General features: G+C 48.0%; 1 protein-coding gene across 1 annotated transcript; it reads left to right on the top strand.

Moving 5' to 3' along the window:
• Positions 1-37902: 37902 nt before the first annotated feature.
• PDIA5 (protein disulfide isomerase family A member 5) lies at positions 37903-129507 on the top strand. The gene is made up of 17 exons (XM_059064396.2): positions 37903-38062; positions 58064-58190; positions 61070-61157; positions 71030-71113; positions 71376-71421; positions 75333-75425; positions 78405-78465; positions 83364-83431; positions 90210-90301; positions 90395-90466; positions 97113-97249; positions 113311-113381; positions 113918-114078; positions 117820-117950; positions 122271-122341; positions 128617-128751; positions 129277-129507. Exons 1-17 carry the CDS (start codon positions 38015-38017, stop codon positions 129355-129357), a joined length of 1566 nt encoding a protein of 521 aa, XP_058920379.1. The 5' UTR covers positions 37903-38014; the 3' UTR covers positions 129358-129507.
• The last annotated feature ends 8658 nt before the right edge of the window (positions 129508-138165 follow it).

Here is a 138165-nt window from a genome sequence, read left to right as displayed (position 1 = left end):
CTGCAACTCCCTGAGACCTTGATTAGGGCAGACATGACAAAAATAATGAAAACCCTTAGGTAGGAATCTAAGGGATTGGAATACAGAATAGGGGGCTGAGATGGAGACAAGTAAAAAAAATAATAATAATAAGAGCAGGGATATGGATGCCCAGAAAAGTTGGGGCTGTGAGCCAAGTGAATAATTAAGGAAGACATGATGAAGAGAACTTTGCCCCTGTCAATACGGCTTAGTGCTGGCTCTGCCCGAAGTCTGAGAAATGAAGGGGATTGGGATGTGTCCTTAACACATCCTGGTGATGCTGCAGGCAGCTCAGACCTCAGATGTTAGGTGAGAAGCACCACCGATTCTCAGGAAGAGGCAGTATGCTCCTTCATTTCAATTAAATACTAATTTTTCCCACCTCTGTTATTTGCTCTGTTCTGCACTGAGGCTGGAGAAGACACAGTGGATGAGCGATGCTTAAGGGATGATCGTTATATTAGGAATGAGAGGTGCATGTAAGAAGTAAATATCAGGTACATGCCAGATTGGCTGCTTCAGGCAATAAACACCAGACAAGTTCTGGGGAAACAGAGAGCCCACTGGAGCTGGGTCCAGGAAGGTTTCTTGCAGGAGGTGGGAATTGCCCTGGACCACACAGAAAATGTAGGTGTGGAAAGGCACAGGGGAAGGAAGAGACACACAGTGGAGTTCTTTGTGAAAGTAAAAAAGTAGATAAGGGAGAAACAGTTATAATCTACCTAGGCTTTTTAAATCTTTCAACAAATTTCTTTAAGGAATGCTTTTTTAAAAGGTTAAGTCACCATGGTGTTAAAGGAGGGAATGATGTCTCTTTTATCAAGATTAACAAATGGTTTAGATACAGAATAAGAAAGGTAGGAGCAAATTTTGGCTTCTCTAGATGGTGCACATTTAAAACTCCCTCCTAAAGAATCTGTGCAAGGGGGCTTCCCTGGTGGCGCAGTGGTTGAGAGTCCGCCTGCCGATGCAGGGGACACGGGTTCGTGCCCCGGTCCGGGAAGATCCCACATGCCTCGGAGCGGCTGGGCCAGTGAGCCATGGCCGCTGAGCCTGCGCGTCTGGAGCCTGTGCTCCGCAACGGGAGAGGCCACAGCAGCGAGAGGCCAGCGTACTGCAAAAAAAAAAAAAAAAAAAAAAAAAAAAGAAAAAAATCTGTACAAGGAGTGGATAAACAAAATATGGTGTAGACATACAGCGGAATATTATTCAAGTTTAAAAAGGAAGGAAATTCCGACACATGCTACAATATGGATGAACCTGGAAGACATTATGTGAAGTGAAATAAATCAGACACAAAAGGACAAATACTCTATGATTCCACTTACATGAGGCGCCTGGAATAGTCAAATTCATAGAGATAGAGAGGAGAATGGTAGTTTTCAGGGACTAGGGTGATGAGGAAATGGGGAGTTAGTGTTTAATACGTATAGAATTTCAGTTTGGAATGATGGAATGTTCTGGAGTTGGGTGGTGGTGATGGCTGCACACAATGTGAATGTAATCAATGCCACTTAAAAAGACCGTGAAGATGGAAAATGTTATGTATATGTATTTCACCACAAAGGAAAAAAAGATCCATTTTATATATTAAAAATAATATTAAAAATAGTTAACATGCAAAATGTTCTATTATGTATACTTTACCACCACAACAACAAAAGGATCTACTTCAAGAACTGATCATCAGATTTAACATCTTTCGAAATGTTTTGGAGGGAAAAGTCCCCTGACAAGCCTCCACATTGCAGATGACCAAATGTATTCCGGTTACAGTAGAAATAAACTGACAGGCTTTGACAGTAGGAGGCATCAGAGCTGCGGTCCTCAATCCTGGGTGGATAATAGACTTGCCTGGGGGAGCTCTGAAAGCTATCTGTATCTGGACCCCAGTCCCCAGAGCATCATATTTAGCTGCCCTGGGGTGGGGTCTGGGGAACTGGTGTTTTTCCCAAGCTCCCAGGTGATTCTAATCGACAGCCAGGGTTAACTGCAGAGAACAGTAAGGTTGAAAATCTCAGCCTCCCTGGGCTTGAGTCTAGGTTCTGCCATCTGCCAGCTGTGTGATGATCAAGTGACATAATCTCCCTGTTTCTTAATATTCTTGTCTTCAAAACTGGGTAATAGTAGCCCCAACCTCAGAGGGTTGCAGAGTGGATTAAGAAAGACACTGCACATTTAGCACAGTGCCTGGGGCCTTTTAAGAGCTCACTAAATGTTAATTATCATTGTTATCAACTGAGTTTGTTTAAATTGGCAGAAAAGGAGCAGATGGGTTTAACGTGACATGTGCAGATATGCTTAAAAATAAACAAATCCAAACTCTGTGCCTAGCATCTCTGTCAAAAACCAGGAAAGGGCCTGTATCTTTGGAGGCATTTTTGACTTCCAGTGCATGAGTTTGAAGTACTGCTTTGCTCCAGAGGCCAAGAAAACACATACCAGGCATCAGCAAGGGGGTGGGGAGAGACTGAAAATAACTGAGCCCATGTCCTTGCATTTCTCTCAACACCGTACATCCTCCCCTCCTTGATTTGTGGCGAGTTCTAGTCCCTGAACCTCTGAAGGACTGTTCTGACTGACAGTGAAGAAGGAACAGAGACAGAAAAATCAAGGGCTGCAGAGGGAAGACAGGCCATAGAGGTTGGGGTTCTCCAGCCTGGAAAAGGACACGATGGAAAGCAGTAAACCCATCAATAACCAGGAGAAGGTGAACAAGGACTCATTCAACCCAAACACTTGCTGGAGGGGGAGATGAGTGAGGAACACTTAGAACAAATAAAAGAAATGGGTAATAAACTCACGAAACACATTATGCCAAGATGTAGTACATGAAGGAAATATAAATGAATCCACAGAAGGTCTGGACAAATTAATGTCAGAAATGTAAATGGATGCCCAGGGGAGCTGATATATACCCACCTTGAAGGTCGGCCTCAGAGAAGGCAGTGGGTGTGTCCCTTCCAACAACAGACTGGAAAGATCATGGTCTGACCAGCATGTGTATTCATTCCAATTTTCTTAATGCCACTAGGGAGGGATTTGGCAGAGGGTCAGGAATGCATATGAGCGTGCTGTGTTCAGGGACAGTACAAAAAAAAAAACAACTGGCTTGGCTGGAGTAAATGAGCTGTGTTAGAAAGTGAGAGAGCTTTGTCTGGATATGCAAGGCTGGGTTAGATTGTCAAGGGTACCCAGAACCAGTGCCGAGGGGCTGAAATTAGTCCAAAAATCACAGAATGGGGACTTCCCTGGTGGCACAGTGGTTAAGAATCCACCTGCCAATGCAGGGGACGTGGCTTCGAGCTCTGGCCCGGGAAGATCCCACATGCCGCGGAGCAACTAAGCCCGTGCGCCATAGCTACGGAGCCTGCGCTCTAGAGCCCGTGAGGCACAACTACTGAGCCCGCGTGCGTGCAGCCCGTGCTCCGCAGCAAGAGAAGCCACCGCAATGAGAAGCCCGTGCACCATGGTGAAGAGTAGCCCCCGCTTGCCTCAACTAGAGAAAGCCCGTGCGCAGCAACAAAGACCCAACGCAGCCAATAAATAAATAAATTTATTAAAAAATACAAAATCACAGAATGTTGTAGCTTTTCTAGTCCAAGCCCTTCTTTTAAAAGATGATAAACTCCCACTCAGGGAAGTAAGTTAACTCTTCCAATATTCTATAATGAATGGATTAACAGCAGAGCAGAGATGGGAATCCTGAGGTTTTCCACTAACTATGTGGGGGACTAGGTCTGGGAAGGACTTTGCAGAAAGACCATTCCTAAATCAATAACCTTGAGCAAGTGTCTTAACTCGTTGGAGCTGCTGTGGAACAACTCCTCTCCAGGCCACATTAGCCCGGGTGTAGAAGTAGAGACTTGGCAGAAGTCATGAGCTGTATTTCTCGAGCTCCACGTCCATTAGTTCTGTGGGAATTTAGCTTTCCCCAAATTCCTCCCAGTTAATCCTTACAAGCCCCAGCATGGGTCTCAGTCGAGTCCTAGACCCAAGTTCTGTCAGCTGCCCTTGCTTCATCCCTCCTCCTTGCTTCAGTTGTTTGGGGTAATGTCCCCCGCCTCTCCTCATGTCCCATTTGAGTGCCCTTCTGGTGTCCAACAATGTCTCCAAGTCAAGCGTTCTAGTGTTTATGTAGAAGGCATGGGCTCCCATGATGCAGAAACCACGGGCCTTGGTTTTCCTCTCACTGTTCTTTTCTAATGTTTCTTGAACATGGAACTGAAGCAACGTTTGGTGTTTGGTGTTTGCTTTGTACTGCAGCCGTCATGCCTTAGGACCAAGGTGAGGGACAGAGGATGGTCTGAGTGGCACACTTGCTGTTGCCCTGAGAGCTGGCCCTCACCCCTAAAACTGGTTCATTGCCCTTGGTTTTTCACAGCTGTATCCCTGGTGCCTAGCACAGTGTTGTAGACATTGCAGGTGCTTGATAAAGGTTTGTTGAATGAATAGTGGACAGATCTCTCTCTTCCAGTGGATTCTTTCTTCAGACTTAGAAGATTATTTTTTTCCCAGGAGGCTCAAACCAGTCCTTGCGTAATTGTCTGTCTCATTCTCCTGGAAGCTTCCGGATGGTTTTGTCTGAATGATAGGGTAAACATGGATTAGGCTCCAGCTAGGATCCTATAAATCTAGGATGCATGCAATGAGACAATGTAGATAAACGTGTCCAGCATAGAGCCTGTGATATCATAGATTACTCAACACCATTTTGTCTTTTCTTTTTTTTGCCTAACTAGGATCCCTGGCTCAGAAGGAGGGAAAACATCAAAGGCTTCACACAAAGAAACTGATTCAAAATGAAAGCAGTTTGGAGTCAGGAAGATTATGGTGTAACCACATCTGGCATAATGTGGGTTGTTCTACTCACTGAACATTAAAAGGGCTACGAGGATCTTATTTATTACAGTTTTACTTTAACCCTCATCTATTTCCAAAGAGGATTGAAGGCAGGTTAAAAAAAAGTTAGAAAACAAACACATACAAGAAAAAGAAAGAATAGAAAAATCAATATATCAACCAGCTGCTCGGGTACCTGTGATAAAAGAATGGACAGTGAAAAGTGAAGATGGGTGGAGGCTGCAACTGTCCATATGAACTGAGTGACAGGTCCCAGGGGCAGGAACCAGTGGCTGGGGAAGGCAGAGACGGTTGTCAGTGGATCCACGTGCACAGGTTTGTGTGTTTGGGGTGGAAACCAAAGAGGTACATCTGTGGGAGTTTCTGGGTGAGGGGGAAGTGATTGGTGTTTCTTTAATCATTCAAAGAAGTAGAAACCTGATTAAAAGAGATATATTGGTAGATTTGAGCCTGGAAATGAAAAATAGTAGTGCTTTGAAGGAGGCAGTTTGTACAGATGTGACAGAATGATATTTGAGATGTTAACGACTGTTCTTTTCTTCTCTTTTTCCTCCATCTCATTCTGGCCCAAGGCAAAGGAAGAGAAAGGCTCCTGTATTTTCTAGACCTTGGGAATGGCATGAGAGGGCACCTCTAGGTCCTATGAGTGGGGCAAGTTAGCTGAGAAAGAGAGCCAGACCAAGCCTCAGCACTGGAAGTGGTGTCTCTGTAGGCTGAGGGGACATGCATCAAAGGGATGTGGTCTGGACTGTTTCTAAAGCAAATCTGATGGGGATGTGACCACAGCTCAGGAGGCCCCAGCACCTGCACCGTGCAGTCTCCATTCAGAGGAAAACTAAACATTATCCTAGCCAACCCAACTCTGAGGCCTGTAGAAGATGCAATCACTGACTTCCACCTCACAACCCCACTGTTGGGGGAGCCTTTGCAGGATCCCATCTTCCTCCAGGAACTCAACACTATCCCCAAATGGAAAGGAAAAATCATGTTGAATTAACTAAGTATTAAATTTAAAAATGGCTAAGAAATACTGGGTTTTATTGAATTTACTTGAAAGTGACTAGAATGCATTTCTTGCATCGAGCAGAATAGGGGCCTGAGGTCAGAAATGAACTTGAGTTATAAGAAAATGTAGTTACATGTTTGCACACCCTAGTCTGTGGATGTGAAATTTGTACCTGCTATTCTGGTTTTTATTGGCACTGTTGCTATAGCAATACATCAATTAACCAGAGAGCGTCCTTCCAGGAGATGTAAGCTTCAGGAATAACCTCTACATGGAGATGAAAGCTATTTCTAATGACAAATAGTCCCTGGACATGGAATGACAATGACAACCGTAAAAGTAGAAAAGGTCTACAGAGCTCACACAGAGACTGGTTGATCTGTGTGCCAGAAGACCTTATATTTTCTTCTCTCTTCCATCACTTCTGAGTTGTATGAACTTGGGCAAGTCATTTAACCTCTTTGAGACCAAGAACTGTGGAGAGAGAGTGGTGAATGTACTTGGAAACCGTGATGAGCTGCACATATACAACACGTGATTCCCTTATTAGATGACTACTTCTGGTCATGCTGGGTTGTATTTGCCTCTCAGTCCCTAAGACAGTGTTCGACATGTGCTAAGTGTTCATTCTATGTGTGTTGAACTGAAGTGAATGGGTTGACAACAGCTGGAAAGGTGAAAATGCTCCCTAGAAAAATGACTGGAAGAAGAGGGACAAGGAGAGAAAGGAGAAAAAAAAGGTCAGGATCCAGAGCAGAACAAACAGAGCAGAGAAAAGGGGGAAAGCCAGGCAGAGGCACTCCAGAGCCAGACCTACTGGCTGTGTGACCTTGGGCAAGTTAACCCATCGTTCTGAACCTCATCTGCCAAATGGGGATAATAATAGCACCTACTGCATAGGGTCCACGTGAGGATTAAATGAGTTAGCATAAGTGATGTAGCTGGTGCATGGGAAGAGTTCCGTGTTAATTATTTCTATTATTCGATGTGTCATAGGGAAGAAGAAAAATGGGTACTCTCACTAATAATTAAAGAAATGCAAATGAAGACAAGGTACCATTATCACTTGTTGGCAAAGACTTTTTAAAAAAATTATTTGCAGTTCTTGAACTCTTCACATTCTATGAAGATATAAAAGAAGTTGGGAGATGGCGACTGGGGAGGAAAGATTAAGAGGATTTCTTGGGAGAGAACTGTGCTGAGAATCACACACACACACGCACACACACATGCACACACACGCACACGCACATGCACACTCACACACATCATCAAGGGTAGGAGGCCAGTGCCTATTCCTCAACTCAAGCCTGGTGAAGGGGCATACCACAGGACTGATCTCAGGGGGCCTCGGCCTGCAGCACCTTAAAGCAGGATTTTAGTTCCTGGCCAGAGATTGAAGTCAGGTGGTGGCAGTGCGGGCACTGAATCCTAGCCACCAGACCAGTGGCCAGTGACAAGGCCCTGGCCCATCAGCTGTGTAGAAATGAATTTCCACAGACAGGTGGAAAGTAATGAAGCAAGTAAAGTGTTTATTTGGAGGAAAAGTGTACGTGTGGATAGACACACGGGTGAGCTCAGAGAGAGAGTCTTGCCCTCGTGGTAGTTTGAATCACTATTATATGGGGCATTTCTTCTGGGTTTCTTTTGGCCAATCATCTCGCTTCGCCTGATTCTGAGTTCATATTTGGTTTATCTCAGGGTCCTCTCATGTGTTCACGCGCATCTCTTAGCCAAGATGGATTCTAGCAAAGAGGCCTATGGGTAGGTTCATATCACTCACTTTCTGACCTCCAAGGAGCCTTTCTGCACATGTGTAGTCAGGAAGGTCTCCTTGACTTCAAGAATGAGGACTATGTGGTCTTTTATCTCTTATATGGGCAGAGCTCAGCTCCTCCTCGTCTTCATCTTGGAGTGTCTGTCCACAGTGGACAAACTCCAGCTGTTCAGCCAGGGGCCCATCTGTCTCCTGCCTCAGGACCACTCAGAAAACTAAATATGGGACCCCTACAGTTGGAGGAGGGGAGCACGGGAGACTGGTACCTGCTCCCAGGAACCTAGAGGGTAAGAGAGGGGGGTTGGCTTCTTGGGAGGCTGAGAGCAGGAGAGTTGCAAAGAGACCCAGCAGGGAAGTCTCAAAGAGTACGTGGAAGTGCCCACAAGAGAGTCAGTTTTAAACACGAGCTGTGCTATGAGAGCACAAAGCCATCTTATGACAGTACCCGTTAAAGAAAAACTTTCTTTTCCTCCTTCCCACTCCTTCTCCCTCTGCTGCAACCACGAAGGGATGAGAAGCAGCAGGTAGTGAGAAGAGAAAATAGGTTGACGGCTCTCATTGCCAAAGGCAGGCAGTTTGCTTGCAACTGATCCCAGCTGGGGGAACGGGGGGTGGGGGGGGTGTAGGGGGGAGTCTTATCTTTGAATGAAGATGAAAGTGCTAAGACAATTAACATTCCATTACTGACTTTAAGGTTGTGTTTGCATATTAAAGTGATCAGAGGCTGTTTTATTATTTAAAAGTGAGTAGAGTTTGTACATTCAGACACGGGGAATAGATTTCCTCTACTAAGCAGGTTTAATGAGACATGCGGAGCAGGAAAAAAAATTGTTTTCTCATTACATCCAATGAGTCCTATTTACTGATTGTGCATTTTTTTCCGGCAGTGTTCAGGTGGTGCTGTGGATGGCTGCACTGGCCTGCCCACTATCCAGCTCCCCCTGGTAGCAAGCAGCACCCTGATTTCCCTGTAGGGAATGACTCTGCTCCCTTGCTACAGTTTTGGTAGACATGTTAATCAAGGTGCCCACTCCCTCCGGCTAAGAGAAGGGCATGTATCCAAGCTAAGCCAATTAGACCTTCTCTCCAGACTCTTGGACCTTGAGGACAGAACTGGCATGCTGGAGTTAATTCATCCCAGCAGCTGTGATTAGTTCCTCTACGCAGATCTCTGGAACTTCCCTTAACTCTTTGAGCTTCCCCATGTCTGTCAAATAAATTCCTTTCCACATAAATTAGCCACTGCCAGTTTCTGCTGCTTGCAGTGGAAAAATCCTAAGTGTCAAACTGGAGGAAAACTGCATGTGCCAGAAGAGAGCTGGCGATGTGACAAGTGTCATCCTATGAAGGATTCCCAAGTTTCTCTAATGAAAATGTCACAGAACACATCTCAGCTTTTGTGGAATGTGGAGAGTTTAAAAGGTGGCAGGTAGGTAGGTAGGTAGGTAGATAGCCAGGCATACAGGTAGATATGGATAAACTTTTTATTTTATGTATCATATAGTCATTCTGTCTCTGGCCCAGTGCTAACTGAAACAGCAAATGGATTTGAATGAGCTAGTGTGGTTGATGGAGTCATGTATTTTTTGACAGGCTGCTTTAGCGTTTCAAAATGAGACACAGAATTAGAAGGTTATACCACGTTAGTGAAACGTAACCACTGTCCTGAAGCTATAGACCAGTTCTGCGGCTTTTTCAAGGAACTCTTTTCTGAATATTGTCTCTCTTGAGCAGTTTTATAGTGTTTCTGAAACCAGTTTATTGTGTGAGGCTTAATGATCTCCCTCCCACTACATGTCAGTGAATCAAATGTCCTGGGGTTTAAGAGAATAAAATAGATTAAAATCAGGAAACATGTATTGAGCCCTGTAGCAGACACTGTTGGTGCCCTGCCCAATAGCCATCCCCCAACCCCCACTTCAGTTTAGATATCAGGCAGTCATATATTTTAGGGATAGGTCACCCCAACCCCAATCCAACAAGCAGCCTTAGTCATTCAAAATGATTCTATTTATTTTGTTAGTGATTGGCCTTGTAAAGGACATGTGACTGAATTTCTGTCCAGTGAGATATTAATATCCATTTGCTGAGGAGAATATTCCAAGAGAAGTTTCTTAGTCTTAAATAGAGGCACAAGAAAGAGATTTTGCCTTTTCTACCTCTAAATGGTGATATGTGAGGATGTGATGCCTGGAGAGAGTGCAGCTATCTTGTGACCATGAGGAAAGCTAGCTAGTATACTTAGATGGCAAAAAGGAAAGATAGAAGTTGGATCATTGATAATTTAAGCTAATTAACTGACCAACCCTAAAACTGCCTTACCTCTAGCCTTCTTGTTAAATCTCTTTATTGTTTCAATCATTTTGAGTTGTTTTCTGTTGTTTGAAAGCCTATTACCTTGGGGAGTTTGCAATCTCTTTTAAAAATGTCACAGACTGGATCTTTCAAATATATGGCAACAGTTGCTCTCAAAGATATTTTTCCTATCTGGTACTGTTAAAAAACTAAATTCAGGGCTTCCCTGGTGGCGCAGTGGTTGAGAATCCGCCTGCTGATGCAGGAGACATGGGTTCGTGCCCCTGTCTGGGAAGATCCCACATGCCGTGGAGCGGCTGGGCCCGTGAGCCATGGCCACTGACCCTGTTCGTCCGGAGCCTGTGCTCTGCAACGGGAGAGGCCACAACAGTGAGATGCCCAAGTACCACATTAAAAAAAAAACCCCAAAAAACAAAACAAAACAAAACAAACCCTAAATTCAACTAAGTAAATTTTTTCTAATTGGTTTTATTCAATGATTCATGAAGCAGGCAGCATCCCATCTAGCAAATAGAAAGCTCCGAAGAGCTACAGAAAAGGAAGAGTTTTTAACATCGGAGAGGGGGTGGGATGAGGAAGCCATAAATGAAAAAAGGATTATTTTGGGCAAGGTCACCTTCCTTGGGGGTACAAAAGGATCTATTAGGCAGAGTACCTCACTCACTGGTGCTGACTGGGAAATTTCAGACTGACGGGTTAAGATTACATTCCCGGGGAAAGTAGGGACTGCTGTTAGGTTAGGTATTAAGCTTTGTTGTGGTGACATGAACTTAGCACAAGTGATTCCATTTTGGAACCTGTTGTTTCTTTCTTCCTTTCTTTTTCTTTCTTTCTTTCTTGCTTGCTTGCTTTTTTTTTTTAACATTCCCCCTTTACGATCAAACTCTCAGCTTAACTGAGAGATGTGAACAAAATTTAAGCTATTAGCATCACTCCCAGCTACTAGTCACAGCTTTTGTTGATCCTTTGTGTGTTATCTATAGGTCATGACATCTCTGCTTAATCTCTGTCACATTCACAGGTCATGACTCTGGGTTTACAATCCTTAAGTCGGTCATTCTCTTGGCTTCTTTTCTAATGTTCTAGTCTTAGGGACATCATTTCCTGGGTGGTCAGTGGTTGCAAACATGCATTTAAAGCCTTTGAGAGAATACAAGGCGCCAGAGAGAGTCCTATGATTATTTATTATAAGCAGGATAATAACCAATGTTTAGAGTGTTCTTTGGAGACAAGATCCCCAACATCCAAATCAATCAAAATCAAATAAGTCAAAGAAAGCCCCCATTGAAGGAGTCACCTTTTAAAGCCAAGTGGCTTGGTCAGTGATCTTATGTAATTGAGCCTTAACTTCCCCAGAAGAGTTGATCCAGGTACAGCAGGTGGTGGTGGCCACAGCACAGATATCTCCTTGCTCAGCTCAAAGATAATCAAGGGTTATTCTATTATCAGGAACAGCTTGGCCACAGAGTCTAAGGATTTGGGGGTGGTGGGGAGGCAGCTATTGCTTTAACAGTGGATCCTGCAATATCTTTAAGAATTAGGAGATGTTTCTGATCATAGCCTCATGTGTACTCATTCCTAAACAGGGAAGTAAGGACCTGTCAAAGGAAGTGAATTCTGAATTATAGAAGCCTCCTAGTAGGTCCCTTCTAATTTGATGATGTAAATTCAGGGGAGTTGACCAATGATGTGTCTCTGTGTAAACAGGGGCATAATTAGATAACCTAAGAGGTGTTGCCTGGTTATGCACCAGCCATCGAGGCATTCATAGACCCAAGGAGAATGATAACCACCACAGACAAGGATAAATCCTGTCAGGGTACAAACCACTTTCACTAAGATGGCACTGTTAATAGATTCATTTGCAGAGACTGTTGCATTTGCCTATTCAAACCAAAGGTCAGTTAGGTTTTTCCTAACCTGAAATAAAAAGTTGTTCTAAATTCCATAGGTTACCCCCCTTATTATTATTATTATTGCTAAGGGGGGTAACCTATGGAATTTAGAACAACTTTTTATTTCAGGTTAGGAAAAACCTAACTGACCCATATCCCATTAAATATGGATGATGGCATTATCTTTCCAGGCCAATACCAGAGTAAAGGAAAGAAAGGGAAGAAAAAATGATTTTATGTTTAGTTTAGGTATGAAGTCTTGATCTACCATCTTGGGAGGAAGCAGTCTACCTCGACTATTTCTCTTCCTAGTTGATTTGATATGGATGTCTCTTAACATTTGTGCAGGACCAGATGACAGGGGGAGCCTTCTTCATCTGTGAGATGTACATCCAAGGTTCAAGTCCCTAAAGTCTAGCTGCCATATGAGTAGTGAGGATAATCTGGCTTAGTCACTTCCAAGAAAATTCAAGGGCAGTCTTTGTTTTTACTGATTACAAATCAGAAGGGTGGAAGAAAATTGGAATCATTAGTTTGGAGAGTCATAGCCTGATATGTGAGGAAACTGGATTTCAGAATCCAGTCCAATTTATAAATATATAACAAAACCTCAAAGACAATTAACAGAACTAGAATCTGATATAGACAAAGATGCAAACACAATTTTTCTCTCTACAATTATCCCTATTCCTTTTTTCCAAGGACAGTAATAATAAAACAGTTTGTATGCATTAAATTTGGCTTGATTATTTACACAAATACAGCAAGAATATTGATTGACCATACAGGTTATTTTTAAGATGGCTTTGCTGGAACCTTGTAAGCAAGGTACCAGGTTAGTTTTCCAAGAAGCTTTATTGGCGCCAAAAAGTCAACTTTTTTTTTTTTCTTAAAGCTGAATTGACCATATCTGAGTCTATGCATGTCTCTGTCAAATATCACAATCCAGTCAAAGCCTTGGTAATATAGCCAATGTTTCAAATTGTGTTCTGTTACAAGGAGAATAGATTTTTTATTGAACTTATGCAAATGACTGTGTAGCCATGAAAAAAATATGTAAGAGTTTCCAAATTTTGGCAAGATCAGGTAGGGGAAAATAGTAAATGTTTCATCATTGTTCACAGAGGTATATCTTATCAAATTGTTGCTAAGCTTTAAGAGAAAAAGGTTTTGTTAAATCGGGAAAAATAAAATGTAAAAGAATCAGCAATGTTTCAAACAAAAAAATCATTAAAAATTATGATATGGGCTTCCCTGGTGGCGCAGTGGTTGAGAATCTGCCTGCCGATTCAGGGGACACGGGTTCATGCCCCGGTCTGGGAAGATCCCACATGCTGCGGAGCAGCTGGGCCCATGGGTCACGACCGCTGGGCCTGCACGTCCGGAGCCTCTGCTCTGCAACGGGAGAGGCCACAACAGTGATAGGTCCACGTACCGCAAAAAAAAAAAAATTATGATAATTCTCCTCAGTTTATTCAGTCCATGTTATTAATTCTTGTTCTGCTTGAATCCATTTTTCCCATTAGTTCTGGAAATTTTTACCCAGCTCTGTTTTATGAACTTAAATTTATCATAACCTTGTACTTGTCAAAAGTCCTTTCCTTAAATTTCCATGAAGATGAAGTATTTTTGTAGGAATGCTTTTGTAAAGGCATCAGAGTAAAACAATAAATGTGTGTAATTGACAAAAGATTTTTTTTAAATGCCCACTGTTAAAGATCTGATGAGAGTTAATTATAATGGAATTGATGCGGAAATTTGTTGTTTCTGTGACACACAACACTTTAAAATGATAACTGGAATTATGTTGATAACATCATACCAGGTCATATCAGACTTTTGGAATTTTACACAATGTCTGGAACACTCATAGCATATACCTATACAAATACAACATAAAGAAGGCTTAGTATTATGTCTTATTTGGCAATGCTTCCCATGTAATTTTACATATCAAATAAGCTGAATTCAAATTATCAAGTAAGTTTAACATCTCCTTTCCTATAAGGAGAGAACAAATCTTTTGAGATGTTCTGGGGCCCTCTGGAAAATCCCAAAGTTAATTCAAGGTCAAAAAGATTTCACCTGGGGCTTCCCTGGTGACACAGTGGTTGAGAATCTGCCTGCCAATGCAGGGGACACGGGTTCGAGCCCTGGTCTGGGAAGATCCCACATGCCGCGGGGCAACTGGGCCCGTGAGCCACAACTACTGAGCCTGCGCGTCTGGAGCTTGTGCTCTGCAACAAGAGAGGCCGTGACAGTGAGAGGCCTGCGGACCGCGATGAAGAGTGACCCCTGCTTGCCACAACTAGAGAAAGCCCTCACACAGAAACAAAGACCCAACACAGAAAAAAAATAAATTAATTAATTAATAAAAAAAAAAAGATTTCACCTGGAATTTGATTGGGAAGTTTGTCAAAAATATCAAGTTTTAAAATACTTGCCCAGGACTTCCCTGGTGGCGCAGTGGTTAAGAATCCGCCTGCCAATGCAAGGGACATGGGTTTGAGCCCTGGTCTGGGAAGATCCCACATGCCACAGAGCAACTAAGCCCATGCACCACAACTACTAAGCCTGCACTTTAGAGCCCGCGAGCCACAACTACTGAAGCCCGTGCGCCTAGAGCCCGTGCTCCACAACAAGAAAAGCCACTGCAGTAAGCCCGCACCCTGCAATGAAGAGTAGCCTGCACGCTGCAACGAAGACCCAACGCAGCCAAAAATAAATAAATAAATTTATATTAAAAAAAAGGATAAATAGGGGAGGTTTGGGCACCGGTAAAAATGAACTTTGAATTGCTTCTAGAGCTGCATTTCTATTTTTGTAAAGATTTGTAGGGTAACGACAGTTGCTTTTAATTCCTCAAGGAATTAGGTTGTAACTTAAATGACATCATAGGGGATTCCATTCATAAATCCTTTTACAAGGGCTTTAAAATTTTTTTGTTTCCCTACAGGTACATAGTTTCATTTTACCTTAATGGAGGATATCTTAAAAAAATAATCTTATCAGACTCAATATCAGCTTCTAATATCTGGCTAATTTCTGACTGCAGAGCTACTTAAAAATCCTTTTAAGTATAATCCTGTCAGTTTTCAACCAGGATAAACAGTAAATATTTCTGGCAGTATTGAATAACCCCTTGGATTAAAGAGGCGTCCCCAAAGAGGGTGTAAAAGAGATTTTATTTTTCTCTTTATCGGGTACTACAGACAGTGTTTCAGGAGAGCTGACTCTGCTAGGAATTCTTATCCTTAGCCAGCTTCTACCAGTTCTTACAGGATCCCATCTACACATTCTGAGTGGGGTTTAAGTGGAGTGTGCAACTCTGATGTTTACCAGAATTTGGAAAGGTTTTTTATTAATTTTAATTTTAGTTTCCCCTTGGCTGTTTAAAGGGAATATCATAGTAATTTATCAGCAAAATCCCTCAGAGTCTTGTGAACTCTGGGAGAGGCCGATACAAGGGCCCTCCCTTAAATGAAGATATGAGGATGTCTGTAAAACCATTAACTTGGCTGTCTTTTGTTTATGGTCTTGCAGTCTCTTCAGAGAGGAAAGACAATCCGGACAGAGATTGCTAGAAGGAATACTCAAGTAAAGGATGATAGAGGGGAGCAGTAAGAGTTGCAACAATCTTATATTCTTTTATTTTAGGTACCTCTTGTATCTTTAATTTTTTATTAGCCTTCTGAAGCTATTTTGGAATTTTGAAGCCTTTTGGAGCCTTCTGTATACAAATTAAAACATGTATCCCATTCTGTTAGTTTGATTTGCAGGCCCTTGCTTTAAAATGTACTTCTTAAATGATCTTACCTACTTGGAACATTCCTCATAATAGTCACTGTAGTTCTAGGTTGTAATTCCCCTGAGGGCTGGCAGCAATTTGGTAGGACCCTTAGCCACAAATGAAGGTCAACCCACATTTCTGTCAGCCATATCTAGCTGCAAATGGGGTGCAACCCACATTTCTTTTTTAATTTTTATTTATTTATTTATTTATTTTTGCGGTATGCGGGCCTATCACTGTTGTGGCCTCTTCCGTTGCGGAGCACAGGCTCCGGACGCGCAGGCTCAGCGGCCATGGCCCACGGGCCCAGCCACTCCGCGGCATGTGGGATCCTCCCAGACGGGGGCACAAACCCGTATCTCCTGCATCGACAGGCAGACTCTCAACCACTGTGCCACCAGGGAAGCCCCATTTCTTTAAAAAAAAAAAAAATTTATTTATTTGGTTATACTGGGTCTTAGTTGCAGCATGTGGGCTCCTCAGTTGTGGCGTGCAAACTCTTAGCTGCAGCATGCATGTGGGATCTAGTTCCCTGACCAGGGATCTAACCCAGGCCCCCTGCATTGGGAGCGTGGAGCCTTATCCACTGTGCTACCAGAAAAGTCCCCACAGCCCACATTTCTGCCAGCCATATTTTGGGGCCCCCAACCTGATGGTTACCAAGCCAAGTTCTCAGGACACAAAATTCTAGGTTGTCTTTAGTAAGATTTTAGCCATTTTCTGTAGTTACTTATAGCTTCCAGGTCTGCAGCTCTTAGACATAAAATAAGCAAGTGTGCTGAAATTTGGCTCACTTAGCGCTTTGGATTTAAAGATTCCATTTCTCAAATTTATTTATTTATTTATTTATTTATTTATTTATTTATTTAAGCTAAGCCTTTGGGTCTCTTGAGCCAAACTAATACCTAAGAGGGGTGTGCTGATTATGTTGTGTTTTACAGTGTACTTCTTGCATGGACATTTTCTTGAGATTGGCAGGTGACTTAGTGTCAGTCTAACCTGTTGCATGACCACTTATCCTAACACAGGAGTCTTTGGGTAAGGTGGCCAGTGCTCTAACGGCTCTTAAATGCTTGACCTGTGCCCATGAATTTTTGCAGCTTCTTTGACTTCTGAGATTCCCATTAGCAATTAGCCTTTATCTACATAAAACGACAAACAAACATGTGCACCTTAATATATTGGCAGGAACCGAGAGATGTTACTACATCCTGGTCAAGAAAAGGACCTGTGGTACCACTACCAATTCCCCCCGTTGGAACCTTCGACTGGGGAAAGGACTGAACCAGCGGATTTCAACAAATGGGAACTGCAGACTAGGAGCGCTGCATAAATGGGGAGCTGTGCACTGTCATTAACAGTTCTTATGTGGATCTTGGGGCAGAATTAAGGGCTGGGGTTTCTATTCAAAAACCTGGGAACTGTGTTCCGAAATAAAGGGTAGGGTCTGAGCTCCAGGTAGAACTGTCTACCAGCTCAAGCTGACCTGCTCTACAAAGGATAACCAGTTAGTTAGATCAGGAGCTCAGTGCAAAGACAGTGGAGCTCAGAACCGAGAGGAACTTACCCCTGGCTCTCAGAAATGTCAAGAAAGACAGGGAACTCCAAAAGAGGTTTGAGGGTATCACACCTGTGCTTCTCAGTATCTCTGAACACCATCAGATGTTCACTTTGCTGCCACCAAATTTTTGTTAAGAAGCAAAATTCAACAGAGTAAATTTTAAAAATCTAATTGTCTTTGTTCAGTGATTCACGAATCAGGCAACAACCCATCTAGCAACAAAAAGGAGCTCCAAAGAGCTACAGAAAAGGAAAACCTTTTAAAGGCAGAGAGGGGGTGGGACAAGGAAGTCACAAAGAAAAAAAAAGAATTATTTCAGGCAATGTCACCTTTCTTTGGGGGACAAAAGGATGCATTGCCTCACTGGTGCTGACAGGGAAATTCCAGGCTGAGCAGTTAAGATTACATTCCTGGAAAAGGTTGAAACTGTGATTAGATTAGGTATTGTCCTGATCTGGTGACATGGGCTTAGCACAGGTGCCTCCATTTTGGACCTGTTTCATTTTTTTTTTTTTAAATAGTATTAACATCCTTCTGAACCTTATATGAAAGATTTCTTGAGAACCACAGAGCTCTCTAGGTAAGCAAAGCTATCTTATTACTAGATAATTATAAAATGCTCTCTGAGGTTATTGTCTGATGATATTTTTACCAGCTTCCTGCCCTCTCCGTCACTCCCTCCATGTTACTTCCCTGATCTAACCTATGGACCAGGGGAATATTCTGAATATGAAGTATTATTAGAAAACAAATGTCATGAGCAAGCTGCTCTAACAAGTAGACACTATAGAGGATTTCTTCAGCCTTGTGACAATATTAAAGACATGGCTTTCATATTGCTTGTGCCTAAGAGTTTTTTGAAAGTCAAACATTAAAAAGAACTTGAGGAGGGCTTCCCTGGTAGTGCAGTGGTTAAGAATCCTCCTGCCAATGCAGGGGACACGGTTCCATCCCTGGTCTGGGAAGATCCCACATGCTGTGGAGCAACTAAGCCCATGTGCCACAACTACTGAGCCTGCACTCTAGACTCCACGAGCCACAACTACTGAGGCTGCGTGCCACAACTACTGAAGCCCGTGCGCCTAGAGCCTGTGCTCCACAACAAGAGAAGCTGCCGCAATGAGAAGCCCATGCACCACAATGAATAGTAGCCCCCGCTCACAACTAGAGAAAGCCCGCGTGCAGCAATGAAGACCCAAAGCAACAAAAATAAAAATAAATAAATAAATAAAGGTACTTTAGCAAAAAAAGCATATTAAAAAAAGTACTTTAGCAGTATTAAAAAAAAAAAAAGAACTTGAGGAAATTGTGACCAATGGCATATTTGGAGAAAAGTGACATCCGGTGAAGAGGAGGATGATAATAGTGATGTTTTGAATAAATTTGTGTCAAACCACTTCTGCACAATTTCTTGGCAATGGTGAAAGATAATCTTCCTTCACATCCAAACACAAACCTCCTACACGTAAAGGCACAGTGGGTCCCAATCTAGTTCACGATGGTAGAGATGCAGAAATAACTGATATGGTTTCCACGGCTGCTGACGGGTTAAAAGACATGGATGGCCACAGTGAAGAGGAAAAAGCTGTTCTGGAGGCCAGAGCAATCACTGGGGAGAAGGCAGCTCGGACCTTTGATTCGCTAATTAATTTTGCAGAAAGAACTTGCAGTACATTGCCCCCAAGAGCAGGCAGGATACAACCTTCACCTAGCTTTATGAGAGAGAAACAAATAGCCAGAAAGCAAGCTGACTTTGGGGCTTTTCCAAGAGAGCAATTTACAGGGCGTTTCCTTGGGTCAGTGATCATTCACCCCTATGGGCCATCCTGTCTGCCACAGTGACCGCTGTGCAGGGTGATGGCCACAGTTTGGGTGGCTGACCAGAGACTGCACGGCATGGAGAGATGCCCAGGCTTTGAAGGCACCTAGCTCCTACCACCCTGCCTCCAGTCTCCTCCACCTTTACCTAGTTGTGTGACCTTGGGTAAATTCTGTATCTTTTTTCAACCTTAGTTTTTTCACTTAAAAAGTGCAGATAGGGCTTCCCCTGGTGGCACAGTGGTTAAGAATCTGCCTGCCAATGCAGGGGACACGGGTTAGAGCCCTGGTCCTGGAAGATCCCACATGCCGCAGAGCAACTAAGCCCGTGCACCACAACTACTGAAGCCCACGCGCCTAGAGCCCATGCTCCGTAACAAGAGAAGCCACCGCAATGAGAAGCCCGCACACCATAATAAAAAAGTAGCTCCCGCTCGCCCCAACTAAAGAAAGCCCACGCACAGCAATGGAGACCCAACGCAGCCAAAAATAAATAAAAGTAAAAATAAATAAATTTTTTTTTTTTTAAGTGCAGATAACAGGCTCACCCACCTTAAAGGTTATTGTAAAGATTAATGGAGATCATGTGAATGTTGCCAGATTGCAGAGATTTTGGTTTAATTGACCTGGGGTGTGGTCCAACTCTGAGATTGTAAAGTTCCCTAGGTGATTCTAATAGGAGAGTTAGCTTCCCCGCATAGACCCAGAGATAGGTGGGGAGGCTGAGGAGGTCAACAGAGGCAATGACCCTGAGTGATGTCCCCAGACCTACTTCCTTCTCTGCTTCCTGTGCCCTAGGGAGACCTCAACTCACGCCACTGCTCCTCCCATCCTGAGGGCGGATGTGCCTGGCTGCATTCAGCTCCCACAAGCCCTGACTTTGGAGGCCCAGGAATTCCGGTGAGGAGGAAACTCAGAAGAACACAATGTTAGGGACAATTGTAGAGTCTCCAATCTGCCAGCCTGTAGGGACTTAAATGGATGGGAATCTTGAATGTCTAACTTTAAGGGATTGGTAAGCATGTCATAGTACGTTCACAGAGTGGAGTATCACACAGCCATTAAAGAGTAGATTTGTGCTAAATGCAAAGATCTTCAAAATACTAAAGGAAAAAAGCCAGGTACAGAAGAGATGTACAGTATGTTCTGATTTGGAGATAAAAAGAACCTATTGCATGCATATTCACTTGCATGAGCACAGAAGGTGTCTAAGATAGATAAGAAATGAACAGGAGTGGTGGTCTTAGGAGGATGGGATTGGGGCATCGGGAGAGGGAGAATGAAGGGGAATTGAACTGTTCACCTTAGGCCCTCCTCTCCTGCTTAGATTGTGTGTTTCAAGCATGTATCACTTTTAATTTTATTTTTATTTATTTATTTTTTTAAAATTAATTAATTTTTTTTTGGCTGTGTTGGGTCTTCATTGCTGCGTGCGAGCTTTCTCTAGCTGCGGTGAGCAGGGGCAACTCTTCGTTGCAGTGTGCGGGCTTCCCATTGCTGGGGCTTCTCTTTGTTGTGGAGCACGGGCTGTAGGCACGCGGGCTTCAGTAGTTGTGCCACTCAGGCTCAGTAGTTGTGGCTCGCAGGCTGTAGAGCGCAGGCTCAGTAGTTGTGGCTCACGGGCTTAGTTGCTCCGCAGCATGTGGGATCTTCCCGGACCAGGGCTCAAACCCGTGTCCCCTGCATTGGCAGGCGGATTCTTATCCACTGCACCACCAGGGAAGTCCCTTAATTTTATTTTTTAAAAATATTACAAGGTTTTCAAATAGCAAGGTGGCAAGAAAGAGAAACAATAGTAAAGAATAATAATCTCATACATTCCTCATAGCAAAGTACACTTTTAAAAGTGCTACCACTAACCCTTTTGAGATGAGTTGGGTCAGTATTATTCCTATTTTATAGACAAGGAAACTAAAGCTCAAAGAAGTAAAGAAATAGCAAAAGCATCAGGGCCTGTCAAGAAGTGGACTGATGTCCAGGGCTCTGGACTTCCAGCCTCTGACCCCCCAGCATCCTTTTTACATTTCCATACTTCAGAAATAAATCCCAGAGGAGCAGGATTCTGATGTCCCAGAAACCACTTATTGCCATTGGCCATGGTTTTTCCTGCTCCCACCCTATACATAGTGAAGCCCAGAGGACAGATCTAAGTGTGCCTGAGGACCCATCTCCTGGAGGAGATGGGAAGTCAAGAAGAGCTGGGGAGCTCACCTTCCAGGAGGCCAATGGCAGAGAGGAGGCCTAAGAGGCAAGCAGGGCTCTCCCCTGGAGGTTTTACTGTTACAGCTCCTCTACTTCCAAGGGTGTGGGTTGAACAGAGGGGAGAGGCAGTCTGAAGGTGAACTGGCTGGAAGTGCATGTGGGGATAGGAGGAAATACAATCAATGAGAACTGAAAATGCAACACGAACCATGAAGCTTACTGGTAGCACTTCAGGGAGCCACGACCCGGCTTCCAGCCCAACCCCATCCAAGCACCACCTGAGTCTGGACCTGGATTCCCTTAGGCCAGGGGTAGAGCCCTTCAGAGCAGGGGAGAGAGACAGAGAGACAGAGAGAGAGAGAAAATAGGTCACAAATTCCATCAGAGTCCCATAAAACACCACACCTAAGAGAGAATCTTCTAAGGATCATCTGTGTACCTGGCTTCCACACTGTACCTTCTTCATCTCTCCCCACTATATCTGGAGTGCTTGGGGAGGTGGGAGAGATGCATCTTCCTAACCTCTGTGTCCTCTGCGGCACCTTGCCAGCAGGTTGTATAAAACTCCTCTATAGGGACTTCCCTGGTGGCGCAGTGGTTAAGAATCCGCCTGCCAATGCAGGGGACACGGGTTCAAGCCCTGGTTCAGGAAGATCTCTCATGCTGTGGAGCAACTAAGCCCGTGTGCCACAAATACTGAGCCTGTGCTCTAGAGCCTGTGAGCCACAACTACTGAGCCTGCATGCCACAACTACGGAAGCTCGCGTGCCCTAGAGCCCGTGCTCTGCAACAAGAGAAGCCACCGCAATGAGAAGCCCGTGCACCAAAATGAAGAGTAGCCCCTGCTCACCGCAACTAGAGAAAGCCCACGTGCAGTAACGAAGACCCAACGCAGCCAAAAAATAAATAAATAAAATATAAATAAATATAAAAAATAATAAAACTCCTCTAAAAATGTATATGAAATTAAAATGGAACGGACACCAACAAAGATGGTGATGGCCAATATTTACTCCATTTTATTAATCAATTTATTAATTTTATACATTGTATAAATTAGATGTATTATATATAATAATGTTGTTATATTGTAGCAATTTTATAAAATTCTATAAATTATAGGAATTCTATAAATTATGAAAGAAGCGAACCATTATTGACTCCATTTTACAGATGAAGACTCTGAGCCCAGCAGAGGTAAGGGAACTTGCCTGAAGCCACACCAAGAGTAAGGGGAGCCAGGCCCAGCTGGACAGGGTGACTCAGAGTCCTCCAGCTCTGCCACTGCCCATACCACTTTCCAAGAGCAGCACTATTCTCAGAGAACATGTTGAATCACAGTTAAGCAGTAGGAGATTTCCTACTGCAGGATGCGGTAGTTAGAGTGATGGTTTCAGAGGTGGCTTTGATGGGGAAGGATGCAGGACCATTATGTGAAGAATGAACCTAAGGGGTGTGTTCATCTGATGAAAAATCAATCAAGCCACACTTATGAGTTGTGCACTTTTTTGTATGTAGGTTATGCTTCGATAAAAATTAAATTGAAACAAATGAGCCAGCAAACAGTCTGGTTAATTCTGGTTAGGAAGATGACTGGTTAATTCTTCTCCCCTGTGGGGTGGGAGATGGCAGGTGTTGGCTTTTCTGGAACCTCTCCCTGCTTCTCAGCATCCTCCACACTGCCCCCGAGCTGTCATCCTGAAATAAAGGCCCAGTCAGGTCCTCCTCTGCCTACAGTTCCTCATTAGCTTCTTGTGTCCTCCAGAATAAACTCCAGATTCCTTGGCAAAACTGGCCATGTTCTGTGTCTAACCAACTTTCCAATCTAATCTTTCAGAGGAGACGAGGTATAAGACCCTGGGTTCTACCATCTCCTGGCTATGTGACTTGGGCAAGTCACTGAACCTTATCTGTAAAACATGAGTGATGGTAGTGTACAGAGATCATGGTGAAGGTAGCAGAGATTATGCACGTGGAATGCATAAAACAGTGTCGGGCTCCCAATGACTACTCGGTAAATGTTTGCTATCACTTCTCATTTTTCACTTGACTACCCAGACACAGTAGGTTATTTTCCCACTATTCTCTGATTCCTTATTCCTCTCTCACCACCCCTAAATTTTCTTTACTTATCCCAGTTCTCCTCTCCTAAGAATAGCTCAGCTGTCACTCCCCCAGTGGGGCTCCTTCTGGCCCCCTCCACCCTACTTCCAATGGGGGACTTCTCAATCTTCTCTCACACTCTCATGATGCTCTGTCTGTGCTTCCACTAGAGCACTAATTCTGCGGTACCTGCCATTAGTGCTTTCATAGGGGACCTTCTCCCTTGCTCTAGTGTAAACATCTTCTTGCTCATCTCCAGGAACCTCGCAGTGACTGGCACTCCGCGTGTTGGAGTGGACAATGTCTGAGATGTTTGTCCAGCAGGTGAGCCAACATCCCAGCCCTTTCTCTGAGGTATGCCCACTGTCCCCAGCCGTTATTTTGGGCAGTGTGACTCCTTGTCCCCACTGTCCCCTCCAGTAGCTGTTGATAGGACCAGGGTTGAGCAACGGACCCAAGCTGGGCTGATCAGAATGTTTGGTCTTAGGAATCAGAAATGGAGGGGACATTTACTGTTGGTCTGCTCCAGTACTGCCCCAAATCTGCTATGAGTTGAACTGTGGGTTCCCACCCCACCCCTACTAAAAAGTAATGTCGAAGACCCAATCCCCAGTACCTGTGAATGTGACCTTATTTGAAAATAGAGTCTATGCAGATGATTAAGATGAGGTCATCGGTGTGGGCCCTAATCTAAAACACTGGTGTCCTGGGACTTCGCTGGTGGTCCAGTGGTTAAAACTGCATGCTTCCAGTGCAGGAGGTGCGGGTTCAATCCCTGGTCGGGGAACTAAGATCCCACATGCCGCGTGGCCAATAAAATAACTAACTAAATAAAGGGAAATTAAAAAAAAAAACACTGGTGTCCTTATAAGAAGAGGAAATCAAGACACAGAGACAGATACATACAAAGGAACGATGTGAAGACCCAGGAGAACCTGCATCTACAAGCCAAGGAATGCCTAAGGCTACCAAAAGTGAGGAGGGAAGCGTGGAACAGATTTTCCATTGCAGCCCACAGAAGAAGCCACCCTGCCTACATCTTGACTTCAGACTTCTACGCTCCAGAGCCGAGACAATGAACTTCTGTTCTAAGTCACCCAGTCTGCAGGACTTCGTTAAGGCAGCCTTAGAAAACTAACATACACTCCTTTGGTTGAACTTCTCCTGCTGTCTCAAGCTTATGGTTCAAGAAGAGTGAATCTCCTCTCATCCTCCCTTGCTGTGGTTGTTGTCAACATGATCATCACATCATCATCATTACTGCTGACACAGAGCCTACTTCGTGGTAGGCACTATTCTAAGCACTCTAAGTTTAATCTTAGTAACAATCTCTGAGATGGGTCCTATTGTTATCCTTATTTTACAGACAAAGAAACTGAGGCACAGAGAGGTTAGGTGCCAAGAGTCACGCAGCTAATATGTAACAGAGCCAGGATTTAAGGCCAGGCAGTCTTATTCCAGAGTCTATGCTTTCTCTTCTACCCTTATCTAGTGCCCCTCCCACCTAACCCACGGATGGAGACATGCCCCAAGCTGGATCAGTTACAGCCCACTCTTAAGAATTTTTTTTAAATTAGAATTTGTGGAGAAGAGCCAACCTTCTCAGGGGGCAAGATTAATCAAATGTCGTTAGTATCCTTTAACATATGGAAGGAGCGGGTCTACCTTAAGCAAAGAACACTCACAGGGCTTCCCTGGTGGCGCAGTGGTTGAGAGTCCACCTGCCGATGCAGGGGACGCGGGTTCATGCCCCGGTCTGGGAAGATCCCACATGCTGCGGAGCGGCTGGGCCCGTGAGCCATGGCCGCTGAGCCTGCGCGTCCGGAGCCTGTGCTCCGCAACGGGAGAGGCCCCAACAGTGAGAGGCCCAGGCAGACATGGGAAATGGAGAGATAAATGACGTTCAGTGCCTGTAACCTTCTGTCCAGAAGACCTTGCCCCAGCCTGCCGTGTCCAAGGCTTGTTTATCAGAGCCCATAAATTACACTTTTGCCCAAGCTAGTTGTGTTGGGTGTCCATTATTTGCAAGCAGACGATTCCTGACTGGCACACCGGCAAACTGGAAACCGGGACTGAAAGACTCCATTTCCATTGGGGAGTGGTCTCTTGATTGGTGGCGATAAAAAGAAACCTTGGCTTCTGTGAGGCAGGCATCTTCTGCAAGGGGCTGAGTACCTGGACCTGGATTCCCTTAGGCCAGGGGTAGAGCCCTTCAGAGCAGGGGAGAGAGACAGAGAGACAGAGAGAGAGAGAAAATAGGTCTCAAATTCCATCAGAGTCCCATAAAACACCAGGGAGAGCTGGGGTCTGCAGGGGAGATGGAGAAGCAGATGCTGAGAAAGGCAGAGTGCGGATGGAGAGAGAGCACCATGGAGTCCTAAGAGTTTTTCAGGTCGGAGGCGTGGCTGCATCCCTGCCTGTGGGTTCTGTGAGATCTCCCCGTAGCCATGTCATCAGCTCCCGTTTTCAGTTTAAACCGACACATGTTGGTTTCAGTAGGTTGTATGCAAAGAATCATAAAGAATTCCCATGCAGCTGGTACTTAATACTGTTGAATGTAATAGAAGGTTTCTAAGTGAAATGATAGATAGGATAAGGACTGTTCCTTAGGAATATTGCTCTGGAGGCTGTATGTAGGAACAATCCCTTTTGGGGAACATGGATGGGAAGCAGAGATAATAATAGAGAGGTGCCTGCAGAGGCCAGTCTGAGAGGTGAGTAGAGCCTGAGTGACTGGAGAGAGATGTGGGGAATACCAAGGGAAGGGATGTGGTGGACTCAGCCTCTGAGGGGAATGGGCCAGTAAAGGAGAAGGACCTGTCAAAGAGGATGGGAGTTTAAGCCTGGTTACCAGAAGGAAGGATGGTACCATTAATAGAAGGAGGGCAGTCAGGAGAGAAGATGAGTGGCTCTCAAACATTGACATTGAACTGAGGTGCCAGTGACAGAAATAATAATTAGGTTCAGGAGAGGAGCAGGCTATAGAAGCAGAGACTGGGGGTGGGTCACTCTCAGCTGAGGGCTGGAGCCGCTGGAGATGCCAAGGCAGCTGAAGGAGAGCACAGAGGAAGAAAAGGCAGCAGGCTCCTTGCTCAGGAAGTGAGAGAATGAAAAACAGAGAAAGAGCAGTCAGGAGGTAGGGCAGAAACACAGCATGGGCAAAGTTGAGGAAACTGAGGAAGGAGATGGTTTCCAGAAAGGAGGACGAGATCACAGGAAACCTGTAAGGGAGCAGGGAGTGGATGATGAGGGGAGAAGGCGGACGGCAAGGCTTGCAGGAGAGGTGGGCTGGAAGTAATTTAGTGCCACTGCAGTCTGCAGCTGCGTTTGCCTTCTCAGGGAGTGGTGAGGCTGATTTTGCAGCTAGGAAGATGTTTGGACAGCCTGCTTGAGTGAGGAAGGTGAAAGCTCCGGGAAATAACCTGGGTAGGCTGGTGAGATCATGAGAAACCCAAATCTGAACTACCCTGCCTGATAAAGGGGGAGGGTGAGAGGCTGGGGCTGTGGATTGGGGTTGAGGGCGAAGATGTGAAGAAGTGGTTCCAGTCATGGCTCTTGGTTGTAAACAACAGACACTGGCTAATTTATGTAGAAATAGAAATTACTGGAAGGCTTTTCGGTGGCTCACAGAATCTGGAAGTATAATAGCTATTTATGCTCCATAACAAATTATGCCCCCCAAAAACAATGCACATTTATTATCTCCTAGTTTCTACGGATCAGGCATTTGGGAGCAGCTCAGGTGGGGCTTCTGTTAGCTGAAGTTTGACTAGGGCTGGGGAGCTGCTTTCAAGACAGCTCACTTGCTTGGATGTTGGCAGGAAAACTCAGTACTTCATTGGCTATTGGTAGGAAGCTTTTTTCCCTTATATATGGGCTTTTCCATGAGACTGCCTGAATGCCCTTATGGCATTGGAGCTGGCCTCCCCCAGAGTGAGGGATCCAAGCAAGAGTGTAAGGAGGAAGCTGTGATGCCTTTCATGACCTAGTCTTGCAAGTCACACATTGTCACTTCTACCATATTCTATTCATTAGAAGAGAGTCACTAAGTCTAGCCCATCCTTGGGGAAGGGGAATTAAGTCCCAGCTCTTGAAGAGCAGAGTATCCAAAAATTTGGATGTATTTTTAAATGAAAACCATTATAGGACAGTTGGAGGATTAGACTTGAAAAACAGGCTAGAAGCTGGATATCCAGGACCGCAGCCAAGGTCACACCAAGGAACAACTGGTTAGGGGTGGATACTGTGGGACCTGCTGCCCAAGCATGGGTCCTCCTCTTATAAATATTCCCTGCCTTTTTGTAGCACTTGCTCTAAAGACAAAGTCACTGGCTTAAGCAGCTGATTGGCTGATTTGGATCACAGAGCCCACACCCTGCCTGTAATATGGCCTTTGGGGTTCTGTAATATGATGCAGGACCTGACTCTCACCAAGACCTACATAGTTGCAGATCCCCCAAACACACATACCCCATAAGAGCAATGCCCATCACAGAAAGACTCCTGTCTGATTCTCTAATGGGGGTCCAATAATTCAATTCTGACACCAACTCTCAGAGTTAGCATAAACCCCATAGGTTAAGGGCTCAGTTCCATAAGACTGCCCCCATTTCAGATGCCAGCCAAAAATGGAGTCCCCAGGAGACACACACTTCTGCCGGGCTGACTAAAAATTTGGGGGTTCCCACAATCACCCTCAGGTTTGCTAATTCACTAGAATGCAGGAAAACACTGTACTTACATTTACTAGCTTATTATAAAGGATACCACTCTGGCACAGCCTAATGGGCAAGGTACTTATGGGGAGGGCACAGAGCTTCCATGTCCTCTCCAGGTACACCAACCTCCCAGCACATCAATGTGTTTGCCAATTCGGAAATCTTATTGTTCAAGAGTTTTTATATCTCAGTCTCCAGCTCGATACCCCTCCCTGGAGCTAATCAGGTGTTTGGTTTTTCTATGGACAGGTCCTATTTGGAAGCTTTCTAAGGGCTCCACCCTAAGTCACTCATTAGCATAAACTCAGGTGTAGTCCAAAGAAGCTCTTTGGGAATAACAAAATGCACTCCTGTCATCACTCAGGAAATTCCAAGAGTTTCAGGAGCTCTGTGCCAGAAACCCAAGACAGGTGATGCAACAGATTGGTGGCGGGGGTGGGATGGGGTGGGGGGTAGGCAGGGAGTCTGAGGAGTTCCCTGGGATGGAGCACTGCGGGCTTTTATTATTTATTCCATTTAGGAATAAATTTGCCATCTGTGGTGTTGCCTAGTAGTTGCGTGGTGATGTAACTCTCCTCTGTAATCAATAAATCCTTCTATAAAACTCTGCGATATCCTTGTGTTTGTGCTTGCCTTGGAGAATCAAAGGAAAGGGGGCTGCATCATGTTCGTGTCAGCAGAGGGTGGAGAGAAACCAAAGTGCCAGGGAGATTCAAATGCTTCAGTGGAAACCAGATGTTGGAGCTCTTATCCCTGACACTTCCCAGAATCCCATCCTGGATTGTTCCAGAGACTCTTCAGAGGTATTTGGCGGAGGAAGGTGTTGGGTTTCCCATCACATGTGGGACGAGGTTTTGAGTCATTTACGTGTGACAATCAACAGAAGGGTGAGCTCACAAGGTAGAGGAGGAGAGGACATCCTGGCTTTTGACACTTGGCTTTAAATACAAACTTGAAGTCATTAGTAATGTGAATACTATTGTTAAGGGAGAAAATGGTATCATCTAAGGTCAACTCTGGATTTAGTTTTAGCAAGCCAAATTTTTTTTAATGAGCTCGAGCCTAGGGCCCTGTAGTTGAAGCCACTTAGAGAGCTAAATCCTGAGAAAAAAAGGAGAAGGTGAAAAACATACAGAAACATCAGGGATATGGCCTTCTAGGAGACCTGACCAGAACAAAGAAGTGAAAAGCACAACTTCAGGCTGCCATTATCTCACCCAGGAGTCCAGGCCAAAGGGACATGGCTAGGTAGAGTGCTGCAGGCTTAGGGGGGACACAGTCATATGGGGAAGATGACTGTTCTAAGTGAAGGCCAAGGGGTTGGCTTGGGGGGCCTCAGGTTTAAGCATCCTGCTAGCTGGAGCCAGGACAGGCAGGTGGAAAGGGGGGTATGAGACAGGTAGAAGAGCTAAGGATCAATGCCGGAGAGGACAAGCAGGAAGTGCTCTTACTGAGTTGAGGACTGGGCTTTTTAATGTGATGTTTTCTTAATGAAATGTCAGAGGGAGGCCCTGCAATGAGTCTATGATGAGTGTTCAATCAATGCCCAATAATGAGTTATTAATTATTATTCAATAACCAAGCACACTCTTTCCAGGCCTGCCGTAGAAACAAGGGGCTGACAGAGACACCCTTAAGCTGTCTATTCTATACCCCTGTTTTTATTTATTTTTAATAAATTTATTTTATTTATTTATTTTTGGCTGTGTTGGGTCTTCGTTGCTGCACGCGGGCTTTCACTAGTTGCGGCGAGCAGGGGCTACTCTTGTTTGTGGTGCGCAGGCTTCTCATTGCGGTGGCTTCTCTTGTTGTGGTGCACGGGCTCTAGGCACGCGGGCTTCAGTAGCTGTGGCATGTGTACTCAGTAGTTGTGGTGCACGGGCTTAGTTGCTCTGCAGCATGTGGGATCTTCCCAGACCAGGGCTCGAACCCATGTCCCCTGCATTGGCAGGTGGATTCTTAACCACTGCGCCACCAGGGAAGCCCTATACCCCTGTTTTTAGGAGGACGTACTCTAACCCAGGTCTCTGAGGATTCTGTTTTGGTCTTAAAATGACTTGGCCTGTTCTGCTGTTTGTCCATATTAATATTGAGAAGGTTTCCCTTCTGCCCTGTCAAGCCCTCTTGTTAAAGTTTATTTTAAACATTTAAGGAGGTCCTACTATGTGCTGGGCACTGGCCTGACCACTGGGGGACACAAAGACAAACAAGGTAAACCAAATGTAGTCTTTGTTCTTAAGAGTTCATATCTAGGAACCTAAAAAAATGGTACAAATGAACTTATTTACAGAACAGAAATAGAGTCACATGTAGAAAACAAACTTATGGTTACCAGAGGGGGAAGGGGGGGGATAAACTGGGAGATTCGGATTAACATATACACACTACTATATATAAAATAGATAACTAATAAAGACCTACGGTATAGCACAGAGAACTCTACTCAGTACTGTATATGGGAAAAGAATCTAAAGAAAGAGTGAATATATGTATATGTATAACTGATTCACTTTGTTGTACAGCAGAAACTAACACAACATTGTAAATCAACTATACTCCAGTAAAAATTAATTAAAAAATAAAAAGAGTTCACATCTAGTGTGAGTGTGTTGAGATGCAGGGGTTAGGGTGGTTGAGGAACTAGACACTAGGGAAAATTATATTATGAACAGGGCTATCAAAGAAGAGAGACATATTTACCCAGTACAAATGCTAGCTAGATATTTTGCATATATAATCTCATTTAATCCTCAATATAGCCCAATGGGGAAAGTACTATTATTATCCCCATTTTACAGAATGGGGATCTGAAGTCATGTGACTTCTCTAAGTCCACACAGCTAGTAAGTGGCAGAGACAGGACTCAAACCCATGCCTTTCTAAGGTCACAACTCATATTCTTTTGTGTGTGTGTGTGTGGTAAAATATATACAACATAAAATTTACCATTTTAACCATCTTTTTTTTTAAACTGAAGTCTTTTTTTACTTTATTTTGAAATTTTCACATTTTTATAATTTAAAAATTTTTTAAATTGTGGTAAAATATACATAACAAAATTTACCATCTGAACTATTTTTAAATGTACATTCTAGAGTGTTAGGTACATTTTCAACCATTTGATTGATTGTTGTGCAACCAATCTCTACAACTCTTTTCATCTTTTAAAACTGAAACTCTGTATCCATTAAATAACAACTCCCCATCCCCACCTTGCAGCCTGACTCCTGGCAACTATCACTCTGCTTCCTGTTTCCATGAATTTGACTACTCTAGGTATCTCATATAAGAGGTCTCATACAGTATTTGTCATCTTGGAGACTGGTTTATTTCACTTATCATAATGTTCTCAAGATTCATCTATATTGTAGCACGTGTCAGAATTTCCTTATTGTTTAAGGTTGAATGTATGTATATACTGCATTTTATTTATCCATTCATCTGTTGATGGACACTTGGGTGGCTTCCACCTTTGGCTACTGTGCTGCTCTGAACATGAGAGTACAAATATCTCTTTGAGACCCTACTTCCAATTCTTTCAGGTATATACCCAGAAGTGGTATTGCTGGTTCATATGGTAGTTTTATTTTTAACTTTTTGATGAATCTTCATACTGTTTTCCACAGCGGCTGAACCATTTTGCATTCCCACCAAGAATGCGTAAGTGTTCAGGTTTTCCACATCCTCACCAACACTTGATTTTTTCTGGGTTTGTTTGTTTTTTTATAGTAGCCACCCTAATGGGTGTGAGGCGGTAGCTCATTGTGGTTTTGATTTGCATTTCCCTGATGATTAGTAATGCTGAACATCTTTTCATATGCTTGTTGGCCATTTGCATATCTTCTTTGGAGAAATGTGTATCAAAGTTCTTTGCCCATTTTTAAATCAGGTTGGTTTTTGTTGTTGTTGAGTTGTAGGAGTTCTTTTTATATTCTGGATATTTACCCCTGTCAAAAAAATCCAGAAAGCTTTACTTGATATGAATATTTTATTGAGGGAGAAATAAACTGATCAGGAACAGGGAGACTTTAGAAGCTTGCTTTCAGCAGTTATGGCTCAGTTTATAAAGCATGAATGAGGGATATGTTGTTTTCTGTTGTTGACTGGTTCCTAGAAACTCATGTTCCTTTTCATTGCATTAGCTTGTTTGTTTGTAACTAATTGGCTAGGAAGCCATAAGATCACACTGACATGAAGAAAGCTTAAGCTTTGTTTTTGGGAAAATCAGGACAGTCTTAAGTTTTGCTTATGTGACTATGAGTGTTGTGTCTCAGTATATTCAAACTGTGATCTCTGTTTTGGTTTTCTTCAGTGCCTCTTATTGGATATATGATTTGCAAATATTTTCTCCTATTGTGTGGGTTGCCTTTTCACTCTGTTAATTGTGTCCTTTGATGCATAGAAGTTTTTAATTTTGATGTAGTCCAGTTTATCTATTTTTACTTTTGTTGCCTGTGCTTTTGGTTTCATATCCAAGAAATCATTGCCAAATCCAATGTCATGAAGCTTTCCTCTATGTTTTCTTCTAAGAGTTTTATAGTTTGGGCTCTTACGTTTAGGTCTGTGACCAATTTGAGTTAATTTTTGTATATGGTGTGAGGTAAGGGTCCAACTTCAATCTTTTCTGTGTGGATATCTGGTTTTCCCAGCATCATTTGTTGAGAAGACTATCCTCCATCTTAAAACATTTTAAAGCCCACAGTTCAGTGGTACTAAGTACATTCATATGGTAGGGCAACTACCCCCACTATCCATCTCCAGAACTTTTTCATCATTCTACTGAAATTCTATAACTATTAAACACAAACTCCTCATTTCCCTCTCCCCTCAAGCCCTGGAAACCACTGTTTTACTTTCTGTCTCTATGAATTTGTCATGGTCCTTGATCTTAAGGACCACATTCCACACAGGAAAGTGTGGGAGCACAGAGAAGGGACACTTAGCCCTGGACTGCTGGGGGTGTTGGTGGGAAAATGATGAGTATAGGAAGAAGCTTTTGGAGGGGGGCGGTGCTCAAGCTGGGTGGGTATCAGCCAAGTGGGAGTATGGGTGTAGTGGCATGCCAGCAAACTTGATGAGCAGAGGCAAAGGCTTGTGAGCAGCACGGGGTGTTCTGGTGGGACTAGCTGCTCGCCCAGGTGTAGGAATTACTAATGATTTCCCAGCTGTCTCTTCTTTAGAATTCCCCTCTCCTTCCACCTTCCCTACTCGGAGCTGACTTCTCTTTCTCTCTATCTCATTCCTCCTCTTTTTTAAAATAACTGTGAACTTCTTATTCAAATATAAGTTTTGGACAGCATAACCCATGAATGTGTGTGATGAATTTTTACAGAGTTAACATACCCAGGTACCCTGTACTCAGGTGGAGGAGCAGAACGCCAGCACCACAAGAGACCCCTTCCTGTGAGTACCCACACTCTTCCCTCAAAGGTAACCACGATCCTGACTTCTAACAAAACAGAGACCTTTTGCCCTTTTTGTAGCTTATATAAGTGGAATTATACAGAATATATTCTTTTGTGTTTGGACGTAACATTCCTTCCATTTTGTTCTGGCCAATTCTCCTCCATGTTTGAATGTCAGAAAACAGTCATTGTGCTAGGCCTCATCTCAGCTCAGATGATGGAGAAGAACTGGCTACGCAAATATCAGGTGGCGTCACAATTCACAATAAACCGCAGGTCGAGAAGTTTCTCTGGCTGGGCCCCATGGGGCTGCTGCTGGAGAATGGATGGTTCCCATTGAGGGCTGTAATGGAGGAGGGACAGCACTTGCCCTGGGCTATTCTCTTAATATTTCAAAGAGAGTGAAGCTTAGAATTGTTATGGCCCCCAGAAGGGCCATAAATCTCATTTTAGCTAGTTTCAATTGCAGGATGAAATGGCTTGTTTTCTTGGCAATTTTTATTTTTCCCTCTCAGTCCCCTGCCCTCTGGTTCTCTGGCTCATAGACTCATGGCTTCCTTCCTTCCTTCCTCTCCTGGACTCTTTCCCTTTTGGCAGTTAATTTCTGCAGAGTTCAGCCCTCCTCTGGACCCAGGAGCTTTTAGCCAGTCTAGGACTCAGGAGATACATACAAGAGTTACAAGGGATCCTGAAGATTAGCTGATTCACTCTACCCTTCATTTTTTGAACTTTAAAAAAATCAAGATATGATTTACATACAGTAAAGTGTACAAATCTTAGCATACAGATCAACTAATTCAGCTCAATTAATAAATTAATTTTTATACATGTAGACTCATGTAACCATCATTTAATCAAGATCTAGAACATTTCTCGCACCCAGAGGTTTGCTCATATTTTTTCCCAGTTGATCTCTCCTCCTCCACGCCCCCACCACGGGAACCCCTATTTTCCTCCTATCACCATAGATTACGCTTACCTGTTCTTGAACTTCAGATAAATGGAATCATACAGTATGTGCTTTTTTGTGTCTGGCTACTTTTGTTCAACATCAGGGTTTTGAGATTCATCCATGTTCTTGTATATATCTGTAGTTTGTTCTTTTTTGTTGCAGAATAGGATATCATTTACTTATCTACTTTTTCAAGGACATTTGGATTGTTTTCAGTTTAGCCACTGTGTTAGTTTGCTAGGGCTGTCATTACAAAGTACCATAGAAGGAGTGTTTTATACAACAGAAATTTACTTTCTCACAATTCTGGAGGCTAGAAGTCCAAGATCAAGGTATCAGCAGGGTTGATTTCTTCTGAGGACCTCTCTCCTTGACTTGTAGCTGGCCATCTTCTCTTTGTGTCTTCACACAGTCTTTCCTTTTCTTTGTGTGTCCTAATGTCCTCTTTTTATAAGGACACCAGTCATATTGGATTAGGGCTCATCCCAATGGCTTCATTCAACTTAATTACTTCTTAAGGCCTTATCTCCAAATATAGTCACATTCTAAGGTGATGGGGGTTAGGACATCAATATATGATGTCCCAATATATATGTGGGGGAGTAGGCACAATTCAGCCCTACTATGAATAAAGCTGCTATGAACATTTTGGTATATATTTTATACATATACTGTTGTCCACAGTGGACGAACAAATTTACACTCCCATCATCAATGCATGGGAGTACAAGTGCTCTATATCCTCACCAGCCGCTTCATTTTACAAATGAGAAACAGAGACCAGGAATTCCCTGACGGTCCAATGGTTGGGACTCTGCGCTTTCACTGACGAGGGCTGGGGTTCCATTCCTGGCCTGGCGCACAGTCACCAAAAAAAAACAGAGAGGAGGAGCTTAAAGGCTCACTTTCCCATATGCAGATCATGAGCTTGAGGATGCGGAGCCTGTAGAGGAAGCCCTGTCTCCCGCCTGATTCAGGAATTTCTGAAACTCTCCAACACATCACTTCATTCAATCAATTATTTATCAAAAAGAACTCTGAGAACCACCTGAGGCTCAGGTCCTATGCTAGGGTCTGCAGTTAGGTGGCTAACAAGAGAGACATGAACCTACGTTCCACTTGTAGCAAGAGACCATGATCACCAACTAAATGAGTAGTGGCAGATTGTGGCAAGTGCTGGCAAGGAATCAGCAGAACCTGAGCTAGGGGATAAGGGGCTTGGGGGTGGAGATCCTTTAGATGGGTTGCTCCAAGGGCCTTTCTGAGGATGTACATGTAGGAGATCCCTGAAGGGATTAGAAGGTGGCAGTCAGACCAAGGACCAGGGAGAGTGTTAAGGCAGAGAGAATAGGAAAAGTACTAGCCCTGAAGTAGGAACAGCTCTGATGGTGGGGGATGGGCAGGAAATGATGGTTTGTGTAATTGGAGCCAAGTGGACAGAATAGGGGAGAGGCAGGAGATGAAGTCTAGAGGCCAGGCCCAGACCATGCATGGCTCACAGGTCATGGGGAAGTGTTTGGATTTCATTTTATGGGCAATGGGAAACCATTGGAGGGTTTCAAGGAAATGGCTAACAAAATCCGACTGACATTAACAACTGCATTGTAGGGGTTACAAGGAGGAAGGAGCAGGCAAATGGAAGGAGCAGTCTTGCCCTTGAGTGGGTGAGACACGTCTGTGACTTAGACTTGGGAGGTGGCAGAAGAGTTATATTTTGGAGGTAGAACTGACAGGATGTAGTGATGGGTTGGATGGGCCTGTTGAGAAGTGAGGATGAATCAAGGATGACTTCTAGGTTTTGAGCTTGGAACCTACAGTGAGCAAAGATCTTTCAGCTATAACCTATCACTCCTAGACTGTGCACTTCCTTGTCCATCTCACTACTATATATTTTGAGCCTCAGGATGTAGTAGGTATTTAATAAAAATTCTTGAATGAATAACTTATTCCACACATGAATGTTTTAGCACAAGGAATGGATTCAATAAAGGTGTTTTTTTTTTTTTTTTTTGCCGTACTTGGGCCTCTCACTGTTGTGGCCTCTCCCGTTGCGGAGCACAGGCTCCGGACGCGCAGGCTCAGTGGCCACGGCTCACGGGCCCAGCTTCTCTGCCGCATGTGGGATCTTCCTGGACCGGGGCACGAACCCGTGTCCCCTGCATCGGCAGGCGGACTCTCAACCACTGAGCCACCAGGGAAGCCCCAAGGGTTTTTTTTCTTTTAAATTTTTTTTTATTGAGATAAAATTCACATAACCTAAAAGTAACCATTTTAAAGTGTACAATTCAGTGGCACTTAGTACATTCACAATGTTGTGCAATCATTGTTTCTGTCTTTTTCCAAAATATTTTCATCCTTCCCAAGGAGATCTTATACCCACAGAGCAGTCACTCCCCAATTCCTCCTCCCCCCAGCCCCAGGCAATCACTAATCTGCTGTCGCCATGAACTTGCCTATTTCTGGATGGTTCATATAAATGTAATCATACAATATGCATACTTTTGTGTCTGGCTCCGTTCTTAGCATAATATTTTCGAGTTTCATCCACATTGTTGCATATATCAGTAGTTCATTCCTTTTTTTTTTTTTTTTTTTGCAGTACGCGGGCCTCTCACTGTCGTGACCTCTCCCGTTGCGGAGCACAGGCTCCGGACGCGCAGGCTCAGCAGCCATGGCTCACAGGCCCAGCCGCTCCGAGGCATGTGGGATCCTCCCAGACCGGGGCACGAACCCGTGTCCCCCGCATCGGCAGGCGGACTCGCAACCAATGCGCCACCAGGGAAGCCCGTTCATTCCTTTTAATGACTGAATAATATCCCACTGTATGAATATCTCACATTTTGTTTATCCATTTATCCCTCAATAGACACTTGGGTTGTTTCTACCTCTTGGCTATTGTGAATAATGCTGCTATGAACATTTGTGTACAAGTATTTGTTTGAATATCTGTTTTCAAGTCTTTTGGGTACATGCCCAGGAATGGAATTGTTGGGTTATAAGGTAATCTTTGTGCAACTTTTTGAGGAAATGTCAAACTGTTTACCAACAGCTCAATAAAGTTTTCTGAATGAAAAAAAGAAACAGTAGGAGGGAGGCAGGGACGACGGCTTTTCCTATCCTCCACAAGCAGCACTGGACTCTGCCATTTCCAGACTGTGTGATCTGGGTCATATTAAGTTCTCTGGACTGCCACCTCATCCTCAAAAAGTGGGGAAAATAAAACTTACCTGAGCTGAAGGAGATCTTGTTTCTAAAGTTCTAGGCACAGAGCAAGCTCCCCAAATTAACTGCTTTCCCTTACTCTTTGACCCTGACCATGTCGCACTCCACTCAGGCTTCTACCTGGCTTGGGGGCCAAGTTCACACCCGCGGACCCCTGCTCAGCCATGCTGCAAACTACAACTCCCAGCACGCACTTCTCCCCGGCAGGCTCTGCCAGCGCGGTGCGCATGCTTTGGCAGACGTGGCACCTGGAACTCGGAGGCGGGGAGCGGTTGGGAAGTGGCGGCGGTGGCTGCCCCCGGCGGAGCTGCGGTCGCGGGAGCCCGAGTGGGGATCAGAACCGGCCGTGGGCAGCTGCGGCGGGGATGGCGCGGGTCGTGCCGGCGTGGCTGCTTCTGCTGCTGGCGGTCTGGGTGAGGCTGTGGCGCTTGGGGTCCGAGCCGGGTGGGCACGTGCGCCCGGCGAGGGTCCGAGTTCCCTGCTCCCGGCCCTCCCGGGACGTGCGGGGAGATAGATGCCTCCGGGCGCCTGGGTGGAGGCATGCGTGCCGAGCAGGCGGGGACCCGGTGGCTGCGGGGGAGGCAGCGGGGTGGTCGCCGTGCCCTCCCAGCGGGGTGCTCCGGGGCTCAAAGGTCGAAAGGAGCCCGGGGTGGGGGACCCCGGGGGCGCTGGGCGATCCCTCGCGGGGGTGGGGGACTTGCGCCGCGGACACAACTTTGCAGGGGCGCAGGTCAGGGGGCGGCCGCGGGCTAGGGCCGGACGCCGGCGGCTTGCGGGGGTGCTGCACCCCGGACTCCGGGCCCTGCACCTGTGTGAGTACGGGGTAAGAAGGGGGTGCTTGCCACCAGCACTGCCTGAAACCTTGTTTTAGAGCCAGCCACCTAGTTCTTGGTTTCGGCTCTGAGCAGCCGCGAAGCTCCAGTCACCACGTGGATTTCCGCCCGCCGGCCAGGCTTGGCGGGGCCGGGTGGGGTCACCGCGGGGGAGTTCAGCTCCTTTACCCAGCTGAGCCTGGCTGGAACCTCAGCCACTTTCTGGCTTGTGATGTGGCCTGTCATTTAATGTACCTGACTTAATCTTCTCATCCATGAAATGGGGACGCTTTAAATACCACTCTAACAAGGTTGCGAGGAGGGTCGGATGAGAAATCAGAGGTCGTATCTCTAAACTGCAAAACCGTACCGGAGTGGAGAAGGGGTGGGCCAGGGTGATGGGAGTGCAGGCTCTCCGGAGGAGTTTGCTACCCTTGTGGGGTGGGGGAGGAATGCTGCAGGGCATCCCTGAGAGAGGTTGGAATGGGTGTGTTCACAGCACCCAGGGCCCCGGGTTTGGCCTTGGTGTTGCTGTGGGTGTGTGATAGGATAATATGGCCTCCTTCCACACCTCTAGTATAACTTCTGTCTGCCTTATTTTAGGACAATCTTGGCTCCTTTTTTTCCTGAAGTTCCTGAAGGGAACCTCCTGCTGCTGGCACTCTCTCCAACCCAGATTTTCCAGTTTTTTTCTTTTGGGTGTGGCAAGGATGCTGGACGAAAGATGAGGAGAAAAAAATGGAGTGTGACTTGAGTTGCTTTAAATACTTCCATCTCTCAATACCCTGCCCTTCTGGGTTCACCAGTGAGGAGTGGCCCTGTATTTTCTAGTTGAATGAAAATGGATGGGAAAGGAAGGTCCTTGCCCCTCTAGATCTGACCATTCTCTTGGAGAGAAACGAGGCTGGAGTGGGGCAGTGTCACTTCCCCAGATCTCAGTGTGTTTGATCTGTTTGTATTCTGTTCCTGCTGCCGGTTGGTCTGGGCGGGTTTCTAGGCCAGGCAGGACTGCTGGACTGTGCAGAGGGGGCCATCTCCAGTGGCCCCCCCATCAGGTCTTTGCACTTGGGCTGTTTTAGGAGGTCCTACTTTCTCTCTTCTTCCCCTTTCCTCTCCCTCCTGTGAAAATAAAAGGCTTGAGACTGAGACCAGAAAGAAGTTTCATTCAGCAAACATTTATTTATCAACCCCATTGTTTGGCTGGCACTGGGTTGGATTTTGGGCAGGGAGCAAAACACACATTGTTTCTGCCCTCTGGTGTTGCCCTTCGTTGGGCAGGGGAATCAGTTCTGTGAGCAGATAAAGACAGAACAGTGAGTGCTGATACTTGAAGTTCTGGGAGCACCCCTGAAGGGGAGCCATACATTAATTTAGAGGGAGGTCAGCCATGACTTTCCTGAGGGGTGGGTTGAGCCGTCAGGAGGGGGTGTGGGAGTCCTCTAGGCAATTGAGGTCTCCTAATGCCCTCCACCTGGAGGTGTGGAGAGTGGGTAGGTTTGCTAAGAGCCCTAGAACCTGGGAGGCCTCAACAAGGAATTGACATTTTTCTCCTTTCCCCAAGCCCAAGATTGACTTAGCAGGTGTGAGCCTGAGGTGTAGGGTCAGTGATGAGTGGCGGGTGGACACCAGGGTGGGCCTCTGTAAATATAAACTCTACGTCCATCTGATAAGGGTTCCACAGCTCCTGGGAGTGGATTGGGTTTCTTTGTCCACTCAGTATTTACTGGGGGCAGACATGCGCAGAGCACTGGGCTGTGACCCAAGAGATACAGAGAAGTGTAAAGGGGTCTACAGAGATTCATGGACAGGGTGTACACCCACCACGTTTTTTACAATAGCAAAAATATGGAAGTGGCTTAAATGCTTAACAATAGCAGAATGTTTAAATGATTTCTGGCCCTATCCATACCATGGAAAGTAATGTTTATAAAGAATATTGGTATTTACTAGAATGCTGGGTTTATTATCAAAATATGTTATGATGCTTATGAAGAATATCTAAGGACATGGAAAAGTATTTGAGTGTGATAATTAGGGGAAAAGCAGGATACAAAACTGAATCCCAGGGTGGCTGAAAATAGCTACAAAAGTGTTTGAGGGATTAGCAGTGCATCAAAATGTTTACAGCGATTGTTCTGGAAGGTGGAGTTGTGGGTGACTTTTGCTTACTTCTTTGCTTATGCTTTTTTGGTACTTCCCAAGTTTTCTATATGAATGTGCATTAGTTTTTGATCAGAAAAGTTAGTAAAGGAACTTTTAAAAAAGTTTCTTTGGGGACTCCTAGACTTCCACACTCTGGGGTGGAAAAAGCGGCAGTCAACACTTGGGACAGGTTCGTTCCAGCCCTTCCAGGCTGGGTGTCTCTGCCCTGCGCCTGCGGCTGGGGAGGCCAGGCTGTCCTGTCCCTACCCCTGCAGCCGACTGCCCCTTCCTGCTGTCCCACTCAGCTCCTTTCTGCAGCTGACCCTTCCCCAGGGTCATCCATGCTGGTGGTTGTATAGTCTCCATCCAGAACTCACTCAGAGTGGAGTAATGTCAGAGCTGGAGAGGACTCAGCCTCACCCAGCTCAAGGGTTCCATCGTCAGGCTGAGGCCTGGAGCTGGGCTGTGATGAAGTTTCCACTGGTTCACAGACAAATTGGAAAAATAACAGTGGTGAATAGCTGCTTTTTTTTTTTTTTTTTTTCACAATTCCAAGTATTTCTGGTTTAAAAACTTCATTTCTCTGACATGGTGTTCATATTGAGGGGGTGCATGTGGGGGGGTGGAGGAGTGGTTTATAATGTCCTTTTGAAAAAAAATGAAAGCAGTGATAGTATATTGTGATTTTTTAAAAAAGCCTTTAATTGATACAATTTATTTTAGACTATATCTGTAATACACACTATATATTTTTAAACATATTTAAAACATATACTTTAAATACATGTTTAAAAATATATCCTGCCAATCTGTGAGCTTCAGAAGTCTGAGAACTACTGACCTAACTCAGCTCCCTGATTTTAAAAGAGAAAAGTGAGGCTTTGAGAGGGAAGGGACTCACCCACTTGAGACCACCTAGTTTGTAAAGACAGAGTGGGGATGGGAGCCAGGCCCCTGAAGTATACACATCAGCGTTCTTCCGCCTCCATCTCTGTCGTGCCAGCTCCCACCTGCTTCCCTCCTCCCAAGCCACTGCTCAGGCTTCTGCCCCAGTGGGTGGTGTGAAGCTCAGAACTTGATGGCACAGTGGGTAGGGGTGCAGGAAGCAGCAGACGTTTGCCCTGGTCTCTCCTGCAGAGCTTTTAATGTACACGTATTTAGGTTCTACACCTCGATATATTTAATAGGCTTTTGTGGGCTGGCCTGAGAGCCTAATTGCCATTGTTAATGCTGCTTGGAACCTGGAGTGCACTTTTCCCACAGAAGTAAACACAGTACAGAGGAAGTTTTAAAACAGAACTGGCAAACGAGTTGGGGGAATGGCTGAGTGCCGTAGGAGTGGCAAACACAGTGCTGTGGATTCGGACCGGGGTCACGCTCTGGGGCACCAAGGGACCTTAGAAGGGCCGCAGCTCATGCCTCACAAGGAAGGCAGACTCTGAGCTCTGTGACAGCAGGGATCCTCCCTGTCCCAGCACCTCGCCCAGACCTGGCATGCAGTCACCCCCAGTCTGTGTTTGGTTGAAGGAATTAGTGTTGCAGGCAGGGAATCCAAGACCGAAACGTGGGCAATGAGGAGTGATAGGCCGGGCTGGATGGAAGGGAGGATTTGAGTGTGGGGTTGGGGAAACGAGACTGGAAAAGTGAATTGGAAAGAATCTTAAATGCCTGACAAAGCTTTTGGGACTTGATTCTTTAGGCAATGGAGAGACATGATGAAATCGGCCCTTTTAATAACAAGAGCAGTTACGCCGCAGTGGAGGGTTGGGTTGGAGCCACAGTGGAGGGTTGGGTTGGAGCGGGAGAGACTGGATTAATTTTCCCAAAACAACACTTTCTTTCTCTTTCTTCTCTGTTATCTACAAGATGTAGTCCAGTGTGATGTTATAGAAAGAACATGGGCTTTTAGCCAGCCAGACACTCAGGAGCTGTGTGACCTTGGGCCCTGCCTATTTCTTGTTGTCAGTGGTGGTAATGATATCCATCTTGCAAAGTTGAAAGGGTCAGAAATAATACAGGAAGCACCCAGCACACTGTGTGGCACGTGGACGTGCCCAATAAATAGGAGCCACAGCAGTCACCTCAGATCGTTGGAGAAGGGGCTCCTGGAAGCCAGTGAAGGGCCAGAGCAGGTGTGAGCGGAGGCTGCGAGACATGGCTGGGGGGCCTGTGCAGCCAGGACTCTCCCCGTAGAGTCCCTTGGAGCTGAGCTCCTGATGGCCTCTTGCCCCTCTGTACTGGGCTGCTGCAGAGCCTCTGGATGGGTGTGTGTGTGTGTGTGCGCGCGCGCGCACGCGTAGGCATGTGGACAGAGGAACTGAGGATTTAAGTGCTCTGTGTTTCCCCTTACTTCTGAAAGTGGATCCTCTCTTGAGAATGGAGATGCCAACCACACCGCCTCCCTGGAAGGTACGCCCCAGCTTTGTGGTTTTGTTCTATGGGGCTCTTGTGTCTCCCTTGGTGATTGTGGTAGGTTTTGGAGGCTAAGTGACAGTGGACCAGTGAGTGCATCTGGGGTGTAGGAGAGCCTAAGTTCTCCTACGTTGCCGTCCGTGGTTTACTTGCCCCCTGCTTCCTTTTCCCCCCCCGCACCTGGTGTCCTAGGTCTCAGTGGGAGAGGGAAGGAGCACTGTGCTCACTGGGCTGCTCTGTGCCTCCCGCCTGGCCCATCCTGCGGCCCTGAGCCAGGCCTCTGGCTACCCATTTGTCCTGGCAACGAGAATTAGAAGACACCTGGTACGTTTGTAGAGGGCTTTAGCGTTTGCAAAGCATTTCCACATATTTCACACCTGTGTAGTTTTGAGTCCCACATGAGCTGGGTGAGGTAAGCTGGTTGAGTACTGTTACCCCGAAAGAGGGATGAGTCGGTTGACAGAGCAGGAAGAGAGAGACCATTGATGGTCATGGCCTGGAAGGGGAGGACATAGACAGATGAGTGGGTTGCCTGAATGTCTGAGCAGCCTCCTTGGCAGGTGCTATTTTCTGACATCGCAGCACCAGCCATTTACCTGGGGAGTCCGTGAACCTCGCTCTTTAGCTCCCTGATGGCCTGAGTAGGGGCCGTAGCCAGGCCCTCACTGACCATCCTTCCTGCCCTTCTCATCACCCTCCTGCATGGCTTTAGATAGCTGTTCCCTCTGACCACCTACGTCCAGCAGGGCCTCTTTCCACACACCAGTTTATGACCACTTCTAAATAATTAGCTGTGCGGTCATGCAGTGGGGGGAAGTCGGGGTTAAACACGCAGAAGGAGTATGGGGTTAGAATAGCCTTTTGGCGTCTTTTTATCCCCCAAGGTCACACTGAGCCCCCAGGTGGATGTGTGCTCTGTTCCCAGATGGCCTGATGGTGAGCCTGTGCCCCGCTTCAGAGTTCCCCACTCCTCACAGCTGGCTGGGGCAGGGGTAGAGAATCCATCGCCCCAAAGAATCCCACCATTTCTCTAACCCCTTGGCTCGAGCAGATGTCTTTAATTCGTGAGCAGATCCTTTAATCCTTACCGTGGAAGGTATTAATGGAGATCTAGGTCGAGGGCCTTACATTGGGGCTTAAAACATTAGGGTGATCTAGCTTCTGAGCCAAGATGTGGGCTTGGCTGGAAAGCTCTGTTATAGGGCCAAGTAGGGCAGGCTCCCGAGGAACAAGCAGCTTTGCTGTCATCAAGGGGTCTGACCCGCTGGGTCCTGGGCAGATTGTTGTACATGCATGCTCCTCATTTCAAAGAAACATGGACCACCATCTGCATGTTACACATGTCATAGATGTTCATTTATTCCACAGATCTTTCTTTTTTGTTGGTGTTTTGTTTGTTTTTAATTAATTTATTAATTTATTTATTTTTGGCTGCGTTGGGTCCTCGCTGCATGCGGGCTTCCTCTAGTTGCGGCAAGCGGGGGCTACTCTTCCTTGTGGCGTGCGGGCTTCTCATTGCACTGGCTTCTCTTATCGCGGAGCACGGGCTCTAGGCACGCTGGCTTCAGTAGTTGTGGCACGTGGGCTCAGTAGTTGTGGCTCATGGGCTCAAGAGCGCAGGCTCAGTAGCTGTGGTGCACTGGCTTAGTTGCTCCGTGGCATGTGGGATCTTCCCGGACCAGGGATCGAACCCTTGTCCGCTGCATTGGCAGGCGGATTCTCAACCACTGCGCCACCAGGGAAGCCCTGTAAGTTTCTTATAACTACTTTTTTTTTTTTTGGCTGTGCTGCACGGCTTGTGGGATCTTAGTTCCCCGACTAGGGATTGAACCCAGGCCCCCGGTAGTGGAAGCGTGCAGTCTTAACCACTGGACCGTCAGGGAATTCCCTATAACCTCTTTAAAAAATATTTTTATTAACCTTTTTTTCTTATATCCTCTTTTGACCAAGCTTTGTCATTTTAGTGGGTCCCTTATTAATGAGTTAATAACCCTTTGAAATATGCTCAGTCTTTGTATGAGAATTGGGTTTTTAACATTTGAGAATTATACTTGACCCGGGTTTAAGAGCCACTGAGTGAGCAGGATGTGAGGGTGTGGTGCTCAGAAAGGAGGTCTGGGCTGGGGATGTTAATTTAGGGGTGGTGCTCAGGTGGGAGACCCCAGGGGAGGGTGTGGGGCAGGAAGAGAAGATGGACTGAGTGAGCCCTGAGGAACTCCCGCATTTGCAGGATGGTGGAGGTGGACTTACAAAGAAGATAAGAAGGGTGGCTGGAGAGGTAGAAGGGAGACCAATCGAGTTCTGCCTGGGTTCAAGAGGCTGAGCAAAATGAGAAATGGAGGTGCCCGTTGGGTTATCCATGTGGAGGTCATTGCTGAACCTCCACCAAGAGCCTCTTTGATGGTGGGGGGACAGCTCTGACAATGCTGAGGAGTAGGTAGAAGGCGGGGAGGGAGATGGAACATTCTGGCTGTGAGGGAGAGCGGAGTGGTATGGGGTCCAGGGAGGGGGATTTTAAAAGATGGAATAATGGCCTTCCAACCTGGCTGTGAATCCAATCGCCTTAGGGAGTTATGCGTAAAAATGGATTCCTGGGCTCTCCAGATCCATGAGATGATTTTCTTCAAGGGGAAGGCCCAGGAATCTGTATTTCCAAAAAGCTTATACATATTGCTGTTGTGCAACTACAAACCAGAGACATTTACAAGTTAACATTAATTTTACGTGGTGGACACTATTTTGCCAGCCGAGGCTGCAGCTTTGGGCCCAGTGGTGTGGCACAACTTCTGCCCATGTTACAAGCCACATACACTAGTGACACTGTGAGGCGTCACTTGGCTGGAGCATGTGCCATTTTTGCGTTTCTCTGCAGGCGTTTAGGGAAGTGTGCACAAGCAGGTAGCAGAGTAGATGGCTCAGGCAGTCATCGAAGCTCTTTCTCGTTGGTCGTGCTCAGTAGCTAGATTGGAAGGGAAGGCAGACTTGCTGGCCTTTCGGGTCTTGTTCTGGGTGGAGCTCTGGAGAGTGGAGAGACCTCGAGGGATACCAGTGGGAAGTGTGCACATTGATAGGCAAAGAGAAGAGCTTCTAATCTGTGCCCAGAAGACCTCTGAGTCCTGGCTCTGCCGTTTTAGGCTTCACCCAAGTTGAATTCCTTAAGTTCTTTGAACCTCAGTTTTCACATCTCTAAAGTGGGTATGGTACCACCTCCCACACAGATTGTTTGTAGCAATTTTTCAAACATTTTTATTGCAACTCCTGGAAGAACAATTTTGCATTTTACATTATAACCAAGTACATATATGTCTATATGAACATAACAGATGCAGATTTTTCACCAAAAACAGTCTTGCTGCTTATGGTACAGACTGATGTTTCCTTTTTTCTTTAATTTTTAAAAATTAGTTAATTAATTTTTGGCTGTGTTGGGTCTTCGTTGCTGCACGCGGGCTTTCTCTAGTTGCGGCAAGCAGGGGCTACTCTTCATTGCGGTGCGCGGGCTTCTCATTGCGGTGGCTTCTCTTGTTGCGGACCACAGGCTCTAGGCACGTGGGCTTCAGTAGTTGTGGCTCGTGGGCTCTAGAGCGCAGGCTCAGTATTTATGGCGCCCGGGCTTAGTTGCTCCGTGGCATGTGGGATCTTCCAAGACCAGGGCTCAAACCCATGTCCCTTGCATTCTTAGCCACTGTGCCACCAGGGAAGCATGGATGTTTCCTTTTTAATGTTATTTAAAAAAATGCTGGTGGTAACCCACAGAAGTGATTTTATGACTTGGCTCTTGGGTTAAGGCCAGAGGGGTAGAAAATGCCGGTTTAGACCCTCAGCTTTAGGGGATTGAATGAGATAATGTATGTCAAAGCACAGATGTACCTCATGAGTCATGAGCACTTGAATTGCTATTTTCTTTTCAATTAATGGAGCTTTGAGGCAGGGTTGGGTTTCCGGAGTGGGAATTCACCTGCTCTTCCTTCGTCCCTGCTACCTAATTCTCTGCTCCCTCCACCAGCTCTTCCTCGTTAGCAGGCCTGGCACACCAGGCTGGCAGCAACCCAGAGCCCTCTTGGCTCTAGAAGAGGTTTTCCACAACATTAAAAGCTTTAGGACTTAAGTCCTGGTTAAATGCACTGCAGTTGCAATTTCAGGATAAGAAAACCTGTTTTCATAAGCTCTCAGATCAGTTGTCCTGCCTCTGAACTGTCCCTTGTTGACAGCCACGTTTGTGCTGTGGAAACAGGTGGGAAAACTGTGTAGCCCATGTATGAGGTGTGGCTTTTAAAGGAAGCAAAATATAAGACGTGCAGCTGGCTGTGCATTTATAGGAGCAAGTGGTGAGACGTGTGTGGCTCTAGGAATCGGTCTTTCCACTTCATCTTGGGTCTGAGTCACAGGTCTCTTACCTACTTGCCGAGTGATGTTGAGCAATTTTCTAACTGTTCTTTGTCTTGGCTTCCCTATCTATACAATAGGTATAATGAAAGTACCTACTTAATTCACTTGCCAAGAGAATGAACTAGATAGTCATATGAGCAGCTTAGCTGGCTCCTGGTCACGCAACAAGTACTCTACCTGCAGCTCTTATCATTGTCATGGCCGCATTCCTAGGCCCTCGTTGTAGGGATTAAAGAATCCTCTCTTGGGTTCTGTGCCAGCCAAGCGCTTTCCTACTTCTCTCTCTTTCTTAAGCACATTTAGCTCCTCAGCTGTAGCTAGTCAGGGGTCCACATCCCAGGGCCAGGCTTCTGTCTTTCTGTCACACACACACACACACACACACACACACACACACACACACACACAAACACACATACCCCCCATCATCCAGGCGGTGCTCGTTTTTATTTCAGAGCCTGCTGGGTGGTGGACATTTATTTGAACATTGGGAAGTATCAGTGGTGAAATATCTTCAAACTAGGTTTGAGGTTAGGCCTTAGCTCCTTGTGAAGAGGGTATTTAGCTGCAGTGTTCGATGACAGATGCTTAAAATTTGCCCATTTAAGGGGCATAAGTTACCTATATTTAAAAATTAGCATTTCTCCCCACACACACACTCATCAAAGCCATTCTAGGTATGTGTTGCATGCAAAGTTCTTTGCAAATTCTGTATAATAGTTCTTATTAAAAAATGACACAATGTCAGGTGAGCAGAGGAGTGAGCAGTCGGTCAGCTGGAAGTGCAGAAGGGCAGATGAGCACTGCTCTTAGGTGGGAAAGTGCCAGTGACACTGGATAGATGGCCAAGGATTTCAGGAAGCCTGTGGAAGAGGTGAGGGCAGTATTTAGTTGTATTCTAGGCATCTCTTTTTTTTTCTGTCTTATTTTAGGTGTTTTCCCCCTAACTCTAAGTTTGAAGTAGCCTTAGAGAAGAGCTGCAAGGAGAATATAAAAGATTTCCATCTGCCCTTTGGCCAGATTCCACAAATATTAACATTTTATCACATTTGTTTTATCATATTCTCCCTCTGCATATATAAAGTTTACAGTCATGACTCTCCTTTGCCCCATAAACACTTCAGTGTTTCCATTCTCTTACATAACCAGAGTACAATGATCAAAGTCAGGAATGTAGCGCTTGGCTCGGGACTTAATCCAGAATCACATGTTGAATTTAATTGTCATATCTCTTTAGTCTCCTTTAATCTGGGCCCATTTCTCAGTCTTTGTCTTTCAGGACCTTGACATTTTTGAAGAATGTACCTCAATTTGGTTTTGGATGATGTTTCCCTTCAGTGCCTTGTATCAGGAGACATAAGTTGATTTGACCATTACTAGCGGTGTTATTGTTGGTCCTTTAGTTGAGGAGGTTTCTGCCAGGTTTCTCAACTGTAAAGTTATATTTTCATGTGGTGGGAAAATACTTTGAGATTGTTAATTATTTCCATGGCAGTAGTCAAATGATAGTAATTTTTTTTCTTTAATTATTTCTATTGGACATGCCTATTATGGTAAGTTAGGAAAATACGCACAAGGACGAAGCCTTACTTTGGTGCATTTTTTCTTCCAGTTATATATTCTGAGCATGATTTTGTGTGTCGTTGTAATCATACCGTGTACATTTTGAATTCTATTTAAAAAAACTTAACATTAAAAAAATATCTTTTCATTGCACAATCTTTGAAAACATCATTTAAACGCACGTTTTATTCTGTTGAGTGGTTTACTCTAAGTAACCATTCCCCCACTGTTGAATATTTAGGTCATTTACAATTTTTGACTCTTATGAGTAGGACCGAGCAAGTCATGTATGTGTCAGAATCTCTGCTAATTTCCTCGGGACACATTCCCAAAAGTGGAGTTACCAAGTTGAGGAGCATAAATACTTTTAAGATACTTGATTAATTGTGCCAAATAGCTTTCCAAAAGAATTATACTGGTATAGGCTTTTGCCAGCACTGTATGACAGTTGGGTGCCATATTTTAAGAGATTCACTAATGGTGTTTCTCAATTTTTAAAAAAAAAACTCATCCCAAAATCAAGATTTGTGTTGAGATTAATTTCCTGTATTTTGAATTATGAAAGCATAGGTATGTATTTCCAAAAGTAAATCAGGCTTTGCCAGCGTGCTCCCAGCCTTGGGGTCGGTCACTCTGGGAACCAGGAACATGGTGGTGTCTAGGAGAGATCATTCAGGATAGTGAGGGGCTTGGGGGCACATGAGGAATCGGGGAATTTCACCTACAGAATCCTAAGAGGGAATGTGTTTGCTGTCTTCAGAGTGTGATAGGCTGGCAGAATGGCTTGGGAGGGGGAGGAATTTGACTTTCTAATGACTGGAGCCATCCAAAATGAAATGGTAGGACACGGATTTCTATGTATTAACATGTTTAGTTTCCACAGCCTTCTGGGCTCCTCTGTACTGTGCAGCCTCGGGAGAGTTTGAGGCCTTGGCTCTGGAGGGCTACCTGGAGGCTGGAGATGGCATGTGAGGAATGTTGAGAGGACTCTTGTATCCGGGAAACCAACCAGCCCAGCTCAAGCCTGTGAACTACTAGGAATGTCCTGGCCTTCTGGTGGCCTGCAGTGGTCTCCTTACTAGTAAATGGCTGAGGTTGTGGGGACACTGGAGAGTTACTAGCTAATTTTCCTTTTATTTGTGGGTAGCTGTCACCAGGTGACCAAGGTACTGTTAGGAACAGGTATAATGCAACTCGGGTAATTAGGAGGAACACAGTAAATCAGATCCTTGATACTCTCGCTGTCTCCTTCCTTGTAACAGTTTATCTAAAGTATAATGCATGATTCAGTGATTTGAAATATCCCAACTGGAGCAGATGTTAGTATTTCTTTCTAGTTAAAGCTTTTGTTTCAGTAGGCACACAAGATCTATTTGCATGTGTGCCAGAAAACCCAGAATGATAGTGCCTTAAAGTGACTGTTTATTTCACTCACATAGAAGCTGGAAAGGGGTGTTCTAGGGCCAGTATATCCCTCTGTGGTATCAGGGTCCCAGGTACCTTCTATCTTGATAACTCCACATTTTTAGCAAGTCCTTCTACCTCATTGTCTCAAGGTGGCTGCTTGAGTTCCAGCCATCTTTCCAAATTCTAGCAAGCAAGAAGGGGGAAGAGGCTAAGAAGACTCATACCAGGTGTCTATGAGGGACAGTTCCTAAAAGTTGCCACATAACACTTCTGTTTACATGCCAGGGGCACTTGCTGCAAGGAAGACTGAGAGGTTTGACTTTTAATGTGGGTGGCCACATGCCCAGGGCAACTCAGCAGTTCCTTCATGAGGTGTAATTACCTCACCGTACTTCCCTGGTAGTGGTCATGAAACTAGGTTTGCAGAATAGCACAATTGGAAGGGACTTTGGAAATCACTTTCAACCCCTTCATTTTACAGAGAAAGGAGCAGAGAAGGAGACATGGCTTGTCCAAGGTCACATAGTCAGTAAATATCAAAGCCAGCACAAAACTTGGGTCTCTGACTCTTTCTACCAAACCTCTAGCTCTCAAATACTCAGCCAGCTGGAGTTCTCTGACCTTGGGTTCAAGTCGTCTGTTTTTAACCTTATTCCTGGCTCCCTTTACCACTAGCTTCCTAAGAGTCTAGACTTAGATTCTGACATTTCAAAACTATTTTGAGCAAAATGTGGGCTACACTAAATTAAACCAGTTTTTTCACAGCTCCCAACATAAGAAGGGTATCTTTTTTCAGGTGACAGAGCAAAAAAGGTCAAGTCCCACCTCCACCCTTTTTCCTTAATGTTAACCTTCTGTCTTCAACTCTTCTTCCTTTAGCAAGTTGCTTGTACATAATAGAATACCTCTGGCTTCATGATCTGCATTGAATAGTGAATCTATAACGACAGACAGCCTCCCGGGCTATAGAGAATGTGAGGGTGCTGGCATGCGCCCCAGAGATCTGGAGCTTTTTAAAGCTGAGGGTATAATGTGGCAAGGACTGTTCTCCCTGTTATTTTCCAGAATTGTATGACTCTTTATGTCTAGGCTGGTGGTGATGGTGGGTGAGGTTAAGTGAAGAGAGGAGCTTGTGAGTGTGGTGTGTTAGAGGGACAGCGAGGCAGACGGGAGCCCGGGCCCCTGTACACACCTCTGATTAATGGCAGATCTGGGCTGACTGCCCCAGGGTCCCGAGACGGGTGGTCGACAACAGGGTGCTGTAGGCTTGCGGGAAGCAGAGGGTTAGTGTAAATCCCTGCTGGGACTCTCCTTGCCAGGGGATTCTGGAAGGTTTGGGCTTTTCCTGGCTGCTTTGATGGGCCTGGCTGGGGAAGGAGGTGCTTCTGGGAAGGAGGTACTTCTGGGAAGGTGGTGCACTTGGGTCTCTGCGAGTCCAGGGAGCTTGTGGGGTGGAGGGAAGCAAACACCTCTGGCCAGGACCTGGGAGGCGCGAGCTCTAGTTCGAGCTTTGCAACTTGACCTACTGTGTGTGACCTTGGTAAGTAAGCTAACCTCTCTGAGCCTCAGTTTCCTCATCTGTAGGATGAGGCTAGTGCCCACTCATCAGGTTATTGTGAGGGGCAAATGGGCACAAAACCTGGAAGGACCGTCCTCCATGTGCTCTGTGGCCCGTTGGTTGCTGTGCAGATGGGTGATCGTTCGAGGTTTTGATGCTGGATGTGTGTTCGTGCACATTTCTTCCTGCCTGGATGTGCTGTTTTGCCTGATTGCCGGCAGGGCCCTGGAAAGGAAAAGGTGGTGCCTGTTCTTCTGTTGCCCTTGCTCTGTGATTTGTCTCACTAATGGTACTAATACAGATAATTACCATGATTGTGTACTGTGTGCCAAGCATTATGTTAGGTTCTCTATGTACTGTTTTCCCCTCCTTTAATCCTCAGCCAACCCCGCAAGGCAGATATCAGTATTATCTTCTCCACTTTATAGGCAGGGAAATGACACTCGTAACATCTGAGATCATTTAGCTATAAGTGATAGTGCCTGGCTTTGACCCCAGGTCTGTCTGACTCCAGAAGCAGTGCTCTTTCTGTGGCGTCTGAGGGGTGTGGGGAAACCACAAAGGGAGAAGAGGAGCGTGAGCCTCCAGGCTGGAGGACCGTTTGTCTGGTGGGCTCTGAACAGGGCAGACACCTGTTAGGAGAGCACTGCAGGGAGTCTGGAAGGTGAGGGGGAGAAGCCAGTGGCCTCGACCTCATTGCCTGCAGCCGTGGTGGAGGGTGGAGGTGAGGACTTCCGTGCCAGGCACCCTGAGTGGGCTCTGCAGAGTGCCTTGCACTCTGATGGGGGAAGGGACTCGGTGGAGGGGGCTGCTTCTCTGATGGAGGGACCCACTGTTCTGAGGCGGGTCTAGTACTATGACAGGGGTTGGAGGCTGGGGGGACCGCTACTTTGACGGGGGGTGGGGCACTGACTCTCTGATGCAAGCAGGACCTGGCTTTGGGGGCCTGTGTTCCCCAGCAGTAGAGGAAGGGAGCCGTCCTTCCTGGCAGTGTTCTGCCCTGCACTGAGGCAAAGGTTTTATGGATCTCAGCCCAGCCCATGGGGTAGCTCAGCCCTGATGTAAATACTGTTAAGGCTGGGACAGAAAGAAAACAATTATTGGGGGAAAGTCAGAAGGAGTTTGCATAGGGAACAAAGGGGATTTTTTTTTTCTCCTCTACCTCCAAAGGGAAAGACTTAGAATGTAAAGAGCCTGCAGAACCCAGGAACAGTTCCATGGCTGGCTCCGAAGGCGGCTGGCTTCCTTCTCAAACGTTGCCCTATCCCCCCTAAGGCTGGACAAAGCAGAGAGTTTGTGTATCATTAACATTGTTGTAGTTGCCTTAGTTATTGTTGTTATCAAGATTTGTGGGTTGTGCCTTATGAAGTCTGTAGGAAGGCTCTTGGCAAGGAGACCCAAGGCTTACTGGAGCTGTATCTTAGGGAAAGGAAGGAGCGTGCACGCTGGAAAGGTTAAAATCGACTGAAGTGGAGGAGAAAGGAGAATGTTAAGTGGCTGGAGGAGAGTCCCCTTGGGGTTAGGGGAGGGAGGAAAGGGCCTCGCTCCCTTTGCCCCTGTGGTTGCTTGCTAAGGTGAGGGTCTGTCTAAGGCCAGACACAAGGGCCTTTCCCCCCTCTTCTCTTAGAGATCTTACAAGGAGCATCTTAGCTCTTTGCACACCAAAGTCCCCTGGTTCCCCCTGGATCTACCTATCCTATTTTCCTCTTGTTCCCAAATTTTCAAATCCTCTCCCTGCAAATCCCGCCTCTCCAGTGCCCACAAACGTCCGTGCAGCTCCCCATCTTAGGTGGAGACAGCCCATCCTTCTCCCGACCCTGCAGCCACCTGTGCTCCCCCCTGCGTGGGGTGTGCTTCTCTCTGCAGCCTGGCTTCCAGCCGCCCTCCCATCACCAGAATGCTCGCAGAACATCCCTGGGGACTTGGCCCTGACCTTTGCCTGCAAGTCACACCTGATTTCCTGTGTGTCTCCTCCCTGGTCTGTGTTGACCGGGTACCAGGTCTGTGGTACCTCCTACCTTCTTCCCACCTTTCTCCTGGTCCTTCCTCCTCCTCCTCAGCTGAGGGGTTTCCTGACTTCTCCCTCTGGACCCCAACCCCTGAGACTTCATTGACCTCGAGGCTCACTCTCCAGCCTGGAGGACACCTGCACTGGGGAGTCTTGTCCATGTCTGCACCTAAGCTTATTATCACCTTCCTCAACATAAAACAGAAGCCTCTTCTGCTGCTGCTGCTGCTTCCCAGTTTTTCCAGTTTTGGTTCTTGTTCCATTTCTGAGCACAGAATCCTTGGGTCATTTTAGCCACTACTCTCTTCCTTCCTTGCTTACATATGAATAGTCATTGAGTTTTGTTGTTTTTCTCTTGAGGCTCTTGGATTGACCCATTTCTCTCCACTTGGGCAGCCACCCAGCAGGTCCCTTCACCTCCAGCCTTCTGATGACTGTCCAGTCTGAGATGGGGCCAGAAGGGGCTCTTGAGCCAGGCTTTCAAGACTCCACCCTCCACCCCAGCCTGGCCCCATCTGCCCTCTCCCACCACTCTCCAGCCCAGACCCTCCCTGACTGGCCTGGGTCTGTCTGGTTTCCGTGGTCCCTCTTGGTCTCTTGAGATCTGTCATGGACTCACCTTGTAACATGCTCCCAGTGGGGGTACCTCTGCAAAGCTCAAGAGTGTGGCAGCCAGTGTGTTTGTCATGTTTATTATGCTGGACAAACATCTTCTAAGGGCTTTCAAGGGGCCAGGTGCTCTTAGTCTAGGGGGTGGAATAGGGATGGGATGAGATGAGGAGGAGATGGACCCTCCATAAATGGTTCTTAACCAGGCCGGCGTAGACCATGAGTTTAAGCCCCAGCATCATTGTATTTCTGGCAGAGCTGAAGTTCTCTGCTGTGTGAGGGTAAACACTGGCTCAGAGGCTTTGGTGGCTGGCTGAAAAGTGGTTTGTTTACTCTGAGAGTGGCTGTTGGTTAGATGACCTGAGGGATTCGCTGGCCTTTCTAGGAAGGAAGCTGTGGTAAGCCTTGAAACTTGGTGCTCTTGTGGTTTTTGCTGTAGACACTTTGCTGTCACTTGGCCCAGCTGCACCCTGCTGTGCTACCCAGGCAGGTGGGCACTGGGCCTGCTCTCCCTTCCCCTTTCCTGCTCCCCAGTCCAGAAGTGCAGGTGCCGGCCAGTCTCAGGAGAGCTGGTCTTTGGGTCAGAGTCCTGAGGCACTGGGCAAGGGTAATTGTTTTTCTTGACTGGCCAGGTTATTTGAGGATTTAAAACAGCAGTGTCAACATGTTTTTCCAACAGATTCTTTTATTTTTTTCCTTTTACCATGTGCATTGTGCTATGGACCTTTTAGTCTGAAGTGCACTAACTCCCTGGGAGCAATGGAATAACGTGATAATAAGGTGGAATTAACTTTTTGGTGAGCTCTCAAGGTCGCCGCATGAGGGCAGGGGGTCCTCAGGCATCGTGCACTGCCCTGTTGGGGCAGAATAAGGGAGAAATCATTGCTGGACAACTCCTCCTGATGGTTTTACCCTGGGGAGAAGGGTAAAGTTGCATCCAATGGCAGATTATATTTAGAAACACTAAAATATGGCCACATTTCCATCTTCTACTCTGCTGAGATGGAAATTTGTATTATATATTACGGTAACTGATCCTATTAGAGTGCTTTATGATTTATAAAGCATTTTCGATAAGTTACCCCATTTCATCCTCACAGCTGTCCCATGAGGGAGGTATCATTTTCTCCACGTCAGATGCAAAGCACTAAGCGTCTCAAAGGTTGAGTGATGTTGCCCGGGCATCTTAGCTATTGAGTGGTAGAGCTCAGACTCAACGTGAGACTTCTGGCTACAAAGAGGCAGTGGCATGAGAGGGCCTGGGGTCAAATAGAGAGACTGGGGTTCAGATGCTGGACCTGCTTCTTATTAGCTGTGTGACTTTCGTCAGATTATTTAACTGATCTATAAGATCAAGCATATCGGATAATCTGTAGTTGCCTCCTCTTATTGACCACGTTCCTCTGTCCTCTGTCCCTGTTCCATTCTGGGCTGGTTGCTCTGTGGGGTCAGGACATTTGTTCTGGGACTTCACCATCAACATGGTACTTCTTGCCTCTCTCCTCTGTTGGATCCTTTGTTTCCTAGGTTCCATGTCTTTCTCATTTTTTATTTATTTCTTGTTTTGGTAGAGCATGAGTTCCAGTCGCTTCCTGAGAATGGGAAATTTGGTGGTAAATTTTTCACATCTGAGACCTTAAGTCTGTCTGAGTCAATCTCTACTCACAATTGACAGGCAGTTTGGCTGGTTATAGAATTCCAGTTGGAAATCATGTTGCTTGGGAGTTGTGGAGGCAGTGCTTCAGTGTCTTTTGGTGTGCTGATGAAATGTCCTATGCTAGTTCTGACCCCTGATCTTTTGTGTGTGGTGGTTGTTTTGTTTTGTTTTGTTTTCCCTTTGCAACTTTCAGAATCTCCTCTTTGTCAGCAGTGTTCTGAAAATTTTCAGTGATGTACTTGGTGAGAGTTTTTTTTGTTGGTGATGTTGGGCCTTCTCACCTGGAAACTCACATCCTTCAGTTCTGGGATATTTTCTTGAATTATTTCCTTGATAATTTCTTTTCCTCCTTTTTCTTTAGTTCCTTTAATTTGGCTCTTGCACTTAATGAATACCTATTATTTTTCTTATCTTGTTCTGCTTTTTATTTCTTGATCTTTTTGTTTTATTTCATAGGAGTTTTTTCAGTTCTACCTTCAGCCCTATTGAAATTTTTTATTTCTGTGAGGATTTTACTTTCTAAGAGGTTTTCATCATTCTCTTTGACTATTCCTTTTTCATAGCACTCTATTCTTGTCTTATGGATGCACCATTTTATTTCTCTGAGAATAATAATTTTAGTTGTTTTCTTCTGTTCTTTTTAAGTTTCATCTTTCCATTGTTTTGTTCTCATCTCTGTCTTTGTGTTGAGGGCTTCCCTCAGACGTCTGGTGAATCTTGGTTATCTGTGTGTAATGAAGATCAAGACATAGGCTGTGGGTTGCAGACTCTTGAGTGTGGGGGTGGGGGTGGAGGGCACTTGTTTACTGGGAGGGCCTCACAGTGGGTATTTGAATGGGAAGTCAGCTGTTTCATTGGAAGAGTCTCCAAATCACTATCTTTTGGTTGTTTTTCTTATGCTCCTCAGTTAACCTAGAGAAAAATTCTCTAACCTGCTCGGGGGGATCAGATTGGCAACATTCTGGAAAAGGGAATGGAGATGCTGGGGGAGTAGGGGCTTAGGGGAGATGGGTAATCTCAAGGTTCAGTTTGTCCATACTCCCTCCCCGCCTCTGCCTGGTGACTCCTGGCAGAGCTTTTCTTATTCAGTCTTTGTAGGTGGTAACGCTTTTGTTTTCTGCCGGCTAGGCAGGGGGCTGTGTGGGCTGGGTGAGGGGATCTGCCGTGTGACAGCTCTTTGTTCAAACATTTAACAACCTCCCCTTCCCTGCCCCTGCTTTCAGCCCACCTCTCATCATGCCTGCGGAGGTGCCTGGTACTTCTAGGGCCCAAGGTTTTTAGGGTTTTCTCTGGGAGAATTGGCTTGTTTCTTGTTGGCTGATCTCCTGAGATCACTGGCTAAGTGGGGAAAGTGGAAAACCCCTCACCCATCCATTCCCATCCTAAATGGGATGACATTAAGAGGTGATCGTACTTCTCTGTGGATTTGGGGCTTTGGTGCTGCTAGGTGGGATGGAGTTTTCACATTGCTCCAGTGTGTGGTGTTTGGGTGCAGTGTAGGATACAGACATTGACCTCCCAGAGAGGTCTTGATTGAAACGGTGGCAAGAATGTCCATGCAGCATGCTTACGTATCTGTGCAGTCCATACCGCTTCATAAAAAAGACAAAGCTTCATAAAAAAGACAAAGACGAAGGGTGAGCTGGCGACTGGGAGTGGTCCGGAAGAGTCCCTGTGGGAGGGGGGCGATTTGGAGAGGGGATGAGATGAAAGGCAGGTGGAGAGTTGAGAGAAGGAGGGGTGAGCCTTATCCCTCCCAAGGCAACTGTGCCTAGAGGTAGCCCATCTGGAGCACCCCTTCTTGCTCAGGCCCAGCTGGGACCTGAGACTCACCGTCCTTGGCTCCTTGATCCCCAGGTGGTCCTGCCGACGTGGCTGTCCTCTACAAAGTTCTCCTCACTCGTCGAGAGAATCTCTGACCCCAAGGACTTGAAAAAACTTCTCAGGACCCGGAATAACGTACTGGTGCTTTACTCCAAATCTGGTGAGTGCCCCTCCTGGCCTTGCGGCCATCGTCAGGGATGCGGCAGGATGGAAAGGAAGGAGCGGGGACAGAAGTGGGAGGCAGAGACCCCAGGACTAAAAACTGCTCAGGGAAGGTCTGTCAGAAGATGCAGGGGTGTTAGTTCTGCTGCTTTTGAATCCCTAAGAGGGCGTTTCAGTTCCCTTTTACCAGTGTTTCTTAGGAAAAGCTCTCTGGAGTACCTCAGGAGGGAGAGGACGTGTGTGTGAAGGAGGACAGAGGACAGTGACCACCCGGCATGGACGCTCTGGCTCTGGACAGCACGGCCAGCCCTGCCAGGGCGTGCTTTGCCAGAGCTGTTGATTAGTTCACTAGGCCAACCTGTCGCCAGCTGAATTGGTCCCAGGCTTGGGGGCACGCACCCAGGCTGGCAGCCCTGGCCCTGCCTGGCCCCAGTCCGTCCCGCTCTGGGGTCAGAACAAGAGACTGAGTTTGGAGTGGGCTCCACACTCAGGACAGGTTGGCTTCAGTGGGGGTAGGACTAGTGGTTTGCCTCTTCTGACCTTGAAGCTGGTGAGGGCATCACGGATGGAGAGAGGTTTGCTCAGTTCTTGGCTGCGACTTTGAACGTCTGACTGTTGATGCTGTTCCAGCAGAGTTAAGTGTTTTCGCTGCTCCTAAGGATGCCAAGTATTCTGTGCCCTGCAGAAGCAGTAGCCAGTGGCTGGGCTGGTTCCGGGCACAGCTCTCCCTGGCAGCTCATCCTCGACTCCCATTGGCACGGGGGACCGATGGATGTTTTGGACATGTGTCCCTCCTGAAGCCTGCATCCTCCAAGCACCTGGGCACGTGCTGCTCTTTGCCCTTCTGAGGGCCTGGCACACACTCCCTTGGGGTTGTTGTTGGGAGCCCAGCGTGTGACTAGCATTCCTTTCCTGTCGAGAAAAGGGGGAAACCGAGGCAGGGGAAAAGCAGAGTTGCTCCTGAGGCCTGGGGTCTAGGGCCCTGAACAAGCGTGGCTCAGCCCCCTTGGCTGCTCCTGGAGCTGGGGGGTTGTCACTGCCCTCCAGGGGACTCACTCAGTTCCTTCCCTGGGTAGGTCCTCTCACATAAGCTCATCTTCTTAGAAGGACTCTGACGGGAACTTGTGTGCCACGCTCTCATTTGCTGCTTTGCTGTGAGGTTGTGGGTAATGTCCAGTTGAGGGAGGAATTGGAGTTCAGGGAGAACAGCTGCCTGATCTGAGGTCTACCAGCCAGTGGGCGGTAGAGCTAGTCCCGCTGCTGCCTCCGCCTCGCTTCCTCTGCTGGAGTGCGTGGAGAAATGTTCTGAGTCTGCAGTGACAGGAGGCTCGCCACCAGGAAAGGATTCGGAAAGGAGAGAGTGGGAAGGCGAGGTGTCCAGACCAGGGCTTGCAGGGGCCGGAGGCAGGGCTGGGAGCACTCTTGTTTTCTCTTGGGCCCTCGCCCAGCCTCTGTCTCTGCCTCTTGGTAGTGGAGCTCTCAGTGCTGCCCGTATGCCCGGCTCCTCCCTGCTTTGGAACGCTGGTCGCGGGCCAGGTGATTTTGCCTCCCTGCCTCTTGCCCAGCCCTGCCCCTGAGACTGGGGATCTCCAGGGGCTTTGGGAGCAGTGCCGGTAACTGGCTTCTCTCCCCCCACCACCCCTTCCAACCAGTGCCTCCCCTTCCACAGCTGAAAGGCAGGGTTGGGAGGGGCTTCACATGGCTCTACATTCCCTCCCCTGCCTCCCAGAGCCCAGTTGGAAGGGTGGGGGGCGGCCTTTTCCACCTCGGCTGCGCCCCCTCCTCCCGTGGGCCTGTGGGGGTTCCTGGGAGGGCCTCCTGCAGGTGGCTCTTTGCACGGCTCTTGCAGGATGCTTTCTGTTCGCTGCATGAAAGGCTCAGCATGCTTTGTGTTCACAAACAGCTTCCGTTAGCCACACTGGAAAAGGAGATCTGAGGAGGCAGATAGTTCACATATTGTTTCTGCTTGTCTTTGGAATGTCTCGTGTGGTTTCTGCTGCGGGAAGGCAACAGGCAGCCTGCGCTCTCCATAGTGTCTGCGTGGAGGTCCTTTCCAGGGAGCTCACAGGGGTGACGGGGCAAGGTGACAGCCTGGCCACAGCCACCCAGCAGTGGACTGCTGCAGGCTGGCAGTGTGGAAATCCTGGCCACAGAGGCTCCGTTTCTAAGCGCCTGCCCTCCTAGTTTCCAGGGGCTTTGCCCAAAGCCTCTTCCTTTCTCATGTTCATCCACCTGGCCCCGAGACGTAGTCCACGGTCCTGCAGTTGTCCCCCAAGGTACTGCCAGTGCTGGGAAAGAGGGCCATGAAAGTGACTTGAGTACATTTAGTATCGGTCCATCAGAGACTAGTGTCACACGTAAACCTCATTAAATCACCACGTTGTACCGAGTCCCTAGGTGAATGTGTGACACACAAGTGAAGGAAGGGTCTGGTCCCTCCCTTGTCAGCTCCCAGGTTGGGCATCAGGGCAGACCAGTGTAGACTCAGCAGACTCAGTCCCTGCTTAGTTATAGAATTGTAATTGTTCGGTTATAGAATTTTCAAAATGTGTCCCAGAATGGTAATGGGTCAGAGATTCTACTGGAAGTTGAGGATCCGGCCGAGAGATTCTTGGAAGAGTGAGGTGTGAGGTGTGGTTTGAAGGTGGGTTAAGGTTAGGGTTAGGGTTCTGCGTCTGTGAGGATGGCAGGAGCAGAGCTTTCTGAGAAGAGCTGGACTGTTCTTACAGAACCGTTGCCACAGGGACGGCATTCTAACTGGTGCTCAGGACCTCACCTGTAGGACTGGTCTCCGTCCTTCCCTGCCCCTGAGGAAAGATGGCGGGGGAGGCCATGGTGCGCTTGGGTACAGATGTTTAATTTTTTGTTTTTTCACAGAGGCTGCAGCTGAAAGTCATCTCAGGTTATTGTCTACTGTGGCCCAGGCAGTGAAAGGACAAGGCACCATCTGCTGGGTGGACTGTGGGTATGTCCTGGGGACGTGGGGTATGGTGGCTGGAGGGCCGGGCGTGGGCTCTGGTGGGTGGGGTGAGAATTGTTTCTGATTGATACTCTGGGAGAGGGGATGTGATGGAGAGATGGCTGCAGAAGGACTCCCCCCCTGGCCCAGCAGTGCTGCGGGACCGCTGTGGGCTGGAAGAGGGGCAGGTGTGGCTCCCGCTCCTGTCTTTCCGGCCCCACCCCTCTCCTTCCCTCTTCCGTAGTGCTTTTACTTTTTACTCTGTTGTCATGTGTCACTTGATTTTGCCTTCTCAGTGGGTGGCAGAGGTGGCCTTGGTGCCCAAAGAGCCAAGATGATTTTCAGGGCCACTTGGGGGGCTTGCTTATTGGGTGGGGGGGGTCTGCAGCAAGAACTGTGGGCGTTGCCTATAGCCCAGGCCCTTAATAGAGGTCTCCAGTGCCCACGGTGCAAAAGCGGTCGAGTCAGCTGACGACCTGTCTTTTGCCTTGGCTCCCAAGGTGGCTCCATTAGATGTGTCAGTCCTGAACAGGTGGCTCAGTCCTTCCGGCTCTCTCCTCTGGCCTGCGTCCCTACCCCCACGTGTCCTGATGATGACGCTGTGAGCTCCTTCTCCTCCTGCCTCGCCTCCCCCTCCCGGAGACTTCCTTGTCGGTGTTATGGTGGCAGAATCAAGCGCCGGCCCACAGGAGGGAGAGCCGCTTCTGAGTGTGGCGAAGGGGGCTCTTGCTCGAATTCCTCTGATGCTTTTGAGTTTGGGAGTTTTGAGTCCACGGTGTGCTCAGCTTCCCTTTCCTTTCAGTCATTAGGAGTAATTGCCACATCTCCCTGTGTTCAGTGCTTTTGCTGCTGGGATTTCTATACACACACCTTTTGTCACATAATTAGCTCCCAGTTGGGCATAGATCGGCAAAAACAGAGCAAAGACACATAGACAGTGAAACATATGGAAAAGGTCAGGAAGAATAGGTTTGTTCTTTGCACGTTTGTCGAGCACTGGCTGCACGCAAGGCACTGTGCTGCACTTGGTGGCTGCCAGCATTTACATGTCCTTTTGACCAAGGACAGGAGGTGTTTCCAGAGCCGCTGAGTGCAGCCTCTCCTCACCTGGACTTGGGGTTTATCGGGAGTGTGGGCTTGGGAAGAGGAGAGGAGAGGAACATAGGCGGTATTTCAGTCTTGTTAGTACGGGGACGAGGTGGGCTCTCCTGGGAAAAGAGGCAGTTCTTTTCCTGCATGGCCCATAAAGGTCTCTGTAACCTTTCCTGTCTCTGTCCTCGCCCGAGTCACAAGCCCTGCTACTACCCTGTGGGTTCAGTGAGCTTTTATGGGCTCCACTCCAGTGCAATCTTCTTCCTCTTCATTCTGAGTTCTAAGTGGCTATTTTGCAAATGAACTTCTGGGACACAACTGTTTTATAAGTTGATAGCCTCAAGCTGGTCCTGCCCATCATTGGAGAGAATTGAAGGAGATTCATATTTTGACAAAGCACTGAATGAGACCAGAAGTCTTAGCCAGTCGGTGTTTGCTGTAGGGTGTGTGAGTGTGTGTGTGAGTGTGTGTGTGAGTGTGTGTGTGTGTGTGTGTGTGTGTATGTGTATGTGCACGCATGCACACACACACATGCCTGTCTGGCCTCACGCCTCCCAATTGATTCAAACACCAGCAAAATGGAGCAGACGGCTCACTAGACAGTTGGTGAGATTGTAGCTGTTGGTTACTTCTAGTTCATAGTCTGGAAGTGTTCTTATCTTCCAGGTGTGTCTCTTGTCTCCCATATTTTACCAGGCGTGATCCGTGTGACTGGCAAAGTACTAAAGCCTATTAGAGGGGACGGGGTGCTTTGGAATCTCCATACCCGAAGATGACATCAGTCCTGCCAAGCTGACAGAGCCTCGTCACAGGGAGTTCTCATCAGGCTTGTAGGTGGCAGAAGTGGGCAGAAGAGCTTCGTTTAGCTGCGCCATCCATCTGGGTCCATTCAGCAGACATTCCTGAGCACTTACTCTGTACTTTGAGGTACACACATGGCTAACAGTGTCCTCGAGGAGCGCAGTGTGCAAGGAGGAGAGGAAGCAGACACCTAGTCAGGTGATTACAGTCACATCATTCTGCCTGGAAAGGTTGAGAAAAACTTCACGGAGGAGGTCGAATTCAAATTTGGGGCAAAGACCTCAGGGTAGCAGGTCTTTAAAGTGCCCTGGCTTTCCCTGCAGGCAGCTCCCTGTGGTGTGGGCCCCTCGGGTCATCTGGCCGATGGGTATGGAGATGATAGTCCCGTTCTGCTCCCTGGACAGGCAGGGCTTTATGGGACCGGGGTTAGTGTGTGAAGACAGACCAAGAAGAATAGAATTCAGGACTCATTTGGAGACATGCTGTCTGGAATCAATAAAAGTGCAAATGGGAGAAATAATCCTGTGACTTTTGATGTTCTAAAACGAAAATCTAGGGGAGCACCTTAGAGCTTAAAAGAGGTAACTTTAAGACAAAAGGATTGACTGTTCGCATAATTGCTACTCAATTTATGCCTCTAAGAGGAAGTATAAACTGCAATATTAAATAGCTTTTATAAGGTTAGATGGGTAGGTGGATTATGGAGCTATAATGGATGATGTTGGAAGCAGGAATACCTGGGTTCAAGTTTCAAGTCAGAGGCAAGATACTGCTAAATCTTCCCAGAACAGCCAAAGGGATAGAACTCAGAGCTCTGGTCCATGCAGGCCACCCTGGCTGGTAGTTCACGGATCACTGTTACACAAAGAGCTCCCCAAGGACGTGAGCTGGTTCTGCCCTTCTGTTCAGCCACTCCTGCTCTGAGACTTCTGAATGTGCCCCGTTAATTAGGGGAACCCACCGTGTGCGCTCCGGGCCTTGTGATGACAGCCCTCAGCTGTTGTCCTAAACGCACTCAGTCTGTGTTTATGAGTCTGAATGAGACGCCCTGGGATGGGCGGAAGCACTCCGGTGGGTGCTGTCTGCGGGAGAGTGAGTGGGGGAACAGCAGCTGGGCAGCCAGAGCACAGCTGCCCCTGAGTAGGCCCTGCTGTGTGTGGTTCCCCACCTCTGCTTCCTGCCCTACCAGTGGAGGGTCGGAGGTGGGAACGGGGATGCCAGGGCTTGGGGTGGGGATGGCCCCTCTGCTTTCCCCCCATAAAAGGCAGGTGAGGGGCTTCCCTGGTGGCGCAGTGGTTGGGAGTCCGCCTGCCGATGCAGGGGGCATGGGTTCGTGCCCCTGTCCGGGAAGATCCCATGTGCCGTGGAGCGGCTGGGCCCGTGAGCCGTGGCCGCTGAGCCTGCATGTCTGGAGCCTGTGCTCCGCAACGGGAGACGCCACAACAGTGAGAGGCCCGCGTACAGCCAAAAAAAAAAAAGGCAGGTGAGGGAGGCAGAAGGCATCCTAGGGGGAGAGAAGACAGTGCTCCGGGGTGAGACATCTGTAGAGGTGTGTGCAGTAATGATGCAGGCCCCGGTTGAGGGGTCAGCTTCACTACTTACTAACCCCATGACCCTGGACAGGTCAGTTACCCTGAGTCTGTTTCCTCATCTGTGAAGTGGAACACTAATACATATTCTGCCTTCTTACCGGGTCCGTGTTGAAGATCTTTGCAGAAGAGAATTTAATGTGAGATCCCCTTCTACTCTTGTTGTTTTTCATCTGGGCCAGATTGTCAGGACATTCCAAGAAGCTGAAGGGAGGGAAATGGTGTGTTTGTCTTCAAGAGCTTTTCCAAGGTGAGGACCCCTTGGTCATTGTGAGGATTCTCCTGAAGAAACTTTTCAGTTTCTTGGGTGTGAAAGTCAGCCCCAGCGCACAGGGTGTTTTGCTTTGGCCCTTGAGAACTATGGGGTGCTGTGGAACTTGTAGGACTGCAGGTCAGGAGGCCTGGCTCTGAGTCCAGGCTCTGACAGCAAATAGCTGTGGGACCTTTGGCAAGTCACTGCCCCTCTCTGGGCTTCAGTTTGCTCTTGTGTGAAATATGGAGTTGAATCTTCCAAGTTGCTCTCATACCTGCATAGCCTGGTTCAGAGCGTTCCGGAAGCTGCCAGGCTCATACATGTGTACACATACATGCTCGTGTGTATGCATGTGTATACAGACCCTTGTGTTAATGTAAATGTGTGGGAGGGTGTGTCTTCCAGTCTTCACGTCTCTCCCCACCCTGGGTGTCTGCCTCGTACGTCTCTCCGGTCCCTCCCTCTCAGCATCTCTCCTCTCTTCACCTTTGTTCCCTCTCCCTTGATAGTTTCTGTTGCTCCTTCCCTTCTCGGGTCCCTGCCTCCCCCATTCTTTTGGTCTTTTTCCTCCTCTCTTTTCTGTGTGGATATTTCTTCTCTTTTTCTTGCTTTTCTGGCGCTTTCCTCCCTGCTCCTGCCTGCGTGCCGGCAGACACACACACCCCTCTCCGCTGGGCCCCGGGCCCTGTAACCTGTTGCTCTGAAGTGTCTGTAGGGTTTCTGGCTTCTGTCCAGGGATTTGTCAGCTCTCCCTTCCCCTCACTCCACCTCCGGGCTCAGATCTCAGCAGCCATGCTCGGGTTGGCTGATGGTAGTTGTCCAGCTCTTAAGTGGGTTGAGTGTGAGGGAGTTGGTATTCCCCACGTGCCCTGCAGCCTGGCATCAGGGCTTGGCCTTGGCATGGAGGGCTGCTTCCTGGGCAGCGGAGCTGGAGCCAGCAGGCAGGAGCCGTGCCCGGGGTGCTAATTCCTGGGGCTGGTTCTCACGGGGCTGAGGCTGCCTGATGGGGCACCTGCTGCCTTCTTTTCCTGAGGGTTTAAGGTCGTTACCTTACCTCCTGCTCTCATTCTCCCATCTGCTTTCTTTCCCCTGGAGCAGTGCTGGCTTCCCAGATCCAAGATGTGGGGCCTGCCAGGGCAGGCATAACATATTCTGAAACCCATGTTTTCTTCGAAAAATTATTCGAACTTAGCATTTGCTCCTTTACATGTAAGCGTGTCGAAATTACCATGGGATAAAGCAGGCTTCCAAAAGAGGCGCCATGTTTTGCGTCGTGGCTTCAGACACCTTGTGGCACACTGCTTTGCCCTCATGGGGTTGACGTGTCCCCCCTAGAACTGCTGGGCCGGGGAGGCAGGTGGAGGATGAGAAGGCACGCTCTTCTTTCTTGTATTCCCATCACTTTCATGAACTCTGCTATATAATTCATGCTTGATCATGTGTCTTATTGAGGTTGGCGCCAAGGAGGACAGCCAGACTCCTGTTGTGGGAGTCCCTTCGTCATCAGTGCTAGTGACCAGCGACCCAGGTCTGGGCAAGTTGAAGGCCCAGCTGTTCTAGGCTGTTCTCTGTCTCCTGCCTTTGTCCTCCAGCTACCTCCTTCCACATTGTCCTATGCATGGGACACATTGCAGGCATGCTGACGGTGTTGTTTTGCTCACTCACTCCTTATCTTGCATTTTCTTCATGTCTCTGAAGTGGGGGCACGTCCCACCTCTCCTCTGCTACCCACCCTCTGGGGTCACAGGTTCATCCACTCAGATCCCGTGTTAGACCCGAGCAGATGGAAGAAAGGGATTTACCCCTTCTTTGATGGGGAAAGGGACCCCAGGAAGGCTGAGTTGGCCAAGGCTCACAGTGTCCAAGACAGGCTGGGGGCCTCGCCTCTGGTCCTCGTGTAGTCTGCTTTTTACCCGCTGCCGGAGGAGGCCCAAGGTTTGTGTGGATGTAAGGAATGTCGCCTGGCCAAGCGAGGATCTGGTTGGTGGGCTAGGAGAGAGAAGATGGAGGTTCAGATCTTTTTGAGTCTCCACCATCTGTCCTGGCTTCTGGCTCCTGGTCCATCCGTCAGGATACAGGCAGCCTGCCTTGATGCTTTAGTAATACTTGACCCTGTAGGGGAATAGAAAGCTCCATCCGGCTCATATGGACAACTCCCACATTTTGCAGCTCGGGAAACCAAGGGCCCTGCCAGAGGTCACAGGCTGGCTAGCGGCAGAGCCAGATCTAGAAGCCATCAGTCACTCCAGTTGACAGTGACTCCAGGGAGGGTTTGATATTTAGGCTGCAACTTCTCAAAGTCGAGTACCTCCCCTTCCCGAGCGTCCAGCACCTTATTTCTTCTCTTTCTTCCTACTCTCACCCCCCACCTTTCATCCCTGGGTCTGACTCCCAGGAGTGTGAGTTGCCAGTCTCTTGAATGATCGTCACTGCACGTGCAGATCTAGTAAACACAGCACCACGTACCTGCAGCCACTCTGCACTGCTGGCCAGCAACCCACAACAAAGTCAAACGAAAACGCCCATGTGTATGTGTCTGTCTGGGCCAGGGGTGGGGAGGGAAGTGTGAAAAGGCCTCGGTGACCTTCTTTCACATTCTCTGTAGAGGAGAGCCCAGGGAGGCAGGGGAGGAGGGGATGTAGCAGGTCATGGGAGGAGGGGATGTAGCAGGTCATGGGTGAGTAAACGGGCAGAGTGTGTTGAGGCTCCAGCCTCCCCAGCAGAGAAGGCTGATTCCTGCAGGACAGTCAGGGGGGTGGCAGACGAGGGCCTCTGCATGGCCAGTCCACTCTCTGTGGTTGTCCCCTCCCTCTCCATCCCCGGCAGAGTAGCTCATTTTCCTGCTTACTGCCTTTGTCTTTTCCCCCCAGAGCTTCAGTCACTGGCTAGGGAAGGGCGGCAGCACAATGAATTGTGCATAATCTATCAATCCAGATCCTTTTAAGTCCCCAAGCTTGGGTAATTTCTCCCCTTCCTGAACTCTTATGACTTTTATTGTACTGTGCAAGTAGTTCTCTCTCTCTCTCTCTCTCTCTCTCTCTCTCCCTCCCCCCCCTTCTCTCTCTCCCTCTCTCTCTCTCTCTCTCTCTCTTTCTCTCTCTGTCTCTCTCTCTCTCTCTGAGAGAATCGTAGGAGGGAGGGGAGCCAATCTGAGAGCGCACTGTCAGGAATTTTCACCTGGCAGGATTCCTGGAGCTCGATAGGCAGAGCCCAGAGAGGCAGCAGTGAGCGCCTCATCCCACTGCAACAGCCGGCATCATTCACTCACTCACTCAGGCTATTAATAGAGAGCCTGCTATGTGCCGGCAGCTGTTGTAACCCTGGGGAACCAGCTATGAACAAAACAAAGCCCTCGGCTTGGTGGAGCAAACCTTTCTGATGCGGGTGACAGTGGACATGCTGGTCAGGTGTGGAGACAGCGGGGAAGGGCGTGTGACAGTGCTGGATGAGGGAGAGCTGAGGCTCTGGGGTCTGTGCCAGAGACACTCAGAGAGGACGGAAAGCTGGCTCCCCACCTACCCCTCTGATAATGTGTGCGTGCGTGCGTGCGTGTGTGTGTGTGTGTGTGTGTGTGTGTGTGTGTGTGTGTAGGGGGCAGGGAAGAGGAGAGAATCCTCGGGGAGTGTCCTATAACTTAAGGAGGGGAGAGGGTTGCACAGAGTCTGCCACAAGGAATCCTGTGGCAGAGACAGAGCTGTGGTCACTGGACAGCCGTGGAGGCCATAGGCTGTGGGCTGGGCAGGATGTGCTCTCGGGGAACCTCCGTGCCCCTCCAGCTTCACCCAGTCTCTTTGGAATGTTGCTCCTAAGCCTGGCCTGGGCTCACCGGGATAGTGAGACTTTTCCACGGAGTGGGTTCCCGCACAGCCGGCAGGGATTGGGGTTGCAATGATGGGCCCCATCGCTCCTCTTTCTGTTTTGTAAAGTCATAGGCAGAGGCTGCCAGCCAGGCTCAACGGAGGAGAGAGCCGGCATGGGACTGCCTTGCAGTCTGGGTGCCCCCGCTGGATGCCAGCATGGGGCGAGGGAGGCCATGGGCACCTGGACCTGGTTCCTGCTGCAGCCACTATTTGTTGTCACATTTGGGTGGACGGTGGGTGGTCACAGAAACAGTTGCACGCAGCAGAACAAAGCCGGACAGGGAAAGTGCCAAGGGAACAGTTATAAACATCCAAGTCAAGCTCTCCTGTCTCCCCTGGGGCAGGGAAACGGCACCTCAGGCACAGTTGTCACACACAGACCCTCTGGCTGTCAGTGTGGCTTCTCCACAGAGTGCCCTCAGGACAGGGCAGACCAAACTGTAATCGCCACCGTCAGTGGAGGTAAGCCCGGCAACCCCACAGGGCTCTAGGGTAAGAATTCAGCCACTGGCTGCGTGGGCTGCCCTTTTAGGGCCTCCTGATGCACGCTCTCTGCCCTTCTGGGTCCCCTCCGCAGCCCAGCTTATCCTTTCTCTCTGGACTCCCTACCTCAGAAGGCCCTTTCCAGCCTGAGGGAGAGGCCACAGCCTTTCCTTCCTAAGTTCTTCGTGGGTTTCTTTAGTCCCCTGTTTGCCGGGGGTGCCGATGGGGGGTGCTGGAAGCTGCAGCGGCTGCAGTGATGGCCACCAAAGGTAGGGCTACGCAGGGAGGGAAGGCTCTGGGCCTGGGCTGGGCGGGCCCTGGCAGTGCCTGACACTCTCCCTCTCCTACCCACACACCTGTCCCGCAAGACACGCTTCTTGAACTGCAAATTGCCCATTTACACTTAAAATGAGGTCCCATAATTTTGCTTGTCCATCGATGAGTGTGGCTTTTAGAATTGAGCCGAATGGTGTGATTAGTCCATCTGCTCTGGGGCTGGTGCTCAGCTGTGTGAAGCTGGTGGCTGTCGAAGGTGCTGAGGTAGGTAAACAGGTGGGAGCCGACAGGACTTCCCTCAGGTGGCTGTCGTCCCTGGCAGAGCAAGGTTCCTCATGCAGTGCAGTCACCGGGGACCAGTGGGGGCGGGTGTGGGGGGAGATGCCCTCGCCGAGCCCATTGAGATGTGGGGAAGGGCCCTGCAGTGAGGAGCAGGGCCCTGCGGGCTCGATAGCTGGCTGCCTCTGGCTGGCTGTTGGGCAGACCTGGCTGAATGTGGTGAGGTGGTGGGGAGGCTGTGAGAGCAGGTGAGGTCTCTGGGGGTGCCGGCCTAGGGCACAGGGGAAGCCGAACCTCGTGGAAGGGGCAGAGATGTCGGGGAGAGGAGGAAGAGCAGGGCAGGGCAGGGCCAGGTGTCAGAATCACCTGGGAGGCTCCTTAAAACACAGTCACTCGAGGACCCGCTGGGAGTTTGGACTGAGCAGGTGTGGGATGGGGCTGAGAATTTGCACTTCTGACAGGTTCCTGGGTGGTGGTGATGCTGCTGGTCTAGGGACCACATCTTGAGATCCACGGTCTAACGGAAAGGGAGCCAAGATTAGAGGAGGTCGTGCATGAGCACTCAGTAAACGGTGAATGGCGCCCGGCAGACTCTTCTTAGGAGAAGAGTTGCAGGAGTGTGATATTGCAGACGCTAGCACTTCACCAAACCTTTCCCCTTTCTCTTTTCGGCTTTTGTCAATACCTGGTCAGATTTCATAACTCCTTCAACATCACAGAACATTTCCCTCCTACTCTGGTTTGATGGTATATAGCAGGTGGCATATGCTACACATCAGAGGTTTAAAAACAAAAACTTGCTGGGGCTGCAGGTAGAGCTTCTGAAATCATGATCTGCGGGAGGGTCAGGGAATCAATATGCTTAAAAACCTCCCCAGGTGATTCTAATGAGCAGCCAGGACTGGGAACCACTATCCTGAGCTTATTTTCCTTCTTAGAATGGGCCATCTGCCTTCTAAGCTTTGGGGGCACTTCCTTTGTCTGATCCATCACGTTGCCCCTTACAAGTAGTGATGTGTCCTCCCCATCTGCTTGCCCCTGTCTTTCCAAATCAGTCCAGATCCTGTTGGTTTCTCTCCTTCCTCCTGTTCTCTGAGAACCCATGCGTAGTGAGGGCCTCACTTGCTACTGAAAATTCCAAGCTACCTGCCTTATTCTTGGGCCACCAGCAAATTTTACTCCGTTGGCACCTTCGTGAGGGCTTCAGGTAACATATGTCTTTTTCCTGACATTTGTGTCTTTCAGTGACGCAGAGAGTAGAAAATTGTGCAAGAAGATGAAAGTTGACCTAAGCGCAAAGGACAAAAAGGTCGAATTATTCCATTACCAGTAAGTACATGTGGGCATTTCCAATTTCCAAGTAAATGCTGAAAGCTTTCTTTGGTATTCTCAGCAAACCACGATTTTTAGTGAGATGAATTTTATTTCAGAATGGTTTTTTTTTTTCTGTGTTTACAATTAAATTATTTCTTAAAAAAAAAACTTGACCTATGTTCAATAACTGAATCTTATTAAGATGCTGCAGGAAACCAAAGGTAAGTATCTTTACAACCATTCCTAGAGTTAACACGTTTTTCTCCTCATTTGACAGGGATGGTGCGTTTCATACTGAATATAACCGAGCTGTGACATTTAAGGTAAATTTCCCTCCCTCATTCTCAGCAGAGGAGGAAGGGCACAGTGTACAAATGCCCTTCCGAATGACCTGAGGGATTCTCATCTCTAGAACATAGATCAGCAGAATACCTGGAAAAGTTTGTAACTGTTAAACGAGTGGGGATAACCGACCTTGTAGACAGTTTGTGACTCTTAACAGCAGTTGTCCAGTGATACGTATGATATCATGCCCTCCCCTGCAAAGGCCTGAGTCTCCCTTCGCTGTGGCTTCAGAGCCCTCCCTCACCTCTGCAGTGGTGTCCACAGGGGCCGCCCACAGGCTGGAGGGGGCCAGCTGTGCCCAGGTGAGCACAGCGTTGTAGAACCCAGGCAAGGCGGCGCCTTTGGGGCTGATGCAGCTCATTGCAGATGAGATGCCCATGTCAATGAGATCGTTCCCTGCTACAAATGCAATTCAGAAGGAGATGGAAACGCATCAGTGAAAATAAATATGGAGATCCTCTGACCTGCAGGTGCTGTCCTGTTAATCACAAAGCAGCTCCCCCAAGCCCTGAGTCCTTCCACTGCCCTTGGATTCTCCTCCTTCAACATGTGCATTCCCGTCCTCAAATCAGTCTTCTTTTACCTCTGGTCCCGGCAGCATCCCCCTTCCCTGGCTGGGGCCACCTGTTTCTTCTGTTCCAGCATATGCTGAACCCACCCTCTCTGACTCTCCTGCTTCTCAGACTGTGTTAGACCCTGGGCTCCTCTCTCATTGTCTCTCTCTTTCCATCTGTTTCCTTTCATTCTTTTCTGTCTGTCCATCTGTCTGTGCAGCTGTGCCCCTCTCCCCCCACCTCCCTGGTCATTTCTTGTTTATCCACTAACACTTGTTCTTTTTTAAGTTGCTGCAGCTTTTACCTTACACAGGCTCAGCCTGATTACTCATCATCTTAACACCCACTTAGCCACTTGGAGAAAATTCTCCCAACTAGAGTTACTTAACCCCTCTTATTCTGTGTTAAGATGTCAGCTGAAGTCCTTGGAGGGAACACGTGCTCCGCAGGAATCAGACTTCACTGGGTGGGGTGGGGGAAGTGCTGATGGAGGGAAGGGGCGTGGGGCTTTTCGTTTTGTGTTTGGAGGTTGTGTTCAGTTTATATTTAGCTGGCCCTCTGAGGAGTCTGTCCTGGGCTTGTGGAGCAGAGAACGGCAGCTGCTCAGAACTGCAGTAGCAGGAGAGGAGCCCGGGTGGCCTGAACTTGCCTGGGTGAGGGAGGCCAAGTCCTGGCCTCTGTCTACCTCCTTACAAAGACCAGGTGTGTGGGACCTGCTTGCTCCTGTCCTTCCTGTGATTTCAGCATCAAGAAGCTGGGGAAGTGGGCTGAGCATTGTATGGGGTCAGGGTCTTGGGCAGAGAGAGGGCATCCTTGGTCCCAGGGTCCCCAAAGCGCATGGGGCCATCAAGGACTGGAGTAGAGTCCCTGGGGTTCTCCAGGGTGGGGGGCGATGGCGGAGCTCCCCGTGACTGCCTGATGGCTCCTGCTTCTTACAGGGAGCAGCCACGAACAAAGCCCTCCTTGGTCATGGATCAGTTTTCCTTTCAGGGTTTCTCCTGAGCCTCTAACTCTGGAAAGATGAAGGAGCCCCCCAGCAGGGTGGGTGCACAGGCTCAGGCTCATGGTCTGGCTGTTGTTGCTGTCACCCTGTACGGTTCTACGGGGAGCAGGTCACAGGGACTAGGCCGGGGTCCCTAGAGTCCAGAGGCCAGATAAGTGAGAGTGTAAAGAGCGGGGAACTCAAAGAGGGGGCCTTCCTGTATAAGCGGCCTTTTGCTTGTCAGCCGACTGTCCAGCAAAATCCTTACTGTATCTGAGTTGTGAGGACCAGAGGTGCCTGGAAGGCGAAATTTGGGGGGCCCTCGGGTGACCTTCTCCGAAGGCCTGTGGCCGTGGGTGTGGTTTCCCAGCCATGCAGACCAAGGTGCAGGGTGTTGGGCAATTTCCCTGAGATTCAGAGCACCCAGAATAGGACAGCTGATGGCAGTGTCCCAGGTGCCCCTCCCTGCAGACCTTTCTACCCAAGGTCTTGTTGGTTAGACTGATTTGGAGACTAAGAACCTGTGGGTGGAATTATTCAACTTCAGTTAAAGAAGAATAATCACCTGAAAAGCAAAAGATTGGTAGTATGAATGTTTCAATTATTACATTAAAAGAAGTGATTTTTTTTTTTCCTTTTTCCATCCACATTCGTCTTTTTTCCTTGATGCTGAGGCAGGGGTGGGGGTGGTAGCCCTTTAACTTAGCTCATGCTGGGATGGGACAGGAGCCTCCCAGAGCAGTAGGTCCTACCTATTTTGGGTTCCTAATCCCACTGAGAATCTCCTGAAAGCCATGGACCTTCTCCCTAGAGGCAGTGCACACGCATACATTGAAGGAAGTGTTTTCCTGTGAGTCTGGGGCTTCACAGATTCCTAAAGTCCACTGTGTACCCCAAATTGAGAGCACCAGCACTGGATCTTCTGGAACAGCAGGAGGGTGGGCACCTATAAGCATCTTTCTCACATGGCTTGTGGCTGTGAGTGAGTATGGGTTTCGGGATGGCCCTACTGCTTCTACTTTGGCTGGTATTGTCACGGTGAAGCTCTCACTAGGGACGGAGAGAAGGCCGATCTGCCTTTGCCTGGTGGAAATGGCCCACTTCCCTTGCCAGCAGGCATTTCACAGCTCTGTTTGGACAGACAGAGAGCATTACCTGAATGAAATTCTGCAAAGTCCTGGCTGTCTCCCACTCTCCCATAGTGCTCTTCCAAATAGCAATTTCCAGAAATACCAAGCCTCCCAGGTCCTCTGTGTGTGACCGGTGGGTGGACTGCATGCACAGGCTCACTACGGGGGTGTTTCCTTTCTCACCGCAGACCTCCTTCCCTCCTCCACCCCAGTACACTCAGTTCCTCATCTGCTCCCTGAAGCTTGGTCAAAGTGGGCAGAAGTAACAGAATCTTGCATCAAACTGGGGGACACTGAGGGCTCATCTGTTGACATGGACGGCCAGCAACTCCCTTCCAGGGTTGGAGGGATGGAGCCTCGGCTGGTTTCTGTTCCCCGTTCCTGGCTCTCACAGGCTTTGAGCAGCATTTCCCACATGACTGTCTGAGAGGGAAGGGAATGCAGCTTCTGTCCTGGATCAGTGAACTGTGGCAAGTGGGGAGGGGAACAGAGGGGTGTGCCCCCCATTCCTGCTCCATGTGTGTCCTGCCTGAGGGGAGCAGAGATTTGAATTTGCTCACTTGTCCACATGACAGAGGCTAAGTAAGCCCTTTATCCTGAAGGTCTTGGTCCGTCTCGAAGCGGGTCTTTAAGGAGAGAAATCCAGCAACCAGGGGGCCACAGCGATGAGCACCCCGCCCTGGGGGCTTCCCACCTGAGCCTCACAGGATGATCAGGATTTAACACACTCCCAAACCAGTTTAGATCATGAAATACCAAGCCGGTTACGAGCAGCTGTGATTACTTGCTTATGCGATTGACAGTTTTAGTGGCTGCCTGATGTGTAAGTATCTTACTTTGCACGGGATTGAAGACCTTTATTCACATTGATCAGGGAGGCTTTCTGGAGGAGGTGAGATTTATTAGAAGCACGTGCCTTTGTTTTGAATAAGCCAACTAATTGTCTCAAATTTCCTCTTGTCCATGAAGAAGCATCGTAGGTGTCAGTGGACCAGAGTTAGGTGTCATGTGGCTGAAAATTCCTGGTGGGGTGCATTTTTAGGGCCCTTAGTAAGCTGTCAGTGGGTGATGGTATGGCACACCCCCAGTCGTTTGCCCATAGGGCACAATGCCTCCCGTTCCAGGCACTTGGGTCTCCAGGTAGGGAATAGGGCAGGTTCCTGATTCCCCCACCTCCCTCTTTTCCTGGCTAAAACGAGTTTTCCCTTCTCTCTTTTCGTCAGTCCGTAGTAGCATTTCTGAAGGATCCAAAAGGCCCCCCACTGTGGGAAGAAGATGCTGGAGCCAAAGATGTTGTCCACATTGACAGTGAAAAGGTAATTTTTCCGTATCAGTTCTGATGAGCTCTGGAAGCTTCCCCCCTAACCAGGGTCTCCCAGGAGAGATGTCCAAGGAACTGAGGAGTGGGGGTATTTTGGGACCTCCAAGGGAGCTGGGCCAGGGCCCTAACATTTGGTTCCCCTTCCCAGCTCTATGATGGAACTAACAGGAGATTACAGGCTGACTGCCTGAGCCCTTCCCCTGTTCTTCGCTGCCTTATATAATGTATTTTAACGTGTTTAGATTTTCCTTATAGGAATATTGTTTAAATGTTTTCTCCTCATTAGGTTATTCAGTTGTTGGGACTGCCTTTGTGTTTTCTGGGTTTTATTTTAGAGTGGGTTTTGTTTTTTTGTTTGTTTTTGTTTTTTGAAGAATAATCTGTGAGGTTTGGGTTGGATTGCCAGAGACTTGGGTCTCACGTCTTCACAATTCTGGGTCACTGTGTTAACTCTGAACAAGTTATTTACTTCAGTTTCTGGATTTGGCTGGTGTGGGGGGCTGGGGTCAGAAGGGTGGTTCTGATGTACAGTCTCCATACAACCCTGACCCTCCTCCTTTCAAAGCCGGCCCCGCCTGACCTGCATGTGCCTCTTTATCCGTGTGTACCTGTGTTTGTATCATGCACACATGTGCGCCTTACTCGCTTGGCTGTGTCTTTACATTAGGATGGGCAAGAACTTCTTTGTCATATTTGAAATGGCCTGTGAGACAAGCACTGCTTTTTTGTAGATGGAAGGAGAATGTTCGTTTTTCTCTTGATAGCAAAATGTGCCTTTTATCTTCTTCTGCCTCCCCTTTTCATTTAAAATTATTGACTCTTGATGCTTCTTAGCTCAGAAGAAAGTGATGCCATTTACACTTTCTGCAGGAGAGATCATGTGTGATCATCGTGGGCTAACCAAGTGGGCCTTTCAATTGAGGGGTGATTCGATTTAGGGGATGGGCATCAACGTTTCTGGGATAGAAAGTGCCAGTGTCCTCAGCTTGAAGATGAAGCCTTTTTAATAGGCATGTTGGGGGAAAGGAGGAGGGGCAGGTGTCAGGAGGTGGTGGCACCTGTGCCTATAGCCAAGAAAAGACAAACAGCCTAAACTGATGGTTTCTCCCGGGTAGCTTTTGTGATAATACGTGTTTTCAGCCTCTCTGGAAAGTGATTGCCTGTCGCCTCCCTCACCCAAAATGTTCATGTCCTGAAACTCCTGAAATTACTCTTCTGTAACCAGAAATATTAAGCAGAAATATTTTTTCCACACCTGTAGGCAATCCTCTTGTTATACTGTATGCTGCTGCTTTTCTGCCAATAGAATCCCCACGTAAAATAACAAGTTCCAAATTCAAGTTTGAATTGCCGATTTCTATTTGTAAGCTTAGAGTTCCACACTTAATTTGAAGGTAATTAAGCATCTCTGAATGTAATGTGATATTGTTACTGTTCGGGGTGTGAAACCAAATTGCTACAGGCTCAGAAAAACCTTTTCTTCTCAGTTCTTTTACCGGTTTTAGCTCCAGGGATTCCAGAAGATCATTTTCAAAGCATCCTCCATCCCTAGTCAGGGTCAAAGATCTTCGTTACTAATTCTGTCTTAAAATGAGTGCCTTAACCTGCTAGTTATGTAAATAAGAGTAAACATTTTCAGAACTTGTTATGCAGTGTTTTAAATTCCCACAAAATATTTGTAATCTCTTTTATCTAACTGAAAAATTATAAGTACTATATGTTCATTGTTGAAAATTTAGAAAATTCAGCTTAAGCATAAAAGAAAAAAAGAAAATCATCCCATCCCTCCCCATTGAGAGATACCCACTGCCAGTATTTTCTGTAGCCTTCCAGGCTTTCTGCTTAATGCACACATAAATATTGTTACTCACAAAAGTGTCATCACATTTTATATGCTGTTTTGTAACTTGCTTTTCACCCTTACTTAATGTAACATGCACATCTTGTTGTGACATTAAATATTCCTCTTCATCATTTTAAATGATGCAGTCGTATTCCATTGTGCGGGATGTACCATCATCTATTTACCTAATGCCTCGTTGCTGCCAGAAAGCTGCATTTTGAAATTTCCTCTTATTTTCCTTTTTATTCAAGAGAGAAAAACCTCTAATTTTCTTCCATGGAAACTGGTTAGAGGAGCTTATTTTAATCAAAATATGCTCTGTCATGGTGCTCCTCCGCAGTCCTTGACAGATATGCTTTTTCCCAAACGTCATTGACTCTGATTGGAAGAAAAGTCTCCTACCCTGCTTTACACTGTGTATCTCCATTAGCACTGCCGTAACCATTTGTCTTTTTACATTTATTATATTCATTTAACAAATGGTTATATATTGTCTGATAACGAGCCAGGCGCTGTTCTAAGGGTTTTACAAACACAAATGATCCATTTAGCTTGTAGCCTCCTGGGGATGGGGGCGCATCTCATCCTTACGCTCCTGTGTGCACCATGGTCTCCTCGGGCCCTGGATGGTGGCTGTAGGGCTGGGCTGGGGAAGATTCACAGCGGTGGGTTAACCCTGTGTTACGTGATGAGCAGATCCACACCTGGCCAAGTTGGGCCTCCATGAATACAACCACCACCACAACAGAGCCACTTTATAGATTGCATAAGAAGAGACAGCCTCATGGGACCCAGTTAACTCCTTGCCGTCTTCATTGTTCAGTGGGAGCTGAAAGGAACTCTGGTAACCTGGTACCGACTACTTCATCCCACCAGGTGGCCTTTGGAAAGCCATTTGTCCCCTCGGGCGCTCAGTTTCCCCATGTGTAACATGTGAGGTGGCTAGAATAGATGGTCTCTGAGGGTCTTTCAGCCCCTGACGTGCCAGGACTCTGCACTGCACCCCCAGCCCCCAAGTCAGACCATGGGATTTCCAAACCCCCGCTGCACTCCTCCCGCCACCGTGGTTCCCCGGGAATGTCGTCTCCATTCCTGTGTTGTCTGTAACCTGCAGTGTTCTCTGTGCCTCAGGACTTCCGACGGCTCCTGAAGAAGGAAGAGAAGCCGATCTTGATGATGTTTTATGCTTCCTGTGAGTGACTTTCTCCTTTGGGTTCAAGTCAGACATTCAAACTCTGGGTGGGGCCGCTGGGGGTGCGAGGGGGACTGGGAACTAGCCCCGGGCCTCCATGTAGAACGCCCAGTCATGGTGCTCACAGAGTCTCCGCCTGCCCCTCTTTTCCTTTGTCTTCGCCTTCTCGTCTGGCTCCGCCTCTCCTGCGGTCCACATCAGTTTTTCCCTCACTAGCTTCCGCGGCAACACGGGTCTCTCTGCTCCAGGTCCCTCCGCCTTCCCCGCCCTCTGCCTCCCGCGGGCCTGTAGCCCTTTGCTGGCAGCCGTGTGCCCTGTGGAGCCGTACCTCGGCCCTGGCTCACTCTCCTTGGCTGCTGCTGCTGACCGCCCAGAGCCTGTCTGGCCTTGGGGCGGCTGCATGTCCAGCTCTGGCTCCTGCAGAGCCACCTGGGAGGGCCGAGGGATCAGGACCAGGGAGAAAGGGGCCCATTATTGGGGTTCAGTCTCTATATGAGGCAGGAGGTCATGGGAACAGCAATCGGATCGTTGAGATGACCACCAGAACACCTGGGTTCTAATTCCAGCTGTGCCACCAGCAGGCTGGGTGACCTTGGTCAAGTCTTCCACCACTCTGTGCTTCAGTTCCCATTTCTGTAAGGGAAGGAAGGGGTTGGATCAGTGCAGTGGCTTTCAAGCTTTTTGACTGTATTTGTAGTATTAAACATAGTTTACATTGCAGCCCAGTGCTACAGGTAGATAAAGTGTATATAAGTAAGCTGAAAAGTTTCACTAAACCATACTTACCCTTACTACTTGCCATCCACGCCACCAGATAGATGTAGAGCATGTTGATATTTTCTTTTTCATTGTTTTATTTAAACATTAATTGTTTTTCCTACTACTTTGTAACCCTCTAATAAACGGTCAGCAAATCGTGGCCTGTGGGCTGGGTGCCTTTGTGTAAATTGATTTTTGTTGGAACACAGCCACCTCTGTTCATTTGCATGTTGTCCGTGGCTGCTTTCAAGCTACAACTGTGGAGTAGAGTAGTTGACAGTATGTCCTCAAAGCCACAGATATTCCCCCATCTGGGCCACCTCTGAAGTCTAACTGGTCCCCCCTCAACAGACTGAAAAACCTCGGATTAGCGCCTGTGTGTGGCCTTAGAGCTGTATCTCTGTGAGCTACATGTGCCTTCAGGAAGCCAAAGGACTAAAGGCCGGAGCGAGGGGAGTTGTGTGTGATGGGAGGTGGGTGTGCCCAGGCATGTCTTTGGCTCGAGTGGGTACCACAGGCTGTGGCACAGGGTTCTGTTACCTCTTAAAAGCCTGCCTCCAATCCCCCTTCCTGAGAAGTTCTCCCAGCACAGGTTCCTCCCATCTCAACCCTGCTGACCATGCCTCCCCAGGCTGGATGCCCTTCTGTGGGTTCTGCCTGACTTGGGCCTGTGGCTTGTTCACTATGACAACAGCCTCTCCCCAGCCCACGTTGATTGCTGGGTGACCCCCACCCAGCCTCCCCCCACCCCTCCCTGCCCCAGGAGTGTGCCTGCCCATGGAAAGTGGCCCTGGAGTCCCACTTCCTATTAGAGCCGGCTCTGCCCAGGTGGTCTGCTCTTTAACCCCGGGCCAGTCTCTCTGTTAATATTCATTTGTTGGTTTCACCCCTTTTTATTTCTCCTTGGAGGGATCTTACTACCTGCCCAGCTGTGAATTGCTTCAGGAATTATCCTACCTGCGTAGTCCCTTGAGGAAGGGCCTCCCTTCGTTTATCTTAGAACCCTTCAGGTCTCAACACATTGGTTAAATGAGACTAAAACAGTGATGTCAGTATACAGTACGTGTCACAAGGCAGGGTCATGGTATAACAGTGCAGGTTTCAGCGTAATGACAGTAGGTCATCACAGAGAAAGGTTCATTAGCAGTGTGCACCGAAGTGTGTGTGCCATTTCCCCTGCCTCACCCCGACTCCCCAGGCTGTCTGGAAGGGCGACCATCCTCCTCACCACAGCAGGCAGAGAGCTGCAAGCAGGCTTATTATCTTTGTAGAATAGAAAGCTGGGACAGAAGAAGCTAGGTTCCTTGTAGGTGTCGCAGAACAATGAGTAGTGGAGAGGGAGGGAGAAAACTCGGAGCTGTTAAGTTTGCACTTGTGTGGGATCAGATTGGCTGGCCTCCTGGGTCCCAGGTATCCCCAGATTGTGTTGTTGCTGTTGTTTTTAATGAAACAAGCTTGTGCTTTTATTATACTAGTCCAACCAAGCAGTCATGGCCTCATAATTCAGCTTATTCCTGGGAAAAACACCAATTCCCTAACTGGGAAGTCCTTTAGGATTTTTTGATCCTAAAGGATCAAAGATTGGGATGAAGGAACCTAAAGGCAATGGAAGCCTTTAGTTGTGACAAATCTGGGTCCCGAGGACCTACTGATTATTCGGTGAATGTTTGTTGACTGAATGAATGAGAGAATAAAAGGGCTGGTGCTCTAACTTTTGGGGTTTGAGAGTGATAATTAGTCTTCTCTCTTCCCCTTCCTCCCGAGTGAATCAGTTGAAAGATAAACTCAAATAGGGATCACAGTACGAGCTCTATTTTTGGTAAAGCTCAAGTGGCAACTGGCTTGGCCCAGAGCTTCTTGTTACTCTTCCATCTCTTCTTGCCCTCAATAACTTCTTCACCCGGTACTCCACCCATGGGGACAGCTGGCTGACTGACACTTGTTTAGGAGTCACGGGGGATAATGTTGTTGCAGGCTGTAGACCGGCAGAGCTGTGGGAGAGAGGCCACACCTGTGAGGACAGGCAGTAAACTCCTGAATGTGACCCAGTGGGTGTCCAACTTCCCCCATCTCATCAAATCACTGACTAAAGGGGGGTGGTGAAGGGCTTCATGTGTGCCCCCTTCATCCTCTCTCCTGGGGAGTGGAGTGTCACCCCACTATGGACGGGGAGGCAGGCTCTCGGGCCTTGTGCTGGTAGAGGCCCCCCTCAGCCTGCAGGGCAGGTGTTGTCTCCACCTTACAGATGGGGAGGCTGAGGCTCAGACCGCTTACATTGCTAGCCCGGGGTCACACAGGCAGCAGTGGTCAAGGGGTGATGCACACCTGGGTCTCATTCTCCCCAGAGCTGAGCTCCCTCCTCTGCCTCTGCCGTGCGGCCTCCCATCCCTACCACGTGGCATCCACCTGGTGGAGCTTGGGCACCCCGGGGAGTTGGCATTGCTGTCTCTGTTTCCATTCTCCTCTCCGAATCCCCGCAGAGGGAACAAGGCCCCCTGACAAGTGTCATATTCCTCCCTTCCAGTGCTTGTGGGGACCATGCTGTGGTGGCAGCTGCTGGGGAGAGTTGCCTCTTGTCTTCTGAGGGCAGAAGTTATGGGATTGTGCTGCAGGCTGACCTCACAGCAGCTTCTGTGTCTCCTTGAGTCTGAGCCTGAACTAACGGCATGTACTTAAACCCAGGTGTAATGCGCTGGTGTGTGTGTGTGTGTGTGTGTGTCCATCTGTTTGCCAGGCCTGAACTAACGGCATGTACTTAAGCCCAGGTGTAATGCGCTGGGGTGTGTGTGTGTGTGTGTGTGTGTGTGTGTGTGTGTGTCCATGTCCATCTGTTTGCCAGGCAGGAACGTCAAGGAGGGGGCTGTGGGCATTTTGAAAGTTTTATGTCAGCATATCCTGCTGCATTGCATCTTGTCTAGTAGACTTGGTGCTGGGGAGGTTCAGGTGGTCTCTGGGGAGTTTTGACCTGCTCATGGTTCTCCAGTGTCTATATCTGGCCCAGTGGCTGAGAGCAGCTCTCTACCTGCGTTACTCTGCCCACGGCCTGCCAAAGCCTTAGCTAAACGTGGATTAGAGCTTGTTAGTCTGCCTCTGCATGGCCCTGTCCCCACTGTGCCCTGTCGAGATGACATCTAGACTGACGTGGGTTCCAGGCAGCTTTGGTGTCTGTGGCCTTCAGAAGCATCTCAGAGCCTGTTTTGCAGCAGAGCGGCTGTCAGAAAGAGTAACAGCCTTGTGTGTCAGAATTCCTCCTGTCTGAGGAAACTGGGGCTCATGTCCTGCACGGTCAGTGCCTATGTGTGGCTTGTTCTGGTTGAAGGGAAGGGGTGGGTTTAAATCAGAGTCTCTCTGAAGTAGTAGTGGGTGTTGGGGCCTGGCTGTCTTGGCCCTGAGCCCCCCAGATTTGGAGGTTTCACCACCCAGGAGAGGAGTGTGACCGTGGTGGACCAGAGAGGGTTGAGTCAAAGACATCACAGTTCCCCAGTGTCAGTGCTGGAAGGGGCCTGAGGCCATCTGGCCCAACACCCCTCATTTGCCAGAAGGGGCAGCAGCCCAAAGAGGTGACCTGTCGGGGCCACCCAGCAGGTCGAGGGAAGATGAGAACTTGCGTGTCTGATCCTGGCCAGCGCTCGGCTGCCTCTAGCCATGGTGTGATTCATTGTTAATGACGGAAAAGAGGCAGAAAATCCCCAAAGCTATTGTATGTATGGTTGCACATTTTTCAACCTAATAGCATTTGATTCAGGTTCATCTGCAGCCCCTGGCTGGGCAGCGAGGGGAGGTTTTTAGTTGTGCACAAAGGGGGTGCTTTCCTGGCACCTGCTCTGGCTCCCTGAATTCCCGTTGAACTCAGCTCTAAATTGTTTAGTGCTTTGCCCTCCCCCAGCTGCGTCACATTTGCTTGTCAGTCCCGCATTTATTGAGTGACTGCTGGGCTGGGTCCTGTTCATGCCATCGAGTTTGTCAGCTCTTGGGGGTCTGGGGCCTCTGCCTCTGTCCCCATGTGCTCCCAGAGGCTGGGGCAGTCCTGGCTTCTGGAGGTGGGATAAATGCTTGTTGGTGGAGGTTGGCCTGAGGGGAGAGAGGGCGGAGCATGGGGCCAGTTGTAACCATTTGGTTTTTCTCCTGCCCGTGACTAGGGTGCAGCGTGTGCAAGAGGATAATGCCGCATTTCCAGAAGGCTGCGACCCAGCTGCGGGGCCAGTTCGTAAGTGAGGCACCATGGGCCAGGTGGGGCTGCCTGCCAGCTCCCTACTTCTCCCTCTCTCCCTGGAGATTGTGGAGGACGGGTGCAGGGTGAGCGGAGAGGGCAGGTTTTCAAATCACGGGAAGGACTTATTCTATTACTGCTGCCCCTGCTGCCCCAGGCGTGTGGTTCAGAGACCTGTCCTCAGTGGATGCTGAGAACTCGCCAGAATTGCTGGGACCAGGAATTTGGTGCCTGTCAAAGACCAGTAATGAAACAGCCAGGAAACCAGCGAAGCACGTTCAGTGTCGCTGAGAGGCCAGGGGCCAACAGCAGACCGTCAGGGGTCTAGAATGATGGGGGCTGGGCTCCAAAGCAGGCCAAGGCTCTCCTGGTGCCGGGGAGCCCAGTGGCAAAGAAAGGGGGCCACGGTGACACCAAGGGTGGGCCCAAAGCACAAGAGGGTCCATGAGGCAGCCTCCTGCCCAGGCTTGCAGGGCTCTGTGGTTCCTGTGGGGCAGGAAGAATGTTGGAACCACAGTGGGGGGGAGGCGGTGGGGGGCTGGAAACCTGAGCCCCAGGGGTTCTCGGAAGGAGAGTGTGCCGGGGAGCAGGCAGGAGACAGGGTTGTCTCAGGGATGCCCACCTTTAGGAGACAGGAGGGGAAGGGGAGCCACTGAGGAAATGGGCCTTCAGAGAAGTAGTAGCAACCAGGATGGTCAGTGAGGGAGGAGGGGAGGCCGGGGCAGTCGGACCTCACCCATGGCTGAGCATCAGTCACTGACGGGTCTGGTCGTCTCTGTGTGTCCTTCGCCTTGCCAGGCTTGTGTCTTCTGTGCCATAGGTCTGTCCATTTTTGCACTTACCCCGAGCCACAGAGGTTTGGGGGCTTTTGTTTCGTTAGTTTTGGGTATTCTTTTTTTTTTTTCTTTTTGGTGGCAACAGAAAAATAACTGCTAGCTCCTCTGAGAGCATGGCAGAATCCATAGTCCTTTCATGAAAGGTCATCAGGTGCCATCTCAGTGGGGCGGGCCAGAGTCCCACCAAGGTAGTCCTGGGATCTTAAAACTGCATCATGATCTTTATGGATCAAATTAAGTTGCTGATTAGTTCAGAGTCAATTTTAAAAAGTTTAAATGGCAGCCCCTGAGCATGGTGACAGCCCTGCTAGCTGGCCCCAGGATTGGGTTGCAAAGAACCAGGTGCTTTCTCTTTTGACCTCATTTCTGGGGAGACACCAACCGTCCTGCTTGTTTCTCACTAATAAACTTTTAGCAACTTGCCTGGAGACGTTTGGCCCTGGGCCATGCATATATCACTCTGGGGAAGTTTCACTTCACATTTTGGGGCCTCAATAGAGACCATATTTTAAGATTATTTCGCCTGGAGAAGAGACTTAATTAGCCACAGAGTTCTTTCTGCTGTACCTGCATACACTTAGACAACCGTTCAGCTCACCCTCCAAACTCTGTGGTGCAATGGAGGGTAAAGAACTCCAGCCCCAATCAGATGACAAATTAGCTGGCCAGCTCCGTCAAAGCAGGTGAGGTCTTGGTGCCAGTCTCGTGCACTTTCTGGAAGATTCTCAGCCAATGCTGCCTCTACCTGCTAAACTCAGCATGCCTCCAGCCCCCTCCTGTGCTCCCCCAGAGCCTGTCCCTGCCTTGCATGTTCGTGTCTGCTCATCTTTGCTTTTGTTCTGGATCGCTTTGTCCACGAGTTGATACTAATTATAATAAGGTCTTCTCACTGAGATGTGAGTTCTTGAGCGTTTCTTCAGCACAGAGCACAGGCCAAGCTCAGAGTAGGTGCCCAACACATGCTGATGAATGAATGAATGAGCATGTGGCTTACTGGGTACATTTTATTTTAAGCTCTATATTTACATTAAAAGCGATATCCTCCTTTTTGAAAGGAATTCAGAGCATCAGTTCCTAAGGACGGAGGCAAAGTGGGAAGGACGTTTGTGGGACAAGGGCCCTGAGTTCACAATAGGCTCACTTGCAAGGTTAGCCCTGAAGATTACTTGTTAAGGGTACCTGCTTCCAAAAATGGAAAAAAAACAAAACAAAACCCAGTGTCTGCTTCTCCTGCTTGGGCCCAGGTCAAGAAATAGAAAAAGGTGAACCTCCCAGTTCCCTAGACAACGTTATAGAAAAGTCAGTGGGATTGCTCAGGTACCCAATGAGGCTGGCCAATCAAGCCCAGCTTTGGCCAGGTGTTAGTTACCTCTGTGTTATGTGAACTCGTCCATTACTTTGCTTCTGTATTTTCTCACTTGGGGTTTGTTCTGTTCTGCTTTCCCCTTAGTTTTTTAGGAAAGCACCTTTTGAAAAGTTCCCACCCTTTCCCAGCTCCATAAAGGAGGAAGGGTCCAAGCCACCGGGGACATCACCTCCTTCAGGAGGCCTCTAGAGGCCAGGGCTCATGGTGCAGCCACAGCTTCCCAGGAACAGGGCAGCCAGAGGTGTGGATTCCTTTTTGTCCTTGCACACGGGGCAGAGATGGGCTGCTGGTCCCCTGAAATCAAAAGCTTGCTCCCCACTGCACTGCTGAAATCCAGCTGGGTTAGCACCTCCTGTTTCCTCTTCATCTCTGTCATCTTTGGTCCCTTTTTGGCTGACCGTGTCTGTCGCAGGGGTTAGAAACCTTCCTCCTCTACAGATTTCTTGGGAGGTGTCCAACCTAATGATGTCATTAAGTTGGAAGCGAGGCTGGGTCAGGGATGCACAGCCTTTGCCATTTTCCAGACTCAGATCTGCCTCTTTTTTTTTTTTTTTTTTTTTTTGCTGTCACTGACATCTGGTCAGTCATTGGCATCTGTCCCATCTACTTCTACTAATTGACATCCTCATCAGCAGCCGCTCCCCATCTCAGAGCAGAGCCCATCCTTGTCTGTCTCCTCTTCCCAGCCTTGCCAGTTATTGACGTTCACACTGAATCTTTTGTTAACCTTGGCCATGATGGGCCATCTGGGTGTAAACAGTGAAATGTGTCGGTCTTGGTGACAGATTTGTGCAGATCAGACTGTGGTGCTGGCTGTTACTAACCGACCGGGAGATGTTGGGCAAGTTGCCTTGGAGCCTTCACTTCCCCCATCCTTAAAATGGGGATGATGACACCAATCCTGCCCACCTCACTGGGCTGTTGGAAGAGAGAATGGGCTGGTGCGTGGAGAACAGCTCTACAGCCTGCAGACACTTCACAGATACAGATGACTGACACCTCCACCCGGTTCCCACTGCTCTGTGGTTGCTGTTCCTTCCACTCACCGAACGGGGTGCTCCCAAGGGTCTGCTTTTCACCCTCTTCCCTTTCTTATTAACACATTGGAACAAGGCCCTGGCACTGTACTCTCCTTGTCTCCTATGGACTGTCCCTCAGTGATTTTTATCTATATCTATAGCTCAACAAAATGTAGCTCCATGGAGCCTGAGTCTCTAAGCTCCAGTACCACATGTCAGACTGCTTGCTTCCCATCTTGGTCTGGATTCTTCTCCCTGGGTCCCAGATGCAGGAGGATGTCTAAAATAAAATTCAGTGCCTTTCCATCTGGCAGGTGGTCAGCTTTCCTTCACGACTCCTCCCCAGCACCGCAGGCTCCTCTGCCAGTGTGCCTTCTTGCCAGACCATCGTCATCCATCTCTCCCCCTCACATCCTCCATCCTCTCTCTGCCCACCAGCCCCGGGCAGACCCTGCTTAGCCCATACAGGGTGGTTGCCAAAGACTGCTGACCTGTCTCCTTGACCTGTGGCTTTCCCCGTACAACCCCCGATAGCTCTCCGGCACCTCCTGAATGAAGTCCTGGTTTCTTAGACATGAAAGCCTGGTCCACAGCGACCTCAGTGAACTCGCCCAGCCTTCTCTCCCTACTCCCTTCTGTGTGTCCTGCAGTTAAGCCAACATGGTCTCAGTTCTTGAACCACATCTTGTTTTGTCTTGTCTCCGTTTTCTCTTCCTGGAATGTCTGTGGAAATCTTACCCTCCTTGACCACTAGCTCACACACTCCTGCTTTGTGGAGTTTCCCTGATGGTTCCTGTCACAACACGGGCTGGACATGAGGAAGATCATGTTGTGTCAGCCGACTGGCCCCAAGCACACATGGCCCAGTGTCGGGCACGGTGGCCCTAACTTCTTAGGTTGAGGCCAGTTTTGCCTCATTTGGATTCACAGGCTCCAAAAAGTGTTTGTAAGTAGTTGTTCAAAAAACAAGTTATCTCATTAGCTAATAAACGACCCCAGAGTAGTCAGAAGTGCTACAGAAACTCAGAGAATTAAGAGTTCATCACAAGCAAAGGTGGTTTAGAAGGGCCACCTAGGGGAGTGGGATTTGATTTGCCTTAAAAGATGGATGAGTCGGGCTTCCCTGGTGGCGCAGTGGTTGAGAATCCACCTGCCGATGCAGGGGACACGGGTTCGTGCCCCGGTCCGGGAAGATCCCACATGCCGCGGAGCGGCTGGGCCCGTGAGCCATGGCCGCTGAGCCTGCGCGTCCGGAGCCTGTGCTCCGCAACGGGAGAGGCCACAACAGTGAGAGGCCCGCGTACCGCAAAAAAAAAAAAAAAAAAAAAAAAAGATGGATGAGTCTTCGGTGGTAGCCGAGAGAGGGGGAGTGGGCAACATGAGCAAAGGGGGTAGAATACTCGAAGTCAGGGCCAGGAGAATACAGCATGGGTTCTGGGAGTGTGAGCAGATCTGCAGAGCTTCTTAGTGGTATTAGTGAAGACAGCTAACAGATTTTGAGTGTTGCAGATACTTTACTTGTACCATCTCATTTAGTCTTCACAGCAACCAGAGGAGGAGCCTGCAGATGAGGAGACTGAGGCACAGAGGCAACTGTGACTTGCTCAAGGAAAACATCTACTGAGAGAGGAGTTAGGATTTAGACCCAGCACCCTGAGCCCAGGCTCCTAGCCACTGTGGTATATTCCCATCTGCAAGGGGCCCCAGACGACAAACAGTCCAACTTCCTCCCTGTGCAGAAATCTCAGACTGTCTCATTCCTGGGAGAATTAAAAACCTAGACCCTAGCAGGTGCACAATTAAGGGTTTTGTAGGAAAGAAGAATTAAAAAACGAGACAGGGACCATATGGTCTTTGAGTGTGGAGTTAGACTTTAGCCTGCATTCAGTGGAATTGAAAGGTTTTGCACTGGGAAGTGATGTAATGAAAGAGGAGGATGTGGAAGATTAATCTTGTGGTGAATGTGCACTGACACTGGGGAGATCAATTAGACATTAAAAAAGAACTCTAAAGTAGACAATTATTACTGGAACAGGCTGCTGAATCAGTCTGGGGAAATGAGCAGACGGGCTTTTAGAGTGTTCCAGGGCTTCTAGTAAGTTCTGTCTCAGGCTTATTTTCCCTGTATTCCTTGTAGCATCCCACAAGGGGGTGGGAGAAAAAAAAACAGATTTAGCAAGCATTTATTATGTGTCTGCTGTATGCCAGGCACTGTGCTAGGTACTTAAAATGGTTCATAAGATATGTTTAGACACCTCTAGGGATGGAGCTGCCAGAGGCACAGGTAGCTCCCATCACCCAGGATTTGGTAGGAGATAAAGAACTTGAGAACCAGTTCTGTGCTAAAACCTCTGACTTGGGTCATCCCATTCAGTTCTCTTAAGAACCCTGTGATAGTCTCCTCACCCACGTCTTCCAAACAGGGAACCTCAGGGAGGGTGAGTGACTTGTCCAAGGTCACGCGACTGCCAAGTGGAAACAGTCCTCTGAATCAAGTTCGTTGTCCACTGAGACTGCTCTTTCCCGTTTTCTCTCCCTATGCCTCCTTACGTATTTATTACTCAGCAAAATTCCGCTTCCTGGTTTCTTCTTTCTGCTTCTGTAACTGCTGCTGGCTTTTTTTGAACTTCCTCTCCCTGCCCCTCTATGCCACCCGGCGTTGTGGAGCAGCCTTCTTGAATCTGGCCGCACTGTGTTCTCTCGTGAGAACAGATTCAAAGTCCTTTTTCCGGGCACCTGATCCTGCCATATAGAAAAAAGTTCCTGCTTCAGGAAAGAAGTTCTAGGGGACTCATTCTGGGTTGTTCTTAGTACAAAGGCTTGTCATCAGTAACACAGCTACTACAGTTTTCCTTTCCCATTCAAGAGTGTTGGATATGTGGACCCCTGCAACCAGAACATGTTCAGACTTCAGAGATGATGGTCAAATGATGCTGTAGGTGATGGTCACCCACAGGAGGCCTAACAGGGTTTGGAGGGAGGAGAGTTAGGCAGTCGGATGGTCATGAGAACCATGCATCCTCCTTGGCCACATTAACTGTGAGATCAGAGAATGTTGCACATGAAGCTGGGTGGACAGACTGAGGTGTTCAGGAAGGTGTCCAAGGGTGCCGTAGAGTGGCTCAGTGGTGATTCCATAACTTGGGAGAAGAGTATAACCTTAGTTGACATGGGCAGAGAAAAGGGATAATATGTACTTGGGTGGCAGTGAACCCACTCTAGGACCTGGTTGACCTTGGTAACAAGGCCAGGTTTCTTCTTCAACCCTCAGAACTTTGTTTTGCTCTCGGATGGTTTTTCCCACAGGGCAGGCAGGAGGGAATGCCTGTATGGGGGGCAGCCCTTGGGCCCAGATGACTGCTTCTTCCAGAGCACTCGGGCATCGTTCCTAGCTGGCTTGGCTAGCCTTGCTCCCCGGCTGCCCTGGGCTGTGCGTCAGACCGTGAGGCTTCGTCTCCATCACCTGTTTCTGGTGGGACAGCTGGGCAGGCATGGACAAGGTGAGGGCGGCTATGGGTGGAGAGTGGATAGGTCTGTTCTCCCTTTGCTCCCAGGTGCTGGCCGGGATGAACGTCTACTCCTCGGAATTTGAAAACATCAAGGAGGAGTACAGCGTGCGCGGCTACCCCACCATCTGCTATTTCGAGTAAGTCCCCTGCTTCTCTGCTGACGCTCGCTCCCCTCCATGATGGCGTTTGCCTCCCTGGCTGAGCCCACGGTGTCTCCTCGTGTTTCACAGGAAAGGACGGTTTCTGTTCCAGTACGACAGCTATGGGTCCACAGCTGAGGACATTGTGGAGTGGCTGAAGAAGTAAGTTGGCGTTTGCCTTGGTGGTGGTGGGGGAGGGTACCCGGAGGGGGAGGGGCATCTGCTGGGCCCCAGGGTGTCCCTGGTCACAGGTGTCTCCGGCTGGTGGTTGGGAAGAGAATGAGGAAAGAAGGGACCATTTTGTGTTACCCACGCAACTGTCTGTGGGCTGCATCTAGGTGAGGGTGGGGATCTGTGCGTGCAGAATGTGCGAGTTGGGAGGATTTCGTGCGACTGGTCGTGATGACTGCATTTCAGATAGGTTTCTTCCCCTTAGTCTACCTGATGGCTAGAAGTATTTCTCACCCAGGACGGCAGGTTTTAGAGAGGTTCCGCTGCAAGTCTCTCTGAAAATAGAGTTGTCAGGCAGTCGAACACGCATTTCAAACATAACACTTTGTATTATGTGCCATGAAGCTAAGAAGTGTCCTCATGCCTTAGATTTGCAGACTGCTTTGCCGTTCACCATGCAGCCCCGCGGAGCTGCTTCATAGCAACCTGTGGTCCTGTTTATAACGTGATTAGATCCTTATAACCCAAACCGCCCGTGCACCCCATGCCGGGTGTGTGACTTTTGCATGATGCTTGGACCCTGACTGGTGTGTTGGATGGGGAGTCTGTCTCCCCAACACCTTCTCCGTGGCCAGAGCTCTCCTGAAGCCCACCCCGGAACACTCACCTGCTCTGGGCTCTGCCCGTCACCAGCCTGGCACTTGCCAGTCACTGCCAGTGTGTGGTTATTTGTGCACAGTGCTTAGAATAAGAACAGCATTTTGGAGCATTTTGGGAGCTCCACTTTGTGGCTGACCCTGTTCTAATTACTTTATGTCTCATGGAATCCTCAAGACAGCCCCATAAGGAAGATATTATTACCCACCCTTATTTCATGAATGAGGTAACTAAGCAGAGTGATGAAGTAGCTCGTCCAAGCTCCTGCAGCTGACAAACAGAAGGGCTAGGGTTGGCCCCCGGCAGCAGCTCCCCCGACTTCTGGCTGGAGCCTCTGCCCTTTCCCCAGCTGCCAGCACGGTGGATATTTATTGACATCGTTACCGCAGGGGCACAGGGTTAAAGAATTAGCTATCCAAAGCAATGAGGTTGAAAATGTGTATTTTCAGAATGGGAAAGGAAGATAAATTTTGTACCAAAAAAAAAAAACCCCAAACCCACAACAAACTGTTTGATTCTAAAGGTTGAAACTCTCAATCTTCTGTTCCGTGGGTTCCCAGGGGCCCAGGAGATAAAACACCGTGGCAGAACCATGTTTGCATGGTGTCCTTTATTTCTTGGAAGCATTTTCACATCTCTGTCTCCATCTATTACCTCATTTCCAGCCCCTGACCGGGAAGGCAGCTCCCCATTATCCTGTACTCATTGTCTTAACCTGGGCCTTCGCACCCCTGTTTTCATTTTTCACTTGATAATAAGCATGTCCTCCCCTCCAGCCAGGCATGTCTCGCTCTGCTTTGGGAGAAGGTTTCAACAAATGGCAGTCTCATTTGTCACCAGAGCATAAAATCTGCTTCCCTCCCGCTTCTCTAACCTTTTCTGGCTTCAAGATACACTCGTATCTTCTTGGAAGGATAAGGTTTATTATTTTTTTTAGAAAGTGTTCAGAATTGCATGCTAGCCCTGGACCAGGGGAGCACGTCAGTGGCTTTTCTGAGACGGGGTATTATCTCCCCGCTGGACTCCGCCACTCCGTTCCCCACCCCACCCAGGCCCACTGCAGCTCCTCCACCAGACTCTGTCCTAGGCCCCACTCCTACCCCCAGGGCTGCCTCCTGATTCCTGTCCTGGGCTGGCCCTCCCCACTTCCCACCTCCACCTTCCTCCCTCTCCTCACCCCCATGGGCAGGAGACCTTGTTAGCAGCTTTTGGTTCACCCTGGGTCTCCAGTCTCCAGGCGGCTGAGGTTGGTGGGGTAACTCCGGGGAAGGGAAGACAGCATCCGGGTCCCCCTGGGCAACACCTCCGAAGCCACCCAACCACCTGTGGTCCCTGTGCTGGAGGTGCACACATGGGGGCAGCTCCTCCAAAGGCATGACCATAGCCCACTCCCCCAGCACATCCGGGGGCAGGGAGGCGACTTCCTCAAGGACCCCCAGTGAGCTACCTCATCTCATGCCTCAGCAAGATCTAGCAATGTCACTGTGCTGCCAGCTAGCTTATTTTTTTAAAAAGTCTTTTCTGATTTTAAGGCTATCAGTGAGCTATATCATTATTGGAAAACTTAAATATTTAGTTAAACAAGGGGAAAAGTGGCCCCCTTACTCCACTACCCAAAGATAATGTGTGGTGATATTTGGCAAATTTCCTCTAGATTCCCCCCAACATATACCCAGCTCTGTGTGTGTGTGTGTGTGTGTGTGTGTGTGTGTGTGTGTGTGTGTGTGTGTGTGTGTGTGTGTGTGTGTGTTTTCCTGGTGCCAGGTGTTTTAAATCTTCACCAGGTTTCCACCAAATCCTGGTGGGTGGGTAGCAGTGATGCTACCTCTCCTGCTGCCCTGCACTTCTTCCTTGGGCCTGTCCATTGGCTGCTCATGGCTTATGGTCACCAAATGTAGAAGGATGAGGGTGGATCCAGCCTTGCTAATTCCCTAGATCAGGGGTCCCCAACCCCCAGGCCGTGGATTGGTAGGAACCGGGCCGCACAGCAAGAGGCGAGTGGTGGGCCAGCGAGCGAAGCTTCATCTGCGGCTCCCCATCGCTTGCGTTACTGCCTGAACCATCCCCACCCCCACCCCCAATTTTTCCCATTGTGGAAAAATTGTCTTCCACAAAACCGCTCCCTGGTGCCAAAAAGGTTGGGGCCACTGCTCTAGATGACTTTCAGAAGCCCAGGAGAGAAGAGCCAAATCCTGCCCTCTGACATGTGACTGGCGAGTGGGCCAGGTAGGGCATCCCTGGTGTCGGAGTGCCCCAGGGCTCTGGAGTAGATGCGATGATCCTGGCAGTGTGCCCTTTTGTGCTTCTGGCACCTGCGTTTCTCATTCCACTCTCTGCAGATTTCCTGTTACTCAGTTGGGCTTGGCAGGTAGAGGGTGCAGAAGTAGCAATCCATTTTGACCTAGCTACCCATTTCTGCCTGTGTATTTTTATACTAACCAGAAGAGGACTGAAAACAAACACAAAGCGTTCTTGACTTGTCATGTTTTGAGTTACATCTTCTTGTGTGTGTGTGTGTGTGTGTGTGTGTGTGTGTGTGTGTGGTACTTGGGCCTCTCGCTGTTGTGGCCTCTCCCGTTGCAGAGCACAGGCTCCGGACGCGCAGGCTCAGTGGCCATGGTTCCCAGCCGCTCCGCGGCATGTGGGATCTTCCCACACCAGGGCACGAACCCATGTCCCCTGCATCGGCAGGCGGACTCTCAACCACCGCGCCACCAGGGAAGCCCGAGTTGCATCTTCTTATCAATGGCATGTGTACTTGCCTCAGGCAAGGATGTGCTTTGTGTGAACTTCCCAGTCCTGGAGAACCTGGGAAGTCAGAGTTGCAGGATTGGAAGAGAATGTGAAAGTCAGTGAATCTGCTCCCAGCAATTGATTCCCTTTCAGTGTTGTGTTACCTCTAGGACAGATGTAGTTACTCCATCCTGCTTAAACACCTCAGAGGACAGGGCCTCGACTCATTTTGAGGGTGTCCACTCATGTTTGAATGACTCTTATTGAGGTTATGAATGATATCTAGGCATTTGGGTAGTACTTCATACATTCACGTCCATTATCTGTCTAGATGTACCTGCAAGGCAGATGAAGAAGGGCCTACAAATATACTGCCTTGTAGATGTTTTAAGTCAGGCTGGTTGCCTAAGCCCCTAGAGCTGGAAGGTGGAGGAAACAGGACTCAAAGCCAGGTCTTCTGACTCCCAGTCCGGCTCTTTCTCTCTTATCTGTTGTAGATAGAACATTCTTAGTTCTGTTGAGCTAAAGTTTCTTTCTCTGGAGCTTCCACTTGGTGTTGGTTCTCCTTTATGGAGCCATAGAAAATAAATCTTAGTTTTTCTTCCAAGTGCAGTCTGAAATGTTTGAAGACAACTGTTGTGTTCCCCATGTCTCCTCTTCTCCTGGTTAGATACCTCCAGTTCCTTCAACTATTCTTCTCTCATTCCCTTGTTGATTCAAAAAGAGTTTATTGGGTATCTGCTTTGTGTTAGGCATAGCAGGTAGAGAGATAATCTAGAGGGAGCTGATTCAAAAAGAGTTTATTGGGTATCTGCTTTGTGTTAGGCATAGGAGGTAGAGAGATAATCTAGAGCGAGCCCCATTCTTTAAGGAGAGAGACAGTAAAAAGCATAGTTCAGTCATAGTGCCCTCTTACTGCTGTGCCCAGCTCTGCAGGCATCTCCAGAAAGCAAACTTCCTGCTGTCCACTGAGTGGGAGAGGGGCACCCACCTGGCTGCTGGGGAGACCGACAGGATCTGAGGGCCTCCCATTCAGCCCCAGGCCACAGTCCTGCTTTAAGGGGGTCCTCCTGGTCCTTCGGAGCCTTTTCATATTAGGGTGGTTCTTGGGCCCCTGCCCCCTCTGAGCACCCAGCACCTCAAGTTTCCACCCTCTAAGAAAGGCAGAAGTTTTTTGCTAAGTCGGTTTTCTAGCTTCTAAATTTGCACTGACCTCTTTTTCTCTCTTTGCTGCTGTCTTCCTTGTTCTTTTTGCTCCTGTGGGTTCATACTTTTTTTTAAAAAACTCTTGTACTGTTATTTTAGTGGTTTTGGCGTATGTCCTTCATGTTTAACTAGAAATTTCTCAGGCACTTTCATATGCTTGTACTGCTGCTGAGGCATGCCTTCTCCATTCTGTGTGTATAGTCTTGCTAGATTTTTTTAAATTATTTTAATTTTAGAATAGATTCCTTTCACATAATTAAAATAATTTTTTAAAGATACTTAAAAATTATACATTGAAGTTTTCCTTTTATCTGGTTCCTCCATCCTATTCTCCCTTCTACCCCTTAGAGGTAACAACTTTAATTAGTCCTTATGCAGATAACACGCAAACATGAATAAGTATTTTTTATCTCTTTCTATTTTATGCAGAAGTTAGCACATTATGTATGGCCTGTTGTGTATATCCCAGCAGTCTACCCACATCGGAGTGTAGGGGAGCTTCTTTGTCCTCCTTTACCACGCTCAGCCCTCCATCGTGCAGAAGGACTTCAGTTTACCTACCAAGGGACACTGGGTTCTTCTAGTCTTTGCTATGACAAATCATCTACAATGAATACCTTGGAATGTACGTAATTTTGCATGTGTCCAGGTGTATTGGAAAGATAGTTTCCCTGAAGTGGAGTTGGTGATGTTTTCAGGGATTGGTGTTTTGAGCCCAGGTTTTGGAACCTAGGTTTCTTGGTGTTGGTGTGGGACTGTTGTGTGGCTGGTGACTCATTCTAAAGCTTGATTTTGCCATCAGCGCTACTTGACATTGGATGTGCACGGGCTCAGAGTGGTTTGCCGGCTCCCTGCCACTTCCCATTGCTTCAGACCAGGGTGGCTGAAGCCATCAGTGGGGCCTCGTCCAAAAAGCACCAGAGAGGGCTTCTGAAGGTGCCGTCAGACCCAGGCTCTGCCTTGGGGTGGGGCTGGCAGGGTCCACTGTGTCAACTGCATGGGAGGGTTGCAGATTCCATTGCATGGGCAACATTGGTCTCATGAATTCTCAGCCCTAGCTGCTGGAACTTTACACTTTTTTTCTACTGTAAGCTCTCAAAGGCAGGAAACAATGGTTGTCTCTTCACATTTGACATCCTAAAGCGTTTTTCCAAAGTAGCGATTAAGGTGCTCTGGCAAAGGTGTTCATAAAGCATCAGGGAGTTTGTGTCACTAGCAGCCTTATCCTCAACTTTGGAGCAAGAGAGGGCAGCTGTGAGCCTCCCCTGTCACAACAGCTGGTGACATAGATGTCAGCACATGGCTGTCCCAGGTGGAGGCAGGCTCCAGGGAGGTTAAGCACCAGCCTGAGGTTTTGCAGCTCGTGGCAGAGCGTGGATTTGGACTGACCTCTGAGCCTGGCCCTTTCTGCTCTAGCATTCTGCCTCTGGAGAACCAGATAACTTTGTTCCAGTCTCTAGGAAGGGTTCGTGATGTAGCCTGGACGCCGTCATAGTTAGGGTGCCTTGTTCCCCTGGGCCCCACTCTTCCTCATTACGACCCTCCTCCCACCCTGGTCGGTGAACGCCCCGGCCCCCAGCCCTTCCCGGGTATTTGGTCTTTCTCAGACACCTGGCCTCTGCCTTTCCTCCTCACCACCACCCCTCCCCTCTAACTCCCGCTCCCCACCCTGTGGGCACCACGCAGCACAACGGTTAACTTTGCCAAAGGTCACTCTTTGCTGTTGCTGTTTTTTCTTGCCAGTTGGCTGAAAGTTTGAAAGAGCTTGAGATACTAACGAACGCCCCTGATTCTAGGGAGGAGGTGAGGTTTCTTGATCTGCCCAGAGAGCTGCAGCTGAAGCCACTGTTTGCCACAGGCTATCAGCTGAGCACCTCTGGGCTCTGAGGGGACAGTGGAGGTGGGCAGGGCCGAGGAGTCCTGCTCCACTCCTCCGGGGGGTCGCGGTGCGCCCCTGAAGCAGGCCGTGCGAGCCGCTGGGGGTAAGGGCTGCGCGGGCCCTGGCGCGTGCTCTGAGCTCTGCCTGTTTTTGGTCTTCCAGTCCACAGCCGCCACAGCCCCAGGTCCCCGAGACTCCCTGGGCAGATGAGGGCGGCTCCGTTTATCACCTGACCGATGAAGACTTTGACCAGTTTGTGAAGGAACACTCCTCTGTGCTCGTCCTGTTCCACGCCCCATGTGAGTGGAACCTTGCTCCTCTCTGCCACAGCCTCCCTCCCTCGGGCACTGCAGGGCGGGCGCTGCTCTGAGCCTTTAGATATTACCTAGGACGGCAGTCATCCCTCAGCTTACAGGTGGGGAAACTGAGGCCCCAAGAGGGCCCGAATCTTGCCCAGTAGTCGCAAGGGCACAGTGAGGCCAGGGCTGGAGCCTCAGACCCCGCAGCATCTAGAACAGCTTCTTTCTGCTTCAGCTGGCGTCCGTCACAGCCTGAAGCAGCCTTTGTGGATCAAGGAAGGAAAACATGTGAATGCTGTAAAATGTGTTTGCAGTATTGGCTGAAAAGCCCTGTAGCTCAGGAGTTTTCTAGGCCAGTGTCCTCCCCATTCCCGTGGAGAATGGAAAATTGATTGTCATTTGTTTCTGAGAGGGAGAAGGCTGCTTCCGGAAAGGTGAGCAAGAGGATGACAGCCCCTGGGCACAGAGTTCCAGGGAGCAGCTCCTGGGAAAGGTGGGCCCATCCTAATGGGTGAAGAGGGTGGGTCCCCAGCACCCTGGGACAGAGTGCATGTGTGGGGGGTGCTCCTCTCTCATAGCTTCTTGCCAGCTCTTGGGCCCAGTGATGGCGGGCAAGAGGGAGGAAAAGCAAAAAGAACTACTTCATGGATCAGTGTCATAACTGCCCAGTCCACAGAGGCATCTTTAGTGAGAGAATACTTTATTAATCATCTTTGTCACAGAGATCCTTACGCTATTCGTTGTGTATTGCTTTACAGTGGCCAAGTGGCCGCCCGCAGGGTCATGTCCTTTTATCTTACCCACAGTGCTGCAAAGCGAATATGATTAGCCCCACTTTACAGACAAGGAGACTATTGCACGGAGAAATGGCACTGCTCTGTGAGTCCTGTACTGCTGAGCCCTGGCCTTCTCGTCTTCTGCTTCCCCTGTAGTATCACATGGGTTTGGTTAATCAGAAACTGTTCATATACAGACCACTACTGGGGATTTCCCCAAGTCCTCCTTTCTTATAAGTGCCAAATTCTTAAGAGAATCCAAAGGAAAATTATTTTTGGCCTTTCTTCTTCTGAATTTCTAGAAAAATGACCCCCCCCCCCCCGCAAACAAAAAAAAAAACCCCAAAACACAAAGTTTCAAAGGGCCTCCTAATTAGGGGCAATGACAGAGAGGGCCTTAGGAGCACATCACGCCCAGCCCTGCAAGGGCTCAGTGAGGGCATCCCTGTGGTTGAAGGTACCTGATGAATGCCTGCCAGGCAGCACTGCAGTGCTCTCCCTGCTGAGCTGTGCTCTCCCGGCCAGTCTCAGGGTTGCTGATGGAAGCAAGTCTTGCAGGGAATCATGCTGCATCCAGAGCTGAACTCACCCTGCCTGCATCCCCGTCCCAGCAGTAGAAGCAGATACCAGGTCACTGTTTTCAGTTCCCCAATGGGAACTTCCCCCCTGTGTGTCAGTGCTTCCAGTCTCTGTTGAGAGAGCCGTCTGGCTCCTGGAAGAGCGCAGAGTGGTTTGAGCAGTGCTTTGTGGTTTATGCATCACAGCATGAAGAGTACGTATCCCCTTTGATGAATCCTAACAACATGCACCTGATAGATAGGGGTTGTTTAATGATTGTTTATTAAGCCCTTTCTTTATAGAACCCTGATTGCAGACCCGCAAAAATTTTGGTCTGTGTTCTTTCTTGTACTCTTAGGTTGTAAACAATCCATTGTAGTACCTGATGCTTGCAGGGTCTGGGCCCCAGAGCCTGGCTATAGAGTTCTTCCCTGCCCCCTCCCCTTATAATGCACCTTCCTCGCTCTCTGAACCAGAATGATCATCACTCCCCCAGTCCAAGTCACCTATGGGTATAGAATAAGGGCTTAATGTAGAAACCAGATGGCAGCTTTTGTTGTCACCATTAGTCATCGTTAATGAATACACTACCCTTGTTGAGTGGGTTCCGATTCAAATTTAAGAAATGGAAATATCTGAGCCTTCTATTGGTGGGTGTCTGCCTGTTAGGGACCCTGCATTCTCTGATGAGGTGTCTGTCAGCCCCCCGGCTTTGCCTCTGTGTGTGTGTGTGAGGGTGGGTGGTGTGTGGTGTGTGTGTATTTATTTCTGTTGGATTGGCAGAGTCAGAGAGATGAGGGCAAAAGCCCAAGGTGAAGCTCCCTGAAGAACTGCCTGTTTAAATTCCCATCCGATGGGAGTGGCTTTGCATTAAATAATCTCTCTACACAGTCCTCCTCCTTTATCTAGGAGTGTGGGCTTTAGAAGGGATGGACTGTACATGGTTTAGAGAGGAATCTGAGCCCAGGAGGGGTGAACTGACAGCAGGGCCCTCTTAGCTGCCTAGCTGGGCATCTTGTGCCAGAGTGTTCCCGAGAGCCCACACTGATCAGAAAACCACTTTTGTGGTGTTTGAGGGACCTAGAGAAAAGGACAAATGTCAGGAGGCCAGAGACTGGCAGTGCTGGCTCATGTTTCCCAAGCTAATAAAATGTGAATTCCGGAAATTACAGTGTTACAGGTGCCGATCCCAGACCAAATAGGCAGTGGTTAAGAAACAGACCATTTTGGAGACCTAGGAAAACAAGTTGGGGTCTATCAACAAAGAAGACCATAGATTCTACTAAGGATTGCCACATGTGCTTGGTTTGTTTCTTGGGATAGGATTGCTAAGTTGATGAATTAGTGTGTCTTTCTTTGATCAAAAATGAGTTGTTGTTTTCCTAAGTGCAGTAGGGAGAACCGGGCAGGATGAGGCCACCATGAGGGGACCATCCCCTTGGTGCTCTGTGACTGTGAGTCTGGTTCTGTCTGGAGGGTGGTACTTGTTTTTTTTATAAGCAGTTCTGTTGAAACTATAAAAAGCAAGGCAAACTTTCAAATCTGCAAGGGTTAGAGTTGGAAAAAGGAAGCTAGTTAAAATATCGAACAATTGTATTAAGATTTTAAAAGATCCCCACAGACTGAAATAGTGGAGCTCAAACTAAAAGGCTGAATTTATCTTGATAACTTTTTGATAATTAAAAAGGAGTGCATGTATGTTTTATAAAGGGATAATATTGGAAATTATAGAGAAGAGGATTAACATTATTCCTGATACAGACTCCCAGAAAGAGCCATGGTCTCCCTTTGCAGTGTTATTTCTGTATAGAGGAAGTGCTCAGTGTTCGTTTCTTTCCGGGTCCCACTTGCCTGGAACCTTCTTTGGGTGCCTTCGGAGGAGCCACACTCCTCGGTTCTTGGCAGGAAAGGCACCTGGGCCACTGGTTGTTGCGTATTAGTAAACATCTCGGTTGGCCCCCTGCTTCTTTACCTTCTTTTCCAGCTTTCCTGCCACTTCAATTCCCATCTCAGCCTTTCCTCCCCTCCCCTCCCAGCTGGAGTCCCTTAGAAACCCCACACAGATTCTTCTGCAGCCTGTACTCCTGGTGCCTGAGTTGTCATTGGACAGATAAGCTCAGCCCCCCAGCACTGTGCGGGGCCCTCCACGTACGTGAGCTCCAGTCCCGGCCCTGCTCACACCAAGGGATCAGGGGGAGCCGAGATTCGCAGGCAGGTGTGCCCTCCAGAGCCCACTGTCCAACACCCTGGGCCTTCTGGGAAGGACAGTGTGATGTGAGCAGTGGCCTCCTAGAGGGGCGTGAGCACCATGCGGTGCGAGGACAGAGCCCGGGCCCTTCTGCTGTCCATCTGGCCCTCGGCGCGGGGCCCTGAGTGGATGGGGGAGGCCGCGGCCCCAGGCCTGGCCCCCTGATCCCACAGAGCACCAAGTGGTGTCCGAAGAGGGTGAGGCAGCAGGACACCAGCGGCCACCGCCCCGTGGTGACTTTTGTTTCTTTCCGCAGCGTTCTGAACGAGAGGAGTCACTGTACATCGTTAACTTGTCTTCTCTTGTCACTGTCCGTTTTGCTGCAGTAATGTCTACCTGCTCCTCCCTCTCCGTGTACCTGCAGCCCTGTGTTAGGCCCAGAAGGACATGATGCTGTAATGACCCCACCCCCGAGTGAGTGTCACTCGCGTGGGGAGGAAGAAGGGACAAAGTGGGGCTCCCAGGAAGGGGGACCCTGAGGAGCAGCCTGTCTCTCCCATGCGGGTGCTGATGGGGCAGACAGGGGCCTAAGAAGAAGCTGCTGCTGGGGCACCAGGGCACCCCTGCTGCCCCGTCCCCAGGGCTACAGCGTCCCGTCCACAGCTCTGCCCCTTTCCTTGGCAACGGGCCCCCTGGGATGAGATGTTTCCTTTGCCATAACTCCCAGCAGCAGGTGTGTGCTGGAGGCCACAGGGCCTGGCCTGCCTTCCAGGGCTGGGCTGCCTCTCTGGATTCGGCAGCAGGTCCCTGTCAGACTCCAGAATTTCTGCTTCTTACTTCATTTATGTCTTATTTCCAAGTAATTTGTGATCTCTGTAGAAAATGTAGACAGTACAGAGAAATATAAATGATTAAGGAAAAAACTACCTATAATACCATAGGTAGGAACCACTTTCCATTTTTTGTCATCATTCTTTCTAGTGGCATTTTCTTTTATTATTCCCTCGTTTTTAACTTTTATTTTTTTTAATTACCATAAAGTTAAATTGATTTGTTTTCCTAACACGTGTAGATTTGTGTAACCATCTTGCTGTCAAACTCCTTTGTGCTACCACTTTTATTTTTTAATTACACAAATAATTTAAGAACAGTATTAACAACACTCCTGTTATTGGCAGTGCAAGGTTCAAGGGATGCATAAGAATATGGTGTAAAGAGTGAAAGTCCCCTCCGCACCCGGTCTCCCTTCCCAGGTTTGACCAGTGCTGACAGTTGGTTATCCTTCTCCTCCTGTGCTTCGACCTAAACAACAGGGATCATTTCTTATCCATTTTTCTGTGATTTGCATTTTTTTTCACTTACCAGTAAGTAGGTCTTAAAGATAATTTTGTGTAAATGTAGATATTAGCATATACATCTGTGTCAATCTTTTAAACTAACAAATAGTATTTTATAGTTTACATATGCCATAGATTTTAAACCATCCCTGTCATAGACATCTATTTCCAGTCTTTGTTCAAACAATGCAGTGAACATTTGTAAACATATGTATTTGGGAGCGTGTCTAAATGTTTAGGCATGTTAGACTCCCAGAAGGGAAGGTGTTGGACCCTGGGGTAAGTGTGCTTGAGCCTTGATAGATACCTGCCAACTTCCTTCCAGAAAGGGCTCACCACACCTGGCAGTGATGGTGGAACCTGCATCCCCGCCAGTCGTGGATGCTATCAGCTGTCTACATTCCTGCTAAAAAGGGCAAAGGGGCAACTTGTCCACAGCTCCTTCCAGGGGAGGTGAGCATCTCTTCATGTGGTAATCAGCCTTACATGTTTCTTCTGTGAACCACCTGTTCATTCCCTTTGCCGGTTTTTCTACTGGGTTGTCTTTTTCTTCTTGACCTAGAGTTTCATACTTATGGATATTAATCTTTATCTATTTTCTGTGTTCCAGATGTTCTCTGTTAGTCTGTTGCTTACTTTAACTTTCTTTATGCTGCCTTTCAGTGTACAAAAACATTACATTTTCGGGACTTCCCTGGTGGTCCAGTGGTTGAGACTTCACCTTCCAATGCAGGGGTGTGCGGGTTCGAGCCCTGGTCGGGGAGCTAAGATCCCATGTGCCTCGTGGCCAAAAAACCAAAAACATAAAACTGAAGCAATATTGTAACAAATTCAATAAAGACTTTAAAAATGGTCCACATCAAAAAAAAAAAAAAAAACCTTAAAAAAAAAAGCACTACATTTTTATAGTCAAATAAAAGCTAGAATGTTTACTGAGCACTTGCTGTGGATCAGGCATCGTTTGGAGCACTTTCCATATATTAACTCGTCTAATCTTCACAGCAAATCCTGTGAAGTGGATATCGTGATTGTCCCCATTTTACAGGTTAGGAAAGGGAGGCACCAAGAGGTTGAGAAGGTTGTGAAAGGTCACATAGCCAAAAAAGTAGAGCCAGGATTAAAACCCAAGTTCTAGAGGCCACAGCCTCATCACCAAGCCCTCTGCAAGCCTGCCTTTTCCCATCCTGGCATCCGGGATATAAAAATAGTGCCCTGCATTTTGTGATAATATTTTTGTTTTTCTCATTTTGTTTAATTCATCTGGATTTTTCATTTGTTTGTTGTGCCACGTGGGAGGAAGGGAATTCATTTCATTCGTTAAGTTCTTTTTTCCTTGCTTTTTCCTTTACATTTTTCTTAACATTATCTTGTAAGTAGTTTCTTATGTTATTAAAAATGCTTATTTGTACATACTTTTGGTGGTCACATAATATTCCATTATATAATGGCACCATAAATTACCTAACCAGCCCCATAATGTTGAAGGTTTGAGTTGTTTACTGTATTTCCTCACTATAAATCAGGCTGCAGAGAGCATTTCATGCATAAATATTTGTCCACACGTCAGATTATTTCCTTAGGATAGAAGCCTGGAAGAAAAAATTTTAAAGCTTGTTATCTACATTTTACACTAACGTAAAGGAAGGAAAAAAATCCCAACTTTGTGTTTGTGCAGGAAGAGGGCTGCGTGGTAGATGACACACATCAGTGTGTGTCTGCCCCAGAGTGTCTGAGTGTCTACAAGTCAGCTTTGGTGTATATACAGCGGGAAGCCTTGAAAGAGCCCAGAGGTTTCTGGGGGGGCCCATCACAATGTTACAGCATCATTGCTTCTGCTAGCATCTATAGGAGCCCCACCTCCCTGGCATGCCCAAGCCAAGGTCCAGGCAAGGAAGCAGGAATGTGGGTAGGAAAATCCAGGCTCCTCTTGAGAACCAGGTACTAGGGAGCTTTCCAAAGTCATCTGGTCTCCTGGAAAATTCTGGTTCCAAGAGCCAGGAGAGTCTCTCCATAGCTGGCCTGCAATAAAATCATAGGTGTAGCTGAAGTTAACGGAATCCAGAGGAATCTGAAGGTTTGGGATTGACAGGAGGCCAACATTCCCACAGCCAGAAAAGAGTGTGGTCAAGGAACTGACTGGTAGCCTCTTTGCCAGGTCATGAAAGTCAGTGTAAGTGCACTTACACAGCTGATAAAAACCCAACAAGGAAGATCGGCAGTAAAACTTAATGGCCCATTAAATCACAATCAGGACAGTAAAACGCAGTGGGCTGGAGTCCTGCTCCTGCTTGGCTCTCCTCTGGCTCTCCTGCAGCCCACACTGCCAGGACAGCCTGAAGGCCAGGCCCAGAGGCTGGGGTCAAGGCAGTCACTGCTCATGTCCCACACTTCCCCAGGACAGGCGGGTGCCAGCGAGGGAGACGTTTGCTCCGCCAGACCTCTCTCCTCCTTGGGGCCTGGCTGGTCTCCTCGTCATGAACTCTGTTTACAGAGGTTTATTGCTTAGCCTTAGTGTCTTGTCTAGGGAGCAGAGGGAATTGATGTTAGTAGTGAAAACCATAACGCTATCAGGAGAACTCTTGGGAATGTATGGTAACTTCAGAACAACATCCAGAGATGTTGGAGATTTCCAAAGATGTTTTCCAGACCTAGTAAGGAGCCGGGGAAGTGTATAAATGGTGGTGTGGGGAGGAGGGTATGCACATAGTAACTGGCTTGGCTGCTAGTTTTACTAAGTAGAGGTGTTTAGTTAAACTAGCAACTATTTGATGTGACTTTTGCCCCAAAAGGATTTAGTTCAGTTAAACTTTGTGTGCACAGATATAACCTGAACAACACAGCCATGAGGTTCATTCATTCACAAAGTGTGTGGGATGCCATCCTCAGTGGTGAGTGAGACGGACATCCAAGCCTGTAGAGAGCTTACATTCACTTGGGGGATTGGAAGTTTCAAGTAAGCAGATTTACTCCAGCTGTTTTGAGTACAGTCAAGGAAATAAGCAGGCTATTGGAAGTGAGTGTGATGGGTTGAGGCTTCTTGGGGTTAGGTGGTCAGGTGGTCAGGGAATTTCTCTGAAGAAGAGAAATTTGAACTAAAGCCTGCATGATGTGAAGTGATCAGCCACGCAGAGACCTGAGGGAAGATCATGTTCCAGGCAAACAGCCCGATAAGAGCCATGGGGGTAGAAATGAGCTTGGTGAGATAGGAAAGCAGAAAGAGGCCACAGGCTGCAGAGTAGAGGACAGGAGGGAGATGGCCTGATTTGGGGTTGGAGGGTAGGAAAGTCCGATGGTGTGGGACTTGTGGCTGTGAGAAGGAGTTTGGATTTCGATCCACTTGTGATGGGAGCCATTGGAGAGTTTTGACCAAGGGAATGTGATATGATTTATGACTTGAAAAGATGCCCTGGCTGCCCCTAAATACCAAGAGACAGTAACATAATATTCACAGGGCACTACAAAATGAAATGCCATAGGAGGATATGAATACGATGTCTTTTGTGAGTAGAAGAGAAATAGGTGGTTCGGTGGGGCTGGAGTGAACTGGAGACTCAAAGTAGGGGCCAGAGCCTAGATGGACACTCTGCATGGAGAGGTCTCATCCATCAGGGCAGGGGCTGTGAGGAAGTGAGCTGGGTGCTGGGGGACAGAACTTCAAGGAAAAGGTCAGCTCATGTGGTCACAGCTCCAGCCAGAAGATCCACCTTCTAATCCCATCTTGTTTAACAATCTCCAAGAGCCGTCATTTCTGATTATCCCTGCCGTGTCTCGTGGTGCTGCTGAGATAGTGTGTGGAAGGCCAGTGCAGAGAGCGAGTGCTTTTATTACTTGGCAGAGTCCTGGGAGATGGGGCCAGAGGTTCAGGAGAGAGCTGTGAGTACAAGCCAAAGAATCTGGCGCCTCCTGGCATGTCCTCCCGCCGCCCCTCCTGTGTCCAGTGCAGACATCGTGGGTCCATCATAGCTCTTCTTCGCAGTGAGCCAATTCTCTGTCTTAAGAGTCCATCTCTGGTCCGCCACTGATAGAAGCTGGCAGGCGATGTGGAGTCTATTTGCTTCCCCAACGGGCAGTGACATCAAAGGGCTGAGCCTGGCAAAGGTATGAAGGTGAACTCTCTCATCTTCAGGGGTCCTGCCTCATTGACTGGGACATTTTGGAAAGAAACAGTGGTTTTTCTATGAGTGGGTTTGTCTTTTTTTTTTGTCTTCTTTCCCCCCACTCCCACCCAGTCCCACCACCCACCTTGACCATGGGGCCTGCTAGCACTGGCCTGACAGCACCAATCATAACGTGGTAGAGGAGAGGGTGGTCAGGGGAGCATCCCCTTCCTGCCCCTCCCGCCTGCCATGGAGACCACTTGGAGCCTGAAGCCCGGGTCTCCTGAGGCCTGCCCGGGCGTCCTCCCTCGTGCTCTGCTGGGCTGAGTGGCTCTCACTCAGGCCGCTCACTTCCTTCTCTCCAGGGGAGACCGAACTCTTGCGTGACAGACCCTCCATCAGCAGGAGAGCCTCTGAGCTTCCTTTCCTCCGTGTCTCTTCATGCAGGGGGAGGTCACCTCGGGGCAGGGAGCGGTCAGCCTGGAGGCAGGCCTGGGGGTTCCTTTGAGAGTTGTAGAGCCTCCTGACTGTAAGCCCCAAAGAGTGATTTCTTTTTATTTTAGTGAGAATCAAAAAAAAAAAAAAAAAGTCTAAGTCTTAATATATGTCATGTTAAGTCAGTAGAATCCTCCTTAGGATATCCAATTTACTCCAGACGTGCGGATCTTCGTGGAAGGATACCTGAGCCTGGACACCTGTGGGGTCAGCTCGTTGTTCTTCTACAGCGCCCCCGCCGGGAAAGTGACTGCCTCGCAGTCAGCCCTTCGTTGCCTTGGCCTCTTAACCAGGGGTCTATGAACCGGTCAGGGCATTCGGAGCCCTCTGAAGTTATTCATAAGTATAGAAGATATATGCATCAGTACGGGAGAAGTGGGGGAGAAGCTTAAATTCTCAACAATGTCAGTGACCCAGAAAAGCCCAGAGTCTGCCCTGAGCTGAGGAGGATGCTCTCCCTTTTGCTGTTGTGGACGGCTGCTGCCTGCAGGGAGAGAGGCCCGCTGGGAGTCCCGAGCTGGACCATGGTCTCTGTGCTTTCCATCTGGGGCACAGCTCAGTGAACTAGAAATAGCACTGCGTGCTCTACATGCTTCAGGTACATCCTGTTAAATGGGCTTTTGTGGTCACTCTAGAGACTCTGCATAGAATCTGTGTATAAGATTGGTTATGTGGGGAAATCACATTTTCAGTTCCAAACAATTTACCAAAACAAAACAAAAAATGCTTTTGTAACTCAGTCGTTTAGAAAGTGCAAATGGGTTGTGATAACACTAAGTGTTCATTTCTGGAAAATAATGTTCTTACATTTTAATATCATGATGACTTAGATACCTGTATGGTTCATGGGGGTCCCAAGTGGGCTCTAGTCAGACCGTGAGCCCACAGGTGTCCCTCCCCCTTGCTTGGGCCCATTTGAGAAGGACCAACATGTTGGTACGGCTGAGAATTATAGCCACTCCCTGGGCTGGATTCCATCAGTGAGTTTCCTCCACTGAGTCATCTCATGGCTCCCCCAGAGCACCCTGTCCAGAGGAGGTCTTGACAACACTGGCCTGGGTTTTCTGTTATCAGCGTGTGTGTTGTGTGTGTTGAGGGGGTACAGTTAGGGTAGCCACTGTGGTGCCCCCTGTCCCTGGGAGGAACAAGTTGAGAATGGACTAAGGAAGTTGGAACAGGCAGGAATGGAACGGACCTGTTTGTGTCTCAGTGCCATGTGGAGCTGAGCTCTGCAAGAATGACCTTGGAGGAGAGAGGAACTTTTGTCTCAGCCAAGTGCTCAGATGGAGGCAGGAAAGCTGTTTACATGGCTCAATGGCTCCTGGAGGGTGTGGGAGGTCTTCTCTGATAATACTGGTGTGTGTCTGTCTTCATTCCTTTGTTTCTTTCTCTTTTTGGTCCAGATTCTTTTTTTTTTTAAATTAAAGTATAGTTGATTTACAATATTATATTAGTTTCAGGTATATAACATAGTGATTCAATATTTTTATAGATTGTACTCCATTTAAAGCTATTACAAAACAATGGCTATATTTCCCTGTGCTGTATCCTTTTTGCTTATTTATTATATGCATAGTGCTTATTTATTATATACATAGCATTTTGTATCTCTTCATCCCATACCTCTGTCTTGCTCCTTCCCCCTTCGCTCTCCCCACTGGTAACCACCAGTTTGTGCTCTATATCTGTGAGTCTGTTACTGTTTTGTTATATACATTTGATTGTTTTATTCTTTTAGATTCCACATGTAAGTGATAACATAGAGTATTTGTCTGTCTCTGTCTGACTTATTTCGCTAAGCTTAATACCCTCTAGGTCCATCCACGTTGTTACAAATGGCAGAATTTTATTATTTTTTATGGCGGGGTAATGTACCATTGTATATATGTATCTATCTTTTTTATCCATTCATCTGTTCATGGACACTTAGGTTGCTTCTGTATCTTGGCAATTGTAAATAATGCTTCTATGAACATTGGGGTGCATGTATCCTTTCAAATTAGTGTTTTTGTTTCTTTCAAATATATACCCAGGATTGGAATTTCTGGGTCATATGGTAATTCTATTTTTAGTTTTTTGAGGAACCTCCATACTGTTTTCCATAGTGGCTGCACGGATTTACATTCCCACCAACAGTGTATCAGGTTTTCCTTTTCTCCACATCCTTGTCAACATTTGTTATTTGTAGACTTTGATGAGAGCTATTCTGAAGGGTGTGAGGTGATAACTCACTGTGGTTTTGATTTGCATTTCTCTGATGATTAGCAATGTCTTTGGGAAAATGTCTGTTTAGGTCTTTTGCCTGTTTTTTAATCAGGTTGTTTTTTTGTTAGGGTTTTTTGGGGTTTTTTTTTTTATATTGAGTTGTATGAACTGTTTATGTATTTTGGATATTCAAGTCATAACATTTGCAAATATTTTCTCCTATTCAGTAGGATGTCTTCATTTTGTCAGTGGTTTCCTTTACTGTACAAAAGCTTTTAAGTTTACTTAGGTCCCATTTGATTATTTTTGCTTTTGTTTCTTTTGCCTTAGGAGACAGATCCAAACAAATTTTGCTACAATTTGTCAGTGTTCTGCTTCTGTTCGCTTCTAGGAGTTTTACAATTTCAGGTTTTACATTTAGATCTTGAATCTGTTTTGAGTTTATTTTCATATATGTGTGAGAAAATGTAATTTTTTTTTTTTTTTTTAATTTTTTTTTTTACGCGGGCCTTTCACTGTTGTGGCCTGTCCCGTTGCGGAGCACAGGCTCCGGACACGCAGGCTCAGAGGCCATGGCTCACGGGCCTAGCTGCTCCGTGGCATGTGGGATCTTCCCGGACCAAGGCATGAACCCTTGTCCCCTGCATTTGCAGGCAGACTCCCAACCACTGCACCACTGCTTGAAGAGACTATCTTTTCTTCTTTGTATATTTTGCCTCCTTTGTCATAGATTAATTGACCATAAGTGTGTGGGTTTATTTCTGGCTCTCTGTTCTGTTCCATTGATCCATTTTGTCTGTTTTTGTGCTAGTACCATACTGTTTTGATTACTGTAGGTTTGTAGTATAGTCTGAAGTCAGAGAGAGTGATACCTCCAGCTGCTTTGTTCTTTATTCTCAAGATTACTTTGGCAATTCAGGGTCTTTTGTGGTTCCATTTAAATTTTATGATTATTTATTCTAGCTCTGTGAAAAATGTCATGGGTATTTTGATGGGGATTGTATTAAATCTGTATAGATTGCTTTGGATAGTATGGACTTTAAAAAAATTTTTTTATTTATTTATCTTTGGCTGCGTTGGGTCTTTGCTGTTGCGCGCAGGCTTTCTCTAGTTGCGGCGAGTGGGGGCTGCTCTTCATTGCGGTGAGGAGGGCTTCTCATTGCGGTGGCTTCTCTTGTTGTGAAGCACGGGCTCTAGGTGCACAGGCTTCAGTAGTTGTGGCATGCAGGCTCAGTAGTTGTAGCTTGCAGGCTCTAGAGTGTAGGCTCAGTGGTTGTAGCGCATGGGCTTAGTTGCTCCATGGCATGTGGGATCTTCCCAGACCAGGGCTCAAACCCCTGTCCCCTGCACTGGCAGGCAGATTCTTAACCTCTGCGCCACCAGGGAAGTTCCAGTATGGACACTTTAACAATATTAATTCTTCCAATCCATGAGCACAGGTTATCTTTCATTTCTCTGTATCATCTTCAGTTTCCTTTATCATTGTTTTATAGTTTTCAGAATATAGGTCTTTCACCTCCTTTGTTAAGTTTATTCCTAGGTATTTTTTCCTTTTTGATGCAGTTTTTAAACAGGATTGTTTTCTTGCTTTCTTTTTCTAAGAGTTCATTATTAGTGTAAAGAAAACAACAGGGCTTCTCTGGTGGCTCAGTGGTTGAGAGTCTGCCTGCCAATGCAGGGGACGCGGGTTTGTGCCCTGGTCCGGGAAGATCCCACATGCCGCGGAGCTGCTAGGCCCGTGAGCCATGGCCACTGAGCCTGCGTGTCTGGAGCCTGTGCTCCGCAATGGGAGAGGCCACAACAGTGAGAAGCCCGCGTACCACAAAAAAAAAAAAAAAGAAAGAAAAGAAAACAACAGATTTCTGTATATTAAGCTTCTATCCTGCAACTTTACTGAATTCATTTATTAGTTCTAATAGCTTTTTGGTGGAGGTGTTTGTGTTTTCTATATATAGTATCATGTCATCTGAAAATAGTAACAATTTTATTTCCTTTCCAATTTGGATGCGATGCCTTTTATTTCTTTCTCTTGTCTGATTGCTGTGGCTAGGACTTTCAATACTATGTTGAATGAAAAGGGCAAGAGTGGGCATCCTTGTCTTGTTCCTAATTTTAGAAGAAAGGCTTTCAGGGCCTCCCTGGTGGTGCAGTGGTTAAGAATCCACCTGCCAAGGTAGGGGACACGGGTTCAAGCCCTGGCCCAGGAAGATCCCACATACCACGGAGTAGCTAAGCCCGTGCCCCACAACTACTGAGCCTGAGCTCCACGAGCCACAACTACTGAACCTGCGTGCCACAACTACTGAAGCCTGTGCACCTAGAGCCTGTGCTCCACAACAAGAGAAGCCATGACAATGAGAAGCCCATGCACTGCAACAAAGAGTAGCCCCCACTCCCTGCAACTAGAGAAAGCCCACGCACAGCAACGAAGACCCAACACAGCCAAAAATAAATAAATAAATAAGAAGAAAGGCTTTCAGCATTTCACCATTGAGTATAATGTTAGCTGTGAGTTTGTCATGAATGGCCTTTATTATGTTGAGCTGTGTTCCCTCTATACCAATTTTGATGAGACTTTTTGTCATGAATGTATGTTGAATTTTGTCAAATGCTTTTTCTACATGTATTGAGATGATCATGTGATTTTTATCCTTCCTTCTGTTAATGTGTCATATGATGTTGATTGATTTGCGGATACTGAGCCATCCTTGCATCCCTGGAATAAATTCCACTTGATCATGGTGTATGATTCTATTACAAATTCAACTTCACTACTAGTGATCAGTCTGTTCAGATTGCTTATTTCTTCCTGATTCAGTCTTGGAAGGTTGTATGTTTCTAGAAATTTGTCCATTTCTTCTAGGTTGTCCAATTTGTTGGTAGATGACTGTAGTATTCTCTTATGACTTTTTGTGTCTCTGATATCAGTTGTTATTTCTCCTCTTTCATTTATTTGGGTCCTCTTTTTTCCTTGATGAGCCTGGCTAAAGGTTTATCAATTCTGTTTATCTTTGCAAAAAAACAGCTCTTGGGTTCACTGATCTTTTGTATTGTTTTCTTGGTCTCTGTTTTATTTATTTCCTCTCTGATCTTTATTATTTCCTTCATTCTGCTGATTTTGGGGTTTGCTTGTTCTTCTTTTTCTAACTCCTTTAGATGGTAGATTAGGTTGTTTATTTGAGATTTTTTCTTATTTCTTGAAGAAGACCTGTATCACTATAAACCTACCTCTTAGCTGCATCCCATAGATTTTGGAAAGTTGTATTTCCATTGTCATTTGTCTCGAGGTATTTTCTGATATCCTCTTTTATTTATTCATTGACCTGTTGGTTTTTTAGTAGCATGTTGCTTGGTCTCCACGTGTCTTCCTTTCTTGTCTTTCTTTTTCCCAATAATCAGTAGTAGAATTGTGATGCTCTAAGCTCCCAAGCAGTAGCACACCCCATGAGAAGGCCAGGTCACATGTCCACAATCCATTTAGCCTTGTCTGTGCCCCTCTACCCCCCAGTCCCAGCCAGGTTTCCCTTTAGAGTCATCTCCAGCCTGAGCCAGTCTGGTCCTACTTGCCTCACAGCCCCTTCAGCGTAGATGCCAGAGAGTACTCTTTCTACTAAAATGAAAGCAATTTACAAATGTCTTGTCATCACCGACACAAAGTGCTTGCTTCCTTTTTAATGTATCAAATGTCATTATTCATAACATATTACTGCATTCAAGTGTTGTAAGGAGAGGAGGGCAAAGCAGTCTTTATCCCAAGAAAATACCATTTATTTGAGAATGACAAGTCAGATCACTGTGCCTGTCATATCATACCTCTTCCCTTATTGGGACAATTGGAACTTGATGTTTTCCCATACTCTTGCTTATGCGAATTCTCATTCCCAGTTCAAGGCCCCGAATCCCTTCTGCCCTGGAGAAGATGATAGTGGTGACAGTAGCATGGTGCTGGGAAGCACACGCTGCCAGTGGCTGTGGCCTCCAACCAGATTGCTTGGGTTTTCAGCCCAGCTCTGTGACCTGTGGCTGTGTATGTAGCCTTGGGCAGTCATCCACCCTCTCAGTGCCTCAGTTTTCTCATCTGTAAAATGGAGATAATGTAGTTCACACCTTGTAGGGCTGTCGTGAGGGTATAAAGCACTTAGAGCCATGCCTGGCACACAGGACCTATATGCATATCACCAGTATTGTTGATGTAATTATTTCATTTTTGCCTCTTGTGCCCCTCCCACACCCCTACCCCCAGTGGATCAGGCAAAAGATTTCTTTTCTCTGAGCTGGTGCTGTTCTTCTTTTCTCCTGGGTATCCCTGGCATCTGGGACTAGGACCCAGCTCTCTTACGGAGGCAGGGGACATCCCTGGAGGCTCTGTGCCATGGACATGGTTTCTCTTGATTTTTTCCTGCAGGGTGTGGACACTGTAAGAAAATGAAACCAGAGTTTGAGAATGCAGCAGAAGTCCTCCACGGAGAAGCAGATGTAAGCTTCCTTTCCTTAACTCCTCCACCACTCTCTCCTAAAGAGTCAGTGATAGGAATCATTACAGTGACTTTCCCCTGCAAGCTCTGTAGCAGCTCTCCTGGTCCCTGGAGGCCTGTGGGACTTCTGTGTCCCCGTGTAGATGTGTTTTAGTCAGACAGGTGGGGCCCCTACCAGGGATGGAGGGGTGCAGAGAGATTAGGGTCACATTCCCGTACCCTTCCAGGTGACCTCTGCCAGGTCATGGCTCTGGGGTGAAGCCCCAAGTTTCTCCCTCTTTTCTGTGGGAGCCTGCCGATTGGGAACAGCCACAGTCTACACAGCCTAGTTGGTGGGGGAGATTAAAAGGCTTCATCTCAGCCCACAAATGAGAATGATGGACATGCCCATGTCCAGTTGTTCCCGGGATGTATGAAGTTCCTGCCCTGTGAGGTTTCAGCAGGCCCTTGGTGGGTTGGCACCTGGCGTCCGGGCTCTTCTTCTGCGAGCACCGCATCTGAGGCTATCATGCATGGTTGGCCTCTCCCCCGTCCCAGAGCTCTGGTGTCCTTGCAGCTGTTGATGCCACCGTCAACAAGGCCCTGGCAGAAAGATTCCACATCTCTGAGTTTCCTACACTCAAGTATTTTAAGGATGGAGAGAAATATGCAGTGCCCGCGCTCAGAACAAAGAAGAGCTTTATTGAGTGGATGCAAAAGTAAGTCTGCTGGTCTTGATAGCACATCTTGGTCCCTGGCTATCGGCCACTGGAGAGGGCCTTGAGGAGATGAAGTAAACCTTAGGAGCTGCTGACCTTGGCTCAGGGCCTGAGAGCCAAGACAGCTATGACTTCCCAAGACTGACTCCACCTCTGGTGTGCTGATCACGTGTACTCATCCAGCAGGTCACGGGTAGCCTTTTCTGGGTGTGGTTTCATCAGCTCCAGTAAACCGTGTATTTCTATTTTTAGGACTCCTTCCCCAGTGTCCTGGCCCCAGGTTTCATCATCTACATTTTATTCCATTCCCTTTGAGTGAACGAAGGAAACACACAGCTCTTCACATCCAGAGCTGGACTCACAGGGGCCCCAGTTCAGTAGTGTCCACAATGCAGCCTGTGGTGGTTTGGGGTTGAAAATAAAGGTTTGAAGAGCTCCCTCAGCCTGGTTATTAGTTTGCTAGGGCTGCCACAACAGGGAACACAGAGCCGGTGGCTTAACAGCAGAAGTTTATTTTTTTCACAATTCTGGAGACCAGAAGTCCAAGATAAGATGTCAGGAGGGTTGCCTTCTCTGAGGCCTCTCCATGTCCATCTTCTCCCTGTGTTTTCACATGGTCTTCCCTCAGTGTCTGTGTTAATCTCCTCTTCTTAAAAGGACACCAGTGAGGTTGGGTTAGGGTCTACCCTAATGACCTAATTTTAACTTAATTACCTCTCTAAAGACCCTATCTCCAAATACAGTCACATTCTAGGGTAGTTGGCATTAGGACTTCAACATATGAATTTGGGGCGGGGGACACAGTTCAGCCCACGACAGCCTGCAAGTCCAGAGAACACGAGGAGCCTTGCAATTGCTCATCCAAGGACCATAGAACCTGCAGTTCTTAGCATTTCCCCTCCTGTGAGGGGACTAACTGGGCCACCACACAGGTGCTTTCTCCAGTCCACACCCCTCCCCCGAGACACACACACACACACACACACACACACACACACACAGGCGCATGCGCGCGCATCCACACATAACTTGAATATTTGAGAATACTGCCTTATTTCAGCACTGGGGGGAACATGAAGTAAAAGAAGACATACTCCAGCCTTTGCAGAGGCCCCTGGTACGTGGCATAATGATGTCCACGTGAGAACCAAGATTCTAGGGTCACAAAGTGACGCGAGAACTGTGCAAAATAGCAGCATCCAGAAGGAGTTACTTTGTTAGGACATCGGTCCTCAAACCTGGGTGGACGTAAGCGTTACAGGTGTTGAGGCGCTTCTTAAAGTACAGATGCTAGGGCTGCTGTCCTTGAAGCTTTGATTCAGGAGATGTGAATGAAACCCTCAGCCATGGGGTTTTGAGAAACGCCAGCTTATGGAATGGGATGAACCACTAGGTTCAGGAGAGGCCCTGGCAAGAGGTGAGTGGGCTGGCCGGGTCCAGGTCTCAGCTTCCTGCTGATCACTGGGGGTAGATTCTAAGAGTAGCCAGGCCTTGTCTTAGGGACCAGAACGGAGCAGTGGTTCATCTCCAAGAGGGATGAGGTGCTCTCTCCTCCAGGCCTTTGGTGCGGGAGGCAGGTTGCTCTTCACACCCGCCTCTCTGGCCTCGCTCTGGTGCCAGTGCTGGTTTACTGGGAAGGACTGAGCAGGGTGGGGCCTCAGGTGAGGTCCCTGGTGCTTGCACTGTGGTTAGAGAGCTGGGGAACCAGAGCATTAATCGTTGCTAATCCCCACTCCAGAAGCCTGGACACAAATAGCGAGCGTGGAGGGTCTCTGTCCTTCCTGTTCATAGTCACCACTGCTGAGCGCCTGAAAAGCACTAGGGTAAGAGCATGGACTTTGTGGAGTCTAAGAGCCCTGCACTCAGATCGTGACCCTAAGCCATTTACTTGACGCTGCTAAGCCCCAGTTTCCCATCTGTGAAGTGGAGACAATACTTTTCCCATAGACTTGTCCAGAGAATTAATTGGATTATTGTGCTTTAGCACGGTGCATGATGTGTGGAAATACTCAAAGAGAGGAAGCTGTGTTTATTATTGATTCCAGCTCTCATGCAGCACTGTAACTGACAGCACCACCCCCTAAATGCTAGAACCTTCCCAGCCTTTGCAGCGTGCTTTGATAGCTGTTGCCCCATTTCATACTCAGATCCTACTGAGGCCAGAGTTTTTATTCCTATTTCCTTGGTGAAGAAACTTAGGTTCAGAGAGGTGAAGGGCCTTGCCTAGGGACAAATAGTGGTTCTTTGGGGAGTTTGGAAGGAATCCTCCAGGCAGAGCATAAACAGCAGATGCTCTGAGATGAAGGGTTGAGGTCACCAGCAGGAGGGCAAGCAGACAGTGTCGGGGGAGGCAGATGGCACTTCCAAGCTTGTGCACAAGTGACTGCACTTGGGTAACTGAGATGTACCCACCAGCAGGCCAGCCCGGGGAGGCAGGATGCAGGGACAGGGCAGAGCAGAAGGTTGGTGTCAGCCGAAGAGTCCAGGGTGTTTGACAGGGCACCTGGAGGGCAAAGAAGTGGGGAAGACAGGAAGGTAGGAGGGGCCGGTCTTGGTCACGAGAGCAGGGGTGTCATTAACCAAAACGAAGAAGTTGGGGAAGAAAGCTGTTTTGTGAAGTGTGGAGGAGAGGGAAGAGTTCTAAGTTGTTGGGATGGGGGTGACAGTAGGACCTCCAGGTGGAAATACCTGAAAAACACCTGGAAACTGGGGGCTTGGGTGAGAGGCCAGGGCTCGAGTCATCCTCAGCCTAGGGGATTATGGAAGCCACGCAGATGGATGAAATCTTATGAGAATTGCAGGGAGATAGAACCAGAAGAAGAGAGAAGGCTGTCGGGAAGGTAGGGAAGGGGTCTCTGGTAGGAGGGCTTCTGAAAGGTGAGAGTGGCTGTGGGGTGCCTGGTGCTGCGCTCATGCTGCCCTCGCTGGGTACAAGGCCTGAGGCCTGGTGGTCAGAAGCCAGGTGGTGCCGGCGTGAAGGAGGGAGTGCAGGGGTTGCGTGTGGCAGCACGGGGTCTGGAGCAGCAAAGGCTTTAAAAGACCCTGGAGATCTATACTTTTGTGAGGCAGAGTGGAGGGAACCAGTGAACAGAAAGAGACTGAAAAATTATAAACCCTTATCGAATGCCTGTCATTTATGAGAGCATATAGGTTCTTAGCAACTGTTAGTTGCTTGACCGACTAGGTGCTTTATATACACTGTCTCTGCTCTTCATAAGGAGCCCAGGAAGTAGGTCTCAACTGTACTCATTTAGCAGAAAAGAAAATGGAAGCTCAGAGGGGTTTGATAACTTACCTAAAGTCACACAGGTGATCGGTAATCTGGATTTGAACCCAGACCCACCTCACTCCGTGGCGCATGCTCTGTCCACCAGAACAAAGGCTCAGGAGCAGAAGATAATGGAGGGTGCTTCAGGGTCCCAGAAGAGGCAGGAGGGAGGGGAAGGGAGCCCAGGTGCAGGGGCTTCTCCCCATGGCAAGGAGACGACTGGAGAGGTCCTAAAAGCGACCCAGGTCTTCCGCACCTTCACAAAATGGCTTAATAGGCTCCTTAGAGGGAATCTTTGCGGATGGTTCACACTTCTTCATGTTTAAACTGAGGTTTTAAATTCAGTTTTAGAAAGGATGCAAAGTGATTTTTTTTCTCACGTGCTCCCCTAAGTGGTTGGGGGCGGTGGAAGCGCTTGCCTGTACACGAGCTTCTCCTAATGACTGTCTCCCCTACACCCCCGGTTCTTGCAGTCCTGAGTCCCCTCCACCCCCGGAGCCCGCCTGGGAAGAGCAGCAGACCAGTGTGGTGCATCTGGCTGGGGACAACTTCCGGGAGACCCTGAAGAGGAAGAAGCACGCCTTGGTCATGTTCTACGCCCCTTGTAAGTAGCTGGGGCACTCGCTGAGGGGCGAGGGAGAGGGGTGGTTCTGACTGATCTGAGAAGATCCCCCCGGGGACCAGGGCAGCCACAGGCCAACTCTGGGCTTTCTGCTGTGAGCAGGTTTCATTCCAGGCTGAGGTCCTTCAAAATCCAGGTCCAGCTCTGTCAGGTTCTGTCTTTACATCAGTCCTAAAGCCCTCTACTTCTTTCTGTGCCAGGGGCCTGCCTTGTAATTATTAAGTCTCCTCAACTCCCTGGAAACTCCCACCCAGCCGCTTCCTCCCCCCCCCCCCCCCTCCGTCTGCTCCCTCCATCCCTGCAGGCACTGACTTCACCTTTGAACCCTGGAACTTAGCAGCTGGGAATTCAGCCAGCCTGGTTAGGCCTCTGCGTCCCTCATCTTGCTGAGCATTCCCAGCCCAGCCTCCTTTCTCTGACCATCCCAAGTGGCTCTGAAGCCATGGATTTGAAACTGTGGTAAAAGTACAGTCATAGTCACTCAGAGCTCCTCACCGTGATCCCCACTTTAATCAAAGCCTAAGTTGAGGGAATGACACGTCTGCTAATGTTGGTGTCTGTGATCTCAAATTTTGTGTATTCCCATTTTAAAGTTGTTCATTGATACATAAAGGAAAGGCTCTTGAATTTCTCACTCTTCTGTTGCCCTCTCTCTCCCCCAGGTTACAACTTAGCGTAATGGAACGGGGATAATAAAGCTGGGCTCCACAGAGAAGCAGGCAGCTCAGTCGAGTCCTAACCTCCTGCCCCTACCTCTCCAGTGTCAATAATCTGTAAAGTCTCCCCTCAGTTCTCACTATCTGGGCAGGTCGCCTCCTGGCCCAGCCTCAGACCCCGCCCTCAGGCAGCTGACACTTCCCTCTGTTTTTGCCTTTTCTTCCGCAAGTGGGCCTTGTGGTCTGTCGGTTCCTTATAGAGCTTCTTGCTATCCTCCTCTGTCCTTAGAGTAAGCCTGGAAGACTGAGTGGATTTTAAGAAGTTGTCTTCCTTCTGGGCAGGGTTGGGAGTGCAGGACTGAGACTCAGGGGATGCCTGACTTAACCAAGGCATGGCAGCAAGTCAGTGACAGAGCCCTTCCTGCAGCCTGGGCTGGTGCTCTCTTTTAGTCACAGTCCCGATTCAGAGTGTGATTACTTTCCCGGCAGCCGGCGGGAACCTGGCCAGAGAAGTAGGAGTCCTTGACCAGCCACTGGGTGGATTTGAGGAAGTCCAGACTAAATACTTTCCCTAGAAATGCTCCCCACTTCCCCTCAGACCTCAGGGGATGTCTACCCTGCTGGGGTGCTAACGACCTGCCTCAAGTAACCGCTGTGTGCTGGATGTTGTCAGGGACCCAGGATACAAGGGAAGGAGGCCTGGTCCCTGCCGGCTTCAAGGGCCTCACAGACTGCCCTGACAAAAATAACTAAACACAGTCCACACGGGGCCCCGTCACTGAGCGACTCAGCTGTTGGCGGAGGGCTTGGTGCCTGGAGTCTCCTGTCTCCCCTGCTGCACTTTCCTGTCCTGAGCTCTGCTCCAGGCTCCTGACATGTGTGTGTTCATCAGTGGACAGAGGCAGGGAAAGAGGGAACTAGCTAAAGACAAAAAAAATCTTTAAAATGTTTTCAATGAGAAAAATAATATATCCTGGGCTTCCCTGGTGGCGCAGTGGTTGAGAGTCCGCCTGCCGATGCAGGGGACACGGGTTTGTGCCCCAGTCCGGGAACATCCCACATGCCGCGGAGCGGCTGGGCCCGTGAGCCATGGCCGCTGAGCCTGCGCGTCCGGAGCCTGTGCTCCGCAACGGGAGAGGCCACAACAGTGAGAGACCCGCGTATCACAAAAATAATAATAATAATAATACTATATCCTTATTTATAATTTATGTAGTATATAACATACTTATATATAAAGAACCTAAATACTACAGAAGGGTCGCACACCAGATAAAGGTAGGTATAAAGTAAAAAAGCAAACACCAACTGCCATTTCTCCTCTCCCCCCACTTCCTACCTGCCCAGTTTCTACACAGCTCTTCCTCCTGCTGTTTCATTGTTCTCTTCTGTTCCAAGCCCCCCACATTGCTCTGAATCATAGTCTGATCATGGTGACTGCCCTTCTTAGGCCAGCTTGGCTGAGTCTCTAGAATTGGAATTTTCTGTCCTGTCCTTGGTCTTTGTTCCTCTTTCCCCACTCTGGGAGGCTGCTTTCGTTTCCAGTTACACAGAGGTGGTACCTTTTAAAGAGCCCAAATTAAAAAATCATGCCTCTTCTGGCCCAACTGACACGTCTGGGAAACATCTTCATGCCCTTTCTAAAACAGCCTCCCTTCTAGTTATTCATCTGCCATGCTCTTTCTTTTGGATAATGAGAAAATGAGATGTACCAGAAGGCCATTAATCTGAGACCTAGATGCTTTAAATTGACGGCAGCAGGAATTTGCACTAGGCTGACAGTGACCTTTATACTTTCAGTAAGCAGAGAGGTTAGAAAGGAGAAATGAGTAGTGACACCAGATTTGGGGGAAGGGAGTAGCTTATTTCCGGCCAGCCTGATGTCTTAATGGGCGTCCATGTGCCGCTCACAGGGGACCTCTAGGTGCCACAGGGCACGCTTTGACACGCTCTCAACCAGCACGTTGTGCTCTTTACACGTTTTGAAAGCTGTATACCATCATTCCTTTGTAGTATGATGTTTTCATGAATTTGAGCCATTCTTCCCTCTGTTGGGTCAAATTAGTACAGTGTTCTTGTAATTGCCATTAGCACCTGCCATGAGTTCGGCTCTGCTAGGTCTACCTTATCTCAGTTCTGGTGTAACACGTAACCAGCCTAGCTCTCTTCTCTACTCCTGTGATGGATGCTGGGAAAACCCCCTTAAGCCGCCTCCCATCACCATCCACGATGCTCTGGGGCCAGCTGGCCACTCTGCCAGCCAGGCCACCTGGGTGGTCCCGCCCATCTCAGAAAATGGCTCAAGTGCTAAATTCACATGTAGCTCAGCCTTAATTTGGATTCACAAAGCCCTTTGAAATGCCAGTCACTATTATCTTATTTTAAAAAGGGAAAGAGCAGATGAGCCAGGCTGTCTCAGTTCCCCAACCCAGGTGGTGGGAGGGCTGTTTGTCAGGAAGCTGGCTGGAGCCAGGTCTGCCCATGGGGCATCTGGCCTTCCCACCTGTGTTTTGATCAGAATTAATTACTACAGTCAGAGAACTCCTTCCCTCAAAGCAATTCTGTTCTCTTGGCAGTTGCGTTCAGTGTCTGGAGAGTGGTTGGGAGGGTGGGCTTGGGTTTTAATTGGTGAACCCTGAGGGAAGGGCCAGGAAAGTGGGTCTGGGACAGAGTGGCCTGCAGCTTCCTGGGCTTTCTGCTCAGTGGATGCTGCCCCAGGTTTGCTGAAACAGGAGGAGAAAGTGGTCCCACACAGGTCCCAGCCCTGGGCCTGAGACCTGTCACTGGAGCTGGAGGGGCTCAGGACACCACATACATCTCTGTCCCATCCAGGGCCTCCAAAGCTATGGGTCCTTGTCCCTGGGTTGGGAACCCAGGCCCTGAGAAGCGACAGGGACTCCCCGCAGCTTATCCTCCTCTTAGCCTGACCTTAAGTCTCCCTTTCCTGGATCTGGGGTTCGGGTGGATTGTGGAGCAGGGAGGAAGGACAGCATGAGGACCAGGGGCCTGGTTTGGCTGCTCAGTCTGGGGTGAGGGCTGCTGGGAATGTGGGAATCAGCGGCAAAGCATGAGCTGCCATGGTCAGGCAGAGGGGCTGCTGCCAGCCCCCTACTTCCCCAGCCCCACTTTCTCAGTCATGAAGTGGAGAGATTTGCCACTGTCATTGGGGTGAGAGAAGGGACCTTGTGACAGGCTCAGAGAATCCCGAGCATGCGTCCTCCTTTCTAAGCCCAAAGCTCCCGCTGCACCCTGGATCAGGCTCTTCTGGACCCTGAGGGCAGCAGCCGTGTGTGAAAGGAGCTTGCAGAGAAAAACCAGTGTCTGTCTCCCCGACCCCCAGCTTCGTGGCTGGGTGTGTGATGGGAGAGTGTGGGGTGGGAGGTCCTGGGCAGGAGTGGACCTGACGCTGGCACAGGCCTCCTGCAGAGCCCTCTTGCCAACGGCAGACACGCAGTGGAGGGTCTGAGTGGTGGGGTTGATACGTGAACCCTGACAGTGGGGTGTGCAGCGGGTGGGAATCAGATGAACCCCAAAGTCTGTTGGGTGGAGAGAAACTCCTGGAAAGGCTTCTCTGGAGGTTCCAGGCAGGGCCCCTGGCTCTGCAGCCTCCCTCACGTGTGTAACTCTCTCCTCCCCTCTCACGCAGGGTGCCCGCACTGTAAGAAGGTCATTCCACACTTTACTGCCACTGCTGATGCCTTCAAAGATGACCGAAAGGTAAGGACCCCCTTCCTCTTCACCTCTCATCCCGCCTCCAGCCTCCCCCTGCCACCAGTGCTCACACATTCCTCCCTTCTGTTCAGGTGCCCTCCCTCCCCAGACAGGTTCTGCTGAGACCTGGGGATTCCTGACAACCAGGACATCCTTTTCACAAGGCAGAATAGAGCAGGCTGCATTTATGCTGCAAAATCAACTAAAAGGAATACACTGAACTGTTACAGCCCTTCCTTGGAGGAGAGGGTGGTAAAGCGGTCATTTTGTTTATTCTTCTTTAGTGTTCAAATCTTTTTACGGTAGGATTTGTAGTCATGCATTACTTGTATAATTAAAAGTACAAATTAAAAAAATCCAACAAAAGTCAACTGGAGGCGGCCAAGGTGGAGGAGAGCACGGCGGTGTGTGCAGAGCCTCATCCTGCCTAAGTGAAAGGCTCCTGCAGCTGCTGACTGATGAAGCATAAAATTAACAAGCTAGAGCTGCAGATTGGATTAGAGAGCTGGGAGGGGGGCCCGGGCACATTCCCCCAGGCCGCTCCAGCAGCCAGGGCAGACTCCAAGGCTGAGGGGGTGTATGGCAGGGAGAAGACCCCGGAACTCAGACTGGTGCATCTGGGCTGCTGCTAAACTACGTGAGCTGGAAGACTCTCCAGGCCTCGAGTTCCCTTCTTCTAAAGTCAGGGTGCTGGTCTAGATGGTCTCAAAGGGTCTTCCCAGCCTGGGGCTCCATCATAGGAACCTGTCCCCTGAAAGGCCCCCAAAATGCGCTCACGCACACCCAAGGCCAAAGTCCGATGCATCTCTGCCTGCTGCCTTATTTTCCCGGGTGGAATTGTCAGGTGCAGCCAGGGCAGGTGGGACACAGATGCTGAGATCCCCTTGCATCAGCCCTACGGTGGTGGAGATGGGATGGTGAGAGCTGTACAGGGACAGCGAGTCAGGGGAAGAAGCCAGGATAGGCCACAGGCACGTATGTGAAGACTTAGATTCCAAGCCCCTTCCCTGAACTCGGGGAGTCCCGTTGTCACCCACAAGTCCTGCCTGTGCCCTTGAGGCACCCTTCACCATCAGGAGGGAATACAAGGACCAGAAAAATTTTTCTCCTCTCCCTGCCACTTGGCCTGCATTGAGGGGGCCATGGCAAGAAGGGACTTCCTGTCTTCTGTCTCCCTCACCACTCCACCCGATTCTGCCACCCGGGGCCTGAGCAGAGTGGCTGCTCCCAGTCTGGGAGCTCCGGCCCAGCCCGGGCTGCTCGTCCCTGCGGGGCTGGGTGTTGGTTGGTGTGGGGAGGCCTTTACTCCCCGGGGCCAGGACTAGACTGGCAGTCTCTCCATATCAACTCCCATCATTCTTTACCCAGAACACTTGGTGCTCTGGACACACAGGAGAGTGACATGTGTGGGGGCTCCCTGCCCCACCAGATGCTCAGGTCTCCGTGCTTCAGCTTCTGTGAAGGGATCACATCAGTCCCAACGAGGCCAGGCTGGCCGTGCCCACAGTAGGCAGCTGAGGGCCATTCCTCCCCTTCCCTGTCCCCTCTGCATCAGCAGAGGGGTCCCGTTTCCATGGTGACCCCCTCCTCCTCTGAGATACTGATATGCCTTTGCTTAATTGTCTTAACTTGGGCCAGTAATGTTGCTGACCTTTCCTGGAGTCATTCCCCCTGTTAGTCCCTCCGTCCTCCTTCCAACTTCCTTTATTCCAAGCCAGGCGTCACTCTCACTCATTTCCAGGAACACACTTAACTTCTCTGTCCCAGGCAGCAGGCAGGCCTGGAGTTCCTAGAGGCAGCTCTCAGTAATAGCACGGAAGCGTTCTGTCTCTCTTCTGGGGCACTGGTGCCATGATGGCTGGGTGCTATCCTAGAACTATCAGCTCAGAGCCTCTGGGCTCTGGGGGATGGTTCCAGGAATGTGTGATTTTTTAAGAGCTGGCTCTTCTGCTGGCCACAGGCTGGTGTTTGGGGACCACTGGTCTGTCCAGCCCTCTCCTTCTCCTCAAGCAGATCAAGACCCAGAGAGGAGCTGCGTCTCTTGCCCAGGGACGTGCAGTGGGTCACTGACAGCCAGAACTGGGTCTCCTGACTCCTGATTCTTCCTGACACCCCATGCTGCCACCTCTGAGCCAGAACTGCATTTTTTTTTTTCCACCCAGAAGCTGGTCCCTGTTCCTTTCCCCAATCAATATGCAGTTGGTTGTTCACTTCCATTTTCATAGCCAAAGTCAATATTAGCTCCTGCAGAGATTTATTTTACTGAATCAATAAAGCTGCATGAGGCAGCTCATATTTTAACTGGGGAGCCTCCCCCTCCCAGGAAGTTACTGGGAACTTTAGCAGTTGACATGCTGGGAGGGGAGAAAGGGCTGCACGCTGTTAGTGTTGGAACAGAAGCATTCTGGACGTGGCCGTGGAGGACAAGGGTCTCAGGTGGAAGGCTGGCGGGTGCAGGTGGGGTCAGGGGATCACCGGGCTGGCAAAGTGGGGCCTGTCTCTCCCTGTACCTCAAGGTGTCCCAGCCTGGGGGTAGGGGCTGAGGGAACAGCAGTGCAGCACAGCTCCCGGCCAGGTGCAAGGTCGTCCCAGGAGTGGGCTCTGGGGCAGCAGGAGCCCCTCTGTGATTGGCTGACGAAGCTCTGGCCATGTTGCGTGTGCTGTGTATGGTCCCCCGAGTTCCATCAGAAGGGAAAGCTCCCTAGGGCAGGGACCTCGTTTGTCCGTGAATCCCCCACAGTCTCGACGCCTGAAACGTCTGTAAACGTTGACTGGATGAAGGAACCAGATGATGTGTTTGATGTTTCCTGCAAGCGCCTCTTGTGCTAGTACTTTTTTTTTTGGTACTTGGGTCTCTCACTGTTGTGGCCCCTCCCGTTGCGGAGCACAGGCTCCGGACACGCAGGCTCAGCAGCCATGGCTCACGGGCCCAGACGCTCCGCGGCATGTGGGATCCTCCCGGACCGGGGCACAAACCCGTGTCCCCTGAATCGGCAGGCGGACTCTCAACCGCTGCGCCACCAGGGAAGCCCTGTGCTAGTACTTTTAAAGCCTTATGTTGTGTTGTCCTCACAGTCGTTTAGTCAGCTAGGTATTATTACTCATTTTACAGATGAGGAGATTGACTCTCAGAGAAGTTAAGTGATTAGCCCAAAGTTACCCAGCTGGAAAGGGGCAGCATCAGAACTGAAAGAATAGGCATCATCAGAGGTCTCCCAGATGTGGACTCAGGGCCGGGGACTCTCGTGCAGGGGATTTTGGGGGAGGTGGTCTTAGGAAGCAGTTGAGGAGATGGAGGAAGGGAAGCCAGAGCAGGTGCGTTAATGAGCAAATTACCACATGGGTAACTAGGCTCAGTCCCTGGAGACCTCAGCAGGGACAGAGCCATCCCCCTCAGAGGCGAGAAAGCCAGGGGACATGTCCACAAGCACCGTCCATTGTGGGCCTTACTTCTAGCTCCCTTCAGCCAAGAGTTGTAGGTGCCAGTGGCAAGTCAAGTGCTGGGCGGAGGGGACTTTGCAGGGCACGACAGCCACCTACCGTGGAACAAATCTAGAAGTCAGTGTACGTTTGGTGCTGTAGGTGAGTCATTGCAGATCTTAAGTGGGTATAAGAGGGGCAGGCGCTTAGGTGAAATTGGGATAGATGCGAAGAGGTTTATTTGCTGCCTTCTTTCCAAGGAGTCTCAGTCACTTCCTGTAAAGGGGCCTGTGCTTGTCCCCCCTCTTCCTACAGAGACTGAGAGCAAAGGAGCCTTTGCAGCCAGAAGTAGCACTTTGTATATGTGGCTGGCAGCTATTTGAGGGGATTCAGAATAAGGACCCATTTTTATTTTAGTCGATTTGTAAAACTATACACGACACTTCCCACAGCTCCAGGGCATGTATACAAATTAAATTCATAATTTAAACTGGATGCAGGGAGAGCAGCGGCCCAGAGCAATGCTCATCAAACATTTTCACAGCCTAGCAGGGGAGTGACGGCCCCTAGCCGAGGGCCAGACACAGAGGCTGCCTCATGCACATGGTCGCCCCTGGACTGGCCACTCAGCACCTGCCCCGAGAAACGGAACCCTGAGGACATCCAGAGGAGGCTCTGCCTCACATTTCTGAATAATTCAGGAGGGGCTTTGGAGGGCAAGCTGGGATTCTCAGAAGCCTGCAGGGGCTAGCCTGCTGGTGTGGGTGGACGCAGGCAAACAGCAAGTTGACCCTGCCTGAAGGAGACAGCTGCCCTTCTTTTCCAACCACACGTTGCCTCTGGGAAGGCAGGGTAGGTGCCCTCAGATTTGGCTTTTAAAGAGAAGATGGAGAGCCAAACTTTACATAAAATCTTCTGGCTCTTTTTCTAGGTTGGCAGCTAATTCAGATTTATGTTTTTAAAATATTCTGCGTGGGCCAAATAGAACAGGACTGAGAGCCAGATAGGGACTGTGTGCAGTTTGCAGACTCTGCTCTAAGAAGTCTCATCATGTAGAACGTAATGTAGCCGAAGCGGTAGAAGCGGGGCGTGAGGGCGGGTGAGGGAGGATGAGTGACTGGTAACCAGAGTGCAGGCCACGACTCACTCTTCACTGCCTGTCAGCACTGCTGCCTGCTGAACGGTAGCCCCGCTCACCTGGGCACAGGTAAGAGACCCGCAAGCGTTGACTGTTGGCGGCCTGCAGGGCTCTCCTACCTGGAAAGGGGGCCACCATCCAAATGGAAATAACCAGCAGCCAGAGAACTCTGTGAGTCACGGCTATTCAGTAGTTTTAAACCTCCAGCGTGGCAGTAGTTCTGCCAGGGCTCCTGCATGGGTTCCAGCCCTCAGAGGCACCGCGCCCAGTCCTCTCTCAGGCTGGTCCCAGCATGGGCTGGTCCTAGCTGGGTGCTCTTTCCTTGGGCCTTCACGCAGCTGGCTGCCTCCTCATCACCCAGGTCTCAGATCAAATGTTATCTCCTGGGAAAGGCCTCCTTGGCCATCGTGGTGAAAGCAACCCCTCTGGCCATGGTCTTATCCAAGCACCCTCTTTTGATTTCTTCAGAGCGTCCCTTGGACTTTGCAGTGATCTCGCTTGTTATGTGTCTGTTAACTGCCTTCCTGCAGTAAGAATGTCAGTCGCTTGATGACAGACTTTGTCAAGGTCACCACTGTCCTCGTAGCATCTAGAACAAGCTTGGCCCATAGCAGGACTTCCATCAATGCCTCCTCTCATCAGAAACTGCCGGCCCCTCTTCTGTAATGCTTGTGGATTGCTGTTGACATCAATTGACCCTCTCCCCTCCTTCCTTGCTCTGTGACCCTCAACAGGAGAAAAGTTTCCCATGTCTGCTTTTTACCCTCTTATTGGGAAAGAACAATAAATAAGGAAAAACTACTCTGCATGTGGAATTTGTTCAATGGGCAAGAATAGGCCGACAGCCAGTTAACTTCCTTCTGACCAAAAACTGTCTGCTTTAATCATGCTGAACTCTGTCCCGGTTTCTGGAATGTGCTCCCCTGGCTGGAACCTGCTTCTCCTCCGCCATCAGGCCTTGGCCCAGGTGGCAAACTTTGCAGAGCGCCTCTGTGCCACTCCCTGGGCCATCTTGGCACCCTGGGCTACCTCCACACACCTCCTGTCATGCCTTGGATTCACCTCTTTATCCAACTCCCTGACCAGATGCTGAGCTCCTACTGGGGACAGAGCTTGTGTCTGGGGCTGGTAGGGGTCATTATAACAGCAGCTAACGTGTACTGACAATTAACCATGTGCTAGGTACTGTTACCTCCATTTTACAGACGAGACATTGAGGCACCAAGAGGCTAGGTAATTTTCCTTAAGTCTTAATATGCAGCCAAGCCAAGAGTTGCACATGGGAAACTTGACTTCAAAGCTCTTATTCTTCACCTTGGTACTACCCTGCCTCCCCCAAAAGATGTTCAGGAAATATCAGTTGATGAACAAATGAGTCCCACAGTGCCTCACAGAAAGCATCACAAAACTTGTGGTGTTTACAGATGCTTTCAAGTCATAATTTCCTTTTCAGTCATTATACTCTTGATTTTAAAGGGTAGTCTGAGGGCATTACAAGCTAAGTCTCCTAACCTCACCTGTCTGCCTGGGGAATTGAAAACAGACACTCTCGGTCTCAATGGAGCTCTGGGCTGGGGATACTTTGCTTCAGCGTATCCCTGCTTTTGGGGAGGAGATCAAAAAGCAAATGATGTGGGCCTCAAGTGCAACCTGGTCCAGGCCTCAGCTCTCAGACTGGAGACCCCCGTGCTGACCCTCCCTTTCTTCGGCCCCGGCCCCGCAGATTGCCTGTGCTGCTGTTGACTGCATCAAAGAGAAGAACCAGGACCTGTGTCAGCAGGAGGCCATCAAGGCCTACCCCACTTTCCACTACTACCACTACGGGAAGTTTGCAGAAAAGTACGACACCAATCCGACGGTGAGTTGCAGGGAGACACCTGCCCCGAGCTCTGTCTGCTGACGGGCAGGGAAACAGCCGCTGAGGAGGCTTCTGGACAGCACAGAGTTCAGCTGCAATGCTCAGAGCTGAGAAGGCAAGGCTCTGGGCAGGCTGAAAGAAAATCCCAAGGGGTTTTCACCCAAGTCCTGGCCCAGAACCGGGGGGGGGTGGTGCGGGGGTGCAGTGCAGATTCCAGGGTGCGGGACAGTTTCCTCACCCACTTTTCAGGGCTTCTCTGTATCCAAGCAGACCCTCTCCACATGGCCAGCCGCCACACCACCAACCCCCCACCGGCTCCCCCGCTGCCCCCCTCCGCCCAATCCCCTGCCGACCCCCTACCCACCCCCACACCACCCAGCTCCCCCACCCCCCGCCGCCACTCTGTGTCCAGAGGAGTGAGCACGCAGTGGCGGGTCAGGGAAGGGGAGTAAGGAGGCGGGGTGGGGGGGGCACACATCCGCATCAGGTTAAAGTTCCTTTTTTTTCTCTCTCCCTCCCCTACAGGAGTTGGGATTTACTAGTTTTATTCGAACACTCCGGGAGGGAGACCATGAGAGACTAGGAAAGAAGAAGGAGGAGTTGTAATTTCTGCCTCAGAGAAAGCTTTTCCATTACACTGTGAAGGATACCTGTTTTGTTGTTGTTTCTGAATTTCCACGTGTTCTGGAGATGAAGTTTTTTATAGCCACTTACGGCCGTTTTGTACAATTTTGAAATAAAATTAAACTAATTGTTTGGTGGTGTGGGTTATTTCCAGGGAGTCTGTTCTAACAGATAGATACCCGTGTTCTCCCTCCTTCCACCTCCTCTCCTGGGAGGTGGAGAGCCCCACGCCATGGTCACATCTGTCTGGAAGGGACTGGGGGCAGGTGGGTGAGGAGGGAGGCATGGGATACAGGCCCCTATCAGCCACTGGAGAGCAGAACAGAAGAATCGGACCACAAAATTTCCTGTTGGAAAATGACTGATTTTGAGGGGAAATACATTAAGATGATCAGGGAAAATGGGATTGTGAAGCTGACGGGAACCAAGCATTAGCTTTTTCTGGATCATTGCGGTTTCAGTTTTGGTGTGTTTTCCTGGAATGCATTTACATATTTCTCTTTCTCCGGCTATTTCTGTCTTCTCTTGCTCTCTCCATTCCCTCCCAGCTCTCCCTTTAAAGAAAAGTAAGTCTCCACTTAGGGATGAGTGCAGCTGTCAAGCCCAGGCTGGAAGGGGCATCTCAGGTGGACTGGGGGAGGGGACTTTGTGCAGCTGCTTGCTCAGCACTCTGGCTGGAAGGGACGGTGTGTGGGACGTGGTGGCCTATTCTCCGTGTGCAGATGGCGGTTTGTAAACCAGCTCCCCTCGCCCCGCCACAGGAACCTCCACATCTTCGTACTGCATTCTCATGGATGGGCGCCATCCAGGCCTCACTCTGTCTCTGTCACGTCTCTCTCCTGACTGTCTTTCCCACTAGGTCTGCTTTCTGCATTCCCTGCATGACTAACACCAGGCCTGTGCCCAGTGCTGCTGCCAGAGCCGTGGTCCTTCTCCATGGGGAGAAGAAGAGAGTAGAACAGCTTCACTCCCCTGTCTTGACTTCATGGTAAGTGGCAGTCCTAGCCTTGGGCTCCTCGGGATAGTTCAGAGGTGGCATTGCCAGAGCTGCAGCACTGGGCAGCACACTTTGGTGGCCTTACAGGGGAGTTGGCCTGTGGGCACCGGCCCGTCCCTTGCAGCCCCTGCCTTCTTTCTGATGTGTCCCCCAGAGTGGGGTTGAGAGCTGCAGAGTTCCCCATGGTGCCCTTGATGAAGTGCCACTGCACACAGCTCTGTTAAGTGAGATCAAAGGTTTTGAAAGCCCTTGTTCTGGTGCCGTGTCCCTGCTTCCCTAAGGTCAGCCTTTTCTTTTCCCTAAGCACCCACTTTTTTAAGTGGCCCCTGGTCTCCCCCCAGGTGCATGGGTATGAAAGAAGCACACATTTAAAATGTCACATTTACTGAGCTCAGCTGGTGCTGTATGCTGTCAGACAAAGCCATTTAATCCTGACGCTGAATATCATGTACCCTCTCCTGCAAGGGGCTCATGAGGGAGTGTGTGTGCATGTGGGCACACTTAATGGACACTTGGAGTATTTGTGGAGGAACATATTTATTTGTGCCTCCAAAAACGTTGCTGTTTTTTAACTGCATCTTTAATACCTGACAAAATCCACTTCCTGGCAGAGGACCATGGGCGCTCACATTCAAGGCACAGGGCTTTCTTTCCATCTGTTCCATAGCCTGGGTTGGCTTCTGTGTGAGGACTTGAAAGCATCAGGAAATGGCATCCTTTTCACTCTTTATATGCAGGATTTGTTAATTATGGGGCCTTTGTCAGAAGGTCTAGTGTTTACCATGACTTTGGGCATGACCTGAGCAAGTTCATCCCAGCTCTGGGCAGCTGCCTCTGCAGACAGAGCTCCCCTCCTCCACCTCCACTCCCCCCGATGCCCCCACCCAACCTCGTGCCCCAATTCTGGAGCTCTGCAGATTGGTTAGATCATGGCCCTTGGTTAGTTCCATTCCCAGTGGCCTCGCTTGGTTCATTTGGGGTTCACTGATCTTCAGTGCAGACCCCTTCCTCGCCCTCACTCGAGGACCTGCCATTATCCCCTCGATCTTAACCTCTGCAGGCTGATTTCTCTGCAAGAAGCAAGTGTAGAGTTAGGAGAGAACTGATTTCCAGTCTTCGTTCTGGTGGCTTTGGCATAACTTCAATTTCCCCGCTTTGGGTCATTGCTTCTGTTTCCATTCCCCATGGGTCTGCCTTACTCTGCGTCCTGCATGCCTCTCGCCCACCAGTGATTCCCCATCACCACTAACCAGAGCTCCCAGAGCTGGCCCCCCAACCCTTCTCCTCTTCCCCACATGGTGCCCTCCCTTTCTAGAGATGTTTGACTTCCAGAAACTGTTCTGTGCTGGGCACAGGAAGGTGATGCTCTGGGTTCAGGAACTGATTTGCTCCACCAATGTAAAAAGATGTGGAATCTCATCTGGAAAGCACTGGGCCCTCTTATGTATCAGAGGTGAAGCCTGTGGCTCACGTGACTTGCCCAAATCACACAGAATGGAGGAGGGGCCAGTCCTGTTCCCAAGAGGCTCCCAGTTAGGGTGACTGGGCATTGCTAGTCAGAACTGAGCTCTCTGCCGGTACGCTCTTACTGTTCACCATTATTTTATTATGTTAAGGCTGGAAAGATGAAACTGATATCCTTGAGCTACATGTGAAAATCAAATTACTGTTATGAGCCCACCAAATATATGCCTCCCCCCAAATCCTTGATTTTAGGCCTAGAATATCCAACACAGTGGCCATTAGCCACATGTGGCTATTAAGTATTTGAAATGTAGCTACTGCAACTGAGGAGAGAGAGAGAGAGAGAGAGAGAGAGAGAGAGAGAGAGAGAGAGTGTGTGTGTGTGTGTGTGTGTGTGTGTGTGTGTGCCTTTTTGTGTTGTAAAATACACATAACATAAAATTTACCATTTTCAAGTATATACAGTTCAGTGGCACTAAGTACATTCATATTGTTATACAACCATCATTAATATCCGCCTCCAGGACTTTTTCATCATCCCAAATTGAAACTCTGTATACATTAAACAACAACTCCCTATACCCGCCTCCTCCCTGCCTCTGGTAACCACCATTCTACTTTCTGTCTCTATAAATTTTCCTATTCTAGGTACCTCATATAAGTGAAAGCATGTATTTAACCCTTTTGTGTCTGGTTTATTTCACTTAGCATGATGAACAAGGTTCATCATGTTATAGCATATGTCAGAATTTCCTTCCTTTTAAGACTGAATAATATTCCATTGTACAATACACCACGTTTTGTTTATCCTTTCATCCGTCAATGGACATTTGGGCTGTTTGTGCCTTTTGGCTATTGTGAATAATGCAGCTGTGAAGAAAATTGTGCAAATCATCTGTTCGAGTCCCTGCTTTCAATTCTTTTGAAAGTGGAATTGCTGGATCATATGATAATTCTATGTCTAGTTTTTTGAGGAATCATAATACTATTTTCAATAGTGGCTGCACCATTTTACATTCCTACCAGTAATGCCCATGGGTTCTGATTTCTCTACATCCTTGCCAAAAGTTGTTTTCTGGGTTTGTGTGTGTGTGTGTGTGTGTGTGTGTGTGTGTGTGTGTGTGTGTGTGTGTGCTTTAATAATAGCCATCCTAATGGATGTGAAGTGGTATCTCATTGTGGTTTTGATTTGCATTTCCTTAATGATTAATGATGTTGAACATATTTTCATGTGCTTTTTAGCCATATGTATATCTCCTTTGGAGAAATGTGTATTCAAGTCCTTTGTCCATTTTTGAAATGGATTGTCTGTGGTTTTTTTGTTGTTGTTATTGGTCCCACGTAGGAGTTCTTTATGCATTCTGGATATCAATCCCTTATCAGATATATGATATGCAAATATTTCCTTCCATTCTGTGGGTTGTCTTTTCACTTCCTTGATAGTGTCTTTTGATGCACAAAAGTTTTAAATTTTAATGAACTCTGATATTTCTATTTTTTCTTTTGTCTCCTGTGCTTTTGGTGTGATTTCTAACAAATCATTGCTAAATCCAATGTTGGAAGTTTTTCTCCTATGTTTTCTTCTAAGAGTTTTATAGTTTTAGGTCTTACATTTAGGACTGTGATCCAGTTTGAGTTAAGCATAAGGTAAGTGTCCAGCTTCATTGTTTTGCATGTGGATATCCAGTTTCCCCAACACCATTTGTAGAAAAGACTATCTTTTCTTCATTGAACAGTCTTGGTACGCTAGTCAAAAATCATCAAGCTCTAGTTCCCAAAGATTTTCTTCTGTTTTTTTCCTAAAGTTTTACATTTAAATATATGATCCATTTTGAATTAATTTTTATATGAGATGTGAGACTCAAGTCAGGGTTCATATTTTGGCCTGTCAATGTCCAATAGCTCCAGAACCATTTGTTGAAGACTGTCTTTCCTCCACTGCATTGCTTTTACATTTTTGTCAAAAATCAGTTGGCTGTACTTACAGAGGTCTATTTTGGGGTTCTCTGTTCTATTCCATTGATCTATATCTATCCCTCCACCAACACCATACAATCTGAATTACTTGTATCCGTATAGTAAGCCTTGAAATCAAGTAGACTGATTTCTCCCACTACCTTTCTTTTTCATAATTGTTTTAGCTATTGAAGTTCCTTTGCCTTTCCATATAAATTTTAGAATAATCTTATCTATATATGAATTTTTTCTGGGATTTTAATATCCTTTCAAATGATTCAGAAAAAAATATATATATGTGCAAACACACACATAGATAAGGCTAAAGAGACAAAATGTAAATAACTGGTGAATCTAGTTAAAGGGCATATGTGACTTTTTACATGTGAAATTACATCAAAATAAAAAGTGCTTCTCCCCACACCTGCACACCCCCCCAAAAATTACACATGCCCTAAAAATAGCATGCCCTAAATATATAAACTAAGTGACCCAATTTAGCAAAGAGGGCCTGAGTTTTAACTCTCCCTAGGCAGCTTTGCTTCCTGTCTGGCCAGGACCCAGAGTTCCTCTGTGCTCGCGCATAGGGGTGCAGAAATGGGCTGATAATCTAGGTAATGTGCTTACCAGAAGCTGTCACCTCAGTGAGATCACAGGCCGACCTCGGGGGTCCACAGCACCAGCGGGAATGAGGTGGTGCCCCAGCCAGGTCTAGAGAAGGAAGGAAGTGCATGAGCTCAGGCTGTAGGAGCAGACAGTGACAGAATACCCCAGAAGCAGGACCCTGTGACCCTCAGCAGGCACCACATCAGGTGCAGCCTTGATGAGCAGGGGGCGCTAGGATCTGCAGGGCCTGGTGTGAACCTAGGTCCCTCTCTCTGACTGTCAGTTTCACTTTGTCCACACCTCGTGGAGAAGACGGGCTTTGAAAGACTGGACCTTTACCTAGGGAGCCATCCTAGAGTTACCTAAAGAGAACTTTCAGTTTATTAGATCAGACTGATATAACCACGTCTACTAAATCAATTAATAGGAAAATACACACACACACACACACACAGACACACACACACACACACACACACGTATAAATAAGCAGAGTGTAAATATACATCTCCTGCATTCCTGATAAAATGTGATGGCCAGTCCTGAACATGAGTCCAGGTGAGACCTGGCCAGCACAAGGGGAGAGGACCATGAATCCCTCATTCCAGATCTTATAGGATATATCTCCATTAATCTAGTCTAAGATTACAGGCTCACTGTCAGCAAAAACCATCAAAACTTTTTCATACTGCTCACAGAAAAGACCAATCCTTGATAATTAATTTTCATTGATCTTTACTTATTTTCAAGGTAATACATGTGTTATAAGAAACTTTGAAAAATGCAGAAAAGGATGCAAAAGAAAATTTAAATCATTCATAACCCTGCTACTCATCAATTACTATTGATTAGTGTATCATCTTCCAATTTTTAAAAATCACGCACAAATAAAATCTCTTAGTATTTTATAACTTGAAAAATTTACAAAATGTTTAAACACTCTCCCGTATCATTTCCTGTCATTATTCTTTCTCCACATAATTTTTAAGACCATACAGCAGTTTCTCAACACTATTTCTGGGCACTATTGACATTTTGGAACTGATAATTCTTTGTTGTGGGGAACTCTTCTACACGTTGTAGAATTTTTAGCAGTATCTCTGGTCTCTACCCCATAAATGCCAGCAGCATCTCCCCTTCCCCACAGGTTGTGACAACCAAAAATATCTCCAGACTGCCAAATGTCCCATGGGAGCAAAATTATCCCCAGCTGAGAATCACTGCTTTATAGTACTTTATCCTATGTAAATACTATCCTTTACTTATAAATTCATACCATTAGATATATATGTTATATATAGTTATTCTCTATCATAAATAATGCTGGGATAGCCAGCTCTGGTTTTATTTTATGCATCTTACACATTTTCAAAAGTGGCTTTCTGGGTCAAAGAATATACTTGTTTTTAAGGCCTGTTTTTTTAAGGTCAGTGATATATATTGTCAATTTTCCTTCAGCAGTGTACCTATTTATACTCTTACCAAGAGTTTATGAAGTAACCTGTTTTCCTAACCCTTGCTAGCTCTGGGATTTATATTTTTGTAAAGATCTTTGCACATTTTGTTTTTGATATACAGTTGACCCTTTGACAACACGGATTTGAACTTTGCAGGTCCACTTATATCTGGATTTTTTTCAGTAGTAAATACTATAATACTACACAATTGATCCACGGTTCCTTGAATCCATGGCCACAGAACCATGGATACAGAGGATTGGAGGATGTGGAGGGCCAATTCTACGTTACATGCTATTTTCGACCACGCAAAAGATCGGTGCCCCTAACCCCCAAGTTGTTTAAAGGTCAACTGTAATTATAAAACACAGTTATTCTAGTTATCTTTTATCTTGAAAATTCTTTGTTTTAGCCTGCCAGGATGTTTTAGATTCGGTTTCTGTCTCTGACAAGTTTTCTGTCTTTAACTTCATGTCCCTTGCAAATTTGATGAGAATTAAAACATTACAAAAGATAGAATGTAACCTAGACCCCTGTATCAAGCCAATAGAAATTTCCTGTCAGTCTACTAGCTCAGCTTCCCTAGGCACAGTGATTCCACAAGTTCCTCACTTGTCCCAGCATCTAACTCATATTTTCCAACCTTTCCTAAAAGATACAGTGGAAGATATTGTCAGATGTTTTGTTGAGGTCTGGATATACCGTGTTTACCACATTCCTCTGATGAACCAATCTAATAACGCTGTGAAATATAATAATCCTTTACCTGTGCACAGCCCCTTACAGTTGGGAATCATTTTTAGGACCCTTTCATACAACACTCACACAACTCCATGATGTTGTGATGAGGAGGCCAAGGCTCCGGGAGTTTAGGTAACTCATAAAAGTTGACAGAGGTGGTAAGTAGCAGAGCTCAGATGCAATGCAGGTTTCCTTCCTTACTGCCATGACCAGCAAAACTTTCTGTTGGTGATGCTTGCTTCTAGTAATTATTGCTTCCTTTCCAAGCCCCACTAGTCAGTATTGAGCTACCCAGGATAATGCCAGCTCAGTAAGTCTTCCCTTTCCTGGACTATGACTTAGCCATGTCTCACATTCTTTTAGGACCCTGAGGGGAGATTTGTCTGGGTCAAAAAAATCTGAAATTATTTAGAGCAAGCAAGTGCCTTTCTTCATACTCTTAACCAGTGTTGATTTTTTACAGTTTTAAAAATTCTATATATCCTCTCTATAAAACTAAATAAACTAATACTTAAATACATATTAAATATATTTCTATTATATATAAAATATGTATTTAGTTATTAACTTAGTGTATATATATCTACATCTACATGTGTACCTTTCTCTATATATATATAGAGAGAGAGAATAAATGGAGAGAGAGGAGAGAGAAACTGTCTCACTTTATTGCCCTCCAGTTTCATGCCCAGAAATAACTTCTGTTAAGTGTGGTGTGTATCCTGCCAAGCATTTTGTCGGGATTTTTTTTTTTTTTTTTTTGGTTCATAAACAAACATGTATTGTGCTTTTTAAAAAAATATTAATTTTATTTATTTATTTGGCTGCGCCGGGTCTTAGTTGCAGCACGTGGGATTTTCGTTGCCAAATACGGGATTTTTAGTTGCGGCATGTAGGACCTTTAGTTGCAGCATGCGGGATCTAGTTCCCTGACCAAGGATCGAACCCGGGCCCCCTGCCTTAGGAGCGCGGAGTTTTAACCACTGGACCACCGGGAAAGTCCCTGTAGTGTGCTTTTTATGTGTGTGTATGTATGTGTGTACATGTATATAGATATATAGATTAAGAAAATTCTTTTCTACTCCAAGATCATATATATATATTTACTGGTGCTTTTCTGGTATCTAAAAATATACCTCAAATTTATTTTGATATAAGGAGTGAGGTAGGAATCCAGCTTTTTATTTTTCAAAATGGCTAGCCACTTGCCCCATCATCATTTTGATTAATTTACCTTTTCCCCACTGAAATGCCACTTTTATCATATGGTAAATTTCAAAATGTGTTCAGATGCCTTACTTTTCTGCCCTGTTCCACTAATCTATCTATTCCTATTTTATTTTAATTTTAAACCCCATTTTACTTACTTTCTTTTTAAATAGAATTTTCTTAGCTGTTTTGGCTTTTTTTTTTTTTTCCAGTTAAAATTTCTATCTTGGATCTCAGTTCTTTCTAACCAAAGACCATCCTATCTTTTTCAGTACAGTGATCATGTTCTTTGACAGAGTAAACAGAAATAAAAAGTTGTGGAGTTTCACTTTCTTTTCTCATCCATCAAAATTATGCAGT

Source organism: Kogia breviceps, chromosome 5 (genome assembly GCF_026419965.1).
Source record: "Kogia breviceps isolate mKogBre1 chromosome 5, mKogBre1 haplotype 1, whole genome shotgun sequence".
NCBI lineage: Eukaryota > Metazoa > Chordata > Mammalia > Artiodactyla > Physeteridae > Kogia > Kogia breviceps.
Note: the sequence above shows the minus strand (reverse complement) of the source record. Positions and strands in the feature narration are given on the sequence as shown.

What these genes read in the sequence shown, in the direction of transcription:
- PDIA5 (XM_059064396.2), top strand. Translation starts at nt 38,015, where the DNA reads ATGGCGCGGGTCGTGCCGGCGTGGCTGCTTCTGCTGCTGGCGGTCTGG. An exon ending in GGTGCTTTACTCCAAATCTG is followed by an intron (nt 58,191 to 61,069) that starts GTGAGTGCCCCT and finishes GTTTTTTCACAG; the next exon opens with AGGCTGCAGCTGAAAGTCAT. An exon ending in CCTTCAAAGATGACCGAAAG is followed by an intron (nt 122,342 to 128,616) that starts GTAAGGACCCCC and finishes CCGGCCCCGCAG; the next exon opens with ATTGCCTGTGCTGCTGTTGA.